The following is a 144,179-nucleotide window of genomic DNA, read 5'->3' as shown; positions in this document are numbered from 1 at the left end:
GACAACCCTTTGTTGCTCTCACAAGAATGATGCTGGCAAAAGGATTCATAGAAGAGGGTTTATTTGTCACTCACTGATACAGGTACAGTGAAATTATCATGATGGCACTGGCAGAATGGCAGCACGCCCGGACCTTTCCTGGTGGCCTGCGGCCTATTGGACTGCCTGCCTTTTTTTATTTTAATTTTCATGGCGCGGTTACCGGGGTACACCGGTAATATGCCCGGTACGTCCTATGGCCAGTCCAGCCCTGGTCAGAGCAGTGGCCCTGAGTAATCCACACAGTTTATGATATGAATAAACGTGTGATAATGGCAAAATGTGACGCCTTTCAAATGGAGGTCTGTGTTGGAACATGTGTTCTTATGGCAGGGCTTGGCCTGTACTGGGGAAGCAGCAAACAGCTCTAGTCTAAACTGTCATAACCACACCCGTTGTTATTGAGAACGGAACGTCATATGGTCACAAAAACAAGCTAAATAGCAGCTGGGCTGTACAGTACTTATAGGTGATGCTGTTGTGGTACCAAAAAGACTATTTGTACACAGCGAAATCCAGAGCACTAATTTAACTTCTTTGAAGAGTTACGTTAATGTCTCGCAGGAGGCCTAGTGATGAATAAACACTTCTCCTTTCCAACTTCCTCCGTGTCCTCCCTCTCCCCCTTCCCTCCCCCGCTAGACGCTCCCTTTCCTCCTTCCTTGTCACTCCTCTCTCCTCCTCACCTCCTGGCTGCTACCACTGCTCCTAGCGGGACCTATACAACGACACCTGCTTGTAGCATCTGCTTCTGTCAGTAATGTGCATTTGTTTCATTACTTAACCATTGTTAGTCATCACACGTGCACGCGCACGCACATGCGCACGCACACGCACACACACACACACACAAGCATATTGCAGTCACACAAAAACATATTGACACGCACGCTCACTCACTCACCACTCAGCGAGAAGGGCTGCTCATTGCAGCTTTAAGAGAACAATGACTAATCTTCATGTTTTTTATTTAGTCTCTCTGCTCAGCTGCAGACTGCAGTGCACCCCGGTAGGTATAGTAGTAGGTAGGTACTGTAGATGCCTTACTACTGTATATGGCCTGTATGCAAACATAACATGACAAAAACTAATATTTACTGTATGCTGAAATCACGATGCATGGGGTCAAAATGTTTCTTTTAAAAAAAAAATCTAATTTGACTGGATGACGCAGCAAGCTCATATAGTGGAAAAAGGGTCATTAAAATAAAGAAAGGATTTCCTTATGCATATTCATGCAGAAAACAATTAACTAAACTTACATTTGCTTGCTGTAGCCATGCAGCATGTACAAATGTGTACACACCGCGGGTGGTATAACAAAAAATACTACTCCTTACATGAATTTACATAAACAAGATCAAATATACAGCTGCGTTCAAGCCATTATGCGAACCGTGTCTATTCTAATCATAAATCAACAATCTACAATTCCTTTACTATGTAAACACCTTCCCTTTTCCAGAGCATGTTTGACTTGCATCCCATCCCATACACAATTGGGCATAAAGAAAATATGAATGAAAATCCTATTGAAAGGAAAAGTGTTTTTAGCAGACGGAATACATTTTAAATCACATGACACACGTTGTGAAAATATAGGGGGTTTTGTACATCCTTATCGACCGAACAAGGACCCGATTAAATCTGTATTAAAAAGATCACACTGTATTTATATCAGCCACATTTAGTGACCTAAACAAACAAATTAAAGTCCATAGACTTGGCTGGCAAACGATTTACGTCATAACTCACAAGTGCTCTAAAACAACATTAAAAGTCACTTTTTATCCTCGATATATGTACGTTGCTCAGCCAATCAAATCATCGCTACTATGGGGTCAAGCTAGCTAAAAATGCACACACACACACACACACACACACACACACACACACACACACACACACACACACACACACACACACACACACACACACACACACACACACACACACACACACACACACACACACACACACACACACACACACACACACACACACACACACAAACATTTCTGCGTGTGCTCTCAGTGAGGCAGGGACGGGTTGTGGAGGGGGGGGGTCTTTGGTGATGGGTACCGGCTGGCTGCTTCACGTTTCATTCGTTTAGAGAATTGCTCTTCCCAAAGGTCACCTTGTCCTCCTCGTGCACTAAAAGAGATAGCTTGCCTCTCCCTTCCTCTTCCTGATTCTTCCTCCCCCCCTATCCCCCCCCCCCCCCCCCCCACAGCCCCGCCTCCCATCCCGCACACCCTTTCTACTTCCTGCAATATACTGTCATCATCACCTCTCTGCTCTACTGTACTGTACCTGCAGAGCTTTCAGGACTGATGACTGGCTTATCTCTCTCTCTCTCTCTCTCTCTCTCTCCTTAAAGTACCAAAAGTAGAAAGTACTCATTATGCAGATTGTCCCATTTCAAATGTTTAAACATCTTTTGAAAATAGCCGATCTACAAGCTTGTGTGCCGAGCTTGTAGATCTACAAGCTCACAAGCTTGTAGATCGTAACCAAAATCTACACAGTAACTAGTAACTATAACGTTTTCAAATAGAACGACAAAACATTGCATGGATGCACCCATGGGACGTATCCTCAGTGATGTATCCCAAGGTCATCAGGGTTTCGGGTCTCACAACATCATACCCCTCACTCAGGTGACCCAGCCGGGGTGATCAAGTCCCGACTTACGTCCCAGTACCCTCGATCAGTCCCATTGGGAAAAGACCAGGGCCACACAATCCGTTGCTTCCGGAACTACTCTGCCAGGACTGGGAGGTATACAGTAGATCAATCTGGCGCATGGAAGAACTATGGGAGTTAACTCCTGTCCGAGCCCCTCCCACTGCACGTCTCAGCAGGTCCAGGACCTGTGCGTTGCACCAGACTCCCTGCAGCACCAGGTCCACTCCTGCTCTCAGCAGGTCCAGGACCTGTGCGTTGCACCAGACTCCCTGCAGCACCAGACACAGGAGTGGTGGATTCTTGAGCCGCAATAGTTCTGCATGCAGGCTCCATCTGGGCAACGGTGGTGCTGCAGGCTCTGCTTGCGGCTTGAATGGCCCTCCTAAGCTTTAAAGGCCTCACAGTGGGTTTGTTAATTGGGCTTCTTCCTCACGGAAGACACAGGCTGGGGCGCCAACCCATACTGCTCCCGGCATTCCCGGCTGTCACCCGTCTCTCCGGTGGTCACCAGACTATTCCTGGTTGTCACATAGTCTATTCCTATGAGTCACTATAAATAGAATAACTACGAAAAAACATCGCATGGATGCACCTGGGACGTATCCTCACTCAGTGATGTATCCCAAGGTCTGTAGTGGAGTAAAAGTACAATATTTGCCTCTGAGATGAAGTGGAGTATTAGTAGAAGTAAAAGTATTGGAAATTGGAAATACAAATACCTCAAAATAGTACAGTACTTTACAACGCCATACTATATGTCCATCTGAAGTGCTGCTGCATGCTACACCACACCTGTGTGGGTGCAACGCCCACATACAGTGCTGACTGGGCTGTAGTGGCAGAAAGAAGCTCCATGCTGCTATGAGCCCCATGTAGGGCTGGGTTGACAGTGATACAGTATGATTTCAAATCCATATCTCATGACTGTTGCAAATGTTTGACTCTAGTTTGATTATTGACAGATTCTTAATAAATAAGAGCTGATGTATTGTATGTAAAGACATATTGTGAGGTTGTAGATCAGCCATTTTGATAATTTGTGTATGAAAAAGAACGGACTCCCAGCACACTGTCTTCAAATGCATGTGAAAAAGCAACGTTTCGTCCTATACAGCCTTCATCAGGCTATCTTTAGCTTGTAGGTGTGCAAAAGCCTTGCTTTTGATCATTTGTGTATGCCACCATTGTAAGTATATGATACAGGGTTAAGTGGTTATATGAGACTGAAAGCTCTGGTGTCCTCTAATCCTACAGAAACAGCTGAATCTGCTGCACTATTTTTGTGTTCAGATAAAGGGAGTTACATAAAAGAATATAGGACAAACTATAACGCTTATTACAACTTCTGCTGAAATGAATTAAAATGCCTTAAGATTTGTTCCTTCTCCAATTCAATAAATTAGAATTTTCTATATGTGGATATTGTGAGCTTCACAAGCTCTCTCTCTCTCTCTCTCTCTCTCTCTCTCTCTCTCTCTCTCTCTCTCTCTCTCTCTCTGACCGCACTGACCTCTGCGATGAGAGCTACTATATGACAACACGTGCGATGAGGCCCGTCAATCATGTTCCCACGGCAACTCCCAGGCACACCACCACAACAAGTTTTCCTATAGCCTAAGCAAGCAAGCAGGCAAGCAAGCAAGCCCACAGGATGGGGAGAGAGAGAGAGAAAGAGAAAGAGAGAGAGAGAGAGAGAGAGAGAGAGAGGGAGGGAGAGCGAGAGGCAGAAAGCTGTAAGAGGCTCCTCCCCCTATCACCTGAGCAGAAAACAAGGAAGTGTGGGACTGCAGCATTGTGCTGAGTGTCCTTCCACTGATATGAGGCTCACCTTCAACTTCCCACTCATGAGTCTATGAGCCGATGCATAGATTAGAGATGCATTCTCTGCAAGCCTGCAGAGAACCTCCAACAGCATTTTAACCTCTTTAACACATTTAGGCCTGAAGAATGTCTTCTAAATTCTGACAGTTTTATGAAATGCATGTTTCTGTATCAGTGGTGCTCCATATTTCATGTCAAGGACCCCAAAAATGATTATGTAATATGCCTAGTCATAGCTCTCTTGAAGAGTTTATTTAGTTTTAGACACATGTATAGTCACCTGGAATGTCTTAGTGTTAGTCTAGTTTTACTAAATATCGACTAAATATCAAAAGATTTTAGTCCAGTAAATCTACAGTTGATTTAGTCAACTGTCTCTCTATCTCTCTCTAAAATAGCAGATCTATTTTCAGTGTAAAATACTGGATCTCTTGTCCATCCGTCCCTTCCTAACATTTTTGTTTTTATTTGTTGACGAAATTGTCAATATATTTAGTCTTATTGTTAGTCTTAATAGCTGAGTTTTCATTTTAGTTTCCATTTAGTTTGACATTTTTTGTCATAGCATTAGTTGACGAAATCAACACTGGCCATTTTCTTTAATATAATTTTTATCCCACGATTTTGCAACCCAGTTTTTTCACCCAGTACCAATTATCTACACCTCCTCTGCCAACCTGGGGGGGGGCAGCGGACTGCCCTCATGCCTCCTTCTATGCATGAGGAGTCCAAGCTGCTTCTTTTCACCTGACAGGGGGGAATTTCCCTGGCCGGACGTAGCGTGTGGAAGGAACACGTTATTCCGACCAGTTCCTTTCCCCTCCATCAGGTGGAACAATGGCCTCCGGCTGGAACAATGGCCATATCTGGCGAAGACATTCGGTGTAGCTGGAAATCAGGAGGAGGCCTAGTGTATACACTCACAGCGGGGGACCCTGGTCTACTAAGTATGTAGGGTTTAAGTGGTTACATTTCTAAACTGCACTTTTAAGTATGTGGATTTTGCCTCGGTGGCACCGATCCAGAGAAATAAATAGAAACACAGGGCATACTGTACCAGCTTACGCTGAACAAGGACAACAGGGCATTGCACTGGACCACAGCACACTGCAGTATAGCTGCTGTACGTATACTGCAAGCCAGTGGTTCCCGGGGACCGGGGACCCCCAGGGGTCCTTGAGGGAGTTCCAGGGGGTCCCCAGCTAAATGATAGTTAGGAACAAAATGGACCATTATGGGTCTGTAACTCTGAGAGTGTACAAATGGAACCAAATGGACCGGAATGGAATGAATAACGGGTCCATTTGGCTCCATTTGTACACTCTCAGAGTTAATTGATTGATTTTATAATATAAATTGGGGGTCCCAGAGATAGAAATGACATTAAATGGGGGTCCGTAGACTAATGCATGTCAAACTGGGGGTCCTTGAAACTAAACGGGTTGAGAATCACTGCTAGAGCCTTACAAATCTTCTCTTATGGGGGGGGGTCCCTGGCATATCTCTTAAAATGGGGGTCTGCAGGCTAATTAGTGTCAATTTGGGGGGTCCTTGACATGAAAAGGTTTGGGAACCACTGCTGTAAGCAATCCTCCAAGCCACTGTTGTGAAATTTAAATGCAGCCCCACTTGAAGTTCAGCTACAGTAGATTCACATTCCACACATTATTCACTTTTAGGTTTGTGTGACTTTGCTTGTTATCTTGGTATGAAGCGCTCGCTACGGGGGAGAGTTTGAATCCAAGGTTCAAGGGTGTTGTTTATTGCCACATACACGTAGAATACAGTAGCAACATTGTAGGCAGTGACATTTTTGCACTTCGAGCTTCCTAGACAGCTTGGCGGATAACAATTTTAAATAGAATGAGGGTAAAGCAGTAATAGGAATAGTAAAAATAAAATCCAGCTCTGTGTGTATATACAGTAGCTACCTAAACGGTGAGACTTTACAAAACAAGCATTTTCTGATTTACAGCAGGCAGACGATATGTCCGTACGCCTGCAGTCTCTCCATCCCTGTCAACAGCCAAACACAAGCTATATGAACATCAAATACGACTTGAATTTTCCTGGGTGCCAGTAAGCAGAAGGTCATGACGCCTTGTTACCGCAATCATCACTGAGCCAACGCACGCACGCACACACACACACGCACACACTTTTTTGTGGCAATCATGAAAAGACCCCTCTGGCGGTTTGCGAAGGGCTGCGTTATTAATAGCAACAAACGTATTTCAGAGCATACGGCACGCACGTGAGAGAGAGACAGAGAGAGAGAGAGAAGAGGCAAAAAGAGAGAGGGGAAAGAAAGGACAGAGAAGGAGAGAGAGAGAGTCAGGTTGCGATGTGCTCCACTGGATTGGCACATTCTATATGTAGACTGCTACCGTCCTAGAGAGACGTCATCCAGTGACGGAAAAATACCGCCACTACAGTCTCTACTGGGAGAGAGATGGGCGGGCGTCCCTCTGAGGGAGAAATAAGGGGAGAGAGAGAATGAAATGAGGTGGATTAAATTATTAGTCCCACACTATCCTCTCCATGTCTTTGTGTCACCTTCTGACGAAGAGCTCTCCTCCTCCTCCTCCTCCTTGTCTTCAGGCCGAAAGTAAAAAAGAAATGCTGAGTGATTATACTCCCCCGCCAGCCGCCACCTGCCCTCTCTCTCTCCCCCTCCACGCCTCTCCTCCTCCTACACCGGTGCTAAACGAATGACATTTACTGGTCCTCGATCTGGGCCACTCATTTTTATGTCATCATTACTAAGTGAAGTAGTGGTGGTGGTCAGTGAGAGACACTGTTGTGTAACTATGTACAGAGACACAGACTTAATGGTTTTATGCCATGGGGTCGTGATATGGTGAACTGTGTGCATGCAGTGGTGACTGAATGAATGCATCGGCCGATCTGCTGAGCTTTCAGGTCAAGAGTCATTTAGGAACCTCAGTCAGTATATATTGATGAAGGTGACCTCCATTTTTGACTTGGCAATGGCTGCAGATTCTTTATGTGGTTCATTTAGCATTAGCCCAAGAAAATGCTGGGTGATAAATCTTTTCCCCACCTCCTTGGTAGCTGTCACCACTCAAGGTATACTGCAATAGTAGCACATGGCTGCCCCCTACAGAGTGTCCGACTCCACTGCAGCCAAAAAGCCCTCCGTTTACAACAGGACCCTTCGAATCATCCTTCAATTCCCTTAATTATAAATGTTTACTGTCCAGTTTGTTTTTCTTTTATTGTAATGTTATTCCCGCCTTTGCGTGGGGGCCAGAACACCAACTGGTATCCTGAGGAAGGGGTTTCAGTGGCTTTCTCAAGGCAAAAACACTAGGCTGTTGTGTCGGGATTTAACCTGGGGCTCTTCTGTTAATGTTCGCTTTAGTCTATCTATGCCATTGGCAAACTTTTTTATTAAATGACCCCTGTAGGAGAAAACTTTTACACACCCAGAAATCAGGCGTATGCACAGGTGCGTAGGCCAGTGGACATCAATGAAAGCAATAAGGTACACCCGCTCACTGTGTATCTGCTGGGCACATGATATTGTCTTATTTAATGCCTGAGGAAGGTCTAATGAAGGTCATTAAATAAGACAATACTCAGATACAGTGTGCGGGTGTACCTTATTGCTTTAATTTAATATAACTCAGAGTGTACAAATGGAACCAAATGGACTTGGACCCCAATTTGAGAACCACTGATCTAGGCCAGTGGTTCCCCCAGGGGTCCTTGAGGGAGTTCCAGGGGGTCCCCAGCTAAATGATAGTGAGGGTCCATTTGGTTCCAATTGTACACTCTCAGAGTTAAATTAACTTTGATTTTACAATATAAATTGGGGTTCACAGAGATATAAATGTCATTAAATGGGGGGTCCGTAGACTAATGCATGTCAAACTGGGGGTCCTTGAAATTAAACGTGTTGAGAATCACTGCTAGAGCCGTACAATTATTCTATTATGGGGGTCCCTGGCATAGCTTAATGCCAGCGAATAATGATGATGATGATGGCATAGCTTTTCACATGGGGTTAATAAATGTCAATTTGGGGGTCCTTGACATGAAAAGGTTTGGGAACCACTGAGCTAGGCCACCTCTCTCCACATAAACTGGCCTGACATTAATGTGTTAGTGACACCAAGCAGTGATTATTCAGCAGATGTTCTACATCTTATAATGTTGGAGTTTGATAATACCCTGTGGCCCCTTTTACACCGGGATTTAAACGGTTCAGTTCTTTTTGGTTCTCATGGAGCAAATAGCAGACCTACAAGCTCGTAGCGTGCCACTCGGTGGCGCGCTATGAGCTTGTAGATCTGCTATTTTTCAATAGCTAAAATATAACATAATGCTTAGTTAAAACACCAAAAGGGGTTCCCGCCCAAAATGGGTTAAATTGTTTATATGATCAATATAAGTAAATTAATATATGATAACCCTTTGTGGTCAAACTGTTCCAGAGAGGGTTCCTTTGAGATTTGATAGTTCCATGACTGGTGAACATTTTACGCTACCATTTTCAATATTCATTTTCAATATTTTCATTAATATACCTTAGAGTTGTTGTGTGTAAATAATAATAAATAGTCTGCTCCATTCTGTGTTTCCTAGAACTGGAGGTCTGAAAAACAGACAGACAGTAACATTATGAAGTACATCTTTATGACTGAGATGTACTTCATAATGTTACTGATTTCTTTTCAGACCTCCAGTTCTAGGCAACACAAAATGGCAGCATGGGGGGACTTTTTATCATTATTACACAACAACTCTAAGGTATATTAATGACATTGCAAAATGTGGTATTCCCCTTTAATGAAATTAACTCTGGCATCCCTCATTTGGGGCAAATAACAGGCTTACTACAGTAGGCCATTAGAATTAACATTTTCTGCAATTTAGGCCTTTGGCAGACGCTACAAAAGTTCCATGAGCATTTTATCAAACAATGAACAGGGTCAGTGGCCAAGGGATTAGTGTGATGACAGAATCTGGATATGCTACATCCTACTGTAAGTAACAGGGATATAACCGTTAGGCCCTACAGACAAACTTCTTCAATCACATCAGTATGCTGCCGTGTCGCTACTGTTAAGTTGTCAAGTTGTCGCCAAGACAATTACAAGTGGCATTTTACTGGATTTGGATTGTCTAGTGATACCTGCTCCAATTGTAGTCGTCTAAAGTCTAGACTAGAGTGAGTGTGTAGATAGAGAGTGATTGAGAAATCCTGTCACTGCAACAGAAAGGCAATCCCCTTTGCTTTAAAGCCAATCCTCAAGTGTCCCCTGGGGAACAAGACCAAATTGGAGCTTACAATTACTTTAGTTTTTTCTTGGGAGCTTCTCCTTGACAGTCCTTCGTCGAGTAATCCCCCAGAAACACACAGACTGCACAGGAATGCATCCAGGCAGAGAGATACAGTATAGTGCATGCACATGCATGCACATGCACACGCACATGCATGCAATGCAGTACCCATGCACATGTATGCATGCAGTACAACCCAGTTTGAATGGGATCAACGCAGATAGTCAGTACAGCAGACTAGCAAACTACAATGACTGAGACTTGAATTTCTGTGTATGTTGTTTTCTCTGCGGTGAGCCAAATCGACACCAGTGTGAGGTAGGGGAGCACCTGAGATGGTGAATGTAACCCAAACCAGGTCATGTGACACCAGATCTGGAGCGTACGTTGTCCGATCTCCACTGGGGAGTGGGGACTGGTGCAACAGCCATGAGTCATCAGCTTTTCATTTGGGAGAAATCCAAGTGTTTGCTTTGTTTACTTTCCCCAAGTCCTTCATAGAGTTACAGTAATGACAAGCTAGTGTCATAATGTTTGCAACGCATAGCCTGTTTGGTTGACTACCTCCATTAAATGGCTGTTTTAATCTGCAAGTTGAAGCACCCGGCCTGGCTTGTCATCTTTTGCTATAATGGGTAAACTGTAATTTTGGGGAGCACCGCCAAAACAATTTAGGACATGTCGTCCCATTTGTGTCTATTGTGCATTGTCCCATTTAAAAGAGATACTTTTGTGCTGTGTGAGCTAAGTTTACTCAAGCAAATATATAGGCCTCTCAATTGTTTGACAAAACAAAACAACATGCTTACACTTAAAGAATAAGTACATAACAGACTCAGTAAAATAGTTATAATTATCCTTTTGGGTTAAATTAAATATAGTAAAACAAAAAAGGCAAAGTAGTTTAGGGATAAGGGGTTTAGCATGGATGAAAATAGAGCCCCCAGGGTTTGAATTCAGTTGAAATGCAGTATAGGCCTACTGTTATGAATTATGACCTTTATCTGCTTGACCCAGTACATACAGTACGTACATGTTGAATCAACTCTCATCTGCGTAAGCGTAATTGACACCCTTGATACCAGATGCATGTTTACTCATTCTGTTATTTTCCTTGTCTCATATCTTCTGGTCACATCACGTGTCCAATACCAGGGGTTTTCAACCAGAGGTCCGGGGACCACCAGTGGTCCTTGAGGGGATTCCAGGTGGTCCCCAGCTAAATGATGGAAAGTTGGCAACCAAATAGACTCTTATAGATCTTTAACTCTTGAGAGCGTAAAATGGGTCCATTTTAGTTAATTTACAAGAAGTCTACTCATTAAAGAATGGAATTGTGGACAAAGTCCTATCCAACGATAACAACATTCTTTAGTTTTAGGTCAGCAAGTCTAAGGGCATTTTCGTCACCACTAAACCCCTTATCCCTAAACTTCTTTTTTTTTTTTACTATTTTGCAAAACATTTTTGAATAGCCAGTCTACAAGCTCACAACGTGCCAATGTAGATTGTCTAGTTGAACTATTCAAAAATGTTTTTGAAAATAGTAAAGAAAAATAAGTTTATGGATAAGGGCTTTAGCGGTGACGAAAATGGAGCCCAATATGTCATCAAATGGTGGTCCGTGGCTCAAATGCTGAAAAAATAATGGGCCTTGATATGAAAATGCATGGTCAACTGAAATCACACCTGCCCAACAGCGTGTGAAGTGTAACAATCTTTTGCTCTCTCTTCAGTGCCCAGTTGCTTACAATCCAACAGTGCCATAAAAGCTACTGGACATTCCCTCTATGCTTAGACACTGACTGAAAACAGGACGTGTTTGCACAGTAAAGGCCTATTCATACTCCAGTTTTAGGCGATAAGGTTATTACCTTATTATCAGTAATAAAAACAAGACAGAGAGATGTGTTTGAGTGAGCGGTGAGTCCTGTACAACCGCGGTGTAACGGCATGTTGTAGTTTCCGGTGGTCACCTTATCACCTAAAACTGTAGGAATAGGCCTTAATTGGAAGATACTGTAAGTGCTGCCGATGTATCAACCTCTTCTTCTTCAAAAGCATACTGCTATAAATGCAGTATTGTATTGATTCAGGCCATTGAAGAGAACACATGACACACACACACACACACACACACATCTAGCTGTGACTGTGAAATACCTCACAAAAATATCCGGAGTGTTAATTCAAGGTTTTGTTAAGTCCTGTATGTCCATGTGAACACCTAAGGTATTTTACCCTACCTATGTCCCCCAGGTTCTACAGTATGTTCCCCACCCCTTGGCCCAGCTAATCCATCTCCAGGTTCAATGTTCCCCTCTTAATTTAGGGTTAGGGAACCTGGGATTTTGAGTATAGGGTAGATTAGAACATGCCTTTATATTTGTTTGCGCTTTGGGTTATTTATTCTGCCATCTTATCTCTGCCCACAATCTATACACACCAGAGAAGACACGCATCTCACACACACACACACACACACACACACACACACACACACACACACACACACACACACACACACACACGCCTCTGCTTTTCTTTACCAGCAATTTCCCACTTCACATATTCCTCATCCCTGCCTTGCCTTCTTATCTCCGTTCGTTCCACGCTCAGCTGGAGCGAGAAACGTTTCCCCTTCGCTTGTGAGATGATAAATGAGCGACTGGGCCCTCCGCCGCACGGTGCACGAGAGAGAGAGAGAGAGAGATGGTCGGCCCGCCCTGTAATAACAGATGGCCTCCAGAGAGTGGCAAATGGCAATGCCTTCCATCGAGTGCTGGATCAATGAGTGGCTCCAAACTGAGACAGTGTGGGTATGAGCGAATAAGGGCCCCGTGTTCGATGTCGCCAGCAAAATGAGTGAATATAGCATCACAATCGGTTTTACCACTTGAACCCTACATACTGTACATGTGTATATAGTACACCGTCTATTTTTAAATAGGCAATCTACAATCTCACAACACGTTGCCTTACGACACACTGTGAGCTTGTAGATCTGCTATTTTCTAAAGATCTTGAGAGAAAAAATAAACAAGATAAATATTTATCCTTGTCATGAAACTATACTGTACTGGTTTAAACACCATCAAGATGGAAGCTCAAATAATCAACAACGCAAGCCTCCAACAAAAACAACACTACAAGAGACTGTACAGAAAAAAAACATGCCCAAAGTTGCTTGGCAACATTGCCCTTGTTTTCCACATTTTGAAAGTGCACAGCAAAGGTAGAGTTTAGATATGTAGACTACGAAGTCCTGTCGGTGTTGCATAGTGCCTTTAACCCATTTAGGCCTGACGTCGAAATAAAAAAAAATTCTTCTAAATCATGACAATTTTCATGTTTCTATATCAGTGGTGCTCAATATTTCATGTCAAGGACAAGGAGGATGTATTTTGGCCGCCGACCCCCATCTGAAAATATGTTGTTCCAGGGACCGCCCAGACGCAAAGATTAGAGTTAAAAACGTTTGCTCTGAAAGAATATATATTCAAAGTTTTGCACCACATTTTCACGGTTTAAAAAGAAATAGCAGACCTACAAGCTCGTAGCGCGGCAACTAGTCAACTAGTCACTAGAAGTGAAAGCCCTATAGCTCTGATGCATGTTTTTGCACCACCCCTAAGCAGAACTGTTTAGGTAAATCTATTATTTATTTCTTTTCCCCATTTATCCCTTCAACACTTGGTCCCAAACAACTAAAGATATCTCACAAACTGACTAGATTGCCAACCATGCCATTTTTGAGTGCTGCTGCATTCATACTTCCCAAAGTGTGGTGACTATAGTGCAACTCTAGCACCACCCTCAGACTAAAATGACAACTTTTCACACAAGATGTCTCATAATCTAGCTAGCAAACTGAATAAGGAAGTGGACCCCATGAACCATTCAACCATATCCTTTAGCGCCACCCGAATGCCACAATTTACACTCACACTAAATAAAATAAAAAGTAAGTAAAAGTATCATGGAATGGATAGATTGCTGTGGCACTTACTTTGGTCCCAAACGATTAGGCCTACCAGTGGGGCTAGGAGCAAGCACTATGGGGCCACAACACTAGCGGGGCCTTTAGACTCTTTTAGTCATGTTTCTGAACAATCCAATAGAGAAGCACTAAGGGTTTGTTTGTGTCACCACATTTGGCCACAGTCAGAAACAGGCCCTAACAATGGTGATGGTGTCACAGGGGGACCACACTTGAAGTGCCTCCCTCCTCCCACTCTATAAAAAAGTGAAGGCTACATTAATTTATAGTGAAAGCACAGGCTCACCACCACACATAAAGAGACCATATCATGGCCCTGAATTCCATATTGGCCTATAGCCTACACTGCATGCGACTCATAATTCAAACACAAATCACACTGGTAAGGACCATTATTTCCCACATAAATGGCTTGTGTGGGGACAGGGGGAGTGGACTACATGCAAAACAGCAAAACCATTACAGAGTATGTCTAAAATAAAAAATCGTTGCCCCCCCCCCCCCCCCCCCCACACCACCCCCACCCCCCTATTGCTGCTCTCCATAGCCGTGGTGCTGATGCTGAATCACTTGAGTTTCATGACGCACAACGCAGCAAACCACACAGACTTTACAGGCACCAGACCAGTAGCTAAACGTGTAATAAAAACGTCTCATGGGTTTCCGAGGCTACTAAACGACCAGTTAAAAGACAAAAAACAAAATGTGAAATGGACCACAGCCAGAAATAATGGAAGCCTTACCTTTTAGGAGAACAACTTCTTTCTTGACTTACGGTGCATGCAAAGCTGATGCAAAGTCGCTAATTACATCCAAAATTGCTTCCTCATTGGAGACACCTGCACATGTGGCAACAGACGCAGCTGTTTTTGACAGCAAACTAAAAAGCTTTCCATTGCGAGTAGCCTATATTTATTTTGTATTTTGTACCGTGTGTGGATAATGTGATTTTTTTTGTTTTCATTTTATGATTTTATATGACACAAGATGTCTGTGGACTCGACTGTGATTAGGTGCACCCCTTCTGTAAGAAAATCTGCTATTTTGCTAATCTCCCTTTTTGTTGTTGTTTTTTGTGTTTGTTTTTTTTATCTCGAAAGTGTTTGAATATTGATTAAATGGGGGTTTTTACCCAAATCTTATCTTCTGGGGGTCCCTGGCACAAAACCCTTTCAGATGGGGGTAAATATATAAATTTGGAGGCCCTAGCTAGCTTAGCAAGAAAATATTTGAGAACTACTGACTTGCCCTACAGTGTACAGTAGGCCTACATGTACAGTACATGGCAGGCACAGGTTTCTGTTAGCCTGGCCTTGTGAAACCCGAATATAAATAGTATCAATGGTGCCATCTCTTGTATTTAGTATGATTTATAGGCCTATACCATATAAATATTTGATTGTATGTAACAATTGTATGTAGATTTTCAGATGATTAAGGTAAGGAGCTGGTACAGTTCAACTCCTATAGTCAATTAAATGATATACTTTTGTCAGTGCCTATCTAAGCCTGACAGCCAGTTGAAGTGGCATGTGTAGTGTGGTATGAGGTTCTGTTTTGTACCAGGCATGCAAGGATGAACTTACGTTCATTGTTCTTCACCAAAACTCGAAAATACAGTACTGTATTGAAGATCCCTGAAAGATGCCTGCAAATTTAGGATGCTGGCACTACTATAACCTGCATGTTCTGAAAATGAGCTCTGCAGAAAGAAATACAGTACAGAGTACAGAACAAAAAACAGCAGCGCTGTGAAAATGAAGTGTTGACCATGAGATCTATCTCTGTCTGAGCTACTGTACAGTAATCTGCCTTATATAAGCAGTCGGTAATGCAACACTCCAGCTGCATTTTTTATGATTCAAAGCGCTGTTGCAGCATATTGTGTTCTGTAGTTCTATTACTAGAACAAGGTGTTATCACCAAACCTGAAAATATTACTTTTTTTGTTCCCTATTACTCCAGTCTTCTCTTCCTAAAATTCATAAAACATTTACAGATAAGACCTATTATCACAGCTATTGGACCATTATTAACAGAAATAATCTTGGCTAATTTATGCATTTTCTTTCTTCCTGAACAGAGATGCTAGGGTTTAAGCATCCCTTCCAGCCCATGGTGCACTGCACTTTTGCACTGCCAGTTTATCGCATTGGAAAATATTAATAATGTGATTATGTAACACTTTGCTTAATGTTCACTCTCATGCCATTTTTTTAACTTTCTTTTGTGGTGCCACATACTGTAGAAGGGCAGTTAGGGAGGTTCTTTGCAGAACCTACGGAACATAATGGGGAGGTAAGACTCAGTCACATAATTACTATGGAATTACTATAGTGTGCAGATGTTTCTCCTTTCTTAAGGTGCTTTCAGACTTCAAGTCTGAATGCACCTTTATGTTCTTCTGCCCAGCACTTAGTACCATGTATCATTTATCATCGGAAATGCTTGCTTTCACAATTTATTTCCTATACAATGCGGGATGTTCACAGTGCTGCAATGAAGCACTGAAGAATATATGAAACGTGTTTTTCTTCATATTTTCAATGGCAGTTAATGGGGATCCTTACAGTAAGTATATAAAAAAGTAAAAAACTAATCTTATAAGGGATCTTATAAGGGAGACAGATGTTTAGACCACGTACCTTATCTCATGTGATAGTTGACTTATTAAAACATGTCTCTTTAACATGTAAAAGGCAGAGAGCATTTCACTATAGTGTTTAGAGGTGTAAACATGAAAGGCTTTGGTACTGTTAGAATGCCTGCAAAGAAGATCTGAGCCTTAGTAGACAGTGTGCTATTATTAGTTTGACAGAATCTAAAGATCAATGCTATCCACTTAAGCACACTGACTGGAGTCCCCCAGGCCTCTAAGCTGATGTTTTTGCCGAGACTAAATTTATTTTCCAAAAATAGCCAATTTACAAGTTCACATGTCACAAGCTCACAACTGCTATTTTCACTGAATGTTCCACCCCCCCCCCCCCCACCCCCCCAGTGTAATGTAATGCACGCAGGACTGCATGGAGCTATATTCCCCTTTCTTTCGTAGTTCTACAATTAGTTTCTACAATGTTTTCAAAGCTCAAGTGGGTCCTCAAATAGCGGTGGTGTGGAATACAGCCACATTTAGCCCTCTGAGAAGAAGCAGCACTGTTTTTAGAGTGTAGAGGGCAGGTCAGACAGAGGTTAGGAAAATGAGTCTCTGGAGTGATTATATCATCATGGGTGACTTGACAGGCCAATTCTACTGCACCCTTTGGCAGAGCAGGACAATGCAGGAAGCCACAGTGTGTGGTCTTGGTCTGAAGATTGCAGTTCCCATTATGTTGCAGTAGCTCTAAAGTGTATCTGTGACTGTGTGTAGCGGTGTGAACTTGGCCTGCGCTGTGTGTTGTGTGATAGTCTGACAGTGCTCGCCCAAGTCTCGCCCAAACAGTATCGGCAGCAGCCATTTATTCACAGTCACAGGCGCTGGCGATAAATGAATGAATGACACAATGTCAGGAGTCAGGACCAGCATTAGAATCACAACATGTGCTAATCAAGAGGTAGATTGGGAAGTATTCTACTAGGTAAAAATAACACAATGAACTAAATGTACCTGGCGATAATTGAATGAATGACCCTGTCAGGACCAGCGCAGCTTCACATTTATTAGAATCACAACTAAAACATACTCAAGGTTGAGAATACCGTAACACAAAACTACGGAACTACATTTTCTCTGTTACATGTGCATACATTAAATGTCAGCACTATGGTCAGCACAGGCAAGACTGAAAATCCATAAAGTACATGGTTTTCGTGTTTCATGTTACATACATATCTGATAGTGATGCACTGCACTGCATTGTTGTATTAGCCTTTTAGTGTGTTGTGCACTCAGTGTACATTAAGTGGTTCCTCCTCCGTCTGTGTGTGAATGGGTGAATGTAAACGCAACATAAATGCACCATTTACCATTTGGATACAATATACAGTATATCGTAGATGGATAGATGTACATACTGTATATATATATATACTATATTGTAGATATATAGATATGTATATTTCTCTATCATATTAGGCATACTGTACATGTACCAGAAAGATAAGCCAATGGTTATCTTTCTGGTTTTCGTCATAATATTGTCCATTTCATCCTTGCCCCCGTCCCATTCAATCAGGGATTAACTTGGACCACCAGGGGAGTGCATTTGGCTACCTGGGGTGGCAGTAGCTGTGTGGGTAGAGGCCGGGGCTCTCTGGGAAATGGGAATGGAAAGGTCCCTGGTCCGCTGCCCGGTCTGCCCAGTCTATATGCCAGTCTCTGAGCAAGACACTAGATTCTTTACGATGTCTTTATCATCCACAAGGGAGAATCGTTTGCTCACTGGATGCTGTATTAATAGAACCCAATAGCTAGGATGGATACATGCAGAGGAAAAATTTCACGTATCGTATATGTCCAAATGTACAGTGACAAATCCCCCAACAACAACAACTGTGCGACCGAAGGTCGTGCTTACTATGAAAACGTGCATCTCCCGTCCGTTAGTTAGTCACCCAAGCGTCTCCGTACAGTATATGGTATCGCACCACATGACGTGAGATCTCGTGACATGCAGGGATACACTTAGATCTCCATGTATGGACCTGACATCGTGACATCTCGTGACATCACGTGACATCATGGAGACCCTTAGATCTCCATATATGGGTGTCAGTCCATCAAATGTCAGTATGACATCATCCAACCCTGCTTTTCATTGTGCATTTTTCGGTCAAAGTTTATCCCATGCCAAAGGATGTGTGCTCGCGCGCAGATCTGCCCCAGCAGCCGCGACTTTGACATCATCAGGGATCTCCACATATGGGCATACTGTATATGTAGACGGCAGTCAATATATGGCCATATCACGCCTCCATAACTGTAACTTCATGCATACATGTATGGTCACGTCTTGTGACATCATGTGACAAATGCATGGAGACTCTTCTTGTGCATTTTTTGGTCAAAGACACTGACCTCATCTAACCATGGATAACCATGCATGGAGTTGACTGGACCATCACCTAGATCTGCATATAGAGCCGACCACCAACTCTACATCTGACCTCAAACCTCAAACCCTTATATCTCCATATATGGAGATCCATATGTTGATCTGACCTCATCAAACCCTGTACATTCAAGACACGCTCCATATATGGCCAGTACAGAATTCATTCCATATGTTGATCTGCCCCCCATGCCAGACCCAGGTGCATGCGTGCACTCTATTACTCTACCGGTAATAGAGTATTACGCAGTGAACTCCAGAGTGTTAATGTATTATTTCTTACAGCTAAATTAAAGCCGTGTAGCAGTAGTGTCTGGGTCCCTTTAAGACCAGAGCTGGAAAATCACTGCCCGGTTGCATCATTATTGAGGACACACCTCCTCGCCATAAAGGTCCCTTGCCTCGTCCAAGACACCTAATAAGATGCCCTCGTAGTTCAGAACAAATGTTGTGACTGTGAATCAGTAAAACGTGGCCATGAATAGCAGCATTTTATAGACCTCTCAGCGTGCTCACTTGGTGGTGTGGCACGTCACAGGGCTGAGCACAGGGAAACCGTCGCCAGATGTTTACGACCGTCTCGGCACTCGCATCGATTGCTGTTCATCAGTATAGCATCGCCAGGGGCATAGTAGCAATTATCTCCACTGTCAGACGATGAATATGTTACATAAATGACTAAGTGATTTCTCTTTGGCCTCGTCTGTATAGACTGATTGTCCAAACAGAAAGAGAGTTGTCCGCACACTGGACCATGCTAGCTAGAGTGGTTGGGCGTAAGCCAGACGATCATAAATCCTCTCATCACTTTTCGTATTCTTACATTTCCTAAATATCTATCGCATAAACAGTCTCTCTTCTTTTTTCTCTTGCTTTTGGCTTGTACAGTAGATGTGCCATTTTCATGTAGAATGAAAACATGAGAGTGCCAAGGATAGACCCTTGGGGGACAAAGTATGTATTGTTTAAGTGGTTAACCACCCTAGGCCAGATGCTTGCCTCATGTTGATTTGTCTATGTAGGATTTGATGTATTGCCATGTGTTGTTCTTGCTTACTGTAAATGGATTAAGAGTACATTGTAAATTGTAATATTATACAGTATACTAACCTATACCTATACCTATTAACTTATACCTATACCTATATAATATTTAACCTTTTGAGTGCTCGGATTGCCGCCTTTTCTTTAGTACACCTATTTTAGCATTGAGATGTGTACAGTTATGCTTTTGTAAACGGATTGTCTCCTCTCTGCTATAATCTCCAACAACACTGTTCACCTTTACATTTCTATTCCTATGGGTTTTGGTTTGACCTTTTGACACTTGCTCATGGATGTCAAAATCAGTCAGGCGTAATTAAAGTATGTGGCCTGTCTCTGGCTGCCACAAACAACTCCGTAGTGCTGCTACGACTGACAAAATCTTTCCGTTTGACATCGCAACCTTGCAGGTCACACACGCGAGGAGATCTAAGTGGCTGACATTCCGCTGATGCTTGGATCACATCCTGCTGTATGCCGCATGGAAAGATCACCGTCCTGTCTGTTGAGCTGGCTGCTATGTTGACACAGAAAACAATTGAGTATTAAGACGGAACACAGTGTCCTGGTTATATGGCTACTGTATAGCCACTCTCCGCCTCCCCGGCCTGTTCTGTTTTCAGTGACAGCTCGATGGGAAGAAGAGCGTGGATGGCAAGGTTAGGTGAGGTCAACTTTATTTATGAAGCGCCTTTCGAAACTACCTGTGCAGTGAAAGCATTACCTTTAAAACAAACGTACGTTACAAAACAAGTTGCGATTTTAACAGCTTCTATTCTCTTTAAATAGCTACGGGAAGATAATTTCAGTAAGAGGGGAATTAAAAGGCTTGATCACCTTTAGTTTTTTAGCAAAGACTCCGGAATAGCCTGAAAGCCCGTGGTCAGAAGACCTGTAACAGTACTTCTACTTGAGTAGGATATTCTTCTAGTTCTCTTTCCAACCCCTGTGTATTAGTAACCATAGGTGTGATTTGCGTAGACAACAATGATGACTTGGGCTGAAAATAGACAAGATAGACTGTACTACCGTTTCATGTCGGACCATGGTTTCCATTAGGCCGGCCATTTGAGAGCAGAGTGACAGCTCCATTATGCACTTGGAGCTCAGGCTGTCATTACAGTGATTATGTTTCAATAAGTCCCTTGTTGGACGTATAGCGGACTCCCCAATGGACTGACAACACGTCCGAACAATGGAAGCACATTTCCAAGCAACAAAAGCACAAGGCATGACTTGCAGATATGTTGCAGATATCAGACCAGGGAGAGCGGAACTGTGTGTGTGTCCCTTGGTCTTCTCAAGAATTAACGTAAAAAAGGCAATCATAAAAACACGTCCAAAAATGTCCGTACATGTATGTGTGTGTGTGTGTGTGTGTGTGTGTGTGTGTGTGTGTGTCTGTGTGCGTACGTGTATGTGTGTGGGCGAGAATGATATAGGAGACACTCAGACTTACCGTTTCCTATATTGTCGTATCTTTTCTCTTGGTTTGTGCTGCGTCTGCACATAGGCCTATATGTGACACAAAAAACTCCTCATATCAGATATTGTGCTTTTGTACAAAATAAATAACACGCACACAATATTTCCTCACTGTCAGCATTAACCACAGTGTGTCCTGTTGGGGAGACATCCAACAATAAAATGTGGAGTGTTGACATTTCCAGGACTTCAATCTACAATATGTGATATAATAAATATATTAGATATATATTTAAATATACATTTATATAAATATAAATATATGGTAAATTCCTGTCTGTTACAGTGCACATGATATGCATGGATTGGTTATACACAAGGGTGTGCTGCAAATGCTCGTGCGCGCACGCACGCACGCACGCACGCACGCACGCACGCACGCACGCACGCACGCACGCACGCACGCACGCACGCACGCACGCACGCACGCACGCACGCACGCACGCACGCACGCACGCACGCACGCACGCACGCACGCACGCACGCACGCACGCACGCACGCACGCACGCACGCACGCACGCACGCACGCACGCACGCACGCACGCACGCACGCACGCACGCACGCACGCACGCACGCACGCACGCACGCACGCACGCACGCACGCACGCACGCACGCACGCACGCACACACACACACACACACACACACACACACACACACACACACACACACACACACACACACACACACACACACACACACACACACACACACACACACACACACACACACACACACACACACACACACACACACACACACACAGGCGGAGGGTGTGCCAGTAAATCCAAAGTCACCTTCAGAGCCATCACAGGCAGCCAATCTCTTCCTCGGCCGTGATCCAACATGTAATTGAGACACCTCGGCAGGAACCGGAGCAGGGAGATGGCCGTGGGTGGCAGGGACAGGAAATGGGACAAGGCCCATAATTATGCTGACATCAGGAAGGGATCTTTTGTTTTTACCCTTTAACCATTTTGTGTCCCTATTTTGGGCATATGCTAAAACAGTCCAAAATCATGAATGGAAAAAGATCTGTCAAATAAAAATTTATAAATAAATAGTTAGAATAGCCTTAAAGGGCCACTTCACCCCTTTTGCAACCAGATCTTATTTTAATGATGTTTAGGAGTAGGACACAAGGAACACTTTCCTGGGGTTTGTGTGTGTGTGTGTGTGTGTGTGTGTGTGTGTGTGTGTGTGTGTGTGTGTGTGTGTGTGTGTGTGTGTGTGTGATGTGTGTTTTTCGATATTTGTGTATTTCAAAGTGCCAGTGATGTCCTAGACACGTCATAATGTGTCTCCACAAGAACGCAGTGCAGAAGCAAAGCATTATGGTCATTGTAGGAATTCAGCAATCCAGTCAAACCCTATAGTCAAACACACACAGACTACACTTCAAATTGTGCTACTGTTATCTACTACAAATATTGCCTGACTGCAGTTTCTTTAAGTCTGATTTATACTTCACAGTTCACAACCAAATAGCAAGCTCACAACACAATACAAGTGTGGAGTGATGTGTTGTGAGCTTGTGGACTGGCTATTTTCATTGCACGTCGTCAGTAAATTACCTCTCCATGTTAAGCTTTTTCGGTCTTTATGATACAGGATTGAGAAACAAAGTACAGTATGGACTGGAGCATTATACCAATGAGAATAATAAAGACTTCATCTGCTCCGTGAACAATTACGATTATAATTATACTCTGATGACAGACATTGAAGGTGATGCAGGAACACACAGTGAGGCAGAATATAGTAGAGTGCATATGTATATTATGTCCTGATCGATCTAACTGATCGATTATGTCCTGATGAAGATCTAATTGATCTGTTCCCTATAAACTAACTCTGGAGCCTTAATCAGCACTTAATCTCAATCTTAACCCTGACCTTAACCTAACTCAAACCTTAACCCTAAAACAGCAGATTTCTGTTATTCCCTTTTCCTCTTTCTATCATTGAGTGAGCAAATTCTCTTCTTCGAAGTCACAATGGTGACAGTACATGCACACGCAAAAGATGTGCATACAATGTCGCACTCAACACGGATTTAGACATACTCATGCACATCTGACACACACACACACACACACACACACACACACACACACACACACACACACACACACACACACACACACACACACACACACACACACACACACACACACACACACACACACACACACACACACAAATGTATGTATGGATGTGTTGGCACCCAGCAGGTGGTAACGGCAATGAGCACATAAGGTCAGTGGGAGACCATGCTCTGCTCCTCTCTCTCACACACTCAAGAGCCAAGAGCAAGCACACACGCGCACACACACACACACACACACACACACACACACACACACACACACACACACACACACACACACACACACACACACACACACACACACACACAGTGATTAATGGGCGACTGTGAGAAAATCTCCAGAATAAGCAGCAGGGTTGCTATCTGGTCCAAGACAGACCGCAGACTAGTTCGCACCTACAGTATACACTGCAAAATGCTCAGTGTTAATTTAACTCAGAGAGTCTACGTGTGTGTGTGTGTGTGTGTGTGGTAAATGGTGCATTTATATAGCGCCTTTATCCAAGGTGCTTTACAGAGATTGTGCATTACATTGACCCATTCACACACGGATGGCGGCGGAAACCATGCAAGGCACCAATTAACCAGCACATCAGGAGCAATTAGGGGTTCAGTGTCTTGCTCAAGGACACTTCGATACCAACTCTGGGGGAGCCCGGGTTCGAACTGGCAACCTTGTGGTTACCATCCGGCCAATCTGCCCCTGAGCCACCGCCCGCTGTGTGTGTGTATGTGTGTGTGCTTCTGCTTTGGCAATGTAAACGTATGTTTTCTCATGCCAATAAAGCCCTTTGAATTGAATTGTGTGTGTGTGTGTGTGTAAATGTGCAAATGTGTATACTGCTGCAAACCTGAAAGTGCGTCTTATATCAAGGTGAATATGGTGACTGTGAAGGTATTACATAATACAGCTGTGCGTGTTCGTGACTAGCCTGGCTAATAAACCAGACTAACGGCTGATTCGGTCTGGCTTATCAGCCAGGCTAGTTCGTGTGTGAGCAGGGTTTTTTTTGTGTGAAAGCTCTGCGACTGACTGTACTGTGCTCTGTTGCCTTGGAAACCAGAACATGGTGGTGTTCGCCCCCCCGCCGCCACCAATACCATCATTCACTGATGCAGGAGAACTCAAGATTTGGTGTGTCATGATGATGTCATGATGATTTCACTTCGTTCTCTCACTGCAGCACAAACTTTATGGGATCACTCCCGACGACAAGACACACCTTTCTGATCATAATGTATCTCTCTCTCCGTCACTGTCTCTCTCCCCCATCTCCCCCTCTCTCCATTACTCAGCTGCACCTGCTGTGATTCCCAACCGTTTGAATCTCAAGGATGTACTTTATAGCAGAAAACCACACACCCCGCCCATTTGATAGGATTTTTATATTTGGGCTTAGTGGTAAAATCCTCTACGTTAATTTAACTCGGTGCACCCGAGCAAAAAGGACTTGAGGGCCTTTCCCTTTTTTCCCCTCACATATCTGCCGAAGCATTTTTAAATGGAGGCTTTGTCTGAGCAGCTGTCATTAGTGTTTCAAAGGGTGGATGTCTATATTTATTTCAAATGAGCCACTGCATTTTGACTCAAAGCAGTTTAAAATGCAGATGATGTGGTTGTTATTGATTGAGAGCTGGTTCTACTCCAGGCTTTAAAAAAGGCACAGCAAATGGGATTTAATTTGACGGCTAAGGAGCACAGGGAGCTTTTTGAGCTTGTAGATCGGCTATTTTTGCTATATTCAAATTTAAATCTAAAAATTTTGCTATTTTTGAATTGGAATCCTGAAAATTAACATTTGCCTTTAATTATACTTGTGTTGCACAATGAGCTACTAATTTAGACTGAAGTAATTAAAGCTGGTCATGTTTGCATGTTGTGGAATTGTAAACAGCTGAAACCAATATTCTGAGGGCCACATTAGGTGAAGGTGGGGGCGGCATGTGGCCCCCGGGCCGCCAGTTGCCCACCCCTGCTCTAGCACCTCCCATGGCACAAAATAGGTACAAGCAAGTCAAGCATTGGCTTGGTTGTGAAAGGAAATGGTACTTCAGCACCACCCGGTGGTAGAAGGTAGGAACAAGCACCATTGGTTTGGTTGTGCTGTTACCCCAGACACAAAATGTAATCATGTAACATTCACATAATTAATTACACAAATATATCATTATATTGTATTATAACATTTAAAATATAACTAGAATTTGTGGGTAGATTCCACTAAAAAGAGTGAACTTCAAGTTGAAGATGTTAAGCTCCTAAATTGCTCACCTGCAAAAATAACAACTATCCACTGTTTGTATGGGAAGCTGCCGGCACCACTATCACACCTGGAGCAGTTTAGTTTATGTCATGGGAGATGATCTAGTTTGTACATGAAAGAAGAAACAAATGTAATGTCGTGTATGTACACTATAGTAGTAAGTTAGTAACATGTGCCATTCATTTATCATCTCATTCATGCTTTTATGAGTCACCATGTTCAATCTTCATTTTCCCTTTATAAATAAACTATTTCTGAAATTCACAGAAAAGAATAAATCGATGATAACCGCCTTAATCAGCCCTTTAAACCTGAACAATAGAAGACACGTCTGTTTAAAAAAAAAAAATAGACAAAGGAATATCCAAATATTTATTCAAAAATGAACGGCATAGAGTGACTAGACCTAGCTTTAAAATAGTGCATCTTTACGTACGGTGAACAAAGATTTTTGCATTGGGCATTCAAAAACAGCAGATCCACAAGCTCAGGTCATGGCACGTTGTGCAGTGCTGCTAGCTTGTACATCTGCTATTTTTTTTTAATCTCAAACGTGTGACAACTGATTCAGAAGGCATTTTGTAGAATCGGCCTCAGGTCGTAATGGATTAATTCAGGAGTGTGTAGTCACACACACAAAACAATACAGTACTACTTTGTAACCTTGAACCCTACAGTTATTATGATATAGCTATAGTATGATATGCCAAAAAACTGAATTGATCCTTTACCATGACCCTTTACCATATTTTATTCAACTGTATTTTCATGACTGATACAGTACGTGACACGTACTGTATGTGGCTGCATCACTTGCCAACAACAGCCAATACAATATGTGGGAAGGGTCACAGTCACGTGATTATGAATCCCACCACTAGCTCTAGGATCTGATTGGCTCCTGGGCAGGCATAGTTTTTACTGAGGTTAAGGTTAGTTTTAGGCATAGTTTTACTGAGGTTAGGGTTAGGTTTAGGCATAGTTTTACTGAGGTTAAGGTTAAGATTAGGTTTAGGTATAGCTTTACTTAAGTTATGTTCAGCGTTAGGCATGCATAGTTTTACTGGAGGTTAGGTTTAGGCATAGTTGCAAAAACGAGAACTGTCAATCACAATGACTACTGGCCAATCACAGCAGGGTTTGCCTAGAGCTGCGGTGGGATCAATAATAACGGTCATAGGACAGGTATAAATTGGTCTTTTGTATGTATGCATATATGCAAATATGCACTATACAGTTATACCTGCATGCACATACAGACAGCCCATGCTCATAGTGTGTGACTGGGTCCTGTGCGCTGCGTCATGCTGTACAGAAGTGCTGGTGGATATCAGCCATGCTCACATGGTGATGACAGCAGCTTCAGTCCGTCTCAACACTGGACAGCACTGCCCCGTTCTTTAATCCATATTGGTACCTACAGACAGAAAGGGATCACGTTTAGCCCCTGTTGTTAGTCATGCACACAGTTTATGACGGTTAATACAAGTTCAGTATTCTGTGGGGTGGGGGGTTCGACGAAAATAGCAGATCTACAAGTTCACAACGTTGTTTGTAGAACAGCTGTGTTTGACGGTGTAGACTACAGTGAAAAAAGGGTATACTGTTTTTTATTTTAAGTAGTGTTTAAATGGTTAAATAAATGAGTTGGGTTCAAGTACGCCGTGGATAAGGTTTTACATTGATTATACGAAAAATAATGTACGAGTCCAAGAACAGAAGATACAGATTTGAGTTTGCCTGCAGCTGATGAAAGGGTGACTTCTAGAATGTCTTCTAAAAACCATATAAAATATATCTGATAATTTCAGCAAAATATTCATATTTATTCCAAGCTGAAGTTAGTAAAGAGCTCGAATGCAAATCTCAGTCTACATCAATTCTGCTCAATCGAGACATTGTCCAACCAGGAACAACTCTGCAGGTGTCTCTGAGTTCAACAAAGTTGAACGTCAGACACAGTCTGAGGTTAATTTAAAACAATGAAAACAATGTGGTTATGCTTAGAGAAAATATAAATGAATAAAATTTGTTATAGAGTGACTAGACCTAGCTTTAAAATAGTGCATCTTTACGTACGGTGAACATAAAAAACAGCCCAGGTTATAAAGTAGCCAGACTCTCATTTGTATTCCGACAGCACTGAGGCGCCTTGACCATTGACCTCACACTTTCCATAGTGTCACAACTTCAAGTGATCATGGGAAACCCTTGACCTTTATTTGAACTTTTATCAGTAACAGAACCAGGGAATCTCGTATGCCAAGATAATCGACATTGCTCAATTTGCACAAGAGGAGATGTGGCGTGATGTAGTGTGGTGTGTGTCTTTGTTCATTGTGCTTCTCTCATAAATATGTTTTACTGTTAACTTTCACTTTATATTGCGGCTTGATGAAGCTCTCTAGAGGCCAAATTGCTAATGCAGGCGACTAAAGGTTGTAAAATATTGAGTGTGCCGGGAGGATCAAAAACTGGGGTAACACATTACTGCACATACACACATGGTGTAATATTACTTTAGTAATAACAATTTTATTTTCACGTCGCACATTAGTTTTAGGAAACTGAATTAAGCTTAACATGTAAAATAAAAAAACACAAGATCTGCACTGCAGAATACCCGCTCCACTTGACTTCTCACCTCATTTAAGATGGAACACGTGAGAGAATGACAAGCCTTGTGCCAACGATAAACCAAAACAAACACGACATGACGACCGATAAAGAGCTGTCATTGACCTTTTTTAACCATAACAGCTATGTACTTATGGTCAAGTGTATAGTATTAATACACTTGACCATAGTATTAGTTGACATAACATGATGGTGATTTTTGTTTTTAGTTTTTTGAGTGAGACTTCCACACAGCTGTGAATTATTATACAAGTATACAAGTATTAATTTGAATTAGTTGTTTTTTGTATGTAATACTTACCGGTACTCTCTCTAATGCAGATGATTCGTTGTGTTTTTGTTATAGATCTTTTTTATGCATAACAATTATGTAGAAGATATTATAGGGTTATTATAGCCAGGGCTAATAACAATAATAAGTAACAATATTAATAAGTATTATAAGAAATGATAGGGTTATTTCACCAGAAAACATAGGTATTCTGCATATTTCACCCCCAATACTACAAACCACATTCAGCAAATGTATTTTTCAAGGACCCTCATTAACACTGACACACAATTCAAATCAACAATCAGATTCTATATTCACCTCGCGATTCTAATGAGCTGTGTGGCACCTGCGATACCAAGGAAGCAGTTAACTGCAAACAAATTCCACACTCTGGGAGTGATGACCAGACAATATCGAGACCAAATGGCACCTACGAAATGACAGGTTAAAAAGGGTAGGAAAAAGAGGAAAAAGGAGAAAATAGAATTATGAAATAAAAATATATCTGTCACAAAATTTTACACATGCACATCGATATGACTCAGGCACGTAGCGTGGATTAAATAATTGACTGGGCAAATTAGAATCGTGCGCGGGGTTAGCTCATCTCCGGCCGATAGTTGTGAATGGTTTTGCAGATGTGCTAATGGGGGGCCATTTAAAACAAAGGCGGCTTGAATGCTGTGGTTTTCTACTAACAGATATGATATTTTTTTGCATGCATAAGGGCTGCCAAAGTAGGCTATCTTTAGTCGTTTTGCTTGTTTTTTCGCCCCCTCTCTTCGAAGTAAGACTGGGCAAGCTCTAAACTGACTGGGCCACGGCCCGCATGGCCCAATGGTCCCTACGCCGGTGACTCGGAGGAAATAATAATGGTGCTAGATTTCAGAATATGAACAAGCTTCCATATTACGACACTTATGACACCCATGGGATTTGTACATTACTCGATACAAATTAAACCAAAGGTTGTTCTTTTCCAAATGGACATCCATCATGTCGCTTAATGTCTGTAAACAAGCCACGGTGATGGATGCTGGTAGGCGAGATGGAGGCAGAGCATGCGCATACAAACGCACACATTCCTGTGTGGAGCAGAGTAGCTCTGCCTCAAGTCCAGAAGCCTATAATAATAATAACGCTCTCCTTTGGCCAAGGGTAGAAGCTGAGCGGTAGACGTTTGGTGAAAGACCAGTCATCCGGGTTAGAATTTAAGTGGTTACACGAACAGTATATATGTGCGCTCAAACATGGGTAGTTGCATACTGTATTATATGCATACTCTCAGACATGCTGTACACATCCAATCTACTGTCATCACCAAATAAAAGACTTGCCTCCGTATACAGTAGGTAATATGGGACATGGCACAATCATACGAAAGACAAAACAATAATTCTGATTGCTCTAAAACCCTGGTGTCATGCTTCTTAAGCTATACTGTGTTAACGTAACACCTCTGACTTACTGTATATCTCCTGTGGTCCTGAGACCTTTGGTCAGGGTCTGCAGTCTAAATGCAAGGCTAAAGGTCTGTGCTTTTACCATTTTACCATCAGGTCTCCTGAACGCTTAAGCCCTAACCACACTTGACTAGAGGGTCGCCATGCAACTCCTTGCAACATGCAACTACTTGCAACCATTATTCCCAGTGGCAGTTGCAAGGAGTTGCATTGGTGTGGTTTGTTTTGTTGTATCATCTTGAATTAATTAATATCTTAATTTAAGTCTTAACCAGATGAAACCTAGCATCCCTATTCTGGGCTTATCATAATAGGCACAACATTTGGCACAAATAGTAGGTGAACATTAGGTGAAAATAGCAGATTGGCTATTATTTGCTATTTGACATGCACTGAAGTACCGGTATACTAAACGGTACGTTCTATAGGGCTGCAACTGCACTGAAGCACATACAGTTGAAAACAAGCTGTTTGATATTGTATGTTTGTGCACCAGTTGACAACAAAACATTATATTCATGGTTTAGAGATTCTCACAAACTTTATTTTGTTCCCCTTTGCACGCACGCACGCACACACACACACACACACACACACACACACACACACACTCGCGCACACACACATGCACACACTTAATTAAAACAATGTTTTAAGTACCTGTTGTCATGAGAACAGCAGACTGAGACGTGCTAAGTTTCTCAGCTGGCCGGGCAAAGTCAGAAATACCTGCTACAACCAAACCCTAGAGAGAGACAGAGAGATACACAAGAGAGTGTGTTTCATTCAATACACTCATGAATCCTTGTCAACAAATAACAGGTTAGAATGGCCACATAGATTGCAAGACAAACAATTATATGTGCTGTAAATGATACGTTTGGATTTTTTAAAGTTTGTGTTAAAAAATCTAAAGCTCTATATTGGATACAATTTGTATGCTGACCTAAAATGTATCTTCTGTCTACTAAAGAGCTGGGGAGACAGTTAGGCCCCTGTTACTGAACAAACACATAGCAGTGAGTGTTTACTATCGGAGCTATCCAGCTGAGCAATTATTGTTATCAAACCACGTTTACCGGTAAGTACTTCAAATGAATTGGATAGCAGGTAAACTAACATCTGTCTAAAACAAAATATACTGTACAACAGAATATGTACCGGTAAGTCCGGTATACAAATAACATAACAAGAAACCAACATACATTTGCATTGCATAACTAGCATCTAACAAAACAAATTGTGAGGTAGAGTCGTAAGGGGTGACTTTTCTGACTGCCACTGAAAAGGTGTAGAAAAGAGAAAACAATTGTCCCTTACCCATTTGACTATAGGAGCCCAGAAGAACACTGTCTTTGGACCTATAGGAACAAAGTAAAAGTATAATAACTTGGCCTATAAAAGGTATAATAGGTTGCACAAGGCTGAAAGCGCATTCTTCAAAGGCATGACTGACACATGTAACAGCAATTACACCCCATCTAAATGTTTACCCTACACAATCCATTTACGTTTAAATAAATGTACCAATATTAACACATCCAAAGGGCATCCTGAAGCTTAAACTACAGTTAAATCCTTAGCATTAAATTATCCATTTGTAACTCTGGGAATACAGACTCTCAGTGCAGCACGCATGGATTTAACAGTGTATCCTTAGCTGTCATCAGAATTAAAAGCTGCCTTCAGAATTAAAAGTTCATTTTATAAATAAGTACAGTACATAAGTTAAGAAGTTCATAATGTTTTTTGTTTCGGTCAATTTCATGTTTCTATGTTTCTACTTTGTTGTCTCCACCAGGCCGAAGGCATGGGGAGAGAGTATGTTTTGCACTCTGTCCGTGTGTGTGTGTGTCCATCTGGACGTGTGTGTCCCCGTCCGTCCGTCCGTCCTGTTCTAACTTCTGTGTACAGCTAAATCTCTGGTACCGTTAACCTGGTCGATGCCAAATTTTGGTACGGTCGATGAACCTCTGCCCCAAATTTTCAGTTGGCCGACTTTTGTAAAACACATTTGTTGATATTACTCCTCCAGATTCTGTCCAAAAATCCTGCAAATCTCTATAGTCACGTGCTCAAGACAGATCTGTCCGATATTTCATATTCCATTCTAATTGGCTAACATTGGCTTTCAAAGTTTGCAGGATTGGTCCGTTTTGAACAAAAGGCCTCAAATCATGAATGCAGCGTGCAATTTACGTGAAATCTTTCACAGACTATCCTACTAGGCTGAGGAATATATCCCACCCTTTTCACAATGGTCTGTTATAGCGCCACCAACGGTGGATTTTTGCAAAACACATTTTTGGAACAAATTAAATGTCTCAAATCATCCAATTGCCATCCAAGGCGTGAGAAGAAATGGCACGCTTTTCACATTGGCCTATTATAGTGCCACCAGGAGGCCACAACCTGACCTGCCCTGGTGGAGACCTGTGCCCCTACTTTATCTAGTTTTACTGTGTATTGAGGTGATTTACCGATGTTGCTAACTTCTGAATGAGCAAGGGTGGTTTTAGTTCACTGTTAATTAGCAGAGCTGGGCAGAGGCAGTTCATTCTGAACAGAGAGCTCCAGCGTGCAAAGTGCATTGCTGCTGCCTTATGTAAAGTCTGTCAAGATATGCTGTTTAAGAGTCAAGAGATCAGTTGAGAGTCAAGATACTGATACTGAGAAGATTTCCTCGTTTATTCCTCCCAAAGTGGATGTGGCCAATGAGGTTGTTAAGTTTTTTTTTTTTGGTAACTTGTTTGTTCATGATTATTGTTCTCTATGAGAATGTTTGTACTAAATGTATATCTGTATGTTTATTCAGTTCTGACAGCATTAAATGTCTGTACTACAAAAAGAACACCTTGTGATCGTATCTATTACCGGAGGGGACTACATACAATCCTAATGACCTTGAGCAAAGTGTTGACCACCCAACTGTTCCATTTGAGCTGCCAACAGTTGTGTTATATTATAGCAGCTCCCATGTCATGACATACTATGCCTGAAAAGCCTGTCCTACAACATGTCAGTCAACAAAAACAGCAGCCTTTTCATGCAGGTAATTGAAAATGAGTTACAGTATTTCGGTGATGTGAGTCACGTGACAGACACCATCGTATGACAAAGCTTATAGGCTCCCTTCCAACACCAGTTCTCTCTGACAACTGTTCAACAAAGTTGGAATGAGAGTGGCCTCATTCTTCATTGGTCTCACTCACAGACTCAAACTCCCATACAACTTATAATGTATTTGGCTTGGCCCAAGACCCCCATCTGAATATGTTGTGCCAGGGACCCCCAAAAGATTTGTGTTGGTAAAGTGTTTAAAATAATGTTCAGTAGCAACTGTAAGGAAGTTTACAATCTCACAACGCATTGCGATGCAACACGCTAAGAACTTGTAGATCTGCTATTTTCATTCAAACAGCCCATGTATGTAGGGTTAAAATATACTTTCCGTAAATTGATCTTTGCTCACATAGGGTTTCAACAGGTGGTCCGTGGTTTTTATTTTATTTCCACTAGTTGATAAACCGTGAACTGAATGACCTGGTGACCTATGATCAGTCCATCCATGTGGTAATTTACTGACAAGTTGGAGGTCAAGAAATTCAACAGAAAAATGGAGTTGGAATCGCAAGAGGGGGAAGTGCACCAGATTGTCTGGTTGAGTCAGACTCATTAACTCATCATTATTAACTGAGTCATCATTATTATTAGGAAATTATTAGTAGTCAATGGTTGAGAAACAGTGGGATGCATAGCAAGTAACTTACAAAAGCACTAATAAGTCAGGGTGGTCCCTCGTTCACAATCAGTTGAAAACCCCTGCTCCATTAACTCATTTTGCTGGGGACCCTTTGGAATCCTCTCAAGGACCCCTGGGGGGTACACGGACCCCACTTTGAAAACAACTGCCTTAAGTTATCTTGGCCCAGGGCCATTTCACTAGCCCAAGATTCAAAGGGTTTCATTTGTCACATGATCATCACATGTGTACTGTACTTGAAAGTATGTCTGTATAAAGAGAGTGGAGGGAAATGAATGAATAGGACTATGGTTAGACATTCCTCTGAGTCCAAGGGAAATTCTGAATTGACACCAAATTCTTAGAGTGGAGACAACAATTGGTTTGGGAACATGAATTAGGCAGCATTTTAGATGATGAAGTCTGGGAGGAGGCTATAATGAGAGTGAATGCTATAGCACATCATGCGCTAGGCTGAACTTAATACAATTTAAAGTTGTCCAGCGTATTTATTTCACTAATTTCAAAACTTTCTCAAATATACCCCAACATCACAGATTACGGTAACAGATCGGATGTCATATTATGTCCAAAGCGAATATGACATGTCCCCGCTTACAAGGTTATTGGACGGCTATCTTTAAACACCTTGCCGAAGCCAATAGAGTTGTTACAATGTGCAGTGATGGCATTGTTTGGGGTTGTACCAGGTCACCATCCTATTGGTAGGGGTATAAAACAAAATCTTGCTCTTATTACTGTATTAGCAAGAAGAAGGATTCTATTGGAGTGGAAATCAGCACTGCCCCTAAAGACCTCATGATGTATCTAAATTTGGAGAGAATTCAATTAAATTTGAGGGAAACACCAGGAAAATGTGACCAAGTCTGGGGCCCTATGATTAAACATATAACTGAACTAAAGACGCTACAGGAGACTACCATCAGCTCCACAGGTTGACAAGCTCTAAAGCCCCAACCACACCAAAAGGGTCACCATGCAACTCCTTGGGTCAAAACGGTTGCAAGGAGTTAACGCTAAAACCGTCTTGACCCTTTAGTGTAGTTTGGGCCATTGAATTCCATGCGTTGAATCACTATAGGGTCAACATGGGTCAACATGCAACAAGACATATCACACCACAGGAACAACGCTAAAACCGTCTTGACCCTTTGGTGTGGTTAGGGCTTATAACAACGTTAAAAAGGTATACTTTACTATATGTGACATGAGGGAGTGCCAGGAGGGATAGCGAGATCATACATCATAATTATTATTTGATGTGTTTTCTTTGTTTGTAATTGTATGTATTTTTTTGTCAGATGGTGCACGTTGTATGTTGGACCAAGGGTGACTGTGGGGGGAGTTGTAAGGGCACAAAGATTTTTTTTTTGTTGTTTTTTACTTTTCACATCCTATACTGTATTGGGCTATATTGTACTTGTTTGTACTTCACTTTGTATTGTCAAAAGCAATAAATAAAAAAGGTTCAAAAAAAGAGAGTTACACGTTAAGCAGTTGAGCTGGAAGGTCATTGCTCAGAGCTCAGCTGGTAGCCTGAACAGAGGAAAATTCAAAGTCCACAGAACTGTGTTGGTTTCTTGTCAATGTAAAATCACAAACTGAGCACTTTCAAACCTGGCCTTAGTTGCCTCTCTATTTAGGGCATGCATTTAAATAGGCTAAAAATAATTTAAAAATAAACAAATAAATACAAAAAGTAATCAAGAATAGCATATATAGGCATAGGATCTACATCTAGATATTTAATTTTAATGCAATGGACTAATCACACAATTTCCCTCTGCAAAACGAGTTCTTCATTAGCATGTCATAGCTTAATTTCTTTCCACCATTCATAACAAAGAACAATGCTTTTGAATTGGAAGTCACCTCCAGAGCAGCCAGTATAGCTAAATTGTTTAATACCAAAACACAGGTCACAATTGTGACAAACACTGCAGTAAGAGCAGGCAGGCTGCTATATATAAACAGTGAACCCGAATGAATCAAGAAGCATTTATGTCTCTCTAGTCTATGTATGACATGAATTATGAGTGAATTACATGACACTGGTAAAACACTATTTAATTAATAACTGGAAAACTTCAGTGCACTGAATCTCTGATCTTTACTCTGTATAAAGTAAATGATCAGCTCTGCAAGCTGATAAAAAAACGGCCCCGTTTGGGCTGATTACTAACCTGCTGGGTGGTTGTAAAAAGGTCTCATTTTTGCAGGCAATAAAATCTCAATTCGGTCCAATATCCTGTGGTATTTGGCTCTGGCCCCTAACAAAGCCATGATTGTGTGTCGTTTCTCGTAGGCCTATATGTAATAATAACAAGTTTATATGAAATGGAATGGAATATGTGCATCAAGACAAGTGTCTGTGAGTGACTCTCTCGTCGTCGGTCAAACTGAGCGATATTCCAGATCAGAAACAATCTCTTATCTCATTATATTTTTATGGGTGTCACCTGAGAGGGGAGCACTACTGATAGCCCCGCCCTCGGTCGCTGTGATTGGCTGTAGTACGACGTTAGAACGTGGAACGACTGTCCCACCTTCACAACACAGCGTTGAAAGGAAGGACACATGCACACGTGGGAATGAATGACTAACAGTAAACCATAGAGTATTACAGTAAACACAACGATGGTGACATCTCTCTGTTGGCGACATGCGCGCTCTCTCTCTCTCTCTCTCTCTCTCACGCGCGCGCGTGTACACACACACACACACACACACACACACACACACACACACACACTCTCTCTCTCTCTCTCTCTCTCTCTCTCTCTCTCTCTCTCTCTCTCTCTCTCTCTCCATCTCTCTGTCTTTATTCTTTAAGGTGTATACAAATACATTTCGTGTTGAATTTAATAGTTAGCCTAGTGGTAAATCAAATAAACAAATACATAAATAAATATCACTGTTAAAAAGAAAAAGGCTATACGTATATATATATACGTCTATATATATATATATATATTATTTTTTTTACTTTTTACTTTTTTATAGGTGAAAAAGACATAACAGCTGTTATGTCTTTATTGTGTCCTAGCTCCTAGGACACAATAGTGCCTGAAATGACAAACGGCGAGGAAATAACAAACAAATAAACAAAAGAACACATACATTTCATAAATCATACATCATGTTATAGGCCTATATCATGCCTATGGAATATTTAAATTCTGAACCTGCGCCTGCGCTCCCTAAACCACCCCCACCCAGCCAGCAGACAGCCCCCCCCCCCCCACCCCACCCCACCCCCAGCCAGACGGCTGTCATACGGCTATGTGACAACTTCAGAACTCATGCGAGCTACAACAACAACTGTAAAGACTCGTCTTGAACTGTCACACTGAACTTCGAGTAAAGGCACGGTTCGTTTACTACAGGACGATCGTGATCGTGAAAGAACCAAAGTAACACAAAATGTATGCAGGCGAGATAATACTAACAATACAGTACTACTTATTATAACTTAGGTTTATAAACAGGCAACGGCCAAGGATCGAGGGACTTTCCTTTGACAACATGCCCCGCTCCAGCGGTCTAATTTGGGACATCAGGAAGCGCTCCATCGGTTCCAGCGACACAAACTTCACCAGGAGCAACTTTTTAAGTAAGAACAAATACATTCAAATTAGATGGGTTTTTTTTTTATGCTTCAAAATATATATTGATGTTGTTCATTATTGGATGTTGAATAGGAATTCCACCGAGTTGATTGTGCTATGGTCATCTGCCTGTTCATGGTCAACACGTTGCCTCATCGTTGTTTATTTATGTTTGAATGGCTATTATAGCTGAACCCTAAAAGGCTGGTCCACATATGAAAACAATAGGCCTACACCACATTATACATTTAATAATAACATATACAGTACATGTGGAAAACTAATAAAAATAAATAAATAAACGTTATAGTATAGGCTACTTTATAGTACACGTTGAAATAAATGAAACAAATTAAATGCAATTATAGAATTTTTAAGCAATGTTTTGTGTATTATTTATTCTTATTGTAGGCTATGTAAATGTCATTATTTGTATGTATTTATTTATCCCTTTTTCAGGAAGCAAAGACTTTATACAGCGTCTCAGACTTCAGTCTACATTAGATGTGCATGAAGGCTCTGTAAGTATCAAAACTGTATCACTTATAATAATAAAATTCAATCAATCAATTAATTAGTTCGTATTTGCCTCTAAATGCTTTTTTATATATATTTTTAAATGTTCAAAGTTCATTTCAACTTTTAATTGTATTCTATTCATTTAGTCATGATGATTCTAATTGTGTGATAATAAAACACTCTTGGCACTTTTAACTACAAATAATGGCATTAACCTTTAAACCAGAAAGCATTTGTACAGCAATAGGACACTTTGGTAGAGGTTTGGCGTGTGTTATTCTGTAGTTAATATTCCATGATGTAACACCAAAGGTGGGCGAGATATATGTCACTCTTTTAGTGCATAAAAAAGAAACAAAGTTGATTCTGCCAATCACAAAACCTGGTTCTGCATTTAATTATTTAATATATTGTTATTGTTGTTAATTGTTATAATTTTAAGAATAAAACATACCTTAACCACCTTAACCTTTGGCTATTTTAATATTGCCATTGTGAGCTTGTAGATCTGCTATTTTGAAAAGATAGATTTGAATACATAACATTTTATACATGATACCTTGTGAAACGGGACATTCTTCATAAAGATTACTTTTACTTTTGGTACTTTACGTATATTTTGATGCCAATGCCATAACTTTGCACGAGTACATTTTGATTACCGCTTTCTACATTGCAGTACTGCAATACCTGTTGGAGATGCATGCAATCCTCTGGTAGCCTCCCTCTGAAAATAACTCGTTTTCCCTGTGGCGGCAGGTCAACTCACTATGCTGGAGCGAAACAGGAGAATACATCTTGTCAGGATCAGACGATGGCAACCTGGTCGTCACGAACCCATACAGCGAAATAGTAAGTATATGTACTGTATGCATTGCTTAGGCTTATAGGCGAAGCCTGCAGTGAAATGATGAAGGCATCAGTCTAGCATTCACAGTGTTATGTTCATGTTATCATTCATTCCTCAGGTGAAGGCTGTAGTGACCTCAAGGCATCAGTCTAGCATTCACAGTGTTATGTTCATGTTATCATTCATTCCTCAGGTGAAGGCTGTAGTGACTTCAAGGCATCAGTCTAGCATTCACAGTGTTATGTTCATGTTATCATTCATTCCTCAGGTGAAGGCTGTAGTGACCTCAAGGCATCAATCTAGCATTCACAGTGCTATGTTCATGTTATCATTCATTCCTCAGGTGAAGGCTGTAGTGACCTCAAGGCATCAGTCTAGCATTCACAGTGCTATGTTCATGTTATCATTCATTCCTCAGGTGAAGGCTGTAGTGACCTCAAGGCATCAGTCTAGCATTCACAGTGCTATGTTCATGTTATCATTCATTCCTCAGGTGAAGGCTGTAGTGACCTCAAGGCATCAGTCTAGCATTCACAGTGCTATGTTCATGTTATCATTCATTCCTCAGGTGAAGGCTGTAGTGACCTCAAGGCATCAGTCTAGCATTCACAGTGCTATGTTCATGTTATCATTCATTCCTCAGGTGAAGGCTGTAGTGACCTCAAGGCATCAGTCTAGCATTCACAGTGCTAAGTTCATGTTATCATTCATTGCTCAGGTGAAGGCAGTAGTGACCTCAAGGCATCAGTCTAGCATTCACAGTGCTATGTTCATGTTATCATTCATTCCTCAGGTGAAGGCTGTAGTGACCTCAAGGCATCAGTCTAGCATTCACAGTGCTATGTTCATGTTATCATTCATTCCTCAGGTGAAGGCTGTAGTGACCTCAAGGCATCAGTCTAGCATTCACAGTGCTAAGTTCATGTTATCATTCATTGCTCAGGTGAAGGCAGTAGTGACCTCAAGGCATCAGTCTAGCATTCACAGTGCTATGTTCATGTTATCATTCATTCCTCAGGTGAAGGCTGTAGTGACCTCAAGGCATCAGTCTAGCATTCACAGTGCTATGTTCATGTTATCATTCATTCCTCAGGTGAAGGCTGTAGTGACCTCAAGGCATCAGTCTAGCATTCACAGTGCTATGTTCATGTTATCATTCATTCCTCAGGTGAAGGCAGTAGTGACCTCAAGGCATCAGTCTAGCATTCACAGTGCTATGTTCATGTTATCATTCATTCCTCAGGTGAAGGCTGTAGTGACCTCAAGGCATCAGTCTAGCATTCACAGTGCTATGTTCATGTTATCATTCATTCCTCAGGTGAAGGCTGTAGTGACCTCAAGGCATCAGTCTAGCATTCACAGTGCTAAGTTCATGCCCCAAACCGGGGATCACGTGGTGGTCTCCGCAGCGGCGGACGGCAAGATCTTCTATACCAACATCACCAAGGGACCCAGCGCTGCCACGCAGTACCAATATCACTGTCACAATGGAGCCGCATACAAGGTGTGTGTGTGTGTGTGTGTGTGTGTGTGTGTGTGTGTGCGTGTGCGTGCGTGTGCGTGCGTGTGTGTGTAAATATAATGTAAATATACCGGTATTTAAGAAATGTATTTCACAATTACTGTACTTTCTTTCTTACTATGAAGCATACTGTATGAATCTATTTTTCTGCTGTAGAGTGGGTGTTTGGCTGTGAATGAACAAATGACTTTATTTTTGAAAGTATATAGAGTGAAGGTTATTATCAACAGTGTAATGCAGGATACAATTCATCATCTTCATCGTCATCTTTTTAAACAGGTGATAACTGATAGATGGACAGATGGATGGTTGATTGATTGATTGATTGATTGATTAATTGATAGATAGCTTGCTTGATTGATTGATTGATTGATTGAATGATTGATTGATTGACTGATTGACTGACTGACAGTTCCTTTTAAATTTAATTCGTATGACATCGAAGGACATGAAATCACCATAATGATGTAAAGCTCAAAAGCTTATTTCTGTAATGGTGCTTTGGGGAAAATGTGGGTTTCCTTCAGATAGTGACGGTACCCAACGATCCGCACTCCTTCCTTTCCTGTGGAGAGGACGGAGCCATCCGCTGGTTCGACGTGCGCAACTCGCCCAGCTGCTTAGAAAGCAACTGCAAACAGGTACAAAACTGGGGAGCAGAGGTGGATGCATGCCATTTAGGTCAGGGTTCACCCAGCCTCTGGTGGGACCACATGCGTTTTGTTTCCCAGCAGAAAAAGTGGCACAGGAGTGAGAGTGAACGTTGTATTTCGTTAAAGCAATAGGAGCACAGAGGGGCATCGATCCAAATGTGGAGACATCAGTGTTCTCCGCTGTGTGGTGGACCTTCAAAACATGACCGATTTCCGTCGGTTTCCAGCGCTAGTTAGATCCCGCCCCTCTATGCCCAGAAAAGCACAGGGCTCTTTCAGGCTACAGTTCACCCAGTTTAACCCTGGCATCCCTATTCTCGGCGCGTCATCTTGTCAACGTGTTGCAATTTTAAATAGGGCTTAAGTGGTTAAGCCAGGTTGCAAATGTTATATGACACTCGCAGGACTTTCGCTGAATAGTTACCTACATTTTCCACTCACAAATTGTTTTCCACTCCAGCCCCTACCCTATACCTACTGCACATTGTGGACTGAAGCGTTGTTGTTGTGGCGCTATTCTCATGCAGGACATTCTCATTGACTGTCGGAGAGCAGTGACGTCCATGGCTATCAACCCTCTTGACCCGTTCTACCTCGCCGCGGGCTGCTCTGACAACTCGGTGCGCATCTACGACAGACGCATGCTGGGAACAATAGCCACAGGTAAGGAAAGTGACGACGTCATCGGGATGCAAACACACATCGATCACTTCAACTCCTGCCACATTTAAATTTGAACGGTTCCCAATGTTGACAATAGAAATAGGAGTGTGTCTTTCTGCCTGACATGCCATCTCCCCCCCCCCACACACACACATACAGGATGCCATTCGGGAAGTGGAGCGTCAGGCATGTGCGTGCGCTTCGTGCCGCCTCACCTCCTGAACAACAAGGCGAACCGCGTCACCTCGCTGTGTTACAGCGCGGACGGGCGGGAGATTCTGGCCAGCTTCGCCTGTGACTACGTCTACCTGTTCAACCCACAGGACGACGCCGCCCGCGAGATCAAGGGACCCTCCCAGGACACTAAGCGTGAGGTGGGGAAGTGGAATCAGAATAAAAAACACTGCTCTCATTTTGCAAGGGAGCTTCCTACTAGAGGTATTATTTTAGGCAATGTGGCTGCTTAGAACTGTTGCCGTACAGTATAGGACAGTAGGAAGCATACGGTACTGTTTAAGAAGAATCAGGACCACATAATCGTCAGTGAAGTGAACCTTTACGATACGATTGCTTCAGCAGAGTTGACACGGCACAGGGCGGTATTGGATCATCTGACCACGACAAGATTTAACATGCCCTGTGTAATAGGCTTCCAAACCACCGGAACACAACGTAACAGGCATCACATTACATTGATGACTCTTCCAAAGTGGCACCGGTCCCAGCTTCCACCAGTATGACATTTACAAAATGGTACTGCGTCGTGCTATCTAATACACTATGGAAAACATTGTTGTCCAAAACCGTAAACATGCTCCCTAAAGGAGTGACAGACAAGGTACAGAGTTACATTAGAGGGCCATTGTTATTGGTAAAGCACCCGTCATCCAACAGAGTTCCTTTTTCATTGTCTCTGGAGAGCCAACAAGCTGTCATTAGGGGTCGCGACTCGCTAACAGCCTAGACCGGCAAGTTAGGAAACAAAGCACAATGACATTAGTATCTTCCAGGTCCTACAGGTACCTACATTTAACCCACTAACAGTGGGTTCAACCTTAAGTAAATCCTAACGCTGTCCTGCCACCAGTAGTCTGCTGTGTTTGTGCGTGCGTGCGTGGAAACCATTGCGCTTTTTATGTCAGCATGCATGTGTGTGTGTGTGTGTGTGTGTGTGTGTGTGTGTGTGTGTGCATGCTCGAGAGGGAGGGGGAGCAGATGGATTCCTGTACATCCAGAGAGTGTGTGGTGATTGACAGACTCAAAATAGATTCAGATAGAGCAACATATTTAAGTGCACGCACACTGACAACCGCGCACGCACGTGCACACACACACACACACACACACACACACACACACACACACACTGAGGCGCACGTGAATGTGCACGTGAATGTCCTACATTTTCAACCTGTGTGATATATTTGAAACCTGTAACTGAGCATGCAAGTAATGGGATCAAATCAGGCGAAGTGTGTATGTGTGTGTGTGTGGGGGGGGGGGTGTTCATGGAGATATGGGTTATTTATAAACCTGCCTGTGCTGTGACTGATGTGTGTGGGCCTCTCTCTCTCTCCATTCTCCCCTGTCTCACCTCTCTCTCTCACTTCTCTCTATCTCTCTCTCCCCCTTCCCCCACTTCTCTCCCTATCTCTCTCTCTCTCTCAGCTCCCTGTCAAACGCCTCCGCCTGAGAGGAGACTGGTCTGACACTGGACCCCTGGCGCGGCCAGAGAGCGAGAGGGGCCGTGACGGTAAGAAACACACACATACACACACACACACACACACACACGCACACGCACACGCACCTGAGCCAGGATCAGTGTGTCAACATTTAAAAAGATCTAGAACAAACTCACAAAGTGTTGCATGGCAGAGCATTAATACATTCACTCTTATTATTATTATTATTATCATTATTACATTCACTTGCTAACATGAGTTCCAGTCTTTATCGATTTCCTCTATTTTCCAGTCAAAAGGAAAATGAATTCATTCAGTCACATTGATTTGACTTCACAAAGGATTTCACTACTGAAACACAGTGATCCACTAGACATCCACTAGATGGCGATATTAGCTCCTTGAATGGCCTGAACTTCTCAACATTGTGAAGGGTTCATAATTATGCAGACATGAACTGCTGTATATCACTGGCAGTGGTTATCAATGCCTGGGTCTGTGGATACCCAGGCATTGTGAGCATGTTCTAGGGGGGTCCTCAGATTGATAGCTATTAGCTAGGAACCAAAATGGAGCCTTTCGGGTCTGTAACTACAAATGCAACCAAATGGTGCCTTTGGCTACATTTTGTTCCATTTGTAGGCTACACCTCTTTTCCACGGGTTCAGTTCAGTTCAGTTCAGTTCAGTTCAGAACCCGTCCATTTAGTCCATGAGACAGACCTCCACAATTGGAATGTTAATTATGAATTGAGTGGGCAAAACCATACCTATATTAAATTGTCAATATAATTAAATGAATACATGATAACCCTCCCACAGTAGTAGCTTTTTCATATTTTCTATTTCTTTCATATTTTCCTACAAATTTGCTTATTTAAATGTACAATTTCAGAAAATGTGTAATACAATAAATCATTGGGAGGTTTCATGGCCTACTGTAGGTGAAAATGTGTGATAAATATGAAAAAGCTACTCCTGTGGAAGGATTATGGTATATTCATTTACTTATATTGATCCTATAAACAATGTAATATACTGTAGGTATGGTTTTGCCCACTCAATTCATAATTAACGTTCCAATTTTGGAGGTCTGGCTCATGGACTAAAAACTGGTTCTGAACTGAACCGGTTCCCAAACGGTGGAAATGGCGCCTCAGCGTTACATTAACGCTAAGAATGTGCCTGTGCATGTACGTGTCTATGTGTCTGATATGCTCCGTTCTCTCTGCCGAGATGAAACGTAATGCTTGTTTGTACCGTTCAGGGGAGTCAGACGTGACCCTGCTGCAGCGCATCTAAACGTAATGCTTGTTTGTACCGTTCAGGGGAGTCGGACGTGACCCTGCTGCAGCGCATCTAAACGTAATGCTTGTTTGTACCGTTCAGGGGAGTCGGACGTGACCCTGCTGCAGCGCATCTCGGACATGATGTCACGCTGGTTCGAGGAAGCCAGCGAGGCTCAGAGCAGCCGCATGCGCTCTCGAGCACAGGGCAGAGGTAACGGAACTATAAAACTATCTGTATCTGTTCTCTTACTTCTGTACACGCACGCACATTAGTAGTTGATCGGTCCTTTGTGGTACCATATGGCCTTTTAAAGAACAATTCAAAGAACCATATATTCTTTTTCTGCGTGTGCACACACACCCAAAAACACTCTCTTCCAGTCAATGTAACTCCCGCTGATGCTGGAGCCGATCGACCCACTCAACATCAGGGACCGTCGGCGGGGCCGGGTCACCCCGACCCCCAGTCCAGCACCGGGTCGGGAGGGAGCCATCAGCCACCGCCGGCAGCGGAGCCGGTGTTGAGCCTCCACTACGGCACCCAGCAGGGCACCACGGACAGCAGCATCCAGCTGAACTGGTACCGTACCTCCGTCAGTGATCCCAGCAAATCAAAAGCAAAGTCCTTGTTTTTACCCATTTAGACCTGATGTCGAAAAAAAAAAAGAAAGAATCTAAATCATGACAGTTCTCTGTAAAACCTCATGTTTCTATGTCAGTGTTGCTGAACCTTTTTCATGTCAAGGACCGCCAGAATTATATGTATGTGACCGCGGATCCCCATCTGAAAATATGTAGTTCCAGGGAGGGACCTCCCAGAAGCAAAGATTTGAGTTAAAAACGTTCGCTCAGAAAGATTTGAGGCACATTTGCATGATTTGCATGCAGAAAAGGAAAAAAAATCTCTATAATGTGCACCCAAACCTTGAACTAAAATAAGACCAACCACGTTGTTGTTTTGTGTTTTTTGGGGCATTGCAGGATTGGTGGAGAAGCGAACCCTGCAACCCTGTCGACTGGCTCAGGCGAAGGAACGGCCCTGTCAGGTGGTGTGAGGTCACAGCAGGCGGACAGGGATGATAGAGAGGACGAGGTGGCTCCCACACAGCCTCCGCTGCATTGGGGGGACAGGTGGGCACTTCCCTAACATGTATAGAGCGTCACAGTCCCGCCCTCTACCAGGGCCCAGGAAATGATTCCCCGTTCATTTTAATACAAAAAGTATTTATTTAAAGACCTTTTTATGCCTCGTACAAAGCCAACTCGAGTTGTGACAAATCATGACAAAATCGTTCGGCCGAACAAATAATTAGAAAAAAGAAGAAAACGGCAGGTTACAACACATTTTGTTGTTTGTTCGGCCCAAAATGTTGTTTGTTGTCATGATTTGTCACAACTCGAGTTGGCTTTGTCCAAACGTAAACGTCTTTAAATAAATACTTTTTGAAAAGCCTATGGAGAAAATTCACTTCTGGGTCTCACGTCGTGACGAAAGGGGGCAGGACTGCGACGCTCTATTGACCCAGACGATTGCACACATCTATTTCAACAGCCTCCCTACTTCACAGTTACATGATTTACCTATACCTTGGAGCTGACCGCTAGAACCGCTGACTTCCACTGTTTATGTTCGAGCATCCAGCCGCTCATCGGAGGAGAATTATATTGTTTCACACTACCTAATAAAAAATATATATACAGGCTACCTTCTGCACACAAGCCCTGATTACGATTACAAGATATTCTACCAAATAGAGAACACCCCACAAAACAAAACATCCTCTAAGCAACATAGTGTTGCACTTCAGTGCCAGTATGCTTGATATCTCAGTAGGCACCAGTTCATCTAAAGAGAATCATATTACTTCATATTACTCTCATTTGCTTGTTTCTTCCCGTAGGTTTAATCTCAGAGGATTAGTTATAGGAGAACGAGTGCTAAGGTAATTGTTTGGCCCCATGCTAACTCCAGTCACTAACAGTGTTAACCGGTTTGTAGTTGAGATTGGAAACACGTGTGTCATTAACAACGTCAATGGGTTTGCGATGACCTTGGACAAGCATGATCTTTAAAAGTTTGGAGTGATTCTCAAGTGTATGTATTTGGATTTGTGTGTTGGATTAAATTGTTTGACAAAAACGTTTGACAATGAGAACTGGAGGAAGCAAATAACATATTGGTTGGTCGGTTGGTTCTGGTCAAGGCGCTCTGCTGCGGCGCGCATTCAGGAGATTTTCCGGAGTCGCAAAGAGAGACGTGAGCTGGAAGAGAGCGAGTCACGGCAAGTCAGGAAGCCTGGGATCCAAATGGTCTACAAAGGCCACCGCAACTCCAGGACCATGGTAAGGGACCACACATGTTCATACAGGGTGTATAGCGAGAGAGAGAGAGAGAGAGAGAGAGAGAGATGCTCAATGTTTCAACGATGTCGTGCTCACTGCTTTGCTGTCCATTGGTTCTCAGACCAAGGACGCGTGCTTCTGGGGGGACAGGTTTGTGCTGAGCGGCTCCGACTGTGGACACATCTTCATCTGGGACCGGACCACCGCCGAGCACCTGATGGTGCTGGAGGCCGACAACCATGTAGTCAACTGTCTACAACCGCACCCCTATGAACCACGTCAGTGCACCCCTCTCTCACTCTGTCTGTCTCTCTCTCTCCCAACAACCATAAGCCTTCTCTCTCTCTCTCTCTTTCTCTCTTTCCTCACAGACAAAATGCCCCTTCGATTATGACCGTAGGAAAGTCTTTCTATTTAACTGTGTGTTTGTGTTATTTGTTTTAGTTCTGGCCACATCGGGGATAGATTACAACATCAAGATTTGGTCTCCCATGGAAGAGCATCCATCCTTTAACAGGAAGCTGGCTGAAGAGGTCAAATACTTGTTTTGTTTATCATCTTAAATGTCTACAATGGCATAATTTAATCTGTTTGCTCAACAATAAAGCAATTTCTAACTGTGTGTGTGTGTGTGTGTGTGTGTGTGTGTGTGTGTGTGTGTGTGTGATATGCTGTCGTCTTACAGGTAATTAGCCGTAATGAGCTGATGTTGGAGGAAACCAGGAACACCATTACTGTCCCAGCATCCTTCATGCTGCGCATGTTGGCTTCTCTCAACGCCTCCTTCAGGCCAGGTATGAGTCTCTGGCGCCCTCTTGTGCTGTGGGGTAGGGTAGTCTCGCATTACACCGGGGCAGGCACATTGCGTCTCCGTTGCGTGGGTCAAAAAAGGAACCGGGGCAATTTTAATGCAGTCACGCAACGCAACGCGGGCAGTGGAGCCACCCTTCATTGATTAAAAAGGGACCATTCCCTGACGGTGACGGAGACACAACGCTGACGCGCCCGGTGGAGCCCCGGTGTTAGCCAGACGATGGATATATCTATCCAAGTTCAATGTAATCCCAAACTGGGTGGAAACAATTCTGAGAATTCAAAAAACATTGCAGAACCAATCTTTACGGTGGTCCTTCAACCTTGGGATGATGATATGGATTCTCTCAAAGTATATGCGTAGATTTCTTATAGGGACCATTCTCGCCGCTGTTCTCAGAAGAGGCTCGAAACCAGTAACCACACACACTCGAGTCTAGGCAAACAATCACATGCACAGATTAGGGAAAGGTGGATGACATGGCTGTAGGGATGAACTGTGATGAAAGGTGGATGACATGGCTGTAGGGATGAACTGTGATCAACCTTTCTCTATGACATGGCTGTAGGGATGAACTGTGATCAACCTTTCTCTATGACATGGCTGTAGGGATGAACTGTGATCAACCTTTCTCTTCCAGATCAGTTGGAGGTGGATCGCTCCGAAGGCTCCGGAGCAGAGAATGAGGATGACCACCGGTAGCTTCTATGTACTGTATATTGCTTGTTGTCAGGCTGGAAACCTTGTAACTCCATATTTCATTATTTTTATGATCCCCCCCCCCCCCCCGCCCATAAAGTAATGCCCTACTACTGGCCTACTGCGTCATACTACGGTGGCTCACAAAAGTACAGAAAATAGCAGTGTGTGTGTGTGTGTGTGTGTGTGTGTGTGTGTGTGCGTCTTTCAAAAGTTGTAAAATTGATCTGCTATTTTTACCATTTAACTTTTTTTTATTGAACAAATGAAAAGTATTAATTTGTGACTACATTTGAACCATTAGAACACAGCTTATTTTTTTCTATTTTCCAAAAAGTAACAGTTTCAGACTGTTCAGACATCATTTCTCACCAAAGATTTATTACACTGTACTTTGTTGTGTTATTTTCGTGCAATGAATTTGTCGCAAAGTATATGAGCCGGTGTTAGTTTCATGAATACATCCATTTGGAACACTGCCTATTTCTCATGCCTATACAGTTTGATGCGAGAATATTTGCAGATCGTTTACCCGTTGCGCTCCCAGTTTGTAACGACCTCACTGTTACTGTAGCTCTGCACAAAGTGAATATTTTATACCTATTTATACTTTTTTTGTACAATATGTACAATATTATGTATTTATGTGTGTTTCTGTATTGTTTATACATAATGTGTCATAATTTAGCTTGTGACTGTTGTGTTTGTGTGTATAATATAGTTGTGAGAACTCAAAAGGCCAAAGATAATAGCTTGTTTAGTTACTGTGTGGATTAAATACTGTAGATTGTGTGAGTCAAGAGTGGAATTTAAGAGACATTAAAATGTGTGTGAAAATATAGGCAATATTTTGTCTAAGGTCACAAGAAATAGTTGTATTTCTTTTATGTTTTTTCACAAATACACAAATTAAAATACTTAAACTGTTTGTTTCATCATCTGTGCAAGCACCATACAAGTGGAAAATAAATTGAAATGGGTGGATTGATGCAATAACAAAAGGCAGAAGACAAAAACCATTCACACCCATTCACCCAAGACCCCTCATCACCCAAAGCACTCATCAGCAAAGCCACAGCCATCATCTGATCGCCAGACAGATGTGGAGAGTCCCCAGGTCATGCCAAAGCACAGTGCCCAGCCAGAGAGGTTACATGTCATACATAGAGAGGCCATGTAAATCTACCAAAACAGTACATCTTGCAGAGACAGAATGTAATGATCACGCTCCCTTGTTCCTAGGCTCAGTAGATGCAGGCTGTTTTGGCTGGTATTAACAATAAAGTCACGTTTAAGATCGACACAGGAGCCGATGTCTCAGTTATCCCAGCCCAGATCTACTATGCCATTACAGAGAGCGACACACAGTTAACCAAACCTGACAGGACCACTGTTTGGCCCAGGTCGCATGCCTCTATCTGTTTTAGGCAGATACAGAGAGTCACTATATGCAAAGGAGAGCAGGTGATACAGGTAGATGTTTATGTTGTCAATGACTTAAATGTAGCCTTGTTAAGCAGACCAGCAAGTGTTAAGCTTAAACTAGTCCACAGAGCAGACCGCATAGACAAGTCTGAAATCGAAGAGTCCCAAAATCGTGTCGGGGTTTAGGAATGATGCAGGAGCCATACACTATTAGGCTCAGGCCAGACGCCATTCCCTTTTCCCTGGCCACACCAAGACGGGTCCCCATCCGTTTACTTGACCAGCAGAGACTGATCTTTGCTGGCAAGCAACTGCTAAGTCCTAAGATGTCATCAATATGATGTCATAGTCTGGCCTGGATTCCATATTTGGGCATGGGTAACACTAATGCGAACATGGCCATGAAAGGGATACATAAGGGATAAAACAGGCCCAAATCTGTGCTGTTTGGCAACCGTTGTGTGTGTTTGACAGTGTCATGATGACACATGTAATTACTCTTCTTAAGTAGTAGTAGCAAGTAACAGTAGCAATGTCAGATAAACAACACAGAGATTAGTAACAGCAGCCTGCAGAGACCCTCTATGACAATTTGTTGGCCAAACTGATGCTGCTACCTTGATGAAAGAAAAAGGCTATTCGATATTCAAGAATTCAAACCGTATCCGTCCGTCACAATAGTGTGTTACCTCGAACAAAGACAAACATCTATTCAAGATAAATAAATAAATAACAAGAACTATTTGTCCATCACATACGGTGATAGAAAATCGTCTATCGTTTTGAACGTATACAAAACACTCGTGCGGCGATGGCGGATTTGAACCTCGAGGCGAAGCTGAGGACACAGCTGAGAGAGGAGAAGGTCCAGCTGTGGAGCTCTCCTTTCACCCAAGAGGACACTCAGCCTGGACTCCAGCACATGCAGGGGCTGGCGGAGCGCTATGCGTCCCTGCTGTCTGTGGACGCGCTGGAGGCCGGACACGCTCTGGAGCGGATCAGAGTGCAGGCGGTGCAGAGAGGAAGAGGAAACCTGACGTACAAAGAGACCAGCGTCGCCACGCTGGAACTGCTGATTCCCAAGGAATTTAGGAAGGAAGGGAAAAAGAAACATTACCTGGAGACTAAACTGGACGTTTGGGCGCAGGACGTCATGGACGTCATTGCAGACGAGTACGGCATGAAGGACCTCAGATTGATTCTGAACGGGAAAACGCTGTCGGCGGACCTGCCTCTAGATTTACAGAAGGTCGGGAACAACAGTAAGATTATGGTGCTCAAGGTGAGCGAGGACGACAGGAAACAACAGGTCTCGGACGAGGAGACAAAAAAGAAACAGAAACATGACCTTGAGAGAACAAGCAAAGGATTCCAGCTCCTGTCTGAGCTTCCGGATGATCCGCACCGCACACCGTTCGTGGAGCTCGCCGACCAGAGAGGAAACCCTTTGAAAATCCCTCATGACGAACAGAAGGCACTGATCCTGGCCCTCGGTCTTCACGAGAAAGGTCGCACTCTGATGAAGACGAGGCAGTTTGATGATGCTCTTTGCCACCTGCTTCACGCTGATGAGCAATTTAGCCAGTGTGGCTCGGCCCTGTTGAACCAAGTAGACAACTATGCGGTGCTGCAGTTGGACATTGTCTGGTGTTACCGTGCTCTGGAGGCATGGTCCTGTCTGGAGGACGGCAAGCGCCGCCTCGAGAAGGCCGAGACCTGTTTCACGCGGTGTTACGGGAAACAGCAGGACCGGCTGTTGTCCATCAAGGGTAGCAAAGAGAAAGAGGAGGTGTTGTTTCTACGACTGTACCTCCTCCAGAGTTTGCTGTCGTACATCGAGGGGAACGACACGCTCGCCAGACAGAAGCTAGAGCAGGTGGAGTCGTCATACAGTCGTCTCACTGTGGACGATGAAAAGATGAACCAGCTGATGATTATAGGTTTCAGCGAGAGAGAGTGCAGACTTGCCCTTAGAGCCTGTCAGGGAGACACAGACCAGGCTGTCATGCTGATTACGACCAGGAGACAGGAGAATCAGGAGAAGAGGGACAAAGAGAGAGAGAGGGACAGAGCCATAGAGGAAGGAATAACAAATCTGAGAGCAATGGGTTTCTCCAGGAGAGATGCATCAAGGGCTCTTCATGAGACAAACGGAGAGATAAATACAGCATACGATATCCTCTTCGACTCTTCTGCTCCGACCAGGCAGCGGATGAGTCAAACAGGAGGAGAGCCTGCCACTGGCACCGAGGAGAAGCTGGAAGTGTTGTCACATTTGGGTTTTCAGAGGGCGGGCTGTGAGGCGGCACTGAAATACACAGAGGGTAACCAGCGGTCAGCGGCTATGCTGTTGCTATCGGCTCTGAGAATAACAAATGGAAACTTCCAGGCCGCAACTCAGCTGTTGGAAGAGCACGAGGGCCATCTGCCCGAGTCTCCCAACTCCGAGGCCACCGACTCGTCACTGACTGAGGACGACACATTCGACATGGTTAACGAGGCTATGGATGCCATTCCTCGCCACGAGGAGGAATATCTGGACGTCAGCTTAGAGGAGGAGAAGGAACTCATCAACACCATCAACACATATCTGAACACTAAGTGCAATAAGGTTTGATACAATATGGCCCTGTGCTTTGCACCAGGCCAAAGGCCAGGGTAACGCCTCCAGAATTGGTCGGCCAGGACCTGTCAACTAAGTAGTAATTAAGTGTTTAAACGTTTTCTTTTTTCCCCCCCCTCTCTTTTTTTAGATATTTTCTTAATTTGTCTACATCAGTGGAGTTACAGACCTGTAAGGGTATATAAGGAACCCTGGGAGTCCCTGGACCCCACTTTGAGGACGACTGGTTTACAGGACTTGCAAATATTTAACATGACATGACTAAAATGACTCAAGATGTTATGGCCTTACTGAAATGGCCTGTCAAGTCACTCACTAGCAAGACCATCACGCTAGAAGTTGAGCCAAGGGAATGTCAAAGCAAAGATCCAAGACAAGGAAGGCCTGACCAGCCATAACTGTGATGTCACCGGCTGCCAACATAAAAGAAAGAGTTCCATCTTTTCTCACCTCTTGTGAACGCTGTTTGACTAAATTTAAGAGAGACCTGAGATAATAAGATAGACAGATACTATACCGATAGTTAATCTGTAGGATATCTTACTGCTGTGTACAGTAACATCTCGGATTGTGCAAACATGCAGATTTTTGTGAAGACCCTTACCGGCAAGACCATCACCCTGGAGGTTGAACCAAGTGATAACATTGAGAACGTCAAGGCCAAAATCCAGGACAAGGAAGGCATCCCGCTGTGATACTGGACAAGTACAGCTTGGTATGGATGACTTGGTTAAACAAATACAACAGGCAAATGAGAAAACAAAGTTGTATTAAACAAGAAGTACATCATACATGTCATGATGTGAGATTTGAAAACAAAAACTACATTTTTCTGAATGTGTGTGGTGAGGATTTGGTCTAGCTAGGATGTCGCAGTCTTGCAGACAATATGAATAGAAAACCGATTGTATGCCGTTTGTTCATGACACAGAAAGTAGGAAGTAGATTTTGGAAGTTTCAGAGAACCTGCGAAACTGACACAAACTGCCTCTATCTCTTTCTGGTAAATACAATTCACATACCTATGAAACCAACTGATAATATGGTCCTGCAGGCTTCAGTCATAATATATATGCATGCTAACCACCCGACCACCAAGAGCACAGTTCTATTTTGGACCGTCAACACTCGCACAGACCATGAGAGAGAGAGAGAAAAAGAGAGAACGAGAAAAGAGAGAATGGTCTTTGTTATGAAAAAAGGTTTGTAAGGTTTTTCTTGCACGCTGCATATCTCAACCCTGCTTTCCATCCTGTTTGTTAGGTCCCCTGCCACCACGAAACCTTACAGTGCCTGAAGACTAAAGATCCTTTAGGTCCAGCTGTCATTTTGTAGTCATTTAAAGACTAATGGCACTCAACTTAACTATTTAATTCAACCCTATATTTAGCTGACTGGAGACCTACAGGGCTCCATACTTGCTCCCCTACCTTTCCCCTCTACACCAAACCTCTTCACCAAAACACAACTGATCTACAAGCTCACAATGTGACATAATGCAACACAATTGTGAGCTTGTAGAATGTTTGTGTGAATGTTTGTTTGCCTATTAATGCCAAATGTTCACCTATCATCACACTTGCCCAGAATAGGCATGTATGCTTGGGTTCATGTGGTTAAAACAGAATAATGCTGAGGTGTTGTCGCCAATGCACACGGGGGGGAAATGAAGGGAACACACTTTAATAGCAACACGCAATCACAGGCAATTAAATGACTTTCAGAGCGTCTATTTGTGCTTACTGTGGGTTAGTCCAGCACAAGCGTGTTTTTCATGAGCGCACCCATGACCACACATCATGTCCACAAAGGCAAACAAAAAAGAAAAATCACACACCTGTGTGAACTGAGTGGTGCAACTCCCCTCTACCCCCCCCCCCTCACCTCTTTCTCTCTCTCTCTCTCTCTCTCTCTCATTAGCAGGCAACAGTGCAGCACTAATACTATCTCTCTCTCTCTGGCACAACAGCGCCCCTACTGGTACCCTATAGTCATATACTGGTGCTCATGGCCACATAGGCGCATATAGGCGCACGCATAGGCGGACACGGACAAAGCTGTTCCTTGGAGTGGTTGCACAACTCAAAAAGTCCAGACCATATTCACACAGCAGCCGTGTTGAAACCTCAACGAGTTCGTGTCCTCTCCCCCTGAGTATGACGTAACACCCGGGGCAAAATGGCCGCCACCACCACCGTGAGCAGGGTCATTACCGGTCATTCCCCTGGCTTACTGGGCGTGGCCAGGTTGGCCCTGACGCGCGCTTGGTCCACGGAATCCAGGAGGTTCTTGGAGTCCAGGGCGAGGCTGTGGGCGGCTGCCAGCATCTGCCTTTGGCACTCGTCCTTCAGGGAGGTCACAGAGTTCTGTTGGGCCAGTCGCATCTTGCTGATCAACTCCGACAGGTCCTTGTTCAGCAGCCGCTGGGTTCCCTCGATCTAGAGAGAGAGAGAGAGAGACAACAGGGAACCATTACTGATTGGTTTCTTTCCTCTGGGTTTGTATTTGGAAAGATGGAACGTGTTTTGAGGAGAAAATGTAAAAACTTCCATTAATTAGAACAAATATTTAAGAAGTAGTGAAAATAGCCGATTTACAAGCTCACAACCCAGCGCGAAGCGACGCGTTGTGAGCTTACAGATCTGCTATCTTCACTGGTTTCGATCGGGTCCTGGGGAGACATCAAATTTATCTTTTGGGTCACTCACGGGCTAAAACGTTTGGGAACCACTGCTGTACACTACTGTATATGAAGCAAAACAGAAAACAACGTATTGTCCCCCTTTTTCTAATGCCCACCCACCCCCAGATCTTTTAAGGTCCCCCTTTTGACCAACACATGAGAGCTTCTGAGCCTAATTCACCACAATGTCCTCTGGTGTAAAGCAGTGTTGTTTTTGGCAACAAATTTCAATTTTAGTTTAGTCATTACACCTCATTTAGTTTTTGTCATATTTTAGTCACCTGGAATGTCTTAGTGTTAGTCTAGTTTTAGTCGACTAAATACCATACGAGTTTAGTTTAGATCTGAAACCTCACGTTGAGTGTGTAAAGTGTAAAATTACTTGTACTGGATCTCTTGTCCACTATTCCCTTCCTAACATTTTAGTCTAGTTTTTATTTGTTGACGAAATTGTCAATATATTTAGTCTTAGCTTTAGTCATCACAGCTTAGTTTCCACCAGTGAAAAAAGGTAGTCGACGAACATTTTTCGTCATAGTTTTAGTCGATGAAATCAATGCCGGTGTAAATGAAGTGCATCATCTTTTTCAAAATGTGAACGTCTGTAACGACACTATTTTCCTGCCTTTTATTGGATTTAATGAAGAAACAATATTGAGGTCCCCTCCATGTCCTCAATGGAGCCTATCTATACCTATGATGAAACAGTATATCATCATAGAAATCCCTTCTGCACAGATATATCAGTTGAACACATCACTGCCGCCAGCTAGCTCAGTGCCATGTCAATGCCAGAGACAGACGGGAAATGTTCTAAACCAGTTGTGGTTTATGGGCCCTTCCTACTGACAGTCACACAGTGGTGTAAAGAAACTAGGTGCATTTACTTAACCCATTTTGGGGCGGGATCCCCCTTTTGGTGTTTTAAGCATTATTATATAATTTAGCGATCGAAAAATAGCAGATCTACAAGCTCATAGGACGGCACCAAGCGCTACGAGCTTGTAGGTCTGCTATTTTTGAAAAATGTGCTGCAAATCTTTGAATGTATATTCTTTCAGAGCGAACATTTTCAACTCAAAACTTTGCTTCTGGGGGTCCTGGAACAACATATTTTCAAATGGGGGTCGGCGGCCAAATACAGATAATTCTGGGGTCATGAAAAAGGTTGAGCACCACTGACACAGAAACATGAGTTTTTCAAGGCCTAGTGTACCTCTGTCTTGGCGGAGCTGTGCAGAGAGGGCAGGATCTCATCCACGCTTTGTATCAGACTACGAAGAGTCAAACCCACCTCCTGGTAGAGAGAGAGAGAGAGAGAGGGTGAGAGAGTGTGTGTGTGAGAGAGAGTGACGCACACACACATGCGCGCACAGCTGCGCAAACGCACACACAGAATATATAGCCTTACTTTGACAGCATGGGGGTACTGGGAGGCTGTGATGGTGTTGACCTGGTTCTTCAGATGGACCACCCCCCTGACCAACGCCATGACGCCGCTGTACACCAGGTCACCTGACCTGTCCAGCTCCGCCGTGGGCAGCGGCTGCAATGCAACAACACGCCACAGCTGCTTGTCAATCAGCCCAGCAACTCCTCCTAACCCATTAGCCCATGTGTTTTAAGCATTATGTTATGCTTTAACATGTTGTTCCACCCGGGAAGTGGAACAACATATTATTTTCAGATGGGGGTCGGCGGCTAATTACATATCATTTTTTGGGGTCCTTGACATGAAATAGTTTGAGAACCAGTGATATAGAAACATAAGGTTTTTCAGAAAACTGTCATTAATTTAGAAGCCATTTTGGAGAATCTGGTCTCAGTCCTGAATGGGTTTAAGACCTGAGACCTATAAGACCAGAGCTATATAAGTGTTGACCAGGAAGACCAGGAACTGAACCTCTTCCAGCTGTGTTATCCTAAGACCGGTTCTCAGGTCTGGTCCTGGTTCTCCAGACGTACTTACTGTATCACACTTGTGATGATTGGACCACATCGGCAGCGACGCCAAAACGACGTGTATGCCAGTGGTTCCCAAACTTTTTCATGTCAAGGACCCCCATTTGAAAGGACAAACTGGACCCCCAGTTTGACATGCATTAGTCTACGGATCCCCCCATTTAATGGCATTTCTATCTCTGGGACCCCCAATTTATATTGTAAAATCAATGTTAATTGAACACTGAGAGTGTACAAATGTACACTCTCAGAGTTACAGACCCATAAGGGTCCATTTGGTTCCAAACTATCATTTAGCTGGGGACTCCCTGGAACTCCCTCAAGGACCCCTGGGGGTCCCGGGACCACACTTTGGGAACCACTGGTGTAATGCTGCAATGGAATGGGCAGGTGGTATACCTGTGGGACTGTGGGGGGCTTAGGGGGCTTCTCTGGAGGACCTGAGAGAGAGAGAGAGAGAGAGAGAGAGAGAGAGAGAGAGAGAGAGAGAGAGAGAGAGAGAGAGAGAGAGAGAGAGAGAGAAAGAGAGAGAGACAGAAGGACGGACGGACAGACAGACAGACAGACGGAAAGACGGACAGACGGAGGGAGAGAGGGAGAGAGACAGACAGAGGGAGAGAGGAATTGGGAGAAGATAAAATGGTTGTACCATCCAAAACAGACTATTTAATTCTCTTTTAGATTTTGTTTTATTACGTCTCATGTACAATCCAGTAAGAGCCTATACAGTATAGCTGTTTATGGAGTCACTATATCTACTCACCATGTTCCTGTTTCTTTTCGGGGGGCTGCAGACAGAACCAGGAGAGCAGAAGAAAAAATGATAATGTTTAATATTGAATTTTACTTGTAACATCAACCATTAAGTCACATGCAGACAGCATACCTTGATGATATCTGAATCCTCCTGTTGCATAATGGGATCCTGCAGAGAAGCACAATGTCAAAAGACAGGTTTAAAGAACCACACCGGTGGTGTGATATGTTTAGTTCATTTAGTTTATGTATTCATGACTCACGTTCTACTTGGCATTACCACTGACCATTTTACAAAGAACACTGTAGTTAGATTCTCTATAGGTCTAAGAAACCAATGAAGGATTCTATTCACATTTTCAACACAAAGACTTGAAATAGCTTGAGATAGATACACAAGGAATGATGACATGATGAAACGATAAACCATACAGAGACAACTCCCTGACAATATCGCAGAGACAGTTTGTTTATTTTTAGACCACAATACAATTCTTATATGAGCCGATTTAAGATGACCCCATGTTATTCTCCATAGAGAAAACGAGCGACGGCAGGACTTCGGCTCTATTTAATACTAATAGTATAATGCATTACAAACACAACCAGCACTGGACCTATATCTGTATTATTTAGCCGAGGGCTTGTTGTGCCGCTCCAGCGCTTCGGATTCATTTCACAGCGAGTCTCGACTCGAGTGTGTGCGCTGTGCACACAAGTTTGTAATTATTGGTAATGTTTTAACAATAATCGTATTAAGACGGTCTATATATATATTTATATTTACAGTATGTGTTAAATATTATCTGGTTGTGTTTGTTGGATCTGAGCTGACCACCCAAGGTTCTCCGATAAAAGAGATGTTTCTGTGATGCCAAAATACTTTGAACTTATATCAGTTTATTCTCCATTAATAAATGAGCCATGGTTTGTTTGTCAAGTATGCATGGCTGGGTTGGCGTAGACTCAGTGAGCTTCATGTGGCCTGTGTGAAGGCTGGAAACTGAGTGAGGGGCACACCCGGACGGTGATTGGCTAATGAGTTAAGTGGTATCACAGCAAACACATGTGTGTCATTATGGGAAATGGAAATGTCCACCAGAGGCTGCCATTTGGACAGCATGGAGTCAGATAATTCACAACAGTATTGCCGAAGCTGTGAATAGAAAAGTAGTTGTATATTGATGCGGGCAGCATGCTCTCTTTATGCGTATGCGTTTATGTGTATGCGTTTCTATGTGACTTCTCACCAGCTGTCTTTCTTCGTGTTCCAGCCATTCTTTGTCTCGCTGCATCTCGTGTCTCTGTCTCCGCAGGGTCTCCTCCACGCTCTCCCGCTCGCCCTCCTCTCTCTCCTGCACGACAGCACATAATAATAAAATGTCATTCTGATTGATTAAAGCTTTTCATCCAGTGGTCCGGGGACCACCAGTGGTCCTTGAGGGGATCCATGCGGTCCCCAGCTAAATGATGGAAAGTTGGCAACCAAATGGACCCTTTAACTTAACTGGATCTTGAAACCAAATGGACCTCTCCAGAGATCAATTATTGTTAAACATCTGAATACTTAATCTACTACAAGTCTACACAATTTGAGAATGTAGAAGAATTGTAATTTTGATCAACGTTTGGCTGTTATATCTCTTAATGATACCAACATCAATAAAGCATGGAATTGGACAACATCTTATTCAACGACAACAAAATATTCTAAGACAAGTTTTGAGTCCGAGAGGCTAAAAGTCATCAAATGTTGGTCCGTTGGCTAAAATGCTGAATAAATAATGGGCCTTGGTATGAAAAAGGTTGAAAACCACTGGATTAAAATAATACATTAATAATCATTATTATTATCATCATAATGATATTTATTCTGTAGCACCTTTTAAAATGGTCACAACGTGCTTTCTTTGAATAAACAACGGATGGGGGGGATAAAATATCAATAGAATCTGATGAAAATGGTCCAAAAGAGTGGTGAATTAATCGTGAAAGCAGCATCAGGGTTCTGTGAGAACTGGACAAGAAAGAATTACACATAGTATCTCAGGTACTACGCGCCATTTCTTTCTTGTAGAAAAGAGAGCCCGTGGTTGTACGACTGTACAACAGTTATACTTTAGATATTGAAAAATAGCAGATCTGCTATTTTTGTAAAATCTTGAAAATGTGGCGCAAATCTTTGAATATATATTCTTTCAGAGCTAAAGATTTTAACTCAGGGAGGTACCTGGAACTACATAGTTTCAGATGGGTTTCGGCGGCCAAATACAAATATTTCTGGGGGTCCTTGACATGAAAATGGTAGAGCACCACTGACATAGAAAGTAGAAACATTCTTCACATTTTTCAGAAAACTGTCAGGATTTAGAAGACTATTTTCTTTTTAGAATTGGCCTCAGGTCTAAATGGGTTGCAAGTGAGAGCAGTAGAGAGAGTCCCCTCGTGAAGCTTGTGGTGGAACAATGCTGTTACCCTGAGGCTCCGTCGGTGTGGTGACAGAGGCAGGGACCTGCTGGTGGCACAGCCAGTGGCACAGCTGGCGAGGGCAGGAGTGCTGGAGCAGAGGGACCCAGGGAGCTGTGCACACGCACACGCACACGCACACACACACACACACACACACACACACGCAAAACAGTGAAACAAGCAAATACAAACACAGACATGCACACAAACAAATCGTTTGCATGTGTATGTGACATTTGTCTGTGCGTGTGCATGTGTGTGTGATGTGTGTGTGTGTGTGTGTGTGTGTGTGTGTGTGTGTGTGTGTGTGTGTGATGTGTGTAAAGGGCACCTGGATTCGCATGCCTGGACGAAAGGTGTTGCCTTGTATTCTTGATGGCTATAGGAGAGTGAGAGAAAAGATAATTACTGTATGGTTGTGCAGTTCAATATTCATATACGTTTGAGTATGTAAGGCAGACTGGAGTGTGTGTGCGTGCGTGCATGCTTGTACCTTCGGTGGAGGCTCAGCCGGTGCACTGTTCATTCTCTGGAGAAGACCTTTGTTTTGCCTCCTATCCACGTCCTGCTCTGCCTCGATTTTATGGAGGTCACTATAGACATGACAGAGACACTAGACCGGTGATTCTTTTTGCTTTGAAGGACCCCCAGTTTTTTATGCATTAGGCGTGTGTGTGTGTGTGTTTGTGTGTGTGTGTCTGTCAGTGTTGTTTTTGGCAGCAAATTTTGATTTTAGTTTTAGTCATAGTCTTTTGAATAGTTTTAATTTAGTTTTAGTCACATTTTAGTTAGCCTGGGTTCCAATATGCTTTCTATGGCATAGGCAGCTCCCGGCAGGATCCGCCGGGAGAATCTAAACGTAGCTGTGCGACATGAGACAAATTAGTTGGAGCGACAGCGAGAGAGACGTGTGTGTACGTGTGTGCAGACGATCAGAAATCAGTATAGAGTGATCGACGTTTGCACTACTCTATGCCGAATTGAAATGCCATTTAGTTTTCGTCAGTGAAAAAAGGTAGTCGACAAACATTTTTCGTCATAGTTTTGGTCGACGGAAACAACACTGGTGTCTGTGTGTCTGTGCGTGCGTACCTTAGTAAGCAGACCAGCTGGCTGAAGGTGGGTCGGGCTTGTGGGTCGTAGGACCAGCACTGTGTCAGGAGTGGGTACAAGGTAGGGGGGCAGTGCTGGGGTTTGGGCAGGCGGACCCCGGTCTCCAGGTGGTTAATCACCTCTCCGTTCTCCAGCCAGAAGAACGGCTGCTTGCCCAGCGACAGCACCTCCCAGACACACACGCCTGCAAAGAAGAACACCGACATTCATAACAGCCGCGGTTGAAGAACATCCCTTTATTATATATCCCTTTCACACACGCACGTGCGCGCGCGCGCACACACACACACACACACACACACACACACACACACACACACACACACACACACACACACACACACACACACACACACACACACACACACACACACACACACACACACACACACACACACACACACACACACACACACACACACACACACACACACACACACACACACACACACACACACACACACACACACACACACACACACACACACTGCACACGTCTTACCAAACATCCAGACGTCACTAGCAGTGGTGAAACGTCTGAAGTTGATGGATTCGGGAGCCATCCATTTGATGGGTAAACGACTGATGGAGGCTGAGGGAGAGACCACAGGAACCATTAAACATCTTTGAGCACAACAACACCATGCTCTACAGTATGTGTCCTTACAGAGCCTTCAAAACAGCCACTACAGATGCTAAATAAATAAATAGGCTATATGCACACACAATAACTCTTCCTCCTTCCGGGCCAATGTGTGAATGTACAGTACATGTGCATGTGGGTGGGTATGCACCTTTGTAATAATCCTCCTCCTCAATGTACCGAGACAGACCAAAGTCGCCCAGCTTCACACAGTCAGGAGCAGCCACCAAGATGTTTCTCACCGCAATGTCCCTAAAGGAGGAGAGAGCAAGACAATGGTGAAAAGGTCCAATGTCCCTAAAGGACAGGGAGGGATGGAGAGAGCAAGACAATGGTGAAAAGGTCCAATGTCCCTAAAGGACAGGGAGGGATGGAGAGAGCAAGACAATGGTGAAAAAAGGTCCCTGTGTTGCAATGGCTCCAATATCCTTTTCTCACAAGCTCTCGTTCGATATTTACAAAACATACAGACAGACTTAAAGCCCCACTTTGTAACTTTTGTTTAATTAATAAAATGTAATTGTGTCCAATCTGTATAGAGTATGTTAATACAATTATAACATACAATTGTTATAATTGTAGATTCAATTCATCCCCTGAGCAAGCAGGCAGGCTCTATATTAGCTCAATTGTAAAGATGTCAGCACTTTCAAATCACTTCAAATCCGGGGTAGAAGAGGGAAGTTACATAGTGCTGCTTTAACCACTTTCATCTTCACTATACACAGTGAAGACATGTGCATGAATAGACAAAATAGCTCATTTAGGGCATTCATTTACAAAACAACATACAAAGTTGAAGTATGGATACAAGGTTTTATCTTTTACTTTCAATTTTGTAATATTTTCCTTACTTACTGTCTCGCTGATATGTTAATTCGCAACTACTGTGTATTTTCACTTCAATTCAAACTTTATCAGCGGACTCAGGTCCATAGAGAAACATACAAGGGATGAACATAAAATAAACACAAAGGCAAGCATAAAAAAGAAATCTAATAAATACATAACTTAATCCACGCATGCATTTTAGTCTTCATGAACATCTCACTGAGGGGCTTGAGAGTACGAGTGCCACAATGATGCTGTTTTCACATACATCCAGCCTTTGCATAAACTTGAACATTACATTTCTTCGGAGTGCTTTAAAAGTCCTCGCTCCGGCAGTGACAAACATGTGACTATAGCACTGCCCCCTCTGGGTTGTTCAAGGAGTATTCTCATTGCATAATTAAATGCACCTTGCAACCTTTGTATCCTATCCTAATTATTTTTATAACATGGCCACAGGTGCACACTGCACAATATAAAGTGCTGTGCAATAGGCCTTGAACAACAACACTTTCACTTTAGCAGACTGAACTTACGAGCAATAGTGTTTGCTTGAGCATACGACTTTCACCATTGTAAATATCATCATCATTATCATCACCACCACCATCAGTAATTTATGCATGTATGGAGTGGAAGTGGTTTTGTGTGTGGTGAACAATCCGAAAGTTCACAGAGAAGATTGTGTGCACATCTCAATGCCTATATTTAGGCCTGGTGCTGGATGTCAGGCATCAAAGGCAAACATCAAGGAAGAGAAAGAACATCCGCACACTAGTTTCTAGAGCTCAGAGACTTACTTTATGTGAGATGGAGGATGACTGATTTAAGCAGTCACACCTCGCCCGAGTCAAACTAGAACTGGACTCAGAGCTGCAGGGTGTGGCTGCGCACCTGTTGTGCATCATGGACTTGATCAAGGATAAACACAGGATAAATCAGTCATCTCCACAGACACTCAAGACTCAAGAGAGAGCCTCTTTGTCCGGACAGTGGAGAGCTATCGCCTCTCCTGTGTATTAATATTATTGTGAATTATTCCCTGAACTGAGAGGAATAAACCAGTCTACTTAAGGAAGCTGCGCTGTGTTGTGTCCTTCCATGTCCTGGGTGGTGACTATAGTCAGTCACATTTTATTTAGAGGCAACAAATTGCAATGTTTCGACCTATACGGTCTTTATCAGGCAACGAGACATCCCCCTATGAGAATAGATACCTTTCAGAAAAAGACAACAGTGTGACACAAGTTTGTGCGTTCATGTTTTTGTATGCGCCTTTTGTAACAATCCTTTCCTTCTCAATGTTACGACAGACCAAAGTCATCCAGCTCACGCGCACATGTGTTATGTGCGTGTGTGTGTGTGTGTGTGTGTGTGTGTGTGTGTGTGCACATACCTGTGCACCATATTGAGTCCCTCCAGGTAAGCCATTGCCTTGCAGATCTGGAGACAGTAGAGGACTAAAGTGCTGTTGGACAGTACGTACTTCTGAAGATAGGCACCCAGCTGTCATGAGACACAACACAACACCGTGCTTTAATAGCTTGTCTTGAACCCTTTACAAAACAGTCAAATGGACCTGACTCTGCACTGGGTCGTATCTTTTTTCTCATACAGTACACATAAAATCTCGTATCGCCAAAAATAGCCAATCTACAAGCTCACAACACATCGCAATGCCACGTATTGTGAGCTTGTAGATCTGCTTTAAAATCATATTTTTTTGTTTTCTTTTTTTAGATTGAATGTTCCCCCAGAAGAGGGATGCAAGGGTTCAAGTGGTCCGACTGTCATTAGACCCGACAACCTATCCCAAATCCTAACCGCAAGCACGGTATAGCAGCGCATGTCCGACCGTTGTTTCCGCATGTCGGTCCGTTGGTGCATGTGTCTAATCTGCGTGTGCATCCTGGTTAATGTACATACCTGGATCTGACCAATACAACTGAGACTTGACTTACAATAATGTCACACTACTTTTGTCCATTTATTTATTTATGAGCTCACTTAACACAGTCACATACCCATAAACCCGGTGTATATATATATGGACAGTTTGGACATGGACATACACACACTAACACAGGTCCAATGCTGAGAATATTATAATATATAATCGTGTGCGCACACACACACACACACACACACACACACACACACACACACACACACACACACACACACACACACACACACACAGTCACACACACTCGTACAAACCTCTCCATGTTCGTACAGCTCCATAACAATCCAGACGGGATCGGCTTCGATGACACCGACGAGACGCACAATGTGGGGATGCCGCAAAGTCTTCATCAGGACTGGAAGAGACGGAACGGCTGAAGTGAGCGAGCGAAGGGCATTTTACAGCAGAATCCATTTTAAGGCGAGAGCCCTGTATGCAGATTCAAACACTCTGCCTTATGTGCTTATTGTGCTACAGCAAACAATCTTTACAATTTCATTAGGTACCGTAGGTTCAAGACCAAAGTAGTAGTTGTTGTTGTGAATTAGCAAGCTGGACATTTGGACTGAATGTTCACGTTATCCTCGTGTTGCGGCAAAGTTTTTGCCGAAGTTATGATTTTTGTGGTTTCTCATAAGCGCACGTCCGTTGTACAGTACCTTCAAATTCCACGAAAAGTCTGGGAGGAAAAAATGAGGACGCGTCCTGGACGGGGTATCTGGACGTAAAAACAAATCCATCCATGCTGTACATTCTATCATGTCAGTGTTATGTAGTAATGCTATACAATAGGCTATCATAACGAGTCAGTGTGGATGCCGTGCTGAACGAAGCGCTGACTCACCTGCTTCGCTCAAGAATTTCTCTTTGACGTCGGCGGAACAGTCCTTGCAGGTTTTCACAGCCACGCAAATCCTTTCCCCTGTCTACACACACACACACACACGTACACACACACACACACGCACACACACAAGCATGCACGCAAACAAAGGGACAGTATATAAGCTTATGACCTACTCTTATACATGCAGAGAAAAAAAAGGTAGACGAATTCTACTGAATGGATGTACAAATAATAGGGGATTTTAATTGACCCTGTGTATGAGATGGTTTGATATCTTCAGACTCACCGGGCTTTTGTAAACCCCATCATGCACTTCTCCGAAACATCCCTCACCCAGGATACGGCCCAGCACGATGTCATCTCTAGACAGGCTGTGCTCTGAGCACGCGCACACACACACACGCACGCGCACCACACGCACACGCACGCGCACGCGCACACACACACACACACACACACACACACACACACACACACACACACACACACACACACAGATTGCACAGACATTTTTTAAAGATGTGTTCACATAAAGACTATACTTTGGATAATTAAGAGAGTTTGGGATGACATTTCCCAGTCAAACACTCACCATCAGACTTATTCATAAGCTCGGGGATATCAACATAAATATCCGAACCTGGAGTTCATGACAAAAAAGAAAGAAAGAAAACATACAGTTCACATCTCAAATGCTCCCAAATTAATACAATGGATGTTCTTATTGAATTTTGCTTCTCTGCTTCTCTGCTAATTACACCAACATTAATATATCAATGAGAAACCCCAATTCATACAGTAGTGCACGTTGTCAAGGTGCACGGCCACACGATTTCATATTGGAGAAATTTCTATGAGTAGCACTGCACACCTATGTGGAAAGTTATAATGCTATTGTGGAATTACATTTTCAAGTTTACATTATCATTTCAATATAATCTCTTATATACATAACAGTACTGTACAGTGTTGATTTCGTCGATTAATACTAGGACGACTACCTTTTTTCACTGACGAAAACTAAATGGAAAGTTGGAAACTAAATGGAAACTAACCTACGATGACTAAAACTAAGACAAAATATATTGACAATTTCGTCAACAAATAAGAACTAGACTAAAACTGTTAGGAAGGGACTAGTGGACAAGAGATCCAGTATAAGTCATTTTACACATGGTTGCATGCTGAAAATAGCCGACCTACAAGCTTGTAGATCTGCTATTGTAGATCTACAAGCTTGTAGAGCTTGTAGATCTGCTATTTTCAGCAAGTGTAAAATCAGCCATTACGACAGCATCAAGGCCCGCCAAAATACATTTTAGTCGACTAAATCAACTGTCGATTTAGTCTAAAATCTTATGATATTAAAAACTAAAACTAGACTAACACTAAAACATTCCAGGTGACTAAAATGTTACTGAGACTAAATGGAAACTATTCAAAAGACTATGACTAAAACTAAAACGGGTTCTGGAAAATTCCATATACTGTTGAGGTACACAATGTCTTCCCCTGGCCTGAAATGTCGACAGAGCACATGCAGCAGCCCATTATAGGCTGAGAACCATGGAACTGTAGATATTACTGCACTTACCCATGTAACTAGGATGTCTCCTGACACTGCAGCTATCTTTGTCTTTCACATCTCTGGTAGAGTGAGAGCAGATGGAACAGACAGACAGACACTTTTCATTTATATACAGTGGGAAGGGGTGAAAACGTTGCACGCACACGCACGCGCACGCACGCACGCACGCACACGCGCACGCGCACGCGCACACGCACACACACACACACACACACACACACACACACACACACACACACACACACACACACACACACTGGAGGCCTACTCACCCACTTGGGATATCTGGCAGGTTGAAAACCTCTCTCTCTGTAAAATTCACAAAACATTGTCCACAAACTGTGTCACAAAGTGCTACAAAATACTATCACACAGTGCGGGCGCACAGATATGCTCATATATGGACTGGACCTGACCCTGCCGCCGCAAATCGGCACATCACATGCCCACCAGTGGGTGTGTGTGTGCTGTCAGTGGCCATTTTTATGCCAATTCAAAAACATCTTTCAGCTATTTGACAAATAACTGTTATTATAAGAACCTGAAAGATTTAGTGCTGTGATTTTTGTACTTTTTCTGTTTTGTATATACATGTGTCTATGGAGTTAACATTGCTCTAATAGGCCTGGACTGTTAGCTCAACCGTCTGGGCACCTAGGCTGCTAAGGCTAAGCCACCCTGACGGCGTGCCGCAGGTTCGAGTCCCTGTCCCGATCCCCCCACAAATCTTTGAATATATATTCTTTCAGAGTGAACGTTTTTAACTCAAATCTTTGCTTCTGGGAGGGTCCCTGGAACAACATATTTTCAGATGGGGGTCGGTGGCCAATTACATATATCTTTGGGGGTCCTTGACATGAAATAGTTTGAGAACCACTGACATAGAAACATAGGTTTTTCCGAAAACTGTCAGGATTTAGAAGGTATTTATAGAATCGAGCTCAGGTACCTTCGCTGGGCCTGCTGATGAGTGAGGTGTCGTCCGAGCCAGTTTCCAGGCGACAGTAGCCATCAATCAGGTCGGCCATGTTCTCCGCCATGTACAGGGAGGTGGTGGTCACTAACAGAGGCTGTGGTGTGTGTGTGCGGAGGGGACAGGGTCAATAAATCTGTTACTGTACATACGTGTGTGTGTGTGTGTGTGTGTGTGTGTGTGTGTGTGTGTGTGTGTGTGTGTGTGTGTGTTGTTTGGACTCAAGCACTGAGACACATGATGTTTCGAGTGTGTGGGATATCAAAAGCAACTGAAAAATATTTGTGCACTTGATAATGTAGTTTATAAATGTGGACTCAAATAAAGAAATTGAAGTGTTTGTGTGTGTGTGCGAGTGAGTGAGTGAGTGAGTGAGTGTGTGTGTGAGAGTGAGTGAGTGAGTGAGTGAGTGAGTGAGTGAGTGAGTGAGTGAGTGAGTGAGTGAGTGTGTGTGTGTGTGTGTGTGTGTGTGTGTGTGTGTGTGTGTGTGTGTGTGTGTGTGTGTGTGTGTGTGTGTGTGTGTGTGTGTGTGTGTGTGTGTGTGTGTGCGTGCGTGCGTGCGTGCGTGCGTGCGTCTGCGTTCACCTGGCTGGCTCCTTCAATTTCCATACTAAGCAGTGCTCGGCCATCATTCTGAGCGGAGCAGTGGATTCTCCGAACCTGAGAAAAGCTAGCCAGACAGATGGGCTGAGGAGGGGAGTGACACAGAGAACTGTGACTTGGTGTTGGTCAGGATGGAATGCGTGTGTGCGCGTGTGTGTGCGTATGTGTACGCGCACAAATGCATGGACAAATGAGCTCACCGTTGAGTTCTTGTCAGCCTGTTGCCTGATGCCCTCAGGACCGATGACCAAGTCTATTGCAAGACTCCAACTTTGCTGTAAACACACACACACACACACACACACACACACACACACACGCACACACACACGAAAAATGCAGGAGATGTGGCAACACTGTGGCAGTGGTTTGTTGTGTGGACCTCACAACAATATTAACTACTGCACGCACACACGCACGCACACACACACACGCACTCACGCACATACTCACCACCAACTGGCAGGTGAAGCTCTCCTGGGTATAGCTGTGACACTGTCCCAAGGTTGTGAAAAACCTATCCATGCACTGGTCCTCCTTCATGGTGGAGTAACCCTGGAACGTCTGCTGGATCAGCTTACGAAGTTGCTTGGACTAACGCACGCACGCACGCACACCACGCACGCACACACACACGCGCGCACGCGCGCACGCAGACACACACACACACTCATTGAAAAGTCTGACATAAAAGTGTATCTATGTCATACTTTGTTGTCTTGTAAAGCACTTTGCGCTGCACTCGTGTCATGAAAGGTGCTCTATAAATAAAGTTTATTATTATTATTATTATTATTATTCATGCCGGGTGAATTTTGATAGCTCAGGTACACCGTACGATATGGTGCATGGAGTTTTGTGGCATTTCATTTCCATACCTTCATACTGTCAATCAGGTCTCTGGGAAAGAACAGGTCCAGCCCCACGTCTCTCCTGGTGACCAGAACAGACCAGATGACACAAACCGTCAGCAGGTTCACGATTTTTTTTAAATAGCAGACCTACAAGCTGATAGCGCGGAACTCTGTGCCGTGCTATGAGCTTTAGGTCTGCTATTTTTCAATAGCTGAAGTATAACAAAATGCTACAAACACCAAAAGGGGTTAAGTAAAAATATCAATACTGCAAAAGTTTGGAATTCAAAATGTACATGAATAAAAGTAGAAAAGTATTGGCATCTAAATTGACCTAAAAGAACTCATTATGCAGAATGTTTCAAGTTTCAAGTTTTCAAATGTACAAAAATCTTTTGAAACTAGCCGTAGTGTAGATCGGCTATGTTCAAATGGCCGAAATGTGTATAGAGTTGAAGTAGTTCATGTAGGCTATGTTTTGTAATAAGAATAATCACAGTCTACAAAGTAACTAAAGTTGTCAAATAACTGTGGTGCAGTAAATATATTTACCTCTGAGATGTAATGGAGTACAAGCAAAGTATTGGAAACTGGAAATACTCAAGTCAAGTACAAATACCTCAACATTGTATGGGTATGGGTAAGTCATATTTTTTTTGGTTAAAACAAAATGTTTTTTTGTTTAAAGGTTAAATCACTATATTGTGATAGTAATCATTGCCGTATAGAGTGTTTGTTCCGTGTCTCTCCACCTCTTTAATGAACAGGTAAGTGATAGAATTCAAGTCAATCCGGAGAAAGTAGCCATTCATCAGCTTAAATGTGTGTTCCAGTTGCAATGTTGTGTCATCTTGTTTAATCTGTATCCTGCCTGAGTTACATGTCCTGATTGGATCAAATTGGTATCGCAACCTGAAAATGCATTTTCTGTTTAATAAAAGGCTGGAGAGACAGAGACATGCTGGAGACTCCTGTTACTGAACAAACGCTCTGGATGAAGCAATGAGTGCCATGACAAAATAGAGCTTTTTAACACTTATTTTAACCAAAGAAAATAACATACTCTTTTAAGAAAATGTTCTTATTATAGTTACTTTCCTCCACTGCAAACCGTTTATTATCAGCTTGCCCTTTCATATCATCTGATAACAAAAGATGAAGTACTCCAGGTAGCATCAAGGGGAACTGAATGAGATATGAGTGTGAACTCATGTACCGGTAAATAATAATAGTGTCCTGTTTGGGCCAAAGGCAACAACATGGAATGCTTACTCTAACTGTTCAAAGTTGGACTTCTTCTCCAGTCCATTTGTATTCATGTCTTTGCAGAACCTCCTGTGGACACAAATGTAAAAGCACATGATATCTAATATATTATTCCCTTGTGTGTGTGTGTGTGTGTGTGTGTGTGTGTGTGTGTGTGTGTGCGCGGGCGTTTACAATACCTGATTTCCAGGCAGCCTAATTGCAGAGCCATCCCATCACTAACTTTCGAGGCGTAGTGCTGCATGTAGTCACTACGCACCTACACACACACACACACACACACACACACACACACACACCGGGTAAATATAAGAAACATTGCACATAATGTGAAAAGGTTTAATGTTCATCGTTCTCTCTGCAAGACACACGCACATGCACACGCGCACACGCACACACACACACACACACACACACACACACACACACACACACACACACACACACACACACACACACACACACACACACGCTGACCTGTTGGTAGAAGTAGAGCATGGTGGTTCTGTCGTCTTTGAAGCTCTCCATGAAATCTTTTGGGATGTAGCGGATCCTCAAGTCATATCTGGAAACACCGCGACACACAGTTAGCCTTAACTGAATGTTTAACAGGAGTACACCCTGGAGACATGGACCCACCAGAGTCCATTTGGTTCCATTTGTACCCTGGAGACTTAAACATCTAACTATAAATGCACCAAGTCTCTGTGTGTCTGTCTGTGTGTGTGTGTGTGTGTGTGTGCACTGTTGTAATCTACGTAACTCGAGAACCATTTTCCCCACCGACTTCGAATTCGACACACGCGTGCCTGGTGTCGAGTCGGTCGGACCCACGGTTGTCCAGAACCGCCCCAAAAAGGCCTCTGCCCAGGCTCTGGACAGGGCCCCTGGCCAGGGTCCATATATGCAGCTGGCCTATTCTGACATCATTCTGAAGTCTGCATAGACTCCATATTTAGGCATGTCTGACAAAGAACTCCACATATGGGTATAAAAGAGACACAGACATAATATCTGGGTGGGGCATCCATTTCCAACTTGCATCGTTCAAAGTAGGCCAGTGCCAAACCGGCACCGCTCTAGTTATTTTTAAAGGAAGGGTAAGTGATATTTTTTGGTTAAAAGTAAAACAATTTTTTTTGTAAAAAGGTTAAATCACCATATTCTGATCATCACTATAGTGTTTGTTCAGTAACAGTAACAGGGTTGTTACTGTCTCTCCAGCTCTTGATAAACAGAAAATTCACTTTCATGTATAGGTGACAAAATTGCAGCCAATCAGGAGAAAGTAGCTTAATTGCTATAGTATTCCAGTTCCAATTTTGTCTGCTCATCTATTTGTGTCATCACTTCCAATTCCACTTGTTTAATCTGTATCCGGACTGCGTTCTCTATCCTGATCGCCGGTATTCCAACCTGAAAATGCATTTTCTGTTTAATATAAAGCTGGAGAGACATGGATGGAGACTCCTGTTTACTGAACAAACATACTGTAGAACATTACAGTGAGTACAGTGAGTACTATCACAATATAGAGCCTTTAAACACTTTAACCCATTTAGGCCTGACGTCAAAATTGAAAAAAGAATGCAGTGGTGCTCAATATTTCATGTCAAGGATCCCTAAAATATGTTGTTCCAGGGACGCTCCCAGAAGCAAAGATTTGAGTTAAAAACGTTCGCTCTGAAAGAATATATATTCAAAGATTTGCACTACATTTCACGATTTTTCAAAAAAAGCAGACCTACAAGCTACGAGCTTATAGTTAAACTATAACATATTCCTTAAAACCACCAAAAGGGGTTCCCGCCCCCAGAATGGATTAACATAGATATAAAACAGCATAAACACACCTCCACTCAGCCTCCAGGTGCTGCTGCTCGTATCGCCGTGTGAGCTCCAGCACGGAGAGCTGCGGGTGGAGCCAGTGGATCTCGCAGGACTTGAGGTGGTTGAGGAGCAGGCCGTAGCAGAGCGCGTGCTCTATAGCGGGTCCCACACAGCCACTGGTCAGCACCGCCTCGATGACATGCTGGTGGTGGCGCAAGGAGGACAGGGGGTGGTTTTACAATAGACCTGAGGACGATTCTACAAAATGCCTTCTAAAACCTGACAGTTTTCTGAAAAACCTATATGTTTCTATATGTGTCAGTGGTTCTCAAACATTTTCATGTCAAGGACCCCCAAATATATATGTAATTGGCTAGCCGACCCCCTGTTGTTCCAGGGACCCCTCCCTAGAAGCAAAGATTTGAGTTAAAATGTTCACTCTGTCTCTCTACGTCGTCCTCAGACGAGCCCTCCATCGTCGTCTCCAGTCATCTTGGTTCTCCATACATCTGGCCAGCTCCTTTGTGCTTTCCGCACCAGTGTCTTTCTTTAGTACGTCCACGTATGTAGTTGTGGGACGTCCTCTCGATCGACGCCCGTGTGTTGGTTCCCACAGTACAAGCTTTTTGGCCGGGAGTTCATGATGTCGGTGGCATATATTCAAAGATTTGAGGCACATTTGCACGATTTTGCACGAGTTCATAGTAGTTCTCTAACCCGATAATTGTAGTGGAATAAATGTACAATATTTCGATCTGAGATGTAGTGGAGTAGAAGGTAGAAGTAAACGTGCTGGAAATCCAAGTAAAGTACAAATACACCTCAAAATTGTACCTGTAAAAGTATTACTTGAGTAAATGTACTTAGTTACTTTCCACCACTGGCAAGAGGTGGTGGAGCAGCAAAGAAGGAAACAGGGCTAAGGTTAATGAGGTCGTAGCTGAGTGGGTGCAGTGAAGTGCCCTTGAGCAAGACACTTAACTCCTAACAGCTCTGCACACACATCTGAGCAGCCATGACGGCTGGGTAAATGCAGACATTTACCCTCCAGCTCAGTAAATAAATAGTTCCGTTATGGACGGGTTAAATAAGCTGTCACGGTTATATGGTTGTGGGCATAAGAACAGCGGAACAGTTGAATCGTTGAGCATAGAGTAGAGGGAAGTATTGTAAGGTTAATTAGTACATAATATAATAGACCACACTCTGTGTGTAGAACAGAATACCTGTAGAATAAAATAGACAATGGAGGGAATCACATAACATATAATAGAATTTAATCAGAGAGAGAAAGCGAGAGAGAGAGAGAGAGAGAGAGAGCAGAATACACCAAATAGAATAGAGAATAAAGTACTGTATAATATATTATAATATAATAAAGCGGACAAGAGAGTAGAAGAAAAAAGTAAAAAAATAGAGAGGCGAGGGAAGCTAAATGACTTCATAGAAGAGAATGAGATGAGGAATCTGTTACAGTAAAGATACAGAACTGCAGGAAAGTCCTTGTTTATGCAGCTACTATCAAGTTATTGTGTGCTGATAAACTGTCAATGTTTTTACTGATATTTTCTTCAACCATGTAAAGTTCCAGCTTGTTATACATCTACTTCAATTGTTCCAGTACCAATTTATACCTAATTCTACCTACGCACGTCCTGTTTACTCATTTTAATAATAATATTATTCCATCAAGACTGCAAGACAAATTCATAGAGCTGGGATTCAACAAGTGTCACTGGACTTTTTATCAGATAGATCACAAGCAGTTAAAAGTCAAATCTATCAAAGTCTATCTCCATTAGCATTGGGCCCCCCCAGGTTGCACTGTCGCCACAGCTTCATTCACTGCATGTTAACAACAGTACTTCTCATTCTGACTCAATTGTGACGTCTCATCTCCTACAATGATGAAACAGCTTACAGAGCAGAAGTCCCCAGAGTTGGTGTGTTCACATTCACAACAACGTAACCCTAAACAAAACCACAACCAAGGAGATGCATGTGAACTTTCACAGAAACAAACTGAAAACAAACACATGAAATGCTCAGCTGATGACAGGAAGGAGCATAATAAGGTAGTGAAAGCAGCAATAAAAACCATTGGCAAGGCATAAGCATCTCTAATATTTATAACACCTGCAGCTTTAGTCTGAAAATTGGTAACTCAGTCTGTAGAGCACTGGCCTTTGTACCTCATTTCTAGGTACAACAAGGTCGCAGGTTCGATACCGGGCACGTGGCCGGTTAAGACTGAGTCGTGGCCGGTTAAGACTGATGTTAGGGTTACCGACCTACGTGGCCAGTTAAGACCGAGGTTAGGGTTAGGGTTTGCGATAGTGTTAGTAATCGGTCAGACTAACGGGAGGTCGGAACAGTGATATGTTACCTTAGACATTCCATCTCACAGGGGTCTAGCGCAGTGAAAAGATGGATGGGATGGACGTCCTCATTCTCCGTCAATAGCGACAATAAGACAGTCCACCCTACTTACTTAATGCACCTGACACTTGTGTTATATTTATTTTGTTGTCGTTTGTCTTTTTTTGGTTTTTGCGCAGAGAAGAGTAAAGAGTCGACATTACCCTGACAGTCCATCCCTCTTGACAGCAGACCAGTTTGAAGTTCTTGCCCATGGAGCTGTTGCTAAGGAAACACACTTTGATGATCTTGGCGGGGACAACGGAATCCCTCATGACACCGGCCGTGGTGGGAGACGAGGGGTCACTGCTGGTAGACATGCTGCGCCAGAACAGAGTGCTGGTGTCCCCCGACATCTCTCTCTCTCTCTCACACACACACACACACACACACACACACACACACACACACACACTCAACACACACTCAATATGAACACATACTCAGACATGCATTCACACGCATTGCACGTATTGCATCAGCAAGCATGCACAAACACCTTGCTCAGTCAACGAAAGGAAGAAAAACAAAGGCACATAACAACAATGTTACCTTCATGTGATTTGATAACAGTTGTACCCCACTGTGTTTGATCTGCAAGATGCTTCCAATTTCTGCTTCCAATTCACCACGTACTCACCTCTCTCACACAAAAGTCCAGCGGACAGCACGAGAAATATACGCCAAAGAAACAAAGACGCCGGACATAATGTGGTACGCATGTGAGAAGGTCCTCAGACAGTGTACACAATGTCTTCTGAAGTTGTAGATTGTGTTTGCTGGTTATATATAGGACGCCTGCCCCGTGCAATGCCTTCAAGAAGAGTCATTTCAACTACTAAAAGAGGAAATAGTGCTTGGGGACGTATGAGGAAGTGGGTGAGAAGCTAACAGAAAAATTGACAGGGCTGATGAAACCACCAACCCCATCACACCGACAAGTGGCATGGTCGAGCCTTATAGTTCCTCATAAAATTACCAACATTACCAACAAGTTACCAACATGAGGGCGTTCAAGGCGGTCCCCAGCTAAATGATAGAGAGTTGTTAACCAAATGGACATGTATAGTTCTTTACCTCTTGAGTGTAAAATGAAACCAAATGTTACACTCAAGAGTTGAGAGAAATTATTGTTAAACACTTAATTTACAAGATGTCTACCCAAGGCAATTAGAGAATGTAGAAGAATTGTTACTTTGATCGTTTGCCTGTTATGTCTCCTATGGTACCAACATCAATACAGCATGGAAATGTGTAAATATTTGATGGGTGTGCAAGGCTAAATATCATCAAATGGTGGTCTGTGGCTCAAATGCAGAATAAATAAAGGGCCTTGATATGAGGCTGCAGAGGGAAAAAGGCGAGGCAAAATATATAGGCCCTGGCCCCTGCCACGGGGGACGTTAACCACTTGAACAGGGTTCAAGTGGTTAACGTCTACTCAGACCTATAGCGACATCCATGTACACGGAACCCTGGCTGAATACTGAATCACTGTGTGTGTATGTGGTGCATTCATGTAACTCAAGAGTCTTTCCTGCTGCCCAATACATGAATCAGTTGGAAAAAAAGCCAGGTCAGCTACTGTGTGTGTGTGTGTGTGTGTGTGTGTGTGTGTGTGTGTGTGTGTGTTACCGTATGACTGTAGACTGTAGAAGGCTATGTGTGACATCTTGTATCATGCACACACACACCCTTCACACCTGCCAGTGCCCACTGCACAGTTACACCGTGGTCGCTACTTATACTTGGCAGGAGTGCAGAGGAGGCCTTTGCTGAATAAATACCTTGACGCACCAGGCCTCAAGGTTGACTCCTGCCTGGTGGCAGCGCGCTGCCTGCGCTGGACAGAACCTATAGACCGATTCAGAAACGGGTCTCATGGTCGCAGTCAACGTATTTCCTGTAGGCGGAGACAACATATCTGCGGTTTCCCCGCACCTCCTTCTAGTGAATGGAAAAGTGACTGATGTTAGTCTGCCTCAAACATTACTTTATACTGTACTTTATACCTCATTAAAGTATGTTTGGTCTCTCTCTGCTCTGGCGCCACTGAAGTTTAAGTGCACACCAGAGACACGCCCACTCTACTCGTCACTACCCCACACTGCACCCACCCGGCCACATAAGCATTAAAGTATGAGGTATAAAGTACAGCAGCCTTGTGTTCCTAAAACAGAAAGATTGGGTATTGGGTAAGACTGACGTTATGTATCTTTCAAGACCTTTCACTGCTTTGTCTCAACCATTACTATATGGCTCTGGTCTCAGCCACCGCGGTAGATATTTTGACATTCCGTCTTTTTTAATGTTACCACTACTGTTGGAGCAGCCATAAACTACACAGGTTCATCCCAATGTTCTGGGCATCTTTGTAATGTTAGTGTTAGTGAAAAGCAGGTAAAAGAGTAACGTTTGAGGCCGACTAACATCAGTCACTTTCACATTCACTGTAGTAGAAGGAGGTGCGGGGAAACCGCAGATATGTTGTCTCCGCCTACAGGAAATACGTTGCCTGCGACCATGAGACCCGTTTCTGAATCGGTCTATAGTCTGGAGGAGGAGAGCACCGCCACAAGAAATGTATGTATATGCAGTGGTGGGGAAAGTACTCAAATTCTTTACTTAAGTAAAAGTATCAATACTGCAATGTAGAGCTATACTCCGTTACAAGAAAAAGTCCGGAATTCAAAAGTACAAATACCTCAAAAAGTACAGTACTTGCACATAGTCATTTTTCACCACTGTATACTGTATATTTATAGTTAAATTTGCAATAGGTTTTCAGGCCTGTACAAAAAACAGGATTCACAGTACTATATAGGCCTACCCATTATTACACTCCTGTATTTTGACTATAAAATCGCATTATTACACTCGCAGCATCTATATTTAATATAGCAGTATTGTCTCCTTCATTAACATGACAATCATCATCAATAGACTATTATTAATCCAGATCCTAATACAGCCCCATATGCACAGTCTCTCGCGCGCACACACACACACACACACACACACACACACACACACACACACACACACACACACACACACACACACACACACACACACACACACACACAGAGAGAGAAATTGCCAATTAATGTTAATTTATTCTGAAACCCAAGGCAATGTTTGAAAACCAACGACAGAGGGCGATGTAGTTCAATGAATTTCAATGTATTTCCCCTAGGCTGTAAATTTGACCTAAATATAACAACAAAAATGCCAAAGGCAAAATAAAATAAAATGAAAAAATAAAATAAAATAAAATAAAATAAAATACAGACAGACAGATGCGGGCTGGTGCTTCTTTTTTTGCTTATTGAAAACCGCTGTCTGTGATGTCATCATCCGCTACATGCCTTCATTGGCAGCGGACCGGACGAGAGAGAGAGAGAGAGAGAGAGAGAGAAAGAGAGAGACAGTAGCCAAACGAGAACACAACTGAAACCGGTTGTGTTTGTTTTACCTTTCTTATTCCTTCACCTCTTTTGCGCCATGGCCATTTTTATTAATTTGCTTGCATAGTCAACGTGTGCGTCTTTCTTTTGTTATGGTAACAACGAAGAAGACCATAGAAATCGCATCACTCCCATTTCTTTCTTTCTTATTTAAAGGCCAATAATCAAAAGTATAGAGTTTGGGACCCGCGGTTTGCTGTTGATCTTCATCACCACCAAACAGAAACAGTCATGAATTCGGCAGAGCAGACGGTTACCTGGCTTATCACGCTTGGGGTCTTGGAATCGCCTAAGAAGAGCATCTCTGACCCGGAGGGTTTCCTCCAATCCTCCTTAAAAGATGGAGTGGTGCTGTGCAAGCTGCTGGAGAGGCTGCGACCCGGGACACTGGACAAAGTAAGACAAGACACAATATTGTGGTTCTGCTTCAGTAAGTACATAATGGTGTGCAATATGAAAGGAAATCATTCATTTAAAAAAAATCTTTTTTTAAAAGAAGAAGAACATTTCTGGTCTAATTATGTCTGTGAGCGCTTTGGGTTGTATACGATACATTTAGTAGAACGAGTCTTCTAGCCTTTCATGGAATAATTATAATCGACATTTAATTGTAAATTGGCTGTAGGTTATACTCCTCAGGCTAGGCTATGGGATATCCGGTCACAACCAGAGGGGTGTCGTGTGTGTGTGTGTGTGAGAGAGATCATTTTTTCTTAAATACAAAACAAACCCTCTTTAAAACAGCCTCCTGGAGGCACAGACAGAAACAACTGTCCCATGAGAGACAATTTTGCTGTCTGTATAAAATAGGCTACTTGGGAATTTCTTTCTTTCCCAGACAGTGGCTGCAGGGAAAAGAAAGACGTCATATTCCTAAATATTTTATAGATTGGCTGGCCAATTATAACAGGCTAAATTACATACTTTCGTTTTCACGTCTTGTCTTTAGCCTGTGTGTGAGTGAGTAGCCTACTGTTTGTTTCTTCTTTGGTTTAACCAAAATAATCCCACGGCATTAGACTATAACACTGCACTAAAAGGACATTTCTGATGATACAGCGGCACGTTTCCTCGTTTAGGTCTGCAGTGCAACACGCGTCAAATCGGCAAGGCAATTAAGAATATACAATTTGGTCGTTCAGTTACAGTTGTTCATTCCCCTTTTAGCTAATTTTACAGTTTTTTGGCTTGGAAGTGTTGTATTGTACCTACGTCATGTTCTGATGAATTGAAAAGGGTGGACGTGGACCCTATTGTAAACAAAACGTGTAACACTAGTTACTGTGGTCAGTGTGGTGTCGCGTGCCGAAAAAACGAGTATCTAAATTCAAGCCAACACGTCACGCCCACACACACACACACGCACGCACACACGCCGCATGGAACGGACTACAACATGACGTCACTTCCTCCTTCTGGCTAATAATCCGACGGTTCCGACCGACCGACGGGGAGGAGGAGAACAAGTGCACAGCACAGTGTCAGTCAGTCAGTACAGCAACGCGTCTGGAATAATAATCATGTTTTTCTCCACATCTACCGGTCCGACCTGAACTCATTCTGTCTGTTATCTGTGGGGCAGCAGGCTGCACAGAACCGGTCCCACTCCGGATCATAATGATTCGTGATCGTGAATGAACTGAACCCTAGTCTCACACTCAATGTTGTTGTCATCACCTCCGTCCGTGTGTCACCTGCATGTGTGTCGTTCTTGTGTAGGTTTTCCACGAACCCAGAAGTGACGGCGAGTGTCAGAACAACATCAGCGAGTTTCTAAAAGGCTGCGGAGCTTTCTGTGTGGAGGTGAGTTTATTTGAACTACGGTATATCTATATATTATTATATATAGCCTACCTAACGGTATATATGATTTACAGGTCTGTTCTACAGAAACAACATGAACTAATTAGCTACTTAAACCACATTTTTAGTAAACTGGACAACTTACCTCTGACTGTACTACTGTAGGTTACTTGGACCGCTTTCTTCCCGTATAGCCTACAAGTAAATCTGTAGATATATACTTCCATAAAGCTAATAGCATCATCACCCGAGCTCTGTTTTCAAATATATTGGACATGTTTACTTGTCTTTGACTTTAATGAAAAAGTTCAAACTGATCATATTTGATTGAGGGACATCTGTTCAAGGTAGATTGAGCACTTGTTGTGGAAACAAGAAAGAGTGGTTTTGTGTTTTTGTCTGGCATTAAGTCATAGCAGTAAACGTTGCTGTATGTTTATTACTGAAGTGTGTGTGTGTGTGTGTGTGTGTGTGTGTGTGTGTGTGTGTGTGTGTGAGTGAGAGAGAGAGAGAGAGAGAGAGACTACAGTTTGTGTATTGTGCACTGCTTGTGCACACTAGAGAGTAACGCCTTTCCCTCACACCTTCTCCGTGAAAGGCACCAAACTGATATGACCACACACACAAACACGCACCACACAGTCGCACACATGGCCATATGCACACGCATGCACATTGCACAGTAGTATATTGATTAATGTATGACTGTGGAAAAAACTGTGGCATGCACCGCAATGGAAAAGAGCAGATTATGCAGCCGGCGGCGTCGCGTACTGAATAAAGTGGTCTCATTCCCAGCTTGCCACTCTTTTAATGAGGCTCCATGTGAAGATGCTGGCTGTGCTTGGCCTGGTCTTTGATGGCCGCAGCGGTCTGTAAATCAGATAAGAGAGACCCCACGGCTGTGCTGTTTGTAAATTAGCTACGAGAGACCCTACGAGTGTGCTGTTTGTGTGGAACAAGCGTCTGCATTTTCTTTCTTGCCTTGATCTCCTAAAACCGAGCCTCTTCTGGCCTTTCTCACAAGATGGGAACTATACCGGGTATGCATACAAACTTTTCACCCACTTTTTTTAACTTGTAAAACTGTGATGTGACAACGAAGATGATTCTGATTCTCTGAGGTGCTAAAAGGCCGTATTTCTTTTATTTTTTTTAATATTGACATCATAATCACATTGCTCAGTGCACAACTTCAAGTAAAATTCCTAGATGCAATTGTGTGTTAGCATAAGGCTAATTTTCACCACCTGTCCACAGGAGACCTTTCTAAAAGATAACGTTAACACTTTAATTTACAAGACCCAATCGAGTACAGAAATAGAATATATACTACTACTACTACTGCTAATAATAATAATGAATTCATTCACTTTCATGTTCATCAGGCCCGTTGATGTAGCCATGCACTAGACCTCAACATCATGGATGTAGAAACTCGAGTCTAGGATGTCCCCACGGCTAAAGCCTGAATGATACTTAACTGCGTGCTGGTGTCATGCTTGGTGAATAACAGATCTACAAGCTCACAACGCCTCACAAATGGAAATGGTGATGCGTTGTGAGGTTGTATTATATCTGCTATGTGTACCACAGTTGGGGCTCGATCGGTCCGGATCATAATTATCAAAATGGAGGGTTTATTTTTGTAATGTTTTTTTTGTGGCTTTCGCCTTTTATTTTATATATTTTTATGGAGGGACAGACAGTAGGCTGACAGGAAATGGGGAGAGAGATGGGGGGGGGGAAGACATGCAGTAAAGGCCGCCGGAATCGGGAGTTGAACCCGCGGCATACTGCCAGACAGGATTATCAGTAAAGGTGCCTGAGCCATGGCCCAGGCCAAAAATGGAGGGTTCTTTGAAATTAAAAAGGTTGAGAATTCCAGATGTAGTCTGTAGAGATGTAGATTGTAGAACTACACAGTTGAATCGTCATTGTTAATATAACTCTGGACCCAAATGGTAAAGGTCTCCAAAGTTACATTAACACTGAGGATTAATTGTATACCACTACTTTGCTAATTCATTCATATAATTTACGGGCCAGTGGGTTATAAATCAAATGCATATTTCACGTTGTCTTCTAGGCAACTTTGCCTTTTTAAAATACGAGGAGAGAGGCAGGAACTAATTGGATGAGGGAGAGGAAAGAAAAATCCACATCACAGCTGCTCCCGAATACATTATGACAGTGAGAGAGACGTTGACATTCAACACAGGTCTTGCACTGTATTTGAACCTATGCTGATGTCGTGATAATGCAGCTGAGCTGACCCATTCAGCCTCCAGCGCACACCCCAGCCCAAGGACAGATAAGAAAATCCCTCAATGTCAAATGGGGTGCAGCAATTTATAAGAGCTGGAGACTTTGGAGACTGAGGGGAGTATGGAGTCAGTGAAGGGGTCGTGAGGAGGGTATCCGTAATGCTCGCCTTAAAACACGCTCGCCCTTGTTTTTTTCCGCCGACCTCACTCCGTATTGTATTCTTGGATTGGTTTACTGAGAATAAGGTTCGAAATACCTTTAGGGTTGGTTTAGACATAGTTTTACTGGGATTAATGTGATTAATTGGGTTAGTTTTTGGCACTGTTTTACTGAAGTTAAGGTTAGGTTTAACCGTTTTAAGCATAGTTTACTGAGGTTATGTTTAGGAATACCAGGCTGAACAGTTCCGCTGGCTGTACACCCAGGGTGACGGTATTTTGAGGCGAGCTTTCCATTAATCGTGAGGAGATGGAGAGGAATGGAGAGGAGAGATACTGTGAGAGTGAGGACGGGAGGGGGAAAAAAAGAGTAGACGCCGGGGGAGAAGAGAAGGAGACGGTAAAGGTAACTAACTAAGGTTGGAAAGGGGAGAGATTGGGGTATGATCGGGGACGGAAGAAGGAAGGAATGAGAGAGGGAGGATGGAGAGGAATGCTGCGAGGAAGGAGAGAGTCTCCTCAGGACAGCTGGAAAGAGGGGAGGGGGGTTTGAAGGCGAAGGATGGGGGAGGGCTTGATGTAATTCAGTGTGTCAGGCAGCCAGTGGATTTTCCAATCAGGTTGATTACGGTAGCTAGGTCCACGCGTCGCCTGCTCATGGGAGCCAAGACCTCCATTACTAGATTGGCTGCAGCTGCTCACAGTCGCCTGCCGGGACACCAGTCCCTGACTTACTGTTCAGTTGATCCAGACGTTCCTCGGCATGTGGAAGCCCGGTGACTGTCTGTCCCACAGTGACAGTACGTGGATAATTAACACGGCGGGGGATCGGGTTGGGGGGTGGGGGGTTATGCTTGCAGTAGTGTAAGGACCCCAGAGTGGCTGGCTACCTGGCTGCCTAGTCATGAGCATTTATTATTTGTCCAGATGTAATAGCTGCAGAGCAGTTAAATGATCTGTGAACTGGCCTGCACTCGTGTTCTTTAAAAATTAAAGACATAAAAAAATGATTGATTGTGCAGGACATTGAAGGAGAACAGGAGAGAGAGAGATAAGCATGCTGTAGTGTAGATGAAGAAGGGAAGGAATGAGATGTAGGATGTGTGTATCTGTTTGGCATACTCGCTATTAACTGTCTGGCTTCGTGACCGGGATGTTGAGAATGTTCACTTTTTTGCCAGGTTCTGTATTGTATTCATTGTGTTTCTGGTGACTGTCCCATGTAGACTATGCCTATGAGGGCTACAGATTCAAGGTGATATTTACAAACCATTTGAAGTTTGAACCGATTTGAAACATGCAGGTTGTGTTTCAGTGTTATCTGTGCGTATAAACGTGAACACTGCAAAGCATTTTGGATAAAGGGACTTATTAAATTATGTTTTATGCACTTAAAAAAGAAGAAGTTTAAATTAACATAAAACATGCAAAATGTGCTATTTTGCCTGTGGGAGTTCCACATAAAATATGTTGGATCATTTAACACAGGACAATTTTATATTTATAAAATTAGACAAATGTGTTTGTTGCCCTGGAAACAAAGTATCGTGATGATTGTTGGCTTTAATTACAATGACCTCCAGACATCTTCACTGTATAATCTGAACAGTTCTACGCCATGGCCTTTTCCAAGGGCTTATTTTGCAGTCTGTGGGCTTTGTACAAAAAGCCAATTAAATACAATAGCCAATCTAAGCTCACAACACGAAGCAACGTTGTTGTTGTTGTTGTGATCTTTTGTCGTGAAGCAACATTGTGAGATTGTTAGATCCGATCATTTTGACAAATTTACTTGCAATAAGGACACCAGGGTTAATGTGGTAGCATAACATTTTTAGTATAATTGTGATAATAATGAATTGCATTTTTATAGCGCTTTTCCAAGTCCTCAAATCGCTTTACAATGGTTCATTCATTCATACATTGGGAGGTGAAGCGGTGATATTTTCAAATGTCTATTTCAAATATATGAGTCTACATTCCCCAAAACGAAATGCATGCATTTCATTCAGTCTGACCAGCAGAGTTAAAAAATGAATGATCCCAGCAAATCAAACCCTGTGTGGAGGAGGCATGTGCGTTACACTGTCAAATAATTCTCCCCGGGCGGTGTGGACCTATAATGGACTGCTCACCCCCTCTTCTACCATATGTGGGATGGCTGGCATGCTCCCCTGCCACCAAACCAACCCAATCATCAAATCAAAGGCCGAATGTCTTGACATGTCATGAATGGCTCTCGCGATCACATTACTGAAGAAATGCTCTTCCTCAGATGCTGGGTATTGACCTTGTGGGGCAGTGGTGATACTCTCTGCATGGCCCCACTTTGAAAATCTAGCATGCAGTTTATTTAACGGTGAATGATTGTGCATAAACCAGTTGTTTTTCATATCACGGTATTTATTAGGCATTTGAGCCACGGACCACCATTTGATGAGATTTAGCACCCAATTAATATTTTGTTGTCGTCGGATAAGATTTTGTCTACAATTCCATGCTGTATTGATGTGGTGCCATAGGAGATGGCAACATTTGTCTCTCCTACTCCAAGTCTACACAAAAATTTTGTAGACTTGTGTAAATACTTTTGCCATAATCGTATATTTACGTTTTATAAAACCCAGCACTTTAATACCACCACATTTACGTTTTAGGGTGTTTATAGCACAGAACCAATGATCAAAAAGTGAAAAAAACTGTCAGATTAGCGTCCTCCATGCTAGTTTCATCGGCCCGCTGAAAGGGCGTCCATCATTTAGCTGGGGACCACCAGGCTGGAAGGGTCACTGGTTGAAAACCACTGGCATAAACCATTACTGTGTAGAATCTGGGAGAACGTTCCATTAGATCCAACGTAGTTACTGTATTATTTAGTCAGCTCTTGTTAATACTTTTCATTGGTTAAATATTTATAAAACGCAAAGACCGACTATACCACTTTTCATCTTGGCATCCCTATTTTATATTGCGTCATATTGAGAGCCTGTAGATCAGCCATCTTGACTACTTTTGTATGACACTGTCGATATGATAAAGAATAAAATAGGACATCCATTTATGAAACAATATAATGTGGAGACTTTTCTCTTCTATCCCCGGATTTGAACCCGGTTTCCTTTCGCTAGTCCTGACATTGCAACCATTGAGTCAATAGGGCATAGCAGTGGGCATGGTTTTCTGGCACCACTGAAAAATGGGCCATTCATTTTTCCCCATTTACAAATATGTATTTATATAAATTATTTTAAGCCTAGAATCAAGCCATCCAGATTCCTGTTGAATCATGACCATTTGCTATTGTGAAAACAATAAAATAAAAAAGCATATTTATTAAATGTAGTACATGATATAATTAAATATAAAAAAATTGTTCCCCACATAATCAAAGGTTTTCTGGTCATGAATCACCAGGATGGACAAAATTGCATTTTATTCATAAAATAATTTAGCAGATCTACAAGCTCACAATGTGTCTAATGGCTATTACTATTGTATTGTTATCCTTCAAGATTATGATGGTGTCAACATTCAAATTATATATTTTTTATTATAATATTTTTTAATTATGTATTAGTTTTGTTTTGTTTAACAAGCGCTTGTCAGAAAACCATTTTGGAAAACTCATTTAGAAGTAGTTTTTTAGAATCGGCCTCAGGTCTCATTCATCGCTACTAAGGGGTGCCAAAAAGTCCCTGGGCGCCAGTTTCTATACATTTCTTTATTTATTTTATTTTATTTTTGCCCAATGTTATACACGTTTGAAAAAGACGTAAAAGACGTCGTTGGCGCTGTGGGAGTTGCTAAAAAATCAGTTAATTAAGTCCTTGGCAGACATTGAGTTTTAATGGGTTAATATGAAGGGGCATTGTCATTGTGGTCAGTGCAGCGCGGAGGTCCTGTACTACTGACCGACGGCTTTTTCCTCTGCTTATTGAGCTCATTCATGATGTATGTGAGAGACAGCGGAGAAAGATAGGAGGTTGGGCATTTAATTTAACACATTGATAGCACTCTCTGGATACTCCTGCACCACACGAAGGCAGAAGACAGTTTATTATGTTGTGAGGGAGGCTCCTGCCCTACACTGAGGAGAAAGACGGTTATGTTACACACACTAAATGTGGTTGCACACTTGATGCGTTTTTCGGAAAACCGAAAATCCGAAAACGTGTCCAGTGTGCAACCAGGGACCTTACAGGTCCTTTTTTCTTTTGGTGTAAAAAACGCAGCAACAGTCTGCAGTGTGGACTCGTCACTGTGCCGTTTGATGGTGCTGGTGTCATAGGAATGGTCTTTATGTTCTTGATGACCGCATCTGTTCCTAGCATTACTCAGACCATTTCTTGCATGCTGGTAATATGAGTATTTCTGTGATAGTGTGTGGATGTTTAGTTTTGGCAACTGACTCCGTCAGTCTCAGGTTCACGCGCAGTTCACTTTCATTTAGTGATTTCAGTCTCTTAAAATATTCACTGTCTTTGGATATGTATCCTCATCCTGAATGCTGTGGTTCAGAATCATGCCTCGTTAGTTTGCTTGGTACCGTCCATCACTGCTTTTGACAACTTCCCCTGGCATATCGGGCGTACCGGTATTAATTGCAGTCACTCATTGTGAAGTCTTCACTTTTTGCTGTTTTGTGCCGGCCTCCGATGTCCATTGCTTAATTGTTCTCTGAAGAAACCTATCAATATTTCCCCCTCATCATCGCCACAAACATCTGCTGACCCGTAGGAAGGAAGAGCACACATTTTGCTTGTCTGTCTACGTAGGGGACGGGGATACATACTGTAGAATAGATACGTCCATTTATTTGCCACAAGATTTGTTGCGAGGAAAACTTCCGTTTTGGATACTGATTTGTATTTGGGAGCAGGGGGAAAGCTGGTCTGGAGGGGATGTTAAAGAAACACCAGAAAAAACCCACCAGAAAGCACTGACCAATATGGCGTTGCTGATAAATCTTCCAGTAGATCTATCCGTGTATGTTATCTCTGCAGAATTGTGGAATACACATTTTATAGACTAGAGCGGTGCCCGTTGGGCACTGGCCAACTTCGAATGATGCAAGTTGGAAATGGATGCCCCACCCAGATATTACGTCTGTGTCCCTTTTTATGCCCATATATGGAGTTATTTGTCAGGCATCCCAAAATATAGAGTCTATGCAGACGTCGGAATGATGTCAGAACAGGCAAGCTCCATATATGGACCCTGGGCAGGGGCCCCCTGTCCAGAGCCCGGGCAGAGGCCTTTTTGGGGCGGTTCTTGACAACCGTGGGCCCGCCCGACTCGACACACTCCCTGTGGTGACGTGGAACACGTGTGTCGAATTTGAAGTCTGTGGGGCGAACGGTTCCCGAGTTACGCGGAGAGACTTGGTGTATTTATAGATGTATAGATAGAAGATAGATACTGATAATTGTATGATATTTATAAGAGACATTTGTAAACTAAATTCCAATATGAAAGTATTCCACGGAACCCCTGGACCCTAGGGAGCCACAGCAGACTGCCTTGATGTTCAGCCTCCTGGACGCAGTATTTAAAATGAGCACTCCAAGCCTTTGGGAATGCATAAGACTGTGTGTAGCGCACACAAGATTAGGGGGCTAGTGAAGGGTTTTCAGTTGCGGGGGGGGGGGGTGTGTGTGTGTGTGTGTGTGTGTGTGTGTGTGTGTGAGTGTGTGTGAGTGAGATATGAGAGATTAGAAGGACAGCTTAGACTATATGTAATCCTGGGCCAGACACGAGTGGGAAGTGGGAATGTTTTTTATGCATTTGCATTTATACGGGTAATTATACTATTATGCAACGTTTGTCTTTCACAATATCATACATGTATCTTCTCCTCTCCTCACCTCTAGCCATTTGAGGTCAACGATCTTCTTCAGGGTCTAAATTTCTCCAAAGTCCTCGACTCCCTGGTTGCCCTCAACAAGGCTACTGAAGGTACGGCTAAGGCCATGTGTCCATGTGAGAGGGTGTATTCACACCCACATGACAGAACTACTGATGATGTATTATAGGGACACTTCACCCTTTTTGCAAAAACAATATGTGTTAATAACGTTTAGAAGATTTAGAACACTTTCCATGGGTCTTTGTGTGTGTAATATGTGGTTTTAGATGTTTAGATTTTAGCAGTGTCCATGATGTCAGAAACTGGTCTCACTTCCTTCCTGGACTGCAAGTTGTCTCAGTAAGACGGCCCTCCCCCTATCCACATTCCACAAGGAGGAGCAGTGCACCTGGGAATTGTAGTCCAGGAAGGAAGTGAGCCCAGTGTCTGTGACATCATGGACACTGCTACAATCTAAAATATCTAAAACCACATATTACACACATAACGACCCCAGCAAAGTGTTCTTTGTTTATTTTTTGCAAAAAGGGTGAAGCGTCCCTTTTGCATGCCCATGACGACCTTGACAAACTTTTTAGTGTCAATTTGTGCCCTTGACGACTTTTTGACATTTTCTGGGTACAGGCGACCCTCGATTACCGGTATACTAACTGTAGTAGGTGGGTGTTGTTTCTGTAGGAGAAGATCTACAAGCTCACAACGCGTTGTGGGCTTGTAGATCGGCTATTTTCAGCAAGTGAAAAAAACTGTCATTACGAGTCCCCGCCCAAATACATTTTGTTCGACTAAATCAACTGTAGATTTAGTCGACTAAATTCTTATGACATTTAGTCGACTAAAACTAGACTAACACTAAAACAACACTGGCGAGCGCCACGCGTTTCCATGGTGTTTCGAGGGCTGAACGCAACTATGTTGTGTGCATGCGCAAGAGTTGTACTGTGTTTTATTCATGTTATTAATTACACCTCTCTCTCTCTCTCTCTCTCTCTCTCTCTCTCTCTCTTGCTGTGTATGCACAGACATACCTGTAGGAGTGGGCGGGGACAGCGTGTGTGTCCGTCAATCCACCTCGTTGAGGATCAAGTCGTTCGATTCGCTGAACACGCAGGGCCGCTCCTCCAAACTGCTACAACACCAGTACCGCAGCCTGGTCAGTTACCAACTTACCATGACAACAGCCACTCAAACAACATCCACACACTTGATACAATTGTTTGTAAGGAATGCCCAATGCCAGTGCCTGGCTAGACTGTCAAACTGTTACAAATGCATGCTTTCGCCTGTTGGAGTTTTTGTTCTGTACAGCTCCTGTATGTCCCCTGCTGACGTATGCCCACTGACTTCACCTGCCAGGGAGGATGTAGAGCAGGGGTTTACCAGTAAAAACATATTGAGAGTTGAGACTGCGTCTCTTTTACAAGTGGGAACTGGCCAAGAGGCAGAAATGCAATTACACTTTAAAACAACATCGTACATGTCACATTATAGAACGGCAAATAAAACATCCATGATACACCTCAAAGTACCTATGAAATAAATCCAACAAATCACCAAAGTGCTAATCTTAGTGGCAGGGCAAATACACAAAGTACAAAATATAAATGGAGATAATAAATATATAGGCATGAACAAAGGCTAGTACTGTACATATATATATAACAGGGCTGCCATGTCTCACCCTTTGAGCGTGACAGTCACGCAATTTAACCCTTTACCACGCACCACGCCACACATGCCATTTCACACGCATTATAAATAACAATTTTCTCCGCGGCTCCGCCGCGTAATAACGCGCGCTCATGTGTGCGTCCACTCCTCACAAACGGTAAAATAGCCGATCTGCATGAGATCTCATGCAGCATATGCAGTAGGAGGGTAAACAGTGGACCAAATCGCCATTTTTCATGGAAGACAATATAGACCCCACAAGTTACAACAAGTTAGGTGTTTGGCGTCTCTTGCGTGATATGAGGAAGTGAAGTGGAACGGTGCCAGTAGCCCGTGCGTGCACATTATAGGGACAAAGTCGTGTGTGTGTGTGTGTGTGTGTGTGTGAAGTGAAGTGAAGGGGGGGGGGGGGGGGGGGCGCATCGCGACTTGTTTCTGTTCAGAGAGAGAGCCCACAGATGTGTTTGAACTAAGAAAATGTAAAAATAAGGCATTTTCCCACATTCCAGTTTTCTGACTTTTTATTTCACAACATATTCCCCAATTTCCACTGAGATTATGGGGTGAATGAATGTGGCCACTGGCCAGACCCATCTTCTCTTTCTGTCATAGTGACATTGTCCTCCATCAGATCATGTCCAAATCAGGTTATCCAATCTCCAGTAGCCTCTTCAGTTTTTGAAGATTTTTTGAGTGGTGCAACCACTGACCACTCCCTTACGGAGCTATGTGTGTGGCTGGCTGGGTCTGAGCACTATGTGTGTGGCCTGCTGGCTGGCTGCGGGTCTGAGCATATAGATAGATAGATAGATAGATAGATATCTTTTTCATTTCTACTTTAAGCATGAGGAGGCTGTCAGTGCAGGGAGAGCAGCTGGCATGGAGGTGAAGACATCAATGTTAAGGTTAAATATCAACGTTAAAACGGGACAAATCCACATTAAAATCCACATTTAAAAAATATTTTCGCTGCTGCTCTTCGGACGGCGTCGAACGCATTAAGACACTATAGAGTCTCACTCTTGACATTTTCTGAAATATGGCAGCCCTGTATATATATATATATATGTGCAGGTGATGGACTGTACATCAAAGATGATCCCTTTGAAACTTCTCAGAGGAACTTTCAAAGCCAATTTTAGTCTGGACTGAAGGTCGTTCCGCGACCAAGGGGCCAAAGAAAGCCAGACATTTTTTACCCTCCTCGGATTTGAATGCTGGTACTACACACACACACACACACACACACACACACACACCGTAGCCAAGCATTTGGTCTGAGGTTTAGACCATTTTTGACCAAATCGAATTTGGTGGAAATATAAGACGGCAAGAATGGCATATAAGACAAATGCACTTGGAATGGGAAATAGAGGGGGGAGAAATGAAATAGGTATGTTTTTTTTCTTGTATTTCATTAGTAATGCTACCACGTTTGTGCATAGCAACACTCTTGAAAATAAAAGATCTCATTGTGGATGTGGGCTGATAGGCCCTTTTTGATGTCGATCAATCAAGTCACCTTTAATTCAAGTGGCAGATGCCAAAAATAGTTTTTAATCTATTTAAATTAAATATTCTTTAGGGGCATGTGATGTGTGATCTATTTGCACAGCCTTTGTGATGTACTGTCCTACTCCTCCCGCCCATAGACATAAAAAAAGGTAAACGGCTCCTTCAGCTCTGGGGGCATATGCTTCCGCGTCGGTGCCAAGGAAACCCCCCCCCAGTGCGATACATGTCGCTCCAATGAATTACAGCGGGCCGGGGAAAATGAGACGTCTACCTTTCTATGTCTATGCTCCGCTCCCGCCCAACACTTGTCACAGTGCAGTGAAAAATGTCACCCTCCCTGACCAGCTGCTCCATTGCCGTCTCCTGCCCTCCTCGTCCCCATGGAGCGAGCAGAGAGCAAGCTTGTCTGGTCAAAACCACGTGACTCCCCCCCCACTCTCCTCCAGAGAAGACGACCGCTCCCCTGTGTCCTGCCTCCCTCGGACTCTGTCTCCCTGTCCTGCTCCCTTGCGTCCTGCCTCCCTTTCTTCTCCATCCATTATTCCTTCTCTGGCCTCTTCTATTTTTATCCCCTCTCACTTTCCACCTCCCCCTGTCTGTCTCATCATTAATTTGTTTCATCTTCTCATCCTCTGTTCTTTCATCTATTCTGCACCCCCATCCCCTCTCTTTCAATTCAGTTCAATTCAAAGTGGCTTTATTGCCATGGGAAAACTACGTTTACCAAAGCAAATTTATGTGAAATGAAGGGGGCCTGCAACAAAGTTATTATTATTAAAATATATAAAGAAATATAAGTAAAATTACTTTAACCCTGTTTTGTACATCGTCTCTTCAAAAATCACACCCGTGTGAAGTAAGGGGCGCTCTTATCGTACATTATCATCTCATTTCGGCCAATCACAATTTGCGTCCTTACCTTCGTCGTCAGTGTTTGTATTACGCAAAGTTTGTGTTTCCACTATGGCGTAACATTTGACGTAATTTTACTATGATGAAGTAAAATGTACACTGACGTAAAATTGTCCAAAGGGAATTTGATGTTTGTGTAGGACAAAGTGTGTGGACACACACTAAAAGCTGGACATAGGAGGGGCTTGGCGCCCCTCAAAAACAGACTTTACAATGGACTAATTGAGGGTCCTCCGACTCCTCCCGACATGACAGTGTTCCAGAAGCACTGCCGTACAGTCAGTGGTAGAAAGTAACTTTTTTTAAAACCTTTATTTAACCAGTAAAAACATATTGAGACTGCGTCTATTTTGCAAGTGGGAACTGGCCAAGAGGCAGAAACAAAATTACACTTCAATGCTACATCGTACATTTAGACAGTAGTCTCCATCTGTGTGTCTCTGTTTAAAAGTGCAGAGTAAAAATATTTAGGACGACCGTCGAGCCGATTCTACTCTATGGCTCCGAGACATGGACCCTTGGAAACGGCTGGATGGCACTTACACCTGCCTTCTAATGAGAGCGCAAAATCTCTCTCTTGGAAGAATTCTCTAATATACGGCAACCTTCCCCGTGTTTCTTCACTAGTCCGATCCAGAAGAACACAGTTTGCTGGCCACTACTATACAGAGCTGATCATGAGGTTATATCTGAGGTTATATCTCTGGAATCCTGCATCAAAGCAGACCAGAGGTAGAAAACTGTCGTTCCCTGATGATGTCATCGCTAGGGACACATGCATCAGTAAGCAGGAACTGGGGCTGGCAATGAAGGACTGTAAAGTCTAGCGTGGCATTGTGAAATCCATGATCTCGACCGCGGTCTAAAAATGATGATGATGATGATGATGTGTCCCTCTCCTCTCCGTCTGTCTCCCTGTGTAGGACATGTCAGAAGGCTGATGATGTGTCCCTCTCCTCTCCGTCTGTCTCCCTGTGTAGGACATGTCAGAAGGCTGATGATAATGATGTGTCCCTCTCCTCTCCGTCTGTCTCCCTGTGTAGGACATGTCAGAAGGCTGATGATGTGTCCCTCTCCTCTCCTGTCTCCCTGTGTAGGACATGTCAGAAGGCTGATGATGTGTCCCTCTCCTCTCCGTCTGTCTCCCTGTGTAGGACATGTCAGAAGGATGATGATGATGTGTCCCTCTCCTCTCCGTCTGTCTCCCTGTGTAGGACATGTCAGAAGGCTGATGATGTGTCCCTCTCCTCTCCTGTCTCCCTGTGTAGGACATGTCAGAAGGCTGATGATGTGTCCCTCTCCTCTCCGTCTGTCTCCCTGTGTAGGACATGTCAGAAGGCTGATGATGTGTCCCTCTCCTCTCCGTCTGTCTCCCTGTGTAGGACATGTCAGAAGGCTGATGATGATGATGTGTCCCTCTCCTCTCCGTCTGTCTCCCTGTGTAGGACATGTCAGAAGGCTGATGATGTGTCCCTCTCCTCTCTGTCTGTCTCCCTGTGTAGGACATGTCAGAAGGCTGATGATGATGTGTCCCTCTCCTCTCCTGTCTCCCTGTGTAGGACATGTCAGAAGGCAGCGGGCGTGGCCACATCCTGGTGAGGGCACGCTTCCCCTTCCAGCAGACCAACGAGGACGAGCTCTCCTTCGACAAGGGTGACATCATCAGCGTGAGCCGGCAGGAGGAGGGGGGCTGGTGGGAGGGCTCGATCAACGGCAACACGGGCTGGTTCCCTAGCAACTACGTGCGGGAGGTGAAAGGCAGCGGTAAGGTGTCGCACTGTTCCTCTCTCAGCATAGGATAATGTAACGCACATCCTCCGGTCTTGGTGCTGAGCCAAACTGTTAAACGGATACCATTGACAAACAAAAGTAGGGGCTCGCAACTCACTTTGTATGCTCCAGACGATTTGTTTTCATGAACACGGCAGGCAGGGCATAACAATCTATACAATCTCTCTTGGCCAGGCATGCACGGCTGCATGGGGCGACGCAACTTCAAAATCCATTATTACGGTTATTATTTCAAAACATTTGTCGTGGATTGCAATTGCTGAGCGATTCTTTAAACGATGACGAAAATGGAAGATTTTCAATCTCACTAGTGCGTTGCGGTGCGTTGTGAGCTTGTAGATCGGCATTTATTTTACAGTATAATATGAGGCTTAAATGATTTATCAGACTAATGGCTTTAGTCGATTATAGAATTGTTATGTTTTTCCTTGATATATAAGAAAACTATACATTTAAAAAATAAATAAAAACAAGTATCAGTATCGCGATTATTCGGCTAACCTACATGAGCAGTTATTGGTTCCAAATGGAAGTCTTTTTGGATAATTGCCCAGTCCTAATTTAAACTCAAGATGTTGCGCACAGTTTTGTTTCTACTGCAAGCTGCAGTATATTAACAGTTTTTATGTGTGTAGTTTATGAGAGAGTGCAACATTTTATTTGTAATGCACTTTTAATGTGTATATGTGAACCTTAGCTTCCCCATTCTAATGGCTGATCTATAAACCGATCTTCAAACACCCAAGAGATTTGGTATTGAGGGGGAAAAAGGACTGGCCCTGGAAACGCCAGTCAACTAAGTTTATAGGGTTTAAGTGGTTAATTTAACTGTTTTTATTTGTACTCTTTGACCCACCACTGCGAGTTTGTTTACTGTATATGTTCACATTAACCCATTCTGGGTGGGGACCCTTTTTGGTGTTTAAAGCATTATACTACGCAGATCTACAAACTCATAGTGCCGCGCTATGAGCTTGTAGGTCTGCTATTTTTTTTTAATTGTGAAAATGTGTTGCGAATCTTTGAATATATATTCTTTCAGAGAGAACGTTTTTAACTAAATTCTTTGCTTCTGGGGGGTCCCTGGTATAACATATTCTCAGATGGGGTTCGGCAGCCAAATACATATATTTTTGGGGGTCCTTGACATGAAAATGTTTAAGAACGACTGATATAGAAACCTGTTGAAAACTGTTAGGATTTAGAAGACATTTGTAGAATCGTCCTCGGGTCTAAATGGGTTAATGCGCTTATTTCCTACGGCACATAGTTCTGTGTCTCCTTGGGTATAGTGCTTTGTCCTATTCAGCAGATGGTACAGTAGCTGTGTAGTGTGGCCCTATTTAATTATCAGTTACGCTATCCCTACTGTACTGTAAGTCATATAATTGGTAGACGGGCTGCCCCACATGTGTTTGTGAAACCCTGTGTGGCCGTACGTGTTGCTGGTGGGATGATGGGAGGAAGGAACGGAGGAAGGAAGCTCCACGTAAAGACAAAGACGGGAAGCAGAGTTGGGGGGGGGGGTGGGGGGGGGGAGCAAGCAAGAACTCTTTAGCCCCCTGGCTAGGGACAGAAAACAACTAGTGTAGAGACCCCCAGCTTGACATGCATTTAGGCCCAAGACTCCCGTAAATCTTTTGAGTTACAGATCTGTATGGGTTCATTTGGTTCCTATATCATATGTCGTTTAGCTGCCAGCTGGGGGACCCCTCTGGAACCCTCTCAAACTCCACTTTAAAGATGGAGTGCCACGATTTTTTTCCACCCTAAAACATGATCATCAGGTATTGTTATAATATAAGGAGGAAGAACTTTTTCCAAAATGTGTACAGTATTTGTTAAAATCACGCTTTGGACACGCCCACCAGTTAATGAACTGCTGCACTGCCATGCATTCCTGTGAGACTACAGTACACCAATGGTTCTTAAAGATGGGAGTGCCACAATTTTTGTATTTTTCCAGTTTTTCATGTGTCTATGAGGTGACATTACTTCATTAGACACCCTGGAGTCGTTTTTATGTGCAATGGTGTATTAACTTGTAAGTTTCTTCCTGGAGGCTGAAGTCAAACAGGCCAATGAAATAAACAGACATCACACTATCAGCCCCTACCCTAACCCTTCCTTTATCATAATTCAATTCAATTTCAATTAAATTTTATTATAGTGTCAAATCACAACAAGTTGTCTCAAGACACTTTACAACCAACAAAGATACACCCAGAGCAAGCAATATTGCGACAATGGTAACGAAAAACTCCCCTTTAGGAAGAAACGTCAGGCAGAACCCGACTCTAGGGTGGGTGGCCATCTGCCTCTCGGTCTCGTCCACATCTGGTCCAGGTCGAGCTCTGCGAGGCCGGGTCAAGGTCACACTTCTGGTGGGCTCCATGAAGAGGCCTGATCCACGGTCACACTCGGCAGTCAGTTGGGGGTTAATATTAGAGGTCCACAGAACTGCGACGGGGAGGACGAAAAGAGACTCCGGGGAGAGATTCCCCGGATGTTGGATTAGTGGCAGGCCTTACTGGAGCCTATATAGTGTATATTACAAGTACTGCTGGGAGACAAACCCACACAACAATGTACGACTATGGTATCCAGCTAGACCCGGAGACAAGTCTAGCTATAGGCTTTGTCGTAGAGAAAGGTTTTCAACCTAGTCTTGAATGTGCAGAGCAGCGTGTCAGCCCCACGGACTGAAGCCGGGAGAAGGTTCCACAGCTGAGGTGCCTGGGACCTAAACGCCCTGCCTCCTATTGTAACTTTTGATATTTTTAGGACAGTAAGCATTTTTGCATACTGTAGACGCACTGGTGTTCTATTTGGTTTGTAGGGATCAATGAGATCCTTGAGATATTGTGGTGCCTGACCATTGAGAGCTTTGTAGGTGAGAAGAAGAATTTTGAACTCTATTCTGTATTTGACCGGGAGCCAGTGTAGGGAGGCCAGTGAAGGAGTGATATGGTCTCTTCTTCTGGTACCTGTCAACACACGCGCCGCAGCATTTTGAACTAACTGTAGGCTTTTCAGAGACTTGCCTGGGCAGCCTGATAATAGCGAGTTGCAGTAGTCCAGCCTTGAGGTAACAAATGCGTGGACAAGTTTTTCTGCGTCATTTTTAGCTGTGGGTGCAGCTTCAGTTCAGGTGGATCACCACCCATCACCAGGCAAACCAGGCATACTTAACACACTCACCTTTAGGACCACACATGCATAGCCTAAACATTTTCTCTTAGCCTACTGTCTTTCATTAAATAATTGTGGAGACTGGGTTTAGCCACTAACATGATAATTATAATAATACATCAAATGTATATGGTGCTTTTATCTGACTGTAAGTCGCTCAAACTTCATTGTTACCTAACCAACCTACTCTGGGCATGCAAGAATAGGCAAACATCTACAGTAGGTGCTAGATCTACAAGCTCGCAACAGCCGTTGGTCAGCTACGTTTTGTGAAGACATTTGGTGTAGATTCAAGGGAAGAAAATGAGGGAACCAAGAATAGACCCCTTGGGGGACCACAGTCTACGAAGCATATAGGGTTTACTTGGTTGAACGTTTCATTTTTGATTATGAGATCCTGTCATCTTGAAAACACTCTGCCTTCCTCGTGTCCTCATCATTCCTCGATAACTCTTGTCGTCATTGCTTTACATTCAATCTCCGTAAAGGACCCTGAAGAATTTGACAACGTGCATGGCTCATTAGTGTCTGTCCATGTTCAAAATGTACTGTAATGTAATGTAAGGGCAGCGAGGCATCATGGAGGAGTATGCTTTCGTTTAAAAGTTCCACTGCTGCCGTACTGTATTATCACTGGCATACTGCCGTTATGAAATGTTGTTTAATAAGAGCGAGTCGGACTCGGAGCATTCCTGGCCTTTTCATGTTGATGGGAAGAGATGATCATTCACTTTTATGGCTGCACTGGGACAAGATGAAACATACCATTTTGCCATACTGCTGCCTCTGGGAAAGAATTATTAACGAAACGGAAACTACGATATACATCAGTGGCTGTTTCTGCACTTCTGTGAAATCTATAAAATGGGATACTGTTGTGTATGTAACTGTACAGTACAGATATACCGTGTTTTGACTTTATACCAGCTCAGTGGCACTCAGCACCAAGGGTTGGATTGGAGGGTAAGTCCCTGCGACATACTAGCGTCATGTCCAGGGGGTGTACTTGTACATCAAGCTGCCTCATGCTACAGAAACAGGAGATAGGCTCCTGTCCCTATGGGCCTCATGGCTCGTCAAGGCTTATGCTACTTAGACAAAACCTTGTATTTCCATATTTAAGCTTTTTCACGTTTTTTCATAAACTAATGCTACATCTATGTTTGTCCATAAAGTAATGCTATATCTATTTTAACCACTTGAGCCATATTTTATACTTTGTCGTATTATACAGTGACTGACATGCCCACAATGGGGATGACGAGTTAAAAGTGGTCAAGTCTGTTTCTGGGTTTTTATAAATGCTTAACCAATGAAAAGTATTTACAAGCTTGTGACTCAATAATAATAATTACATTGTATCCATGGGAGCTCACGTTATTTCACGTAGCGGTGTTTTGGTTATACTGTACAAGGTTTCTGCCCAGCGGCGTCCATAAACACATGATGGTCATGTACTGTATGCACAACGCATGTCTGATATTCTGTTCTGCCTTTTTCCTCAACGCAGACCAGCCTGTATCACCCAATGGAGTGAAAAGTCCCCCGAAAGGTTTTGACAACACCATCATCAGTAAGACCTACTACAATGTGGTGAGGATTTTGTGCATGCGTGTGTGGGTGTGGGTGTGGGTGTGTGTGTGTGTGTGGGTGGGTGTGGTCCGTCCAGTACTAGTAGTGGTTTATTTTGGTCCTTTTAAACACATTTAGGCCTGACGTCGAAATAAAAAAAAAGTCTTCTGAATCCTGACAGTTTTCTACGTTTCTATATCAGTGGTGCTCAACCTTTTTCATGTCAAGTACCCCAAAAATGATATGTAATTGGCCGTCGACCCGTTCCAGGGACCTCAAAGCAAAGATTTTAGTTAAAAGCGTTCACTCTGAAATAATATACAGTATATTCAAAGATTTGCGCCACATTTTCATGAAGCTTCAAGAATAGCATATCTAGCGGGGCACTCGGTGCCGTGCCATGAGCTTGTAGATCTGCTATTTTTCAATAGCTAAAGTATAACATAACACGGATAGATGCATACAGTCGAGACTACTACGTCAAAAACGACCCGAAAAGGTGTAGGTTGAAGTCGATGCTAATTTAGCTTAGCCTAGTAAATTTAGTATTGAAGCAAAACGAACACAGAATTAATTGGGCCGTCTGGTTCAAATCCAACCCAGATAATGACCCGGCAGCTGTGTGCAAACGATCAAATGTGTGACATTTGTCTGTCTGTGTGTGTGTGTGTACTGTAAGTAATGTAGGCTGTTTCTTCCATTTCACTGATTTCTGGGCCAACCTCGCCAGAGGGTAGTCTGCTGGTGGTGTGTGTGTGGTGTGTTTCACAGTGGCATTTCAATAATGCAACAAGCCACCACACTGTCCCAATTATGCTGTGCCTTCACTGATTGTACTGTAATACCTACAGACAGACAGACAGACATGCAGACACACACACACACACACACACACACACACACACACACACACACACACACAGATGAACAGATGAAAGGACTTCTGACATGTCCTTTTCTCTCTAATGCTGCCAAAAAACTATAAAACATAAATACAACTAGTATTGGTAGTTAAGTGGATAGAAGTGTTGACCTAATTCCGTGTCCTTCTGTGAACTATTAGCATTCTTTATATTTATTTATGAAGATGGACTATTGTGGGGCATTGAAAAGAGCACCTTTCTGAAAATAGATCAAAATATAAGGCTTAATCTAAAACATCTTTCTGGTCTTTATAGAAATGTATCTTTTAAATCATTCAAGTGGAGACATTTAAGCTATTAATTTTGATTGGGAATTCCATCATTTTTTGTATCAGTTATTTAACTATATGTACATTCTTAGCTTACAGATATATTCAGCAGAACTGGAACTGGTACTTTGATGACATTTATTTTGTATCCGTTTTAGGTCCTGCAAAACATCTTGGAAACCGAGAGTGAATATTCACGAGAACTCCAGAGTCTCCTGGCGTCATATCTGCGCTCCCTTCATCCCACTGACAAGTAGGGATGTCACCATTAGTCACCGTTGGGCGGCTGTGGCTCAGGAGGTAGAGCAGGTCGTCCAATGATCCCTGGGTCGGCGGGTCGAATCCCGGCTCCTCCTCCTGTCCACATGTTGAAGTGTCCTTGGGCAAGACACTGAACCCTACATTGCCTCCAATGAGTCGGTCGGTGTGAGCTCGCCACCGTGAATGTGGGAAGTGGGGACGCTGGCGGCGACTGTTCGCCGCTTCACCTCCCAATGTATGAATGAATGAACCATTGTAAAGCACTTGGAAAAGTGCTATAAAAATGCAATTCATTATTTCAACATTTTGTAACAAGTAAAGTAAAAACATGAATAGTGGACTTAGATCAAGCTGCTCAAAACGTGTCGCACCGCTTGTAGATCTGCTATTTTCAATATTTTTTAATGTTTGAAAATACATTTTAACATGGTAATGATCATGACGATTGTGTAAAAAAAACCCAATTAGGATTATCTCAGATAATTGCTTAGGCGATTATGTAATAATTGTGATGGGTCTGACTGACGTGAATGCATGCGTTTGTGAATATGTATGTGTGCATAATACCATAGATGTATATAAGAAAGCTAGATGAGTCGCCCGCGCTGCTGGCCCATGGAGAGCGACGTCATTATGTGGCGGCCATCTTACTTCGGGGCAGCATAACCTTGTGGGGCATGTACTTTTAAATAACCATAACTTTCTCAATTTACAACCGATTTTCAAATGGTTCGGTTTGCTATAAATGTTAGAGACGTCCACATACTTATATGCTTTTATATGACGTTCAAAAGATAACATTAAGCAGATAAGCATCCGGAATCATAGCCACGTTGATAACGTTTGTAATAAACCAACCAGTTTGTAAATCTGTCAAGATTTGTGGGAGTTATGACTATTTTTGTTTGAGCTGCCATAGATCATACTGTAGTGTACTGTAGCCCCTCAGCAAGATGGCCTCCGGGTGAACTACGTCAGAGACTCCGCCTTGAGCCATCTAGCCTTTATATATGTCTATGCATAATACTGCATTATGTGTGTCTGTCTGACAGAGATTCCATCATAAAACCTCTCTTCTCCCTCTCCCTCTCCTCTCCTCTCCTCTCCTCTCCTCTCCTCTCCTCTCCTCTCCTCTAGGCTGAGCAGTGCAGAAATCACTCATATTCAGGGGAACCTGGAAGAGATCTCCACCTTCCAGCAGATATTGGTTCAGTCCTTGGAGGAACGTACCAAGTCAGTTCGCATCCGCTCTGTTTTTTTCCCCTTTCTCATTCTTTTTGTTTTTCGTTTCCTGTTAACCCGGAACGTGCCACATTTTCACGATTTTTCAAAAATAGCAGACCTACGAGCTTGTAGATCTGCTATTTTTCAATAGCTTAAGTATGACATAATGCTTAACACCAAAATACAGGGATGTGTTTGACAGTTGAAACACCTTTTACAAATGCAAGTGTTGTGATGCAGTAGCAAGCTGCTCCAGTGTTGTTTTTGGCAGCACATTTCTATTTTAGTTTTAGTCAGTCAGTCTCTTGAATAGTTTTCATTTAGTTTTAGTCACATTTTAGTCACCTGGAATGTTTTAGTGTTAGTCTAGTTTTAGTCGACTACATATAAGATTTGACGCGTTGTGAGCTTGTAGATCTTCTATTTTCAGCATGCAACCTAGTGTAAAATGACTTATACTGGATCTCTTGTCCACTAGTCCCTTCCTAACATTTTAGTCTAGTTTATATTCGTCAGCGAAATTGTCAATATATTTTGTCTCAGTTTTAGTCGTCATAGCTTCGTTTTCATTTAGTTTGCATTTTGTGTTTTCGTTAGTGGAAAAAGGTAGTCGACGAGCTTTTTTCGTCTTGGTTTTAGTCGACAAAAACAACACTGCTCAAACACGAGAAATGTGTGAAAACAAGCCAGGCTCCTTCGGGGCGAGAGTTTCACTTCACAGGAACTTGCAGCATTTCTGTGTCCAGTGTGAACCCACAAAGCAGGGCATTGCTGAAAAAGATAATTCATGTTTGGCAAACCTATCATGGATAAGTAAAAAAAACTAAATATTGGGAAGTGTTGTGGCCTTACTAATTCCACAGGCAAAACCATCTCTATGGACTACTCCCAGTTTACATCCTGTTCAGCTAACAATAGAAACAAACAAGCCTATTATGCACAACTCACTAGTTGCATTGGAGCTTAAGACTGTATAGGCAGATGTTGTGGGATACAGTGACCTCTAGTGTTGCTCAATCGAGCAACACTAGTGGACCCAAAGATTTGTGAGACAGTCACCATGGAATATGAACCCTTTGTCCAAGATTTGCAGACGTTTTTCCAGTACCTTGTAATTATTTGTGTCCTTGTATTGTATCGCTTAGTGTATGTGGACATAAATAACTTGTAAATGAAATGTGTGCGTGTGTTGGTGTGTAGACTCTCAGAGTTCCAGCAGCGAATTGGTGGCTTCTTCCTGGGTCTCATGCCACAGATGAAGAGTCTGTACGTGGCGTACTGCTCGAACCACCCCTCAGCTGTTAGCGTGCTCACCCAACACAGGTAACACTTGACTTAACCTAACCACTTGAATGAACCCTAGCATCCCGCCCTATTCTGGACATGTCATAGTAGCTAAACATCAAGCGCAAATTGCAGATCTACAAGTGTGCGTGTGTGCATTATGTGTTGCAGTGAGTACCTGGGGGAGTACATGGAATCCAAGGGGGCGTCCAGTCCAGGTATCCTGACTCTGACCACTGGTCTCAGTAAACCGTTCACCCGACTGGACCGTTACCCCACCCTGCTGAAGGAGCTGGAGAGACACATGGAGGTCTGTCTGTCTGTCTGTCTGTTGAGTCAAAAGGACAAGGAAACTGAGTTGTGTCCAAGGACACAACTCAGTTTCCTTGTCCTTTGGAGTGAACTAGGAAAGAACTTTACAGTTGTAAACCGTTGGCGTCTTTGGGGTTGAACTTGACTACTGAAAGAACTTAAAGCTTCTTCTCTCTCTCGTTTCTGTTTGTTTGTGTGGCCTTTTAAAGTCTTCAGGTGCACTTTTTTTTTGTCAAATATGTTTTTATTGAACAGATTATACATTATTACAAACATTATGATATGAAATACTTTTATGAAACAAAATTAAAAAATTAAAAATAAAGACAAAAAAGATAAAGAAATCCCTTAACCCTCCCACCCATACTGCTCAGTGACACTGCATACTATATAATAAGATGATAGAAAGCTCATGGAAAACATCTGAAAAGAAAATGGCGTACAGTCAACCATATCAATGGTATCCTGTCTATTAATCGTTTCTACTCAGGTAATGGACAAGGGGCAGCCAAACCTTATCAAACTGTCTCTCCCTTTTTCTCAGGAAATACCTTATTCTCTCAAGATGAAGTGTACTAGTCTAGTCTTCAGGTGCTCTTAATGAGCAGCAGCCATTTTGTGTTGCACTTTGGGAAGTGTAGTTTTTTTTAGATGCCAAGCAAGAACTCCACTACTGAGTTTTGACTCAAATAATGAACGATGGGGTGGAATTGGATTCCAGCTGACTTTGATCCTTGAGTCTAATGTCCGTCTGCATGACTCTGCAGACGAGTCTGCAGTCTCGCAGTGGTACGACTGCACTGTTTGCTGAAAAGTTGAATACTTGAACTCAAACCCAAACCTCCTCCTCCGGCGCTGTCCGCTAACGCCATCATATACCTCTTCCGAAGCGATCATATTTTATATGCGCGGTAGTGACGATTTAGTATTGAGCTCCTAAACATCGGCGCGTTGTTCAATCCACCTCAATCTGAGCCGCAATTCCCGAGAAAAACTGAGGTAAAGATCTCATAGCATTGTACATCTTGAGGGCAAAACACAGCTAGCTGAGCATTGCCTAGCGACCGGGAGCCCCGCTTTACGGTAAAATATTAGTGAGACGATTATGAATTAACAAAATGCCCCAAAACACGTTAAAGGCATTTTTGGCGACCATGGGATTTCACGAAAAACTCGTTAATTAAGTCTTTGACGGTCAATGAGTAAACTTTTATGCTTGTCTAAATGCACCTCAGGTATCATGAAAATCGATGGTTTTGCAGGTGAAGTTTCTAGGGACATTGGGATGTTTTCTGCATGTTTCTAATGTCTCATCTCATCACAGGACCATCACCCTGACAGGACAGACCTACACGCCTCGATGACAGCCTTCAAAAGCCTTGCTGTAAGAAACGCACATCATTGGCCATGTTGGGACAGTAACTGCTCTTTCTCTCTCTCTCTCTCTCTCTCTCTCTCTCTCTCTTTCTCTCTCTCCCTTTCTTTCTCTCTTGTAGGCACACATACAACTGTCTCACAAGTCTCAATCACTAGAAAAGAGTCTTTGACTTTGTCCAATATATAAAAAAAAACAAAACATGCCACTTATTATAAATGTTATTTTACTGTCGCAGAGACATCAGACGAGGCGGGTAGCGTTTTTGTGTCCACAGTTAACTGTATATGTTTGTTTTATTATTATTATGTTGCTCGTCTCCAGGCTCAGTGCCAGGAAGTGAGGAAGAGGAAGGAACTGGAGCTGCAGATCCTCACCGAGCCAATCAGAAACTGGGAGGGCGATGACATCAGAAACCTGGGCCCTGTTCTCCACATGTCCCAGACCAGTGTTCACACACAGAGCTGTCCGGTAGACCACTCTTATTATGCTATGCACACTGTTACACTATGTATGCTAATTTATATTTCACTCTATATGCTTACTCTATTGTCAACTGAAAATAATGATAAATTAAGAGCTGGACGTGGCTTTTACTGTAATAAGTATTTGTTATGCAGTGGAGGGTAACTTTTACTTAAAGCGGAGCTATCCAACATTTTAATGAATGAAATGTAATTTTCTTATGCAATTGGCGTTGTTGTATTTTGTCTCCCTGCTCGTCTATTGAGACATTTGGTTCGTGTCAAAGGTCACAAATTTTGGCTTGATGCTCAATATTCAATGTATCCCCTGAGCAAGCAGATCTAATTATTAGCAGATCTCTATTAGGTCGATGGTAAAACAAATTAGAAGAGGAACAAACTTATTCTGAGGTGTTTGTGTCTCTCCAGGAGAGGAGTGAGCGATACCTCCTCCTCTTCTCTCACACGCTGCTCATGATCTCGGCCAGCTCCAGGATGAGTGGATTCATCTATCAGGTACACACACACACACACACACACACACACACACACACACACACACACACACACACACACACACACACACACACACACACACACACTGTCCATCTTTCTGTGTCCCTGACGCTTGCCCATTTTCCCGGAATTTTCCCCCCAGTGAGGGGTGGGAGGAGCTGGGAAGGAGCAATCTATTATAACCTATGAATTATGAATTACGACAGCCTAAGTACAAATATAATTTATGAAAAGGCTACTACAGCGCCCCTGACACCGTCCATGCATGCTTCTGTTTGTCCCCCTACAGGGGAGACTTCCTCTGTCTGGAATGCTCATCTCCAGACTGGAGGACGGAGAGAACATGAAGAATGCCTTTGAGATATCTGGTACGCTTCTGTGTTTAGCAACTGTCTTCTCACCTCAACAGAGAGGCATTCGGCTACAAACTAATAGTGGAGATAACTGGTGATTTGCTTGCTTGTTGTCATGCAATGTGTGTGTGTGTGTGTGTGTGTGCGTGCATGCATGTGCGTGTGTTTTCTGCAGGTGGTCAAGGTGAGCGGACACAGGTGGTTTGCAGTACTCAGCAGGACCTCCAGGATTGGCTGGACCTTCTCACCAAACACACACACACTACAGCCACGCATGCACCTAAACACCAGTCTGTGTGCAACACAGTGAGTACACTCCACTTGTGCACCAACACTCAACTCAACAATTATGCGGTCAGTCCGTGTCAGTCAGTCAGAACCATCGGGTAACCATTATGTTTTTCAAACCGTAACATCAGTTAATATGGATTTCAACCCTCCCTTCATTTCTCCCAACTATCCGGTCTCTCCTCCCGTCTCCCTTTCGTGTCTCTTCCTCCCCACCCCACCCAGCTACCCTCCCACCCAGCCACCCCCTACAGACATTCCGAATCTCAGCGCGGGGTCAGTGGGGGGTCGTTCTACCACACCCTCCCCCACCCGTCCTCCTTCAGCGCGACCCCAGGCGGCGCCGGCGCTAACCCCGTGTGGAGCCAACCCCTGGAGCCCCCCAGCACCCCGAAACCCTGGAGCCTGAGCTGTCTGAGGCCCGCGCCCCCGCTCCGGCCCTCTGCCGCCCTCTGCTTCAAGGAGGTACGACGGCAACGCATGTGAATGATGGAAGGATGAAATGTGTGTGAATTTAATCAAACAGTCCTTTTGCTGGGAAGGAACCCAAGTGATAGTGATGCACGATACTGTAATATTTGCTCAAATCAATTGTTATAGATTAAATACAAATCAACCGAAAAATGTCAAATAACAACCACTCTAGAGTCGTAGAATTGACTAAGTTACCAGTTTTCATGTAAAAGGTGAGCCAGCTATAAGACCATTAAAAAAAGGACATGGATAGATGTGGGTCACATTTGATTGTGAGTTCTTTGCAGGTCAGGGATGAGGTGTCATTATCACTACTAGGTTGGCGGGGAATACGAATAAGTTTGTTGGCTAAATGAGTTATCTTGAAACATTTTATCTTATTGCTGACTTAAGCATTATGAAAAAAACCAAAAAAAACAGATGGCACCATACAGAAAGCGACGGTACAGGAGGAGAAGACGATGGGATCAGCGAGGCAGGTGTTTTAGTTTACGGATGGCTGTAAGTCTCAAGTACTTAAACATTTAAACCCTATGCCTTGTTGATTGGAGTCCCCCGCGGTGCGTTAATGTGACGCATGCTGAGCTTGTAGATCTACTATTTTTGCTGACTATTTGCCCCCAGAATAGGGACGCTAGGCTTCAAGTACAGTAGATAGTCTCCAATTGTCCTAAATTTGTGTTAAAGTGTGGACAAATAAATATTCCCTTCCTGCTCCCCAAGCTTTGCTCTACACAAGTCCAAATACGCTTTTGCTCAGCCATAGGCCGTCCAGCAGAGTATTTTGCATCCCTTTGGCCATTTCAATTGCACAATAATTCAAAGTTGCACGGGAGGCTTTAGAGTACATGTCCTCGCACAAACAACAATGCAATTCACAACTTCGCAATCCACAAATCAATTACACGCAGAGCATACACTGCACCTGCAGATTACGCGCACACACACACGCGTACACACACGCGTACACACATGCACACGCACTGTGAGTCCTGTCTCCCTGTGTATAGGATATGAGTAAGAGTCCGAAGAACATGAAGAAGCTGCTTCCAAAGAGAAAACCGGAGAGGAAGCCCTCAGAGGAAGACTTCTCTGTGAGGAAGAGTATGTACCACACACACACACACACACACACACACACACACACACACACACACACTCACACAGTCTACAATGTTATTCATACAGAGTGACTTGAAAAATGTGAGGTCAAAGTAAGCATAGACATATAAACGTAGTCGCCCTTTCTGGCTCTGAGGCGCGTGTCACAATTGAAGGCACAATTTTTCCCGACATTCCTTGCAAAGCATTTGCCTTCAATGAGCGATTCCGCGTGCGTAACATAAGTCCCCGGAAAAGACGCGCTGTGATTGGCCAGTAGTCACTTGAGTGACAGCGAGAGACATGGAGGAGCCGCATGCAGTGACGTCACTCGGGCGGCGGCGCAGCATGCCTTCAGCACTTCTAAATAAGAAAGCTGCGGAGAACTGTTGCTTTGTGTTCACTCTTTAATGTTTTCTGTTAGTAATCCCCCCCTGGCTCTGATGTTGTATTAATAACTTTGTTGTTTGTGTTTGTTGTGTTTGTCTTGTTTCGTATTGTAATGTATTGTCATGACTGTTATAAAGATTTGTTAAAAAAAAAAAAAGCCTCCAGCACTGCACTTCCGCTTGACTTCCTGCCTTCATTGTTAGACATGTCGCTCCAATGAACTGCAGCGACCAGTGAGGCATCTATTCTTTTTTTATATCTATGAAAGTAAGTGGCATGAACTCTACTCAACCAATGGTATGAGGTCGGGTACATGGAGTGCTAAGAAAACAAATGCTACACCGACGGGTGTGTATACAGTGAGTCGGAGCGCACTGCGCATGCTTGCTTATATTTGAGCAAATTCAGAGCAGAGGGGAAACTTAAAGTGCATCACAATCATTTTGTTTTTGGATGATTTAAGTAAGGTGAAAAGTTAATCATGTGCGCATTACAAAGCCTTACAAATTGGAATCAATTTCCCGTCATGGCAATTCTCAAACGAAAATGAAATGCAGCTTAAAAAATCTTGATTTTGCTCAACCAAAGTTCCGTTAGCAACAGGGACAGCAGGGATGACAATTAGACGGCTTATGTTGATACACACGTCACTAATGCAACACAACAACACACTTTGTCCCTCTCATCCCATACGTGCTCCATCGTTCTCCCCAGGTACAGCTGCTCTGGAGGAGGATGCTCAGATTCTCAAGGTGATCGAGGCCTACTGCACCAGTGCTAAGACGCGGCAGACACTTAACTCCAGTGAGTGCACACTCGTACACATGCATGAACCCACACACACGCACGCGCGCGCACACACACACACACACACACACACACACTCTCTCTCTGGGCTGTATTTTGCGTGTCTTAAGTACCAGGTCTTATTCCCTAACTTGAGTAAACTAAAGACCTGGAGGCGTGATCAATGCCATTTGGCTATTCTGAGTGGCCAAAGAGCATTGATCACGCCTCCAGGTCAGGTCAGGGAATAAGACCTGGTACTTAAGACACGCAAAATACAGCCCTCTGTCTCTAACATGGTGCTACTGTAGCTAGTGTAATGCTAACAACCATTGTTTTTCTCTGCACTAACAGTGTTTTCTGTCTCCCTCTCTTCTCTGTAATTATGTCCCCTTTGTTTTCCCTCCTCCTAATCCATCCATCCATTCATTCCTTTATTCATTTGGCTCCTTTTTTCCTGCTTTTTAAACTTTTTAAATCCTCCTTCACATTGTCTCCACCTCTCTGTTTTTCGAATACATTCGTGTCAAACTGTTTATTTATTTATTTCACTGACCTCTCTCCCGACACCATTTTGTTTGGTCGCCCCTCATCATCATCATCATCTTGCACGCCCAACTAACTCGGTCCCAACACAACTCCCCCCCCCCCCAACACCCCCTTATCCAATCCAAATTGGTTTGACCCACACCACCCTCCATCTGTTTGTAAACCCCTGTAAACTGCTGTTCACCCCCAACCAAACCTGCACATTATGGTCTGTCCCGAAACCCCACCCACCGCCCATTCAAAATGGATTTTGGTTATTATTATTATTTTGCTCCGCCCCATTCCTCGTTGCTCATTGGCTCGCAGCCTGGCTGGGGACGGACCTCATGCACAACCACGTGCTAGCCGACGCCCATCTCACTGTCCCCTTGGACGCCGCCACCGCCGCTGGCTACTCCAGCAACCCGCCCACGTGTTCAGACCAATCCGAAGACTCGGATTATGACAGTATCTGGAACGCCCATAGTTCCAGGACCGCCTCTGTTTCTCGTAAGGCATCACAGTCCCCGACCCGCAAGTCCCAATCCCTCCCTCCCTCCGACCAGTAGTGTACTGTGTGCTGTGTAGTGTGTACCCCTTTTGGTGTTTTAAGCAATATGCTATACTTTAGCTATTGGAAAATAGAAGATCTAGAGCTTCGGAGCTTGTAGTTCTGCTATTTTTGAAAAAACTGTGGCGCACATTTTTAACCCAAATCTTTGCTTCTGGGGGGTCCCTAGAACTACATATTTTCAGATTGGGGTCATTGACATGGAAAAGGTTGAGGACCACTCCCATAGAAACATAACGTTTTTTTTTAATCGGCCTCTGGTCTAAATGGGTTAATAATGGCTCCGTGGTGTGAAAAGCCACATTTTGCATCGCCACGAAAATAGCTGATCTACAAGCTCACAGCGTACAGTGAGCTTTTAGATAGGCTATTTTTGACTGTGACCTGCTGCTGTGTGTTCAGACATCTTTGTGTGCGTGTCGTGACTCGTGACATACACAAAGATGTTCCCCTGTAAGCACAGTGTGTACTTGTGAAAGTGCATGGATCCCTCTGTCTAACATGTAGTATACCCTCATGATGCACACGTGTGTGAGTGCGTGCCGTACGTGCAAAGCCAAACGTGTGTTCACACACGTGGTATAGTGCAATCCAACTGGTGTGTGTGTGTGTGCATATTGTAGAGCTACTTTCAAAATGACTAGCTGAACAAGATCTACCCGCCCCAAAAGATATGGTCCCATTGCTGAAAATAGCAGTACTGGGCGTTACACATAAGACGACACACTTGGGAATGGGAAATAGAGAGAGGAACATTGGTACTGTAGTTGTTATTTTTGTGTACAACTTTGTAATGCTACTGATGTTTGCGTCATTGATCGATGTCCCCCAGGGATCTATACTAGGCGCCCTCCTTTTCCCCCCCCTCCATGCCGAATCTCTTGGTGGTTAACAAATGGACAGCGGTGTCCTGGTTGAGCGCATGCCATTGTGACGTACCTCGCATAACGCCTTGACCTGTACGGGTTCCTTCGTGCGCCCCCTGCAGGGTCGAGCAGGAAGGACGTGCACATGCTGTTCCCTGAAGAGGAGAAGATCATCGTGGAGGAGATCAGGAGCAACGGACAGACCGTGGTGGAGGAGAGGTGTGTGTGTGTGTGTGTGTGTGTGTGTGTGTGTGTGTGTGTGTGTAAGCAATAGATTTCTGCACAATCACCTGTTAAGTTCGTAATTATTTGTTGATTCATTTATTAATTCCTGTATTATTTGTGCTGTGTGAGAAAGCACAACGGGCCGTTATCGTTGTGTGGAACTGGAGATTGAAGGCAGAGTGGTTTCTCTTCCCCACACAGGAGCCTGGTGGACACTGTCTACAGTCTGAAGGACGAGCTGCTGGAACTCAAACAGGTATTGCGTGGCTTTGTTTTTGCTCAATATTCAAAGATTTGTGCCGCAATTTCACGATTTTTCTAAAATAGCAGACCTACAAGCTCGTAGCCTATGTATGCGCTTGTAGATCTGCTATTTTCTAATAGCTAAAGTGTAACATAATGCTTAGTTAAAACACCAAAAGGGATCTGCAGCCGACCTCAGCTTTGCTGCAGAACATGTTTCTTATATTTGTTTTTGTGACAGTTTGAAGGTACTGTAATGATCAATGAAAGACGAGTGTAAAATACTGGAGCAGGAGATGAAAGTGAAAGTGTTATTATAGATTATTATATATTTACACAGCCATTGATTATTGTCAGAGGTTGGTTAGTGAGGACGACGACGGATAGCCTGGTGGAACCACTCCCCTTGCTGGTCAACATTTGCATTCTGACCAGAAGGGAGTCTCTCGGGCAGAGACGATGTACACCGGACCAATTCTGTCCAGAGCGATATGCGGCCGCTAGAGGCGGGATCAACGCGAGACTCATGACATATTGAAGCTGTGCCACAGCGCAAATGTAAACACAACCCAACAAAGACAACTCAAAATGATTATGGAGATATCAGATTTTTGTCCCGCTGCTTCCGGGTCTCATCGTTTCTGCTTGAGAGAGCCCATGGATGCGTGCCCTCGACCTCGCCCACTTCCTCTTATTGGTTGTGTTCATATATTCATATTTCAGCTCAGAGATCTTTCTCTTTTTTTTGCTTTAATCCCTGCTCCCAGGACAACAAGAGGATGAGGAGGACATTGGAAGAAGAGCAGAGGGCGAGGAAGGAGTTGGAGAGGATGATCAGGAGAGTTCTGAAGAGCATGAATGACCCCTCCTGGGATGAGACCAACCTCTGAGAGAGAGAGAGTTAAGAGAAATGGAGGCATGAACAGAAAGTTCATGCGAGAGTGAAAGAGGTGCACTCCAGTTTCAGGTGATGATCACCTCATCACCTAAATCTGAAGTATAAATGAATAGGCCTTGAGAGAGAGTGACGTGCAGAACATTCTGAAAACAAAGACGAGACCAAATCTAACCTTTTTATTAATGACCACACATACCGTTGAACGGACACTGGCCTCTGACCTTTGAACCTGCAAACTGACTTCGGGGGACCAAAATGGAAACACCAGCCAACAACTGAAGCCATTGCCAACTGACCACAAAGCTGTGAAAGTATACGCACCACTAGCCGTGATCGATGTCACTTCCCGCAGCGATGGGGATCATGGAAAGATCCGCCATATTGACAACATCTTGTTTTGTCAGCACTCAGCAGGTGAGACTTTTACATGAAATCAAATTCAGTAGCATTTAGAAACGGCTGGTACAATGTCTTCTATGCATTTGATTTATTGAATAAGTGTTTTTTAAATTTAATTCGTGAATTATTTATTAATTCATTAACTGGCTAATCAATACAGTATCCCATAGCCTCAGTGCTAGTGAAAATGTCGTGGCACTTTCATGACCCCAGATACATTATTGTATTGTATAATTGCATAACTAACTAGCTTAACTATAATACTGGTTGCTTGTTGATATTTGAAATCTACAGTGAAGATGGTTTTCCAGCATTTACTGTACCTACATTCACTGCCGTGTATTCTGCTCTGTCTGCAGTCTGCGGCAAAGCGGGTAACCGAGGTTCCTTTGTTTCATCTTGTCCATCAGCCACAACATGCTTCTGGCAATTTCATTTGAGGGACTGTCTTTTGTTTCAAGGGTGAAGGCTTGATACTTTTCCATGCTGGATTTCACGTACCATAATTTCTTGCAATAACTCAAAAGTCTGTGGCCAGACAGACCTCATCGGTTGGAGGTTGATGAGGACGATCATGTGGAGGTGAGCAAATCAGTCATTGCAAACCTCGGCTCGGGAGCATTCCGATTTCAAGGATAACCATTCCGTCATGATATATAGAGAAATGGCCTTATCGTGCTGAAGTCGCATTACCTACCTTCCAAGTGGGACTTCTCATAGAAACCACTATCCAAGCATTAGAACAACCAAGTAGTAAACGACAGGGACGATGCTGTCAGTGTATGGAAGTGCTCCGTTGACATTTTAAACATGCTTCTCAGTTTGAGACGAGAAACAATACTTTTTGCTGCCAACCCTTTAACATTGATCCTTGGCTTACTGTTTGAAAGAGTAAGATGTCCCCATTGTGGCAATAATTCAGAATGGCCTTGTGTCTCATAACAGGTGAAAGAGTCACCAGGGTGTCCCCTGGTGCTTTATCTGTCCAAAAATCGAGTTAGGAAATTCTCTTGATAGTCCGTAATAAACCGTTTGTGGTGTTTTCTTGCTCTCCTTACTTACTTTGAGCGATTTACAGTACGGTAATACATCGAGATCATGTAGATTATAAGTTTATCTATTAGAAAAGCCATTGTACTCTCTTGTTTCCAGGTCCACAATGTTGATAATGTTTCTAAATGTATTGTGTCTGAGGGTGACACTAGTTGTCAACATCCCTCACTATGGCTATGGCTGTGTTTGTCTTGAGGATTATTTGCTGTTCAGAGAGATTTTGCTTTAAAGATCAAAAGTGAACTCTGTGGCACTTGTCACGTTCACCTGCAAAGAAAATCTGGACAGGAGGAAATGTCCAGGAGCTTCTTGTCAGGAGCCCTTGATGTTGATCGAATATATTACATGAAAGCAAATGGAAAATGGAAGCCAGAATCAAGAACCCTGTGGAAAATATGTATTCTTGCTCATGTTGATGCACATTCCCCAATTATATTGTGAAAAGACCAAAATCCACACAATCACTGTCAAATCCCCCCCCCTCATCCCTCTATGATTTTGAACATTTTAACATTCAGGTTTGAACTGTGTTTTTATATTTGTAATTATGTTTGCATAGATTTTTTTTATGTTTGATTTTCTACAGGTTGTGATCACATTTTATTTGTACAGTATAAAAGCAAACGCTGGTATTTCAAAAGATTATCAGCACACATGCCTTGGAATAGAGAAAACATAGCTCTTATTTGCTGACCTGTCTGATGTTATGCTTCTTTGTTTTCTCCTGAATGCACTAAGTGATGATGGAAGAAAAGACTATACACTTACTGTGTCCGGCATTTCAGCTAATTGGCCTGTTTAATTATTTAAATGAACTTGACTGATGAAACTTCCTGTGTAGTGTCAGATAAAGATTATGATGATTACATCTCCCCCTCTTATTTATTTCACCTGTCTCTTAACTCAATGTGGATGTGAAATAAATACACATCACGTTGCATCTCAATGACTTTTGTTCTTTGGACGCTTCAAGCAAGTTAAGCAACCACATGACCCACATAGCTTCACTATTTTGGGAAAGTCCTCTCCGAAAATGGCAGCTTACAACGTGTTGCGATGCATTGTGAGCTTGTAGATCGGCTATTTTCGGGGAAGAATTATGGAAGGAAGGTGTGGAGGAGGAAAAAATGGGGGGTGGGCCGCAGGCTAGAGCAGGGGTGATGGGTCAACAAAGTAGGCTATATAGATTTTTTTCATTTTCTTCTGAACCTACTGTATGTTACAGGGCAGGTTTCACACAGCCGAGCGAGGTTGAAGAGAAAAATGTTATCAAAGGCTATTTTAAAAGGCTCACAGACATTGCTGTGGCAGTGGCCACCCTTGTGCTGCAAGCCTCAGTGAGGAGAACATGAAATTCTGACGGGCTTGGCACACAACCATAACTGTGATTGAAGAAGTACTCGCATGTTTTTTACTCCAGTAAAACTATCGATACTGCAATGTGCCAAGCAGGGAGGCACTGCAGTGATTACAATTTTTACAGTCTTTGATATACGCCCAAATCTCAGGGTGGACACTAATCATAAGATCACTGAGCTGGTAATGTGCACATGTTATCCAAAGGATTTTGATGCTTTTATGTGAGTTAGCTCTGTATAACTCTCCTATAGGGACCTGGATTATGGAGAGCACACACACACCAACAGTCCGATTGAAGTGAATGACAAATGACACTATTGGGTTATTGTCATTGTGCCATTCGTTGGGTGTCTATTATCTGAACGTTGGATCAATCTACCTTCACACACATGTACATACCCATTCCCATATACATACAGCGACGCGCACATACTCCTCTCGCTCTCTCTCTATTACTTTCCTTGTTGCACTGCACCTTCTGTCTGTCTGTATGTACAGTATGAATGTACAAAGCTCCATACATTTCCAGCCCCTAGAATTTCCCCCTTTATTAGAAGAGTGCAGTGACAAAGGGTGGACAAAAGCTAAGAGGGGTAGGGGCGGCCGGGGCACAAAAGAACACAGGATACTTGGGCCTGGGCTCTGTTATTGTACAAAATAGCCAAGCAATATATTTTCTGTTCTTTTTTGTTGACAGTTTACTTATAAAACCAGCCCTGAAAGGCAAGCAATAAAGAAACCTTTTCAACGGCACTGAATGAGCAAGAGACGAGGCGGAATGAATACCTCTGGGATGCTTCGACCCGAGGAGCGTTTTTTATTTATTTTTCTTTGCTTTGGTAATGAAATTGCGGCTGAAATGAAAATGGAGTTTCTTTTCTATGAAAATAGAGGCAGGCTTTGTTGGCTTTGGGAGACTGGTAATTCATAAACAATAAACCAGGGTCCTTTTGTTTGGTTCATAATATATTCCTGCTGCAATGAAAGAGTTCTCTTCCTCTCTCTCTCCTCTCCACAATTTTGCATTTGTGTGTGGTGTGCATCTATGGCTACGCAGGCACACACACACACACACACACACACACACACACACACACACAGTCAAATGTTGAGAGTAAAAGCCAAAGTTAGGTAGGGCTAGGCAGCAGAGGGAGAGAGGTATAAAACAGAGAAAGGGAGAGGGATTTCCACTCATGTAACACACAGCTGACTGGGAGGTTGCTGGAGGCTTTCTGACTTGGACTTTTCTGAAGGTGTGTATGGCACTGTATTTTGCGTGTGTGGGTTTAGCATTACCTTTTTCCACAAGCTGGTTGTGACTTTGTGTGTGTGTGTGCGTGTGCGTGTGTGTTTTTCTTCCACACTTCGACACATGGTCAGGTGGTGCAGGACTTTCTCTCTTCACACACTTGTCACACAAACAAAATGCTATGGGCCGCTGATGCAGAATGACTCACCAGACTGTGGACTAGGATGTCTCATACGCTTCGTATCTCGATTATGGATCTAATGAACGAGAACATCAAAATTAGTTCTACATAATTTTGTTCTTTCTACTTCTCTACATTCTCTACTGGACTTGAACTCTGGAATATCACATGGCGATGATGTCTTCATTTCTTAATTGTAACCCTAAGGAACGTGGGCTATCTTAAGACAAACACATTCATCTATATTACCTATAAATTTACATTTAGTAGTATTATATCACCTTTTTAAGTGACTACAGTTACTATGCTGCCTGAGACTTGGCCACCATTGGTACCATTCTGATTTAGACTCAGCCAATGAATATAATTTACACTGCTTGTCACCTGGAGTATGCATCAAAGGACAGGTTTTTGTGACTTGCGAGGGATGGAAGGGCCCACTGGACATAGTAATAATTTGGACTAGCTACAGTACAACTTTTGATGTAAGTGATATTGATACCTTCTACATTTCATTGCATTACTTCCTTTTGGTGTCTCCTGTTGTGTGTGGGTTAGCAGTGCTACTCTCAAGAACATATTCCAAGCTGCGTTACTGAATCTGTCGGCAGGGGCATCAGAATGTGTGTATATCTACATTGTTGTTAGTTGGAATGAAAACCTATACAATAGGTGCCCAACAGAAGAGGAGGGCTGGGGGATTCCAGGGCCAACATCCTGTTAACCACATTAGCCTATATTAGGTGTCTAAAAGACTGTAGTTTCCATTAGCTTGGAATCATTTATTAGAAGATATAAGGTTGGGTGAAGTGCATGCACCTTCCACAGATTACCGATGTTTTGAACTTAAATGCATAAAATAAACAAATTACTTTTTATTTAAGTAGTATGAACATAGTAAGATTTCAGCACTCATAACATTCTCAGTGTATTTATTATTAGCCTATTATTAATCAATATTAAATTAATCCATTGATTATTGATTAACATGTAATTTAACAGTACAAACATGTATACATGTATTATCCCATTATGCTAGCTAAAACAAAAACACTTATATGCGCGCGCGCACACGCGCACACACGCACACGCACACGCACACACACGCACACACAGTGACACACATGCGCACAAGTGTGGCAGGACATCATTTTCAGATTCGCCCGCCTTTTAGGCAATGTGTCAGAGTGACACTAATGAGCAATGACATACAGCTTGCATGGATCTTCTCGTCACTTCCTGCCGAGACGTAAAGGTCTGTTTGTGTTTATAGTTAGTAGCCTACATACCGGTATGTCAATACTTTCAATAAATATACCTCCTCAATATTTATAGTACAGTAGCCAACAGACATTTACATAAATAATGCTAAATTGGCTAACCTACCCACAGTAGGACCGTACATTGCTTTAAAGTGACCGCCGCATATACTTATTTTGTAGGATATTATTGCCACATGGACCAATGTGTAAGATGTGACAAGATTTATTTAACAGTTATTATTAATTATTAGTCGAGATATCACCGTTAGGACCTAATAACAGGACTGTTTAATCTGTTTGCAGTTTGTCAGTAATACGTGTATCGTTTGGGGGAAATATACCTTTTTGCGTCGTATTAAAGTCTAAAGCAGTGGTTCCCAAACGTTTTCATGTCAAGGACGGTGACCGAAGGACCCGCGGACCCCCATTTCAAAAGATATGCCAGTCTGCCAGAGACCCATAAGAGAAGATTTTTATGGCTCTATCGTAGCTCTGGTCAATAGCTCTAATGCCTTCAGCAAAGAGCATTAGGGCTATGACCAGAGGACCTCTAGCAGTGATTCTCAACCCGTTTAATTTCAAGGACCCCCAGTTTGACATGCATTAGTCTACCGACCCCCATATTTAATGCCATTTCTATCTCTGGGACCCCAATTTATATTGCAAAATCAAAGTTAATTTAACTCTAGGTCCCCTAGACCTAGCTGGTCTAGGGGAACAGACTCTAGTTTATGGCCAATAAAAGGCCATATCGTAGTACAATATGAAGTTGTAGCATTCTGTACCAATATTTCAGGACTGGGGTGATTTAACATTTATTTTCTTTTATATGAATTTCGTTAAAATACTGCAGAATGTTTGTAGTCTTAATTTATTTGATTCTGTTATTTACTAAATACTTTGTTAAACAACAGCGCCATCTTCTGGACGAGCTAAACTCCCAGGTGGTCAAATCATCTTTCGTTTTGGAAGCCGTGGATAAGAGCTGTATAGTTGTATTGTATCTGAGTGATGTCTATGCAGAGTTTGACTGCATTTTTTGTCTCTATCAGCAGCAGTTGCAGACAAAAAACAAGGAAAGTGAGACCAAGCATGTGAGAAGCAGTCAAGAAAGAAGTGTTACATCTGCACCACTAACCAGTACAGTGGAGGAAGAGGTGATGACGGCACGCCACTAATTGTTTCTAGTAGTCTGTGTAGCCTTTTACTGTACGTACACAAAGATAGACAGGAATGCCCACAAACGTCACATCTGGTTTTAACCTTGCAGATAAAGAGGAGGCAATAGAGTCTGCATGGTATGTGTGGAGCGTTGTCCCGGATGTTTTAGGGGAAGGTTCTGACAGCCTTCCCTGTGTTTGCTTATCTGAGTGAGCAGTTGAGTGGGATGGGTTGTATGGTTTGATCAGGCTTGTCAGGATATGGGGGTGCCATACGCCTTCGTACGTGTCCTTTGGTTGCTTTGCCTCCTCTGTCAGGCCAACATCAGTGTTTTGTACTCTGCAGGCAGTAACTGGGAGCCAAAGCCAATGGAGGGAGCCTAGAGAAGGGGGGAAACGTGAACATTTTGGCTGGTTGAAGACCAAGTGGTTAAGGTATGTATTGTAATGATAATCGAAATCTACATAGTAACTAATAACTAAAGTATTGGAATTGGAAATACCCGAGTAAAGTACAAATGCCTCAAAATGAAAATTGTACTTAAGCACAGTAGTTACTAACTTACTTTCCACCACTGGGAGCGAGTTACAGTAGTCAAGTTTTGATATCATATGAAGTATGTCATGTGTGTCAATCGGATGTCTCAAAAGTGCAGCAAGACATGCAGTATCATCTCACAGTGGAGTCCTGATACTGACAACCTCATCTAACTGGGGGGCATTTGGTTTCTTGTTGCAATGAAATTAAGACATCTGTACTAGGGATGCACCGAAAGGGAAAATTCTTGGCCGAATACCGAATATAGGAAACAGTTGGCCGAAAACCGAATACCGAATATGATTAATATTATATTAATGGCAGCACAAATCAATTCAAGGCAACAGGGTCAAAACTGTAATATAGAAGTCCTTTTAATGAATAAAATGTGTTTGAAGGTGGTCTCCCTTGTCATTAGGAAAGTTAGACACTGGAGTCAGGTAGGTGGAAAAGTACTCAAATGTTTTACTTTAGTAATAGTATCAATACTGCAACATAGAAATACTCTGAGTACAAGTCCGGGATTCAAAATGTAATTGAATAAAAGTACAAAGTAAAGTATTGGCATCAAAATGTACTACAAAGTAACTATAGTAACTAAAGCTTTCAAATAAATGCAGTGGAGTAAAAGTACAATATTTGATATGGTATCGAAGCAGAAATCCATCAGTCTCTTGATTCAGTGCCATGCATTGCACATACACTGTTACATCTTTGCCACTAGAGGACGCCGTAGGCCTTTGTTTGCAAATAATGATACAATCCTGAATGGTCCTTGTGGCAACTTGTAAAGGCCCCTGCATTTGACCCATGTCTTTATACTGAACCAGAAAACTGGCACTGTTTATCAAGTGGGCATTGGCACCATGACACCATGGACCCTGTGTAAGTAACTACGTAGCCTTGCCGAGCCATGAGGCCCATAGGGCAGGAGCCTATCTCCTGTTTCTGTAGCGTGAGGCAGCTTGATGTACAAGTACACCCCCTGGACATGACGCTAGTATGTTGCAGGGACTTACCCCCATTCCAACCCTTGATGCTGAGTGTCAAGCAGGGAAGCATTGGGTCCCATTTTTAGAGTCTTTGGTATGACCCAGCCAGGGATTGAACCCCAACCTCCCAGTCTCAGGGCGGACACTAACCACAAGGCCACTGAGCTGGACCCTGTGTAGTGTGTATAAAGATGGCATCCTCCCAGTTTGCAGAGTGCTGACCCATCTTGTGTGAACCTCTACCACAATGCAATGGCTGGGCTTTGTGGAACTGTAGAACAGGTTAGCAGATAATTTCATCCGGAAGGGTTCATATTAAAAAGTAAATAAGTCAACTAAGCCAACTTAAATAGCTGTTTAGTAGCCTATATTGCTGTGATTAATGTCAGGCATATACAATGTCTGGCTGGAATCTGTTGTCACACATTTTGTTGCAGCTAATTTGATACAAATCTGTTTTAGTATCAAAATAATTGAATAATTTTCTCCTAACCATTCAATTTTTTACTGTATGTTACCGGTATCTATATTTATGTGCAGTATCAGAATACGGAGTAAGATTTTTACTCCAGTCATTATCATCAGAAACTGGTTTGTGTTTATAGTTTTATGGGTCAAAATGCTTTATAATCCCCCCACCCCCGCAGTATTAAGTTGTTACCTTGTTTAACTGTAATAATCTAATAATAATCTATAGATGAATAGCCTACTTTAATAATTCCATAATATTTACAGGATTAGATCTATGTAAAAGCCCATTACATATAACATACTGTAATTTTATTCCCCAGAAACCTGAAACCAGTTGAAAAGACAGCTGTTTGGAAAACAGTAATTACCAAATATTCCCATGAATGACAATCAAATTATATTATCATAATGGGCGTTTCAAATACATTGAACAATTGATTCTATTTGCATTAATTTAGATGAAATGGTTTGATCATTAGAAAATTAATCTGTTAGTCAATTTGTTTAAATCAAACGTTCATTCATTTAACACATGCTTTTTTATTTATTTTTTCATCGAGGCATACCCCTAGCTCACAACACAGGACAGAGAACTGTATACAGGACTCTTGGAATATTAAAAGAGGAGAATAATGTCTTATCAGCGGTGTGGAAATGTACAGTGTATCTTTTGTATATGGATGCCGACAGTTTCTATATTTCAATGTAATGTAAAATGGTTGCTGTATGCTGCATAGCTACATTATAACTCTTCGTATTTACCAGGAGAGGAGGAAGCGGCTAGTGATCACACAGTGGTGTGAAGTACAGTAACCAAGTAGATATACTTAAGTACTGTACCTAAATACAATTACCATTACATACAATTTTGAGGTATTTGTACTCTACTTCCAATTTACAATACTTACATCTCGGATCCAAATATTGCGCTTTTACACCAGTACATTTATTTGACATACATTTACCACTTCAGCTCTGTCTCCGATCTACAAGCTTGCAATGCGTCGCATGTGGATCTGCTATCCTCAAGAGATTTCTTATACATTTGAAAACGTGAAATGGGACATTCTGCATAGTAACTTGTTTCTACTTTTGGTACTTTACGCACATTTTGATGCCAAGACGTTTGTACTTTTACGCGAGTCCATTTTGAATTCCAGACTTTTACTTACTAGAGTACTAGTATTGATAATTTTACTTAAGTACAACAATCACAGTACTTTTTTGCGCCACTGCTGAGGCTGGGCCTCGTGCATTATAATACTTACCCCTGCTGTCATTTTTTAATAACTATACAATAATGGACAAACTAGCTTGAGCAGAATAAAGACTGCCATTACGTGAGTTCCAAGTCACCACCTCTTGACACATACACGCATCTCTCCGTGATTATTATCTTCCTTTCTGAAATGGGACTGTAGTTTTTTTCTTTCCTCTGCTGTGTTTTTCTTTCTTTGCAGAGGTTGAGGTCAACTAGGTTTTGTAGAGTTTATAGTGGGGAAAAAGAGACGGAGTGGCCCACAGTAAAACCCTGTGTTAATTTATCATTTTGAGTCTTAAAAATATCCCTTTTTATTAAAAAAAATTAGGTTAACTCTTTTTACTTAGCAGGGCTCTCGTCCCAGGTGATTTCTGAGGCACATTCAGAGATGTTACATAAAACTCTACATTGATAGATTTCATGATTGCCTCTTTGTTTCAGCCATTCACAAGGCACCCATTTAATCCTTTTTGAGGTGAAGGAGAGACGTCTTGAAAACGTTGCACGCCTGCTGTGTAGATTTGCTGGCTAACAAGCCAGAAATGTAGCTTTTGTATTTAGCAGCGCAATCCTTAGTAAAAGATTTGCCATTGTTTGAGTATAGGAGCCGTTTCAATTGTCAGTCGAGCTCATGGAAAATGTGACACTACTGTAGTACTATGTCACTTTTGAATGATAGGAACAATTATTTGGAAAAGTGAATTCATTCCACACATCCAGCACAATATTATATCAAAGGTATACTGAACAGTGTTTATATGCTTATCGCTAACAATAACAGAATACTGTATTGAGTCAAAATTAAAAATGCCATGTTTATCATTTGGGACACTTTGCTGTACTGTGAAACATCTTGTGCCATATTTCTAAATACAATTATAAGGAAGAGTCTGAGAAAGAACATCCGCACACTAGTTTATCGAGCTCCGAGACTTACTTTATTTGCCTGATGAAGACCTTATTGGTCGAAACGTTGCCTCTAAATAAAGTAAGTCTCTGAGCTTGATAAACTAGTGAGCGGACTGCAGATGTTCTTTCTCTTCCTTGATGTTTGCCTTGATGCCTGACATCCTGGCCTAAATATAGGCATTGAGATGTGCACACAATCTTCTCTGTAAATACAATTATAAATCATAAAAGAAGAATATTCTGTAGGCCTATGAGTCATAACAACAACCTGCTCTCTCAAGGAAATGAACAGTGTATGCTGTAACTTGTATAGGCTACCAGCAGAGTTTGAATGAAGAAACATTGATTTGTTCTAAACCCCACAAGTTCCCAGGCATTGTCGTTCATTCACGCAAGCTTATCAGGCAGGTAGTGGAACTGACAGCATTTGTGATTTCGACTCTTTTTTTAGTTTTTAGTTTTTTAGTTTCTACTGTAGGTACTTAAATACAACCGCTATGGAGGAACTAAAGCCTGATTTATACCATCTACAACCTCACAACCTTGTGAGCTTGTAGATCTATTTTCGCCATGGGACACAGTGGTATGATGGAGTAGGCTATAAATGAAGCATAACTGGTCTGTTAGCTGTCCATGAGCGCTACGCACACTAGACTTCATATTCAATCACACTAAATGGTTAAGCCAATTACATTGATTTTTGAGGGGCCTTTGCTGTCTGCATTAGTAGAGGAAAACGGACTGCTATTTTCCATATGCCGCTAAGATAAGTCCATATAGCAAACCGACTAACTGAGACCTCTTCAGGTGTGTAATGGATGTAATGCAAATCACCTATGTGATGGGAGACTTTCTCTCTCTCTGTGTGTGTGTGTGCGTGCGTGCGTGTGTGTGTGTGTGTGTGTGTGTGTGCTTGTGTCTCAGTTAAAAATGGCAGCTCAGGATTCGTTTAAGGCATGGATCTCTATATTCAGCATTGCATGTCATATTTATTACTGCACACAAACATTAACCCACTACCATTGTATGACCATAATATTCCTTACTGTTTACATTGACCTCTTTCCCCGGCCTGGTCGTTCGGGCTTTGGAACAACGGAAGCTATACCGGCTTTTTAAGTTTTATCTTATGGCAAACTGAGTGCTGTTTTGTTCCTTTTGTTCTGTTAACACACACAACAGCATTTTAATCTGTAGCTTGTACTTTTGTGCAGATGTGAGAGAACATAGTTGCTCTTTAACCACTGTCAACCTTGACATACAACAAAATATAGGGCTCAGGTGGTTAATGTCTCTTTTTGACACATTTATTTTATTCAATATCACTTCTATAACCTTCCAAGAAAGAAGCCATTGCACCTAGAGGCGGAGCCATGCTACACTGTTTCATATGTCAAAAGAAATGCTACAGTATGTTAACATTGCCTGCCACCAGTATACAGATACTGTTCATACATACAGGGTACCAATATAAAAAGAAACAGCCGTGTATCATCATTGCTGTCTTGCTACAAGGGCTCGCCTCAAAATAATTTCTTAATCCATTAATTGGCGTGGAGCGCCGATCGGGGGCATGGCTTTTTGTTCGATATGTTTTTCCAGAGATGCATGCTAATCATATAAAGTGATCCTTTGTGCTCGAGGTTGACAGCGGTGTCGGCGACTATAGGGCTTTTAGGCACACACATGCACGCACGCACGCACGCACACGCGCACATCTGTCTGGGAGCACCGACAGTGTATTATTTTGGCTGAAGAGTGTTATTTTGCTGTCAAGGCCTGATGGCAACGTGCCAACAGATGTGACAGGGTAGGATCATCCCTCACTCTTACAGGAGAGCGAGCGAGAGAGAGGGGGACGGGAGGAGAGGAGATGATAGTGGGATGAGATTGAGAGGGAAGGAGAGAAGGGAGATGGAGGGAAAACAAGAGCGAGAGAATGAAATCGAAAAGTGGCCAAACATTGGGCGAAACTTTCATCGCATTGTGAGGCGTGAGCTGATCTGAATCCTTTGAATGTGGGTTTACAGAACAGTGTGTCCAAGTACTTTCGAAGAAGCTGCTTTAAAAAGCAGAAGCAGAAATCTAAAAGACGCAGCTTTTTTTTGAGAAAGTGGGCGTGTACAAGGTACCTGTCACTCAAGCTGCCTGGACTGGCTGTCTGGCTTTGAGACGAGAGACGGGCAGTTTGAGCAGATGCGCATTTGAAAGTCTAAAACGTAAAATAGCGACTGTAGAGGAGAAATAATGATATATTTAGTTACATCATAACCTATGTATGGATGAATAAAGAATATAATCTTGGTAAACTTGTTTGTAAATAACCGAACGGACGGGATCTCAATCCTCCCCGTCTTCAGCGCTCATGTCTCCCCCCCCACTCCGCTCTCGTCTCCCCCAGGCCACGAGCGAAACCCTCCGGGCATTTTTTTAAATGGCGGCTCTGTATGTAATGTTAATGTTGATTTAGAAAGAGCATACCGTAGAAATACAATTGTATATATCCAGCACGTCGTAAAAGCAATTAAAACAGCTTATGTTTACGTGCGATTTCCGGACATTCAGTCCCAAGTCTCCCGTGGAAGGGAGCCCCCATCTCGGCGCTGTCTGTCTGTCACTGACCTCGGCTGGCGGCAGTATAGAGTCAGACCGCTCCTCCACCACCCCCACGGCACGGACCCTCACCGTTTACACTACAGCATCATTACATTTAAAGTTTGCTTTTAATTAGCAGATGATGTGAAACATTGTGCCAACTAGTAGTAGGCTATGCATACTTTAATTACTTAATTAATAATCAATATCACGGTGATATTATCACCGGAACGGAGTCCAGTGCAACGGACCTGTGCACATGCATATCATACAACTGATATAAACTTTATATCAGTTGTATGATATGCATGTGCATAGAGAGATCAATAATTAATAGCCTTTATAATAAAGGCTATTAATTATTGATCTCTCTCGCGCGCACACACACACGCGGTGCATACGACGCGCTGGGGACTCTGGACTTTAGTTCTTTGTCTATAGACTATATATATATATATATGTTCATTTATAAACCGTGTGTGTGTTTAGTCCACGGTCAGAGACAGCTACGGGGTTCAGTTGTTCACCTCGGTGGGAACCGGGAGGGGGTAATTACTGCAGGGGCACTGAGAGAGAACTGGCTCGCAAGTGAGCCCCGTGTCGGCTCCTCCACGGTGCTCAATATCACACACACACACACACACACACACACACACACACACGTGTTCTATCTATCTATAAATATAGGCTAGTATCTACTATCTTTCAACTTTTGGTATGAGGTTCATCGATAGGCCTACATGAACGCAATAGACCTATTGAAATGATTCCCTCAAATAAATCTTATATGCGATTGGTTTATCGATTCAGAACGCAGCAAACCAATCACAAAACATGGGCAACATATTGCATAAATAGAGGGGGTACATACAACTGATATAAAGGCTATTAATTATTTTTTAAAGGTATGATCAAGGCCCCACTCCTGTAGTACATTACTACAGGAGTGTGATAGTGCCTCGGGTGACCTGCGGCCAGACCCCGTCGTCGAGGAGAAACCTCGAGCTTTCCCCTCGAGCGAAAGTGGACCGACTTCTGGACCCTGTGGCCCGGCCCGCGGAGGACCCCCTAAGTTGAGACTGGGTGTCGAGGAGCGTAAACCAGTGATCAACCCCCTGTGCTCAGGGCGAGGTCCCGCGACAAGGGCAATTAATTTTAGTGCGATGAAACGTCCCGCAAATCGTCTCCGAGCACACACGAGGACCGGCACAGAAACGCGCTGAGAGCCGGCTGCTACTCCCCTCTTCTCGGGGAAGGTTTTGGGGAAAACTCCGACACAACTATTGTTTAGTTGTTTGTCTATCTATCTATATCTGCTAATTTATCAACCGTGTGTGTGTGCACTGTTTAGTCCACAATCAGCGTCAGCGACGGATAGCGTTCTGGAGAGTTCAGTTCAGTAGTGAGTAGTCCATCCATAGCTTCGATGAGAACCGGAGGGGGGGGTGAATGCACGATGACTTGTCCCCAGAAACGTGACACTCGCGACGGCACACGGAACACAACCTGTTTTCACCGCTTCGACAACTTGTTTCTCATATAAACTTTAATTTCTATCACAAAATATGCTATGGTCTTGCCAAATATCCATTCATATTTCATATACAGCCCATATTTAAAAAGTTTTTTTTTTAATGCGGACAATTGGCTCGGACAGCTTTTCCAAGGCTTTTTGGTTTCGTAAAATGAGCTCAACTCCGCCTCCTCAAACCACGCTGTGCTCTGATTGGCTACACGCAGATTTTTAAAGCTCCAGCTTTTAAAAGCTGCTTTAAAGTTAAGGTCCGGTGAGCAAAAAAAAAAGCAAAAACAAAAAAAAGCTATTGTTCCAGCTTTTAAACGCAGAAGCTGTTCTGCATAGAGATAACATGGGACGAAGAAGCAGAAGCTAGCTTCTGCTTCTTCGGTCTGAATGGGGCTTAAGACGTATTATCTTCCTGTTATTTGTTTCCTTGTATGAATCCCATACTTAACATTTTTGATTTCTTCATCTCTGTGCATACACCGGTAGGTCAGCCGTGATTGTTTCATCTGTGGGGTTAGTGATGCTGCAGACACATTTACGCACTGATTTAGTGCAGATTTTGGGGCAAGCACAGTATTTCGGCCACGTTACTTGCAATAGAGCATCACAGTCCCGCCCTCTTTCATGACGACGACAGGCCCGGAAGAGAATTCCCCCATACATTTTTACCATAGACGTTTCAAAAAGTATTTAAACTTAAAGACATTTAAGTATTTAAGCATTAATTAGAGGATAAACTAAAACAATAAATATTACAGTCATATTTGTAAGGCTCTCATTGGCTTAGGCGGCATGGGGGCGACTCCCATTGATAACTAGGTTGCTATTAAAAATGGGCCTGTTGTATCCATCATCCATCCATCCATCTTCAACCGCTTATCTGTAGTCAGGTCACGGGGACAACAGCTCCACCAGAGTGTTCCAGATTTCCCTCTCCAGAGCAATATTAGTGACTTCCTCCTGGGGGATCCCGAGACCTTCCAAGGCCAGTGAGTCGCTGTGTTTCCTCCAACTGCCCCGGGGTCTCCTCCCAGTAGGACGTGCCTTGAGGACCTAAGCACCTAAGCTGGCTCCTTTCCAGGCGAAGAAGCAGCAAGTCTCTCTTGTGTGACTGCACTTCTCACCCTATCTCGCCCGCATGTATTCGCAACCTTATTCGTTCCGTCATGACCCACACTTCATGACCATAGGTGAGAGTAGGAACGAAGATTGCTCGACAGAGAGCTTTGCCTTCTGGCTCAACTCTCTTTTCATCACAACAGTGCGGTACAGGGACTGAAATACCGCCCCTGCCGCTCCGATTCTCCAGCTGATCCCATTCTCCGTACTCCTGTTGTTGTAAATTGCTGTAGTGTACCCTGGCCTTTTTTTCTTCTTTCTAATTATGTGATCGGCCGAAAATGTTGTGTTTATTGTCATGATTTGATTGTCACAACAAGGGCTGGCTTTTTCCGAGGCTTAAAAGGTCTTTAAATAAATACTTTTTTAAATGTCTGTGGGAAAAAAATAATGGGGAATTGTCATCGTCATCGTCATGAAAGGGGGCGGGACTACGACGGTCTATAGTAAGGTCTTTCTATTTTTTCCAGGAGTTTGGTGCCCCCCAGAGCTTGGTGTCCGGCTCTGCAGGCCCTAAAGCCTGTGACTCGGTTTTCAAAAAAGGCCTCCTGAAGCTGTCGTGCAGGAGACTATAGAGCTCTGCACAGAGTGTTAAGCGCTTAAGCCCTATTTTATACTCCATTGACAACGCTGTGTCGTTCATATTCCTTTACAGATGGAAGTATATACTGTATAAGAAAAGCTACAGCTAGTTGTACCGCTCCTTGTTCAATCCTAAGTGTCAAGAAAAAAGAAACCAAACTGTTAGATCAGCATTCTTATTCAAACATCCGTTGATGGATAACTGCCAGAGTGCACGAGGCTTGAATCTCACGTCTGTTAATGACCCTGATGACTTTTGTTGCCGTGTTAAGTCAGCTGTTGTGGCTAAGTGCAAAGTGATTACTAATGTAATGTTCACTATCGAGTATCGAGTGTCTCTACTACTATACGCATCTATCCTTCTCCGTCCCGCTCTCCTTTCTCCCTCTCATTGTGCGTCTTCTGCTCTGTTAATTTACTCCTCGGCTCTAGAACGGAGAGACAAACAAAAGAGGTGCAAAACAAAACAAAAAAAGGAGTAGAAAGGAATACCCATGTCATTACTTGTTGTGATTCTACAGCAATACAATACCCCGATCACCCATGAGAGAGAGGGATGAAGAGCGAGAGAGAGAAGGGTGGGGGTGAGAGAAGGAGAGGTCCTCTGCATGCGTTGCAGGGAAAGGCAGTTTAATTTAGATAATTATCTCTCAAATTAACCACAAAACTCCTTCCCTCTTAATTACCTGCCGTGCCGCGCAACAAAAAGCAGCACCAAGGATGTCTTTGTTGAAATGTTTTTCAGGGGACGTCGGGGACATAAATTGGACGGCGCCCGTGCATACTGAGAGACAAGATAACCCTGTGAGGGACGAGTTGATAGGCTAATGGGGGGGATACTGTTAGTGATCCGCGTTTGTAATTGGCCGTCATAAATCTGGAGCAGGCGACGAGGGGAACAAAAGAGCGGTTTTGTTCCGGGGGTCTCGGGCCGCTGTGCGTCTCATAAATCCTCCCCTCTCGCTGAATGCCGCTATCTGACCGAGGGCCCCGATGTGCGTGCTATAACGGGAGATGCATGCACGGCTCCTGCATCTGGCCCATCGATCTCAGCGTGCGTGCGTGCGTGCGTGCGTGCGTGCGTGCGTGCGTGCGTGCGTGCGTGTGTGTGTGTGTGTGTGTGTGTGTGTGTGTGTGTGTGTCGAGCGCAGTGCTAATAAAGAACAGACCTTTCCTTATCGCGGTGTGTGGTGAGGGTGATTGTGTCAGCAGTCATTAACCTTGCTTTTCTAATGACAGCTGTGCTGATTAGCTTCAACACTTGAAGCCAGGTCACGACATTTCCAGTTTTCCTGTGTTATTTGTCTTCACCGGCAGCAGTTGTTAACATCGTAGGCTGGGGGGGGAGAGGAATGTTTCTACATGCTTAGCAACAAACTGCCACTGTTATAGTGCTGCTTGTGCTTGCATTCATCACTCGCGAGTTGCCACAAGCTACAGTATACAGTTTGACATTTATTTTTCTGTTTCAGAGCAGCATAAGCAGAGACCATGGTCCACGTGTAGTTTGCAGTGTAATAACCTCCTGTTTAACTGTACTTTACACCACTGGCTAACACTAAATATATGAAAAATTGTCGGCACACTGTAACTCTGTAAAGCTCTCATGCAGTCACGGCTTTATCATAGATTAACGTTTTGACACAGTCTTCATCAGAAGAATCATTCTGGAAAAAAAGTCAAATCAAAGGAATATAACCCCTTTTGTCCCATGCGCCCCACTTAGTGCTCAGGTAAATGAGGTGAACCTCGACCGTGACCTGTTCCATTTAACTACCACAATTCCTTCCATTTAACTTCCCCCCCCCCCCCCCCCCGACGCAATTGTGCCCTGTTTTATAGACCACGCACCATCGTGCCCCATCGGTAATTTGAATAGCTGGCAATGCTCCTCGCACGCGCGTGGCGTGCGCACACACGGGGAGTAATTGACACACTTTTGGAGTGCCACACCTGAGCTGCACCAATATTTGTGTTCCTGCCGCCGCCATGTGTGTTTGCCCAGGCGCTTGGTGTGCTCTGCACAGCTCTCGCCTGTCGGTGTGAACAACTCTCCTCTCGAGGGGACACTTTTCCAGACAGACACGCAGACAGATAAGCCACTGGGGGGGGGGGGGGGGGGTAGGTAGAGATATACATGAAGAACTAGAGAGAGCAGGAGTTAGACATATTCAGAGAGGGAGAGAGAGAGAGATCAATGGTTGTGCCAGTGGAGTTTGGATAATTACAGTAGTTATCCAGAAGAGCAGGCCAGCCATCCAGGTCTCAGAGAGAGAGTCACTTATCACTCTGCTCTGTCATTACGCCTTTAAACATTGCCGGAGCAAAGTGGGTGCGTGCGTGCGTGCGTGCGTTCATGCTTTTCCGTTTCAGAAGACGTTTTTCTGTAGATTGGAGGATCTGTGAAATGATATCATCAGCTATGCCAAGAAAGGGAATTTGAGAGAGGGAGAGGGAGCGAGAGTGAGAGAGAGAGAGAGAGAGAGAGAGAGAGATGATTTATGCTGTCCAGTCAGTCAGGATTCCCTGAAACATTGTTGTCTTGACAAACATCTGAAATGAGCCTGGAGAAACAGAGCTAAATCCTCTTGGACTGCTACCGTTTAGCTCCGAAAAACAAACACACACATACACACACACACACACACACACACACACACACACCTAAACATGGCGATTTGGTCCTGATGTTGAGAAAGCTTGTCAGACATCAGACAGAGATGAGAGAGATGGAGGGAGGGATTACGATGGCTGTGTGAACATCCACTGTTTGTCACCTCCGGGGCTATTTTGCTCTGGTTTAGATGGTTCAGGATTAGGTGTGTGTGTGTGTGTGTGTGTGTGTGTGTGTGCACGCTGTGTACACGTTCAAGAGAAGTGGGCTGGTAGTGATGGATGCTTGAGGCAAAGCTGTCAGATTTCCAACCGATTTTTCCTGTCTTCCGTAGGTGGTGAATGTAGGGTACACACACACACACACACACACACACACACACACACACACACACACACACACACACACACACCTATTTGACTGTACACTGTAACATTGCATTGGGCTTCAAATGTGTTCTGAAACATCGCATTTGATTGAGTGTTAATTTTGACATCATATTCTGATTTAGTGTTTTTGTCTTAGGGCCTTTCCCTTACCCGGCTTATCCCTAAACGTATATTTGCTATTTCTTACTATTTTTAAAAACATTTTAAAATAGTTCAACTAGCCCAGCTACATCGACAGGTTGTAAGCTTGTAGATCGGCTATTTGAACTATTTTAATGAAAATTATTTTTTATTTATAACCTATAATGTTTTCAGATACATGTTTTAGCGTGATGATTAAGTTTAAAACGAGTAATACACTGTCTGGGGATATTAATACAATCTGAGAATACATTTCTTACCAAGAGTATTCTTCACCAATGTGTTTGTAAGGGTGTCTTATTCAACCACCCTAGGGACATTTTTGACAGCTGCTGAAAGTTGGGGTACCATCAACAACCAATATAAGGCAAAATGTTCTAAATTGTATTATGCTTTAAGTAGCATGTGACATGATGTCAAACTAGGGGTTTTTCATGATTCTGAATCCATTCCAAGCATTAGTTTTGCACGAAAAACACTCCTTGGGCTAAAAACGGCCATAGCCGTCATCACAAATGTGATGAGGTCAGCACATTTGGGGAAATTGGGGGTGCTTTAATATTGTTTTACACATGGAGACATATTTTTCAATATAAAACTGGTGGTATTATGGCTTGTTTGTTTGTGTGTGCCTCGAAAGAGCGGGCGGTAGAGTATCTGCTTGCCGGTTGTGGTGAGCTGGTCTGGGCCAAATGTCCAGCCTTTGGTCGACTACTACATGTGTGTGTTTAACTATGAAATATACTGTGTGTACAATTGGAAAATGTCTATGCTTGGTACAATGTGTATTACATCACACAGAGAGAGTTAATGTGCTGGAAGAATAATTCTCTCTCTCTCTCTCTCTCTCTCTCTCTCTCTGCCATTCAAGGCTTCCTCCAATTAAAAACCAGTGGGATTTGAGGACGCCATCTTATTTACCATATTAATTAGAGCGCGGGGCTGACAACAAAGGGAAGGAGATGGATGGGAGACCATGACGCCGGCCTCTCTGACGTGACACCTATTATACAGGTTAGGCAACTGTGTGTGTGTGTGTGTGTGTGTGTGTGTGTGTGTGCGCGCCACACTGAAGCACACATGCTTGGACAGATGCCCCTTTTAGGAGGGCAAGTTTGATTGTTTTTGGAGCTGTTGATCCTCCTCATATCACAGTCATAATGTGGAACTTCTATTAAACATAAAGTTTTCATCAGCTTGCAGAGCGGATCAATGATCAGACTCTCTAGTCTAGTCGATCACGTGGTCTAGCGGCGAGATTTTCATGATTGGCTGGCCTCTAAGCCAATGGGAGACTAGCCCTATACGGCCAATGGGAAACTAAGCCCCACGGCCAATGGGACACTTGGCCCGCTCTCCTATCCCCGACCACATCATGACTAGAGACTGCAAACGTGACTGCAGAAAGTCCCACTAAGGTACAATATGCAAGAGAATAGAATGCGAGTTGATATAGGCTATAACTAGATAAAGTGGTAACCCTTCATTTTAGTAATGAAGGGTTACCGATAAAGTGCCCCTCAGGGCACAGGTCTCCACCAGGGCAGGTCAAGTTGTGGCCTCCTGGTGGGGCTATAATAGGCCAATGTGAAAAGGGTGCCATTTGTTCTTACGCCTTGGATGGCAATTGGATGATTTGAGGCATTTTGTTCCAAAAATCCACCTGTTGGTGGCGCTATAACAGGCCAATGTGAAAAGGCTGTGTAAATTGCTTTGAAAGCCAAATATCGGACAGATCTGTCTTGAACACATGACTACTGTGTAACGATTTGCGGGATTTATGGACAAAATCTGGTGGAGTAATATAAAAAAAATGTGGAGAACATGTAAGAGCACATGGGAGGTGTGATAGAATCAACTGTGCACATACGTACATGTATAGTTCCGGGTTTCCAGTGGGTGATTTGAACTGGAAACGCATATCACCCATATGCGTTTACTGTTTCCGGTTCAAATCTGCTGTGACGAGAACCTCTTTTGGTGTTTTTAGCATTATGTTACTGTATACCTTAGCTATTGAAAAATAGCAGATCTACAAGCCCATAGCACGGCACTCGGTGGCACTATGAGCTTATAGATCTGCTATTTTTGAAAAATCTTGGAAATGTGGCACAAATCTTTGTAATACATATTCTTTCAGAGCGAACGTTTTTAACTAAAATATTTGCTTCTGGGGGGGGGGGCTTCTGGTGGTCGGTTGCCAATTACATGTCATTTTTTGGGTCCTTGTTTGTAGTTTGAAAACCACTGACATAGAAACATAGGTTTTTCATGTCATGATTTAGAAGACTTTTAGTAGAATAAATGGGTTAAAATGAACGGGTATAAATGCCACTTTCAGGAAACCCGAGACTACAGTTATGCACAGAGCAGCGTATTGTACCCGTGAAGACCAGAGAATAAAAACATGCATCCGGTTCTACGAACGTAACGCTTTGTTAATACGTGGACGTGTGGGGGGAGAAAATAAACAGCACCCCATGTTTATAATTATGACAACAAAAAAAAAGCCCAATATCACACAGCTTACCCACTTAAGCCCTAAATACTTTGTCATACGACCAATAGCGAAACTAGACCATCTACAAGCTCACAACATGTTGCATCGTGACTACATGCCAAGAATAGGGATGCTTTGTTGTATACATATACGGATCATGTGGTTAAAATAGACCGTATACTTGTTTGGTTGATAGACTGGTGAATGGTGATATCACTGCTCCTTGACGTCACGCTATACGCAAACAACAAATTAAAAACAATATATATATACACGCGTATATTCCACTACTGTTGGGCGTTTGGAGCAGATAGGAGGATGAGGGGGGGGGGGGAGAGCGAGAGGAGTGAGGGAGAGGAAAGGTGGAGAGAGAGCAGGGTTGAGTGTTTTTGAGTGATGTGCTCTGTAATCATGGGTCTATTAGCCTGCTCTCTATATGGCTACGATGGACCTGAAGAGACGCTCTATGGACCACTCAACTATTTAGCAGCTGACAGGTGTGTGTGTGTGTGTGTGTGTGTGTGTGTGTGTGTGTGTGTGTGTGCGCACACGTTCACTCAATACGTTTAGCAAATGACGTGCGTGTGCGATGGTGGTGGAGCTACTCCGCTAGGGTGTCTTTATGTCATCATGGGTGAACACCGTCAATATATATTGTTCAACTGACAGGTATATTTATGTGTGTGCTTGTAATTGTGCACGTGCGCGCGCGCGCGCACACATGGCGTGTTTGTTTGTGTGCTGGATGAAATTTTGTGCACTCAGAGTTAAATTAACAGTGCTTTTACAATATGAATTGGGATACCAGAGAATAGAAATGCCATTAAAACGGGGGTCCGTAGCATAATGCATGTCAAACTGGGGGGGGGGTCCATGAAATTAATATGTTTCGGAATCACTGCTAGAGCCGTAAAAATCCTCCCTTATCGGGGTCACTGGCATATGTTTTCAAATGGGGGGTCCGTGGTCTAATAAATGTTGATTTGGGGGTCCTTGACACGGAAACGTTTAGGAACCACTGCTCTATCACTAATGATGGAAAGCCTGCAGAACAAAATCACACTTGTGTGAAGTGAGGGGCGCTCTTATCTTCATACACCACATTCCGTGCTCAGCCATTCAGAAGCACATTCTATACAGCTCTATACTGACCGAGCTACCCGGACACAAATCCCCCATTACTCATAGATTGGGGAAAGTATTAAATGAATAGATCAATTCAAAGCATTTTTTCAGAGTTTTTCTGAGAGTTTTTCTCAAACTTGTAGTCCAGATTTCATTCACTCACTCACTCACTCACACACTCACTAACATGCGCAACATTCATATATTCATCTCCCTTTTATCTTGGTGATACAGTTATCTGTATCCTTGATTTTCTACATTGTGGACTCTCTCTCGCTCGCGCACGCACGCACGCACACACACACACACACACACACACACACACACACACACACACACACTCTCTCAGATGTTCTGCTGCTGAGGATCAAAGCTGCTGAAGAGGTTTTTCCATCTCTCCTCCATCTTTCCTCTGCACCACTCCCCTTCATCTCCTTCAAACGAAGGAGCAAAGAAAGGCTAGATCGTTTCTTTCACATTCTGCCTCTTGCTTCCGTTGTACCCCCCCCTTCTCCTTTTCCCTATAGCCTCTGATATTAACTAAGTGAAGTGCTTAGTAGAGAGAGGTGTGTGTGTGTGTGTGTGTGTGTGTGTGTGTGTGGAAACCAGTGTTGTTTTTGGCAGCGCATTTCTATTTTAGTTTTTAGTCATAGTCTCTTGAATAGTTTTCATTTAGTTTTAGTCACATTTGAGTCACCTGGAATGTATTAGTGTTAGTCTAGTTTTAGTCGACTAGATATCATAAGATTTTAGTCGACTAAATCTGCAGTTGCTTTAGTCGACTAAAATGTATTTTGGCGGGCCTCGATGCCGTCATAATGACAGATTTTACACTTGATGAAAATAGCAGATCTTCTGCGTTGCTTGCGGAACTCGCAGCATCGCAGGCGTGTAATACTCTCGTGTAATATTGCTAAAGTGTTGTAGTCGAGTGGATTAGTCGGGTCCAAGTCAAGACCGAGTGAGGGAGGGGGCCGAGACCGACGGGAGGTACGTGGAACGGAGTCGAGACCGAGACCATTTTTATTTTTTCTCATTTGATTATTTAATAAACCTTCTGCCTTCGGCGTCTCAATGAACTATCGCTGCACTGGATACTATAGGTGTTGAGTAAACCACTTAGACCACAGCGAGAGAAGTGACAGCCAAAGCGATCTATACAATGACTATAAATGGTATTCTCTTAGTTTTCAAATGTGCTGCAGCTAAAATGTTTAAAGACCTAAAATGAAATGAAATGAAAAATACGTTTTTCACACTTAGTTTGAACATTTCAAAGGTGGGGTTCAGCTCTGATGTAGGCTAGGAGTGAGTTCCACAATGAGAGGGCGGCCACTGCGAAGGCCCTAGCTGTCACCCCAGGTTCGTTTGTTTGACTTGTGGGGTTCCAGTTGGTTGGCAGTGCTTGACCTGAGGGAGCGGGTGGGGACATGGCGTTGGATGAGGTAGGGGGGGGCCTGGTTGTTGAGGGCTTTGTATGTGATGGTGAGTATTTTTAAGTCAATTTGACGTCAATTCTGAATATATACGTATATAATGTGTGATAGTGTCAACTGGATTTAAAGGGATACATGCCTTTCACCCGAGGACAAGAAGGCTAATAACTGAATATGAATTTTAAATATAGTTACAGCAACAGTGAGAACAGTGAGGCTCGTATGGCATTATTGAGTGTGTGGGTGGAGGGTGAGGCTATAGCGAGCACCATATTCACATTGTGTGCCAAACCCTATAGTCTGTGTCTTCAACAGCTGCTGTACACTGTACACACACACACACACACACACGCACACGCACACGCACACGCACACGCACACGCACACACACACACACACACACACACTCATTCTTTCTCTCTGTTTGTTTACCTCTTGTGCTGTAATGAGCACCTGGCTGATGCATGGTTCCTGCATGGGTCTGCTGAATATTGTGTGTGTTAGCAGCACCTGCTGCCACACACACACACACACACACACGCAGCACACAGGAAATATTACTATTAAGAGTAATAGTAATTTAACAAACAAAAAAAACGGGACCATTTTGAGTCCATTTGTTCACTCTGTCTCTGTGCTCACAGAAAACTTTACTGTGTGGCAACTCCAGGTGGTTAAGAATGTTTTGTATCAGGCTACGTTGTGAACATTCTGCATTTAGGTGGCCCTACACAGTATACTGTCATATTCAGGTAGACATTATTCTTTCCACCATAGTTTTTTTTTCCCGGAACCATTTGAGTTACAGACCCATAAGGGTCCATTTGGTTCCAAACTATCATTTAGCTGGGGACCCCCTGGAACTCCCTCAAGGACCCCTGGGGGTTCCCGGACGCCACTTTGGGATGTACAACAATGTGCTGTACATGCAGATCACATTTTCACAACTGCTAGATAAATACTTCTAGGTTGTGGATAAAATGTACAGGTATCTACTATCTATGTACATTATCATCACCCCCCCCCCCCCCTTTCATCTTCAGCCAAGCACAAGACATTCATGGCATTTGTAGTGGTGTAAAGTAACTAAGTACATTTACTTAAGTACTGTACTTACAATTTTGAGGTATTTGTACTTTACTTGAGTATTGTCAATTTCTAATACTTTTACTTCTACTGGACTACATCTCAGAGGCAAATATTGTACTGTTACACTACATTTATTTGAAAACTTTAGTTACTTTTATTATTATTACAAAACATACATTAAACACTTCAGCAATATATCCTATTGGCCTGAATATAAGACTGGGGGTTGTCATATAATCAGTCGTCTTATATTCGGCACAATACAGTATACAAATCTGCCATTTAAAAATATATATTTTGTATACATTTGAACATTTCAAATGGGATATTCTGCAACTGTACTTTTGGTACTTTAAGTACATTTTGATGCCAATACTTTTGTAGCCTCGCACAGCCAGCCTTCATCTGCCTTTGCAATGCATAATTTGACCAGATTTGCCTGAGAGCCTGCCATCGCGCAAACTCCAGCTTTTCACCAGAGGAGAAAAACGGAATCTATTTATTTATTTTTATCCAAAATGAGTTAATAGCACAGGCAGACTCTTCACATACTAGAGTATGTCTGAAATAAGTGTCAGAGCTAAAATTGTAAATGTAAAGATGAAAAACATGTTTAAACATGTAGCTATGTGTAATGTAAGAGACCACAGAAGTGAACCTTTCATGCCTGTTTGTTTTCTCAACTCGCTGTTTCTCTGCAAGAACATTACTCTATACGCCATATCTCCAAACTGGTGGGTCAAACTGAACAACCAATAAGTCAATTTGAAGCTATGATTCCCTGCTTTCATATGACATGAACAAACAAAAAAAAAAAATCCAATGGCAGTCCCTCAGTCAAATGTAGTCACTGCCGTGATGTGATCTGATCACGCAGTGCAGTGCAGCGCAGTGGAATATTAGTATCACAACACAAGGCTAATACTTTTGTACTTTCACTCAAGTGCATTTTGTAACGGAGTAGTTCTACTTTGCAGTATTGATACTTTTACTAAAGTAAAACATGTGAGTAGACCACTGAATAGAAGGGCTACAATAGCTGCGGAGTAAGAGGGGGGAGTGAGATGGAGTCTGAGAGAGATGGAGAGCATGCAGAGGACCCTGGAGAAGTGGTCATTGAAAATCTAACTGGGTGGCCAATTTAAGTTTGTGGGAAGAAAAGAAATACAGATGAAAACAACATGGAGTCTGCATGTCCTGCTCTTTGGACATTTCGACAGAAGTTGATGCTTTTCCTTCATGCAGCCTCAGTCCTCTCCTCTCCTCTCCTCTCCTCTCCTCTCCTCTCCTCTCCTCTCCGTGAATGAAGACATTTATTACAACAGAGACGAGGGGGGATTAGCAGAAGGCTTAGACCATTCTCATGGTAATAAGTCGAGGCTGGGAACGCCCCGATAAACACCAACACTCACCTTATCTATAGACCCACACAGCCCTCGACAACATACTGTACACACTGGCTGAGCGAGAGATAGACACAGAGGGAGGGAGGGAGAGAGAGAGATAGACACAGAGGGAGGGAGGGGGAGAGAGAGAGAGAGAGAGAGAAAGACGGGCCAAATATCCGTGACCCCTTCACCCTTTTGCAGTTGGACGAGAGACTGAAGCTCATTTTGTAGAAACATTTGAGTCAAACTTGATTTAATCAGTCAAATCTACAGGATTACAGAAATAACATAAATTCAAGTTGAGAAAACGTCATTTTTACATTTTACTGAATGTGATTGGTACCTGCACGTATAGTGTGAAGGAAGCAAACGACAGCCGTGTCATTCAGCCATTCTAGAAAGTACAGAAACGGTTCAACGGTGCGCCCACCCATTCATACCTCAATTAGCTGCTAATAGACTGATTCCTTTCTTCAAATGAGCGCACAAAAATGAGCCGTCACAATGTGAAAATCACAGCCATTAGCCTGCCGACCTGCAGTATCTCCCTAAACCACTGCTCTCTTGCTTGAGTACACCCTAATAATGAAATGGTAGGATTCAGTAGCAGTGTTGATTTTGACATCAAATTTTGATTTGTTTTTTCTTTCAGTCAACTAAATGTCATATAAGATTTTTGTTGACTAAATCTACAGTTGATTTTGTTGCAATAAAAAAATAAATGTGGCCAGCTAATGGCTGAATTTATACTTGCTCAAAATAGCAGATCTACAAGCGCACAACGCATCGCGCTATTGACGAGACAAAAATGGCACCATATTATGAGCATTAGTGAGGACCAATTACATAAAGAGGGTGAAAATGGGCCTTTAAGTGAATCAAAAATAGACCATTTTTAAAGTGGTCCTCTAACGTATGATGCCCAAAAATAGCGACAACAGGTTAAACTTGGTGGTGTTGCAATCCTCAGCAGTGGTGGAGAAGGTCATTATTACTTTTACTTAAGCAGATTCACCGCCATTGGCCGAGATCTATGTCAATTAAAGCCTATTATTTAATCTAACGCTTAACGCCATTGCCGTAGATCAATAGCAATTGCGCTTTTATAGCGCTTTCGATCGATCAAGCCATGATGCCACTTACGTTAGCATCGGGTAGCTAGCCGTTGTTGTCATAACACTGGGTCACCCATCTTAGATCGTCAGCACCACAATAATCCATTCTATTTGTTTCTTTCAATCGCCTGTATCTCCTATTCCGATGGCATTTTTGGTCAAAACAACGTTTCTTTGATGGCACAGAGCCGGCGATGTGGAGCCCTCCAGTGCCCCGGTATTGGTAACAAGGCCTGTCCAGGACCCGTTTCACTTACTAGTTTATGTTCACTTCCGGTCTGGAAATGTGGCTTTTCATTTTAAGAGCTCAACCGGGAAAAATGCTGGCAATGTAGACATACTCTGTTACAAGTAAAAGTCTGGAATTCAAAATGTAGGCCTTCTTGAGTATACGAGATGTAGTGGAGTAGAAGTAAAAGTATTGGTAATCTTTATTGATATCGATCAGGCTTATCGAGCCGGGTTCTATTATTTTGTGGAAAGACGGGAGACGACAATAAATTGAACCAGTATCTTTTACTATGGCCTTCAAATACAGTACTTTTCTAACAGACAGAAGAAGGCAATTGACCTTTTTAATTTTGGAAAATAATATTGAGTACACTGTTAACTGGTTATTGTGTGAACAGTCACTTTAAAAGCCTTTGTTTACCCAGGCAGTGCTGGCTGGCAGGTATCAATACACTTTTAGACCGACATGTTTGTACCAGAGTGGGTGATTAGATATTATTTCTTGATCGCCTCTTGATTGTTTAAACATGATGTCATGGGATGGTGTGCTCAATAGCAGGATTGATAAACCAAAAGCTTATTTATACCGGGTACTCAATAAGCATGTTATCAGGTTTTTTGGGGGGTATCCCTAACTGTGATTATAGAAGCTGTGTTTTAGCTGGCCTTGTTTGTGTTTATTTGAGCTTGTAGATCTGTTATTTTTAACAGATTATAACGGATGTTGTTTGTTTGGCCCTGAATTGGCAAGCTACGTTTGTGTATGTTAAATACTCCTGTGTATACATGCGCACGCAAGCACGCGCACGCGGCCGCTCGCACAGTTCCTCTGTGTAAGAGAGATGTACGTACGTTACAAGCCTCTCCCCTGCCACGTCTGATTAAAGCAGCAGTGATGAGACGCACCTGTATAGCTGACAGGAGACAATGCAGCCTCTTCCTCTCCCAGATAGATTTTCTCCATTAAAACTGACCCTTTGTCTAAAGGAGAAAAAAAACGTGGCCCCCTTTGTGATGCTAAAGAGAAGATGGAAGATTTCCAATTCAATTTGGGCAGAGTAGAGCGCTGGTCAGCTATACTCGCTTCCATTGTCCCGCTCGGGGCCCCTCTGGGATGCGGCTCGCATCTCCCCCAAACGGCAATTAAGCCGGACGGACGGACGTTCGGACGGACGGACGGAGGGGTAATTGACAGGCACGATAAAGGCAGCCATCATTCTCTGTTTTTCCTCTGTCTCCATGTCTGTCTGTCTCTCTCTCGTTCTCTCTCTCTCTCTCTCTCTCTCTGGCTCTCGCGTACTATTGCTGAAAATTAAATTGAGAGGGAGGGAAGAGCAATGGATGAAAGTGAGATGGAAACAAAAAATAGAGAATAATGAGAGAAATACTGGCCCCCGGTATATGCACCTCACTTTCTGTTGGGTGCGCGGGGTCAGGGGAAAAGCGTATTTACCAATGGAGATCAATATAGTGTCTCATGACTATTGAGTTCTCATGATACTTATGACCCATATAGAGTCCAGCAAATCAATAACTGACTACCGTTATATCCACTGCCCAGAGAGCACAATCCAGGACAGTGCCTGTACAGAGAAGAAGTGAGCAAAGACCGCTTTGCCTTTGGCCTTCATGTAACTGAACATTGTTATTATTGTGCTAGAATTTGACCAGTCGTACAGGTGCCCACATGTCCCTAGTTGCCCAGGTGCCCACATGTCCCTAGTTGCCCAGGTGCCCACATGTCCCTAGATGCCCAGGTGCCCACATGTCCCTCGTTGCCCAGGTGCCCACATGTCCCTAGTGCCCAGTTGGTTTTGGTGCTCCAGGTGCCGAGTCTTCCAGGTGGCAACATGTCCCTATAGTGGCCAAAACAAGAGACCGGTGAATGTGGAAAATGTGATGTAATTTGCACTTCTGGTAAAATGTTGCGCAATAACATAGTATCATACAAATGCAAACTGTACGGTAAATATGCAAACGTCTCCACCAATAGTGTTCCTATATGATAAAACATTGTTTTAAAAAAGAAATGTCACGCACATATTTTTCCAGTGCATGTGGCAGGCCTTGTTGACGGATTTGGAAGAGATTTTGAAGGTCTGGTTCCAAAAATGAACCAGTATTTAATGTGTAAAATCCATGATATTTTCATTGGAATGAATGAGCCTAGCTGGAAAGTGTCCAAGTGGGAGAGGACGGGGCTTACTGTAGCTAAAGGTGAATTCCACATGGTTCTCTAGAAGAAGGCAAACGGATAAATGTCATACTCCTTGTCGATTTGTGTGGCTCATCAATTAGTGTGGCTCGATAAAAATCTGACCCAATGCCTCCCTGCTTGGCACTCGGAATCAAGTGTTGGATTGGGGTTACGTCCCTGCGACATACTAGCGGTGTACTTGCACATCAAGATGACTCACGACGAGTCACACTACAGAAACAGGAAATATACCAGGCTTACTTGCTTACTTTTGAAGATGAAGTCTAG

General features: G+C 43.1%; 5 protein-coding genes across 9 annotated transcripts; 3 read left to right on the top strand and 2 right to left on the bottom strand.

The window, feature by feature from the left end:
- Nucleotides 1-26,172: 26,172 nt before the first annotated feature.
- Nucleotides 26,173-36,350, bottom strand: LOC308311957 (mitochondrial pyruvate carrier 2-like). Of its 2 annotated transcripts, XM_080758775.1 has the most exons (6): nt 36,135-36,266; nt 35,438-35,487; nt 31,509-31,549; nt 30,849-30,933; nt 29,044-29,155; nt 26,173-27,231 (listed from the first exon to the last, which is right to left on the bottom strand). In XM_080758775.1, exons 2-6 carry the CDS (start codon nt 35,463-35,465, stop codon nt 27,177-27,179), a joined length of 321 nt encoding a protein of 106 aa, XP_080614901.1. In that variant the 5' UTR covers nt 35,466-35,487; nt 36,135-36,266; the 3' UTR covers nt 26,173-27,176. The 2 variants fall into 2 exon arrangements, with proteins under 2 accessions (XP_080614901.1, XP_080614900.1); XM_080758774.1 differs by lacking the exon at nt 35,438-35,487 and having other exon boundaries at nt 36,135-36,350.
- An 891-nt stretch (nt 36,351-37,241) lies between these two features.
- LOC308311951 (DDB1- and CUL4-associated factor 6-like) lies at nt 37,242-49,523 on the top strand. Of its 2 annotated transcripts, XM_080758767.1 has the most exons (17): nt 37,242-37,564; nt 38,019-38,080; nt 38,838-38,930; nt 40,247-40,432; nt 40,978-41,091; nt 41,631-41,766; nt 41,926-42,140; nt 43,435-43,519; nt 44,840-44,950; nt 45,121-45,319; nt 45,721-45,870; nt 46,641-46,682; nt 46,944-47,082; nt 47,204-47,360; nt 47,527-47,615; nt 47,768-47,876; nt 48,537-49,523. In XM_080758767.1, exons 1-17 carry the CDS (start codon nt 37,477-37,479, stop codon nt 48,596-48,598), a joined length of 2,037 nt encoding a protein of 678 aa, XP_080614893.1. In that variant the 5' UTR covers nt 37,242-37,476; the 3' UTR covers nt 48,599-49,523. The 2 variants fall into 2 exon arrangements, with proteins under 2 accessions (XP_080614893.1, XP_080614894.1); XM_080758768.1 differs by lacking the exon at nt 46,641-46,682.
- Nucleotides 49,524-50,757: 1,234 nt separating this feature from the next.
- Nucleotides 50,758-52,847, top strand: LOC308311952 (NEDD8 ultimate buster 1-like). The gene has a single exon (XM_080758769.1). It carries the CDS (start codon nt 50,832-50,834, stop codon nt 52,635-52,637), a length of 1,806 nt encoding a protein of 601 aa, XP_080614895.1. The 5' UTR covers nt 50,758-50,831; the 3' UTR covers nt 52,638-52,847.
- A 1,721-nt stretch (nt 52,848-54,568) lies between these two features.
- LOC308311787 (protein-tyrosine kinase 2-beta-like) lies at nt 54,569-75,810 on the bottom strand. Its single transcript, XM_080758565.1, has 30 exons — nt 75,610-75,810; nt 73,051-73,229; nt 71,675-71,762; nt 71,377-71,456; nt 71,204-71,266; nt 69,956-70,010; nt 69,531-69,671; nt 69,278-69,352; nt 69,060-69,161; nt 68,451-68,571; nt 67,774-67,810; nt 67,508-67,560; nt 66,506-66,553; nt 66,200-66,291; nt 65,911-65,992; nt 65,321-65,421; nt 64,497-64,606; nt 62,421-62,521; nt 62,129-62,218; nt 61,606-61,810; nt 61,007-61,106; nt 60,845-60,892; nt 60,520-60,624; nt 59,295-59,399; nt 58,175-58,213; nt 58,052-58,076; nt 57,688-57,728; nt 56,738-56,872; nt 56,543-56,623; nt 54,569-55,081 (listed from the first exon to the last, which is right to left on the bottom strand). The coding sequence occupies exons 1-30, from the start codon at nt 75,799-75,801 to the stop codon at nt 54,860-54,862; spliced, it is 2,916 nt and encodes a 971-aa protein (XP_080614691.1). The 5' UTR covers nt 75,802-75,810; the 3' UTR covers nt 54,569-54,859.
- A 3,080-nt stretch (nt 75,811-78,890) lies between these two features.
- LOC308311398 (rho guanine nucleotide exchange factor 7-like) lies at nt 78,891-115,329 on the top strand. Of its 3 annotated transcripts, XR_013963652.1 has the most exons (22): nt 78,891-79,308; nt 80,632-80,715; nt 89,012-89,096; nt 90,030-90,160; nt 94,665-94,869; nt 99,599-99,681; nt 101,011-101,105; nt 102,251-102,346; nt 103,538-103,660; nt 103,793-103,931; nt 105,258-105,317; nt 105,633-105,779; nt 106,202-106,288; nt 106,578-106,656; nt 106,817-106,947; nt 107,155-107,394; nt 108,414-108,507; nt 109,609-109,698; nt 111,768-111,864; nt 112,072-112,126; nt 112,881-113,425; nt 113,705-115,329. XR_013963652.1 is itself a non-coding variant. In XM_080758084.1 (21 exons), the coding sequence occupies exons 1-21, from the start codon at nt 79,144-79,146 to the stop codon at nt 113,001-113,003; spliced, it is 2,406 nt and encodes an 801-aa protein (XP_080614210.1). In that variant the 5' UTR covers nt 78,891-79,143; the 3' UTR covers nt 113,004-115,329. The 3 variants fall into 3 exon arrangements, 2 of the variants coding, with proteins under 2 accessions (XP_080614210.1, XP_080614209.1); XM_080758084.1 differs by having other exon boundaries at nt 99,599-99,678; nt 112,881-115,329; XM_080758083.1 differs by having other exon boundaries at nt 112,881-115,329.
- The last annotated feature ends 28,850 nt before the right edge of the window (nt 115,330-144,179 follow it).

Source organism: Protomyctophum bolini (genome assembly GCF_963924005.1).
Source record: "Protomyctophum bolini genome assembly, chromosome: 24".
Lineage (NCBI taxonomy): Eukaryota > Metazoa > Chordata > Actinopteri > Myctophiformes > Myctophidae > Protomyctophum > Protomyctophum bolini.
This window is presented reverse-complemented; position numbering and strand designations above follow the sequence as displayed.

What these genes read in the sequence shown, in the direction of transcription:
- LOC308311957 (XM_080758774.1), bottom strand. Translation starts at nt 36,234, where the DNA reads ATGGCTTTGTTAGGGGCCAGAGCCAAATACCACAGGATATTGGACCGA. An exon ending in GGGCTCCTATAGTCAAATGG is followed by an intron (nt 30,934 to 31,508) that starts GTAAGGGACAAT and finishes GTCTCTCTCTAG; the next exon opens with GGTTTGGTTGTAGCAGGTAT. An exon ending in TGCTGTTCTCATGACAACAG is followed by an intron (nt 29,156 to 30,848) that starts GTACTTAAAACA and finishes GTCATTTCGTAG; the next exon opens with GTGCCATTTGGTCTCGATAT.
- LOC308311951 (XM_080758767.1), top strand. Translation starts at nt 37,477, where the DNA reads ATGCCCCGCTCCAGCGGTCTAATTTGGGACATCAGGAAGCGCTCCATC. An exon ending in CGAACCCATACAGCGAAATA is followed by an intron (nt 38,931 to 40,246) that starts GTAAGTATATGT and finishes TTCATTCCTCAG; the next exon opens with GTGAAGGCTGTAGTGACCTC. An exon ending in ATAGGAGAACGAGTGCTAAG is followed by an intron (nt 46,683 to 46,943) that starts GTAATTGTTTGG and finishes GTTCTGGTCAAG; the next exon opens with GCGCTCTGCTGCGGCGCGCA.
- LOC308311952 (XM_080758769.1), top strand. Translation starts at nt 50,832, where the DNA reads ATGGCGGATTTGAACCTCGAGGCGAAGCTGAGGACACAGCTGAGAGAG.
- LOC308311787 (XM_080758565.1), bottom strand. Translation starts at nt 75,801, where the DNA reads ATGTCGGGGGACACCAGCACTCTGTTCTGGCGCAGCATGTCTACCAGC. An exon ending in GGAGGAGGATTATTACAAAG is followed by an intron (nt 62,219 to 62,420) that starts GTGCATACCCAC and finishes TCTCTCCCTCAG; the next exon opens with CCTCCATCAGTCGTTTACCC. An exon ending in AACACGAAGAAAGACAGCTG is followed by an intron (nt 58,214 to 59,294) that starts GTGAGAAGTCAC and finishes GCTTCTCTGCAG; the next exon opens with GATCCCATTATGCAACAGGA.
- LOC308311398 (XM_080758083.1), top strand. Translation starts at nt 79,144, where the DNA reads ATGAATTCGGCAGAGCAGACGGTTACCTGGCTTATCACGCTTGGGGTC. An exon ending in TCCCTTCATCCCACTGACAA is followed by an intron (nt 101,106 to 102,250) that starts GTAGGGATGTCA and finishes CCTCTCCTCTAG; the next exon opens with GCTGAGCAGTGCAGAAATCA. An exon ending in CAGCCTTCAAAAGCCTTGCT is followed by an intron (nt 105,318 to 105,632) that starts GTAAGAAACGCA and finishes GCTCGTCTCCAG; the next exon opens with GCTCAGTGCCAGGAAGTGAG.